This window comes from Myzus persicae, unplaced genomic scaffold, assembly GCF_001856785.1.
Source record: "Myzus persicae strain clone G006 unplaced genomic scaffold, MPER_G0061.0, whole genome shotgun sequence".
NCBI classification, from domain to species: Eukaryota; Metazoa; Arthropoda; class Insecta; order Hemiptera; family Aphididae; genus Myzus; species Myzus persicae.
Genome location: NW_019103862.1, coordinates 1 through 128,908, shown reverse-complemented (window position 1 = coordinate 128,908; position 128,908 = coordinate 1). Strand labels below are relative to the sequence as shown.

The window sequence follows — 128,908 nt, the reverse complement described above, 5'->3', positions numbered from 1 at the left end:
TTATTCGAATAAAAATGTGTTCGAATAATTTTCAACTATGATTTTTCGTATAAAAAATTATTCGACTAAATTTCAAAGACTGTTATACGAATAATTTTTGATAATTTTATTTGATTAAACATAGTTGATAATCAAATTATTTTTTTAGATGTAGCTATTGTCATGTATAATATATCATAATTATTGAAATTTCTATATTTGAAATACAAAATTGAAAATTATTCGAATAATGTTTTCAAATTATTCGAATACATTTTTATTCGAATAAAATGTTATCTAAATAATCATCTAGATAAAATTTCATTCGAATAACGCCCAACTCTGGTTCAGGGTCGCCAATAAATGTAACAGTAAAAAACGTTTCACTCAGAATTTCATAGTAGCGAAGTGTCGTGTGATATTTTTTTTGAATGGTCGATAAAATCGAATAATTTATCTATGATACAATGCAAGGAAAATATTTCTTATAAGGTACAGATAAGATAACGTTTTAATCAATTACGCGCTGTATTGAGTATTTTATCGGTGTTTCGTCAGTTGTACATCATACTCCAGGTGTAATGAATTGTGTAATGATTTTATCGGCTGCATAAAATATTGTCACCAGCTATATGAGATTTAATGAGAATACTGAATAAGTTTACAAAAATCTATTGAGCCAAGGATTGAAAAAATTATTTTTAATCCAACAACAGCAAAGGGTCATTAAATTAAAAAAATATTCAAATGTACATAATGTAACCTTTTTTTGTAAAATGTATATACAAATCATAAATAGGCGTGTCTACGGTGGCAGGCTATGATGCCTGGGCTGCCTCTGAAATTTTCGAAAGTCACCGATCAACCGAGTTTTAAGTCTACAGATGGTTTAAACATTTATTTAAAAAAATGTCTTATGTATTGTTATAATTACTATTTACCTATAAAGATTTATGTTCCTGACTTTGGAAAAACCTATACTATGAAGACTTGAGACAAACGACGGTGTGGTCCGCATAATCTATTATTGGATATTATATTATTGTGGAGTTATTTTTTTGATTTGTAGCTGGTGGTGTAATCCTGTAAGGCTATAGATGAATAATATTTTTGGAGTTTAATTTAATCCCTAAAAGGTACTGCAAGTACCTACTGTAGATAATTTATTGTAGATAAATAATTCAGACTTTTTTTAAAATTATGTAAATACTTCATTGGTACGGGGAGGGGGTGCTTTAAAAAAATACGACCTTTGGCTTATAGGGCTTTTTTTGGTTCATTAAGGTAGCGCCAGTTATTGACTAGACTGCCGCTGCGGATGAAGTCTAGTCACGCCTATGATACAAATAAACACAAAAATGATTAATAATCATAATAGTTGGTGACAACCTTTTAATGAGTACATTACAAAAATGTCGTTTAAAGCAGCTTGGCGATATTTAGGCGGTAGCGAACTCAAATAGGTTGTGACTATTGTCACTTGTGAACCGCTGTTCTATACAACCAATAATATAATAATAATATTTATATTATTTTTTGAATTACAAGAAAATATAAAATATACCACGTAAATAGATGCATTTTTTATGAATAGGTACATAGTACATACGTCTTAAATGTGTTAGGTTAGGTATAGTCAAGTTCACAGTAACATAAAATTAATATAATATTATAACATAATAATGATAGATTTTTATTCTTCGATTATCCTTATAACTTAAAAGGTATCACAGGGGGGGGGGGGGGTAAAAATTAATATCAAACTGAGGATCACTCGAAATTTTCACCAAATATTTATGCATGCAATTACTAAACATAACATAGGATATTTTTAGGTAATTATAATTTACTATATATTTTCGATTTTTTTAGTATTTTTACGATATTATACCCATTCACCCAACATATCACCTTTTTTTAAACGATGTTACACTATAATATAATGATCAGGTTCAGTTTGGCAATGAATAACACTGTATGGGTACTATAATAATAATAATAATAATAATAATAATATGAGAACGAACAACAGATTTTCCCCGAACGTTGTTTAGTCGGCCGGAGTATGAAAAGTTTCATTGAAAACAGTACGTTACCTGCCCTCTAGTCGTCAAATAGAGCGCGATACCAGTTCACCGCGGCCGTGACCGTCAAGCACCGGTTCACTTTCTGTAGGTAGCAACTTTAGGACCCCGGTTCCAGCGAGGTTCGAAATCCTGGTTTACCAGAAAGCGGAATACGCTGGAACTTAGCAGGAATTAGCCTGCCTATACCTAAATGGTAGTATACTAATAATATATGGTATATGGTACTCGGCAGTGGTTGACCACGATATTTTCTGTTTGTTGATATTGGAAAAACTGTCACCAACGAGGGCTATATTAATTATTAGCCGAATCCCATGTCCGATTTACAAGTTCACAACGGTTCTCGGTCAGGCTGTTTTTGCTAGTGCGTACCTATATTATACTCTAATGTTGGCGATTAGTGCGACGACTTTTTTAATCCTTGCCAAACCATAAACGATTGCTTGTACGTTTATTTGCGAGCCTTACACATCAGCTCCTGTTTTCCGAGGATGGTGAGAGCTAGGTGGCGCTTCAAGGTAAGATGTACATTTGTATATATTATTTAGTCAACTGTGAACTGTTTAAAATGTCTCCTTGTATAGAAATAGAGCAAATACTGCAGTTTTATACATGCACTTATGATATCGATATTTATGATTTTTTTTGTGCTTACAAATTATAATGTGTGTTTATAAATTTGTACAACCTTGGTAAAATAACCGCGTAACACGCCTTACTGTACTCATAACAGTTTTCAGCATAACATATAATTTATAAATATGTTTTCTTATTGACTATCTATTGCACGTTTTCAACGGTTCGTTTTTGTTTAACGCATTTATATAATATTATAATGAATTCATCTAATCATGTATCATGTATTCATATGAGTGCACTTAAGTATTTAATACCTACAGAGAAAAAACTTGGTGAAATAATTGTGTTTGGTGTCGTTAAACGATTTTTTATCTGACTTTTATAATGGGTGTTTATTGTTATAAGTTATAATACAATATTTCAAACATTTTACAGAAATATTAAATTACTATAGGTAGATACTACTTTCGTGTTTCATGTATTATTATGTACTATTTATTATGCATTATGTAGTGAGTGTTGTGCAGGACACTATACCACGTTACGATATTTAAACTAAAAATAATGTTCTTTCCTCTAAAGATTTAAGGTATTTTATTGTAGGTAGAGCATTGATTATTAATACTATAGATAGATCACTACTGTACGAAAACTGTGAGCTGAATGTACTAGCGATCTATTAGTATATAATCAATGGTATTAAGTTGTTAAATAAATATTAATCGTAATTGCGAGGAACATAAATTGTATTCCATTTAGTATATTATTAATTTATTCGCATAATGCTATTTTCCAAATATTTACACTAATTTTAAGCTATTTTTACTCCGAGTCCTCTGATTTACAGTGTACTGCTGTACGTTTACATTGACTTATAAGTTGATAATAATAAAATATAATATTATTATTATTATTTTATAATAGATTATGCAATGTTTTTGTCAGTCGTCAGGTATAATTTCAACTAACCATACTACTAATTAAATAAATATATATTATATTTATTATATCCATATAAATAGAGACACAATGTCTCGGCTCAGCATCGATTTTTGCATGGATTGATTTTTCATATTGAATTTTAACACAACACATTCATTACAGTGACCTACTCGATGACGAGGTTCACTAGTACACTACTGTACACTTTTATATGGCAGACCACTTTCCGTCATTTTTTTAAAAACTCAAAATTATTAATATTATTATACAATTTAAGTTATTATATTATTTACACCCATGTTTATTTATCAATTACATATTTCACCTTTACCTAGTCAGATTAGCTAGGTTATATCTGCGGTCTGAATGAAAACTTTTGAAAAATATCCATTATCAATTACAAAATTGAAAATATTGCTACTTTGTTGCTGTACAATGCATGCATACGATTTCAAACACCTACTACAGACTGGACTTGAAGCACACACTAATTCACAGTAAACTTGCACTCATTAATATTCATTTAAAAGTACAAGTCGAATTTCTACAGTCCTTTTTATAAGATAAAAGTATGATTTTTTATTTTTATTAAGTGCCTAAAACTTATACATTAATCGATTTGCTTATTGTCACCTAATTAGTATTTTAGTTTCTCCTCCGACTTAAATTCGCAATACTAAGTACACTGTACAAATAATGAAAATAATAATAGCTTATAATTTTTACGCATTACAAGTTTTCAAAATTCTCACTGGAAATATTAGGATTAGATATTTATATTTAATAAAAAATCCTTATCACAATTTTAAATTTTTAATCTCTATATTTATCATTATCAACATTGTCATCATCAATCATTATTATACAATTGTTATACTGTAGGTGTATATCGTATATGTATGTGAGTGTGTAAGTGTATACGTGTGTGTTTGTGACTGTATGTTACGCATCGTCACGTGATTATTTCTTTTGTTTACACTGAAAAATATGTGTCTTATGTGTATTACATATCATAATATAGTATATCGCAGTATGCAGTCGTGTTTTACATCCATACATATTCAACATAATGTTATTAAACTTCTATTTTAAATAAATAAATAATTAATACGACTCGGTTTTTATAGGAACAATATAGGCTTTTCATTTTCAGTGCTCGAAATAACCAACAGTTCTGCACCGAAACGCTTTACATACATAGGGTATATCACGAAGTTTTGACATATCACATATGATATATAACATGTCCGAACTTCATGATACACTCTGTATAACTAAAAATAAAAATGAGTTTATAAAAAAAAGCTTGAGTTCTAAACCAAATACCTAACTCATTAGTTTTAGTAATTATTATTCAAAAAGTTTTATTAAATATTAGGTAGGTTCATAGTTTTGTAAAACAAATGTAAATGAATTCTTTTTAAAATAAAAACAGTGAAATTGAATTCAATATTCTATGACGATATTAATTTTTCGTAATTATGATACTCACTATTCGTTATGATTAAATTATTTAATTTTCAGATTAAAGAAAACAAATTAATAGTAAAACACACATTTATAAGAAACAAAAAATGTATAAATAATATTATTATTAATAATTCAGAACTTAATGACTTTTTATGATACGCCAAAACAGCATTCCGGAGCGGATAGGTGTTTTTTTCGAGCACTGATTATTTTGTCTTACTTCAAAAATCAGTATCGTTATATTTGTTTTGTAAAATGTTTTAATTAATTACAACACCGTTTAACGAAACAGATAGAAAGAGAGCAAATCCGTGTCGCAACTTACATGTTACAACAAAACAATAGTATAACTAATTTAACAATTAAAAATTATTCTATAATATTAATAGTAATATATATATTTATATATACATAGACATGATTATTAACTTAATTATATATATATGTATATATATAATTATTATTATCATCGTTTAATATTTTTATTGTCTGCTGCCAATTAAATTTATAGGAAAAGAGCATTCGTTAGTGCGGCGGTGTTGGTATATTAATTATTTTAAATAATTTAAATATTAATTATAATACACACACTTATTATTATTATACATATTATATTTATCTATATTTTATACGCGTCTATATTTTACATTTGTTGACCAGCAGTCTTGTATTTTAGTTCAAAATGAACATTATTAATAACATAATAAATTTCTAATAATAGTAGTATATTTTTTAATACCAACAAAGCCAACACTTCAACAATTTGCAAGATTATATAGATTTATAATAATTATTATAATATATTATTATCGTTTGTTGAATACACCCTGCACAGCTGATTATCTAATTTATTAGTAATTCAATCAAAAAAAAAAAATAATAATAATAAAATAAATAAATAAATAAATAAATAAATAATAATAATAATAATAATAATAATAATAATAATAATAATAATAATAATGATAATAATAATAAAACTTATCTAATAATATTATAATAGTACATTTTTAAAATTGCAAAATATAACAAATAGATAGCGGAGAGGAGGGGAGACATGGGCTGTTTGTCTATAATGTATATTATATATACATACATACACACGTAATATATAATAATTATGTTGGTAAATTGTATATGGTATACATATTACACTAATAGCATTAAAATTATTTGTATTATATATTATCACAGCGGAAATAGCAAACGGCGGTGGCAACGATTTTGAACGAGTATAAAACTGATTTTTAAATTAAAATCAAGAACGTAGGCAACAGATTATGTTATATAGGTACCTATCTTATAATATGTTACCTTTGATTTTTACTATTAATAAATACTTAAATTGTATTATTTAAATTAAATGTTATATTGTTGCCGCCGGTTTAGCTTGCAGTTATCTTTTCTCTCGACTCGTCATCACTCATCAAATACAATAAATAAAATCTACTTCAAGTAACAACAACAGTCTTTACAACAATTCTATCGTGGTGGTTATCGTTATTATCATTAATATTATTGTCTTCATTTTTACTATTAATGCCAAAATTATTGATAAACTTATTATTACTGTTAAAATGTTTTTCACTACTAACACTATTAATTTGGTTCCGACGGCTACTCGTATTTTGAGTCCTTCTTCTTTTTCGTCGCCTTGTTTTCCTCCACCACCAGTCTTTTTTGTTAAAACTATTATTGTTATTATTACTATATTCAACAGAAGTAATATTGACAGTATCCCTAATGTTACTGTCATCATTGTTAACCATGTTTGCTTGTCTTCGACGCCTAAGACTCCGTTTAACAACATCTGGCCGTAATTTCGTATCGGTAGATTCACTACTGGTATTTTCTTTAGAAATATGATGAGGCTGATAAGTAGACACATTATAGTTGACGTCTGTAGTTGATGATTGATTTGATGCACTGGCAATAGCACTATTATTGCAGTGGTGCACGTTGTAAGAACAACATAGTACTCCGTCCTAAAAATAAACATTGTTTATTATTCACAAACGACAAAATGCAAGTTGGACGTCGCCGACAGATGCTAGTTATTTTGTCGTCATGGATGACATCGTATGCAACCAAAATAAAAATTCTCTGTCGGCGGAAACTAAGTATATATATTAATATATTATATTTATATATATGTTTAACAAAAAAAATCATTTGTGCGCTGTCTAGTAATATTTGCAAGGAGCATCATATACTACAATTTTTTACTGCAAGGTTTTATTTTTACCCCACTTAGTAACCGCGAACGATTATCAAAAATATTTTTAATAAAAAACTCGAGAGCAATTGTGAGTGCATGCGTGCGTGCTTTAAGAACATAACAATTGTTCATTGGTGTAAACATTTTAACGAGAATAACAAATTACACAAGACAATATTACGTGCTACCGGGTAAAATATCGTGCAAACTAAAGTATTAGGTGTGCATGCGTGGTGGCGGTGTTTTTGATGGTTGATATAATATTATGCAGCGACTGCAACGCGCTTGAACGCTGAAACATCGAACGACATCGAAAATATGATTTACGATGAACGGGTTTGAGAAACAAAATCTATAAAAAGCTGATAAATATCGTACAGTAGAAAAGATAATAAATTGATGTAATACATTATAATAGCAGTAGAGAAAGCCGAAATATATAAAGGTTTTATTGGATAAAAAAAAGATGTGAGAGTTTACCGATGCACACAACACGCGATATTGCTCACCGATTGGGCGCAGTACGGCGGCACCTGAATGGAAACACAAAACTTATATTAACACACACACAATCTAATAGAGAAAAAAAAGTCGAAAATATATGATAATACATTTATAGGTAGTTGTGTAAAACAAAAGTGTCTTGTTTCCCGTCTGGGATGAGTATCTTACATTAAACGTTGAACTCGTAAAAAAACACATATTTTGTTAAAATCTCCAAAGGTATTAATTGCAAAAAACTGTTATTGCGCGACGCATCTATAATATTATGTACTAAGTAAGATTCGGTTAAACGTAATAATAGTATATTATTATGTAAATCAGCCAGTCAGCGTTATTAACACGCGTACACATTCATATACATTATACAATATATACACACTATATACATTATACATGCATGACAAAGATACCGAATTGCAAATATATATATTTAGAGGCATATATATATACATAATATAATAAGATTTCTAAGCTGCCCGACACGCATCGGCTATAAAATAAATAATAATGATATTAATATTGTACATATATTCAAAATACGCGCCGTGCGCATACATAAAATGTATATATTTTGTATTATTTTTTTGGCATTACCATAACAGAAGGTATATATGTATAAATGTATAATGTATGTTTATACCATAGAGCATGAATGATATTCTTAGAAAATATGTTATGTACTATATTATATTCTATATAAGTATAGTTATATATATTATGATATTTTATATAGGTAAATGTGTGGAACAAAATATTAATAAATTATGCCCCCAGTTAAAAAAAACCGAACCGATGACATTGTTTAATACTTGCTAATACCTAGTATATTATGTTACACGTTTTGTACAATAGTACCTATACGCATGTATTAAATGGGTAAATTGATTTTATGACTAGGAATGGCGTTGCGTTGTCGTTTACCTTGCAATCGCACGACGTGCACATATCCACCGGATCATCCCAACGGGCTCCCGACTGATAGGCGCGTCCACCGTAAAAACACGGTTGGCCTAAGGGAGACGGCGTAGTGTTATTGCTGTTATTTCTGTTGTCGTTGTCGTCATTGTTTTTACTGTGGTTGTTGTCACCGTCGCCGTCGCCGTCGTCGTCGTCGTCGTCGTCTTCGTCGTTTACTTCGCCACCGGCTCGCCGATAGTCGTCTAGTGGCTGTAGCTGTAGCTGCTGCTGTAGACACGGATCAGCAGCGGCCATTGCAGTCGTGGTCGTCGCTGCCGATGAACCTGATGCAACGGCTTTGGAATCACATCTCGGTGCGCAACAATCGGCTACCGGGTTGTTGTATTCGGCAAACGTGGCTGCCGTGGAGTCCCTACAACTTCCCACTCCCGCGGGCAGCATCGGTGGACACTGCATCGGCCAACAATCCACTTGGCCCATCTGTGCAACAAGGACGGTTTATATATTATATTAGGTTGTGTTGAAGAGACAGCCGTGACGATAGTCAACAATATTTATGTGGTCAAGATATTATCATGCTGGCCGTGGCGTGAATATCGGATTTTATTATAAAAGTACGTGTTTGGAAAATCTATGTAGGCACCTTTCGTCCTTCCCAATATATTTTATTTAGGTATGTACCACAATCTATATGCATCCTGGACTTAGGCATGTGGTATTTGTGATAATCGGGTTATATTGTTGGTCCTAGTGACGGATTTCAATCATTTGGATACATTTTTTAAATTTCCTTATGCGTGATCAGAAGCTTTCAAAAACATATACTATAAATCGTTTAATCTAACTTGTCTGTTAAAGAAAATTGAATTCTTTGGTATACATTTTGTAAAAACGGAACATAAAATGTCATAAACATTATTTCGTTTTTATAAATATGAAACAATTATATTGTGGAAAATAGAAATCATTTCAAATTGCAATACATAATAAACCCGTTTATACGAAACGGAATAGTTGCATTAAAGAAAAAACAAATAACTGAAGATTATTTGATTTGATGAGTTGATTCAGAATATCTCGAAATACTTGTCAAAGTTAAAAAATTGTACCTACAAAGGGAAACATTTTAAAACACTCATTTTACATACATATCCGAGCCCTCCATATGCACAAAGCAACCTAAAAACAATGTTACATATTTTTATTTACTCACTAAACACTCGCATGTCTGGCACTGGTATATCCATTGTTGGCCACTACGGAACCTCACATTCGTCAATTCTTGATGAACGCAGGACGCTTGTGCGTTACAATGAGCACAACAAATCGATTGTACATGGTCGTTGTTTGTGCAATCGCACTCGATTCGTGCGCAACGTAAACGTCCACTTGTACACGTGCAGTTGGTGCATTCTTTTGAGAACCAGGCGCCGTCATTTACTTCTGTCACTGCGTTACTGCCGTCCTTATACAAGCAACCTTCGCGACGCAAGAGAAAATAAATTATAACATATTAACACCTGAGTTTTAATCCCGACAACACGGTTAACCACACATGGTACGATATACCTATCAACTTACTCGATTTACATTTCGAAGAGATGTTGCCGGCATTGTCATAGGTCGTAGGGCATTTGCATTCATACGATCCTACGGTGTTCACGCATGTAGCCGTCGGATGACATGTATGGTTATTAGTCGCGCATTCGTCGATATCTAAACATTATACACAGATCAAAAATATGTCAAAAATAAGTATAGTTTATTTTACATATGTCATAGCTACAGGATTGCATAAATCATGAACACTATACAGTATGTTCCAAAGTATGAGGTTAATTTATTTAATTAATAAATATAAGCACTTTCATGATTTTTTCAACAGTTTTCTATAAGAAAATTCTGTCTGAACAGGATAGATGGTTAAAGAAAGTGATTTAACTTTTGTAATTTTCAAAATAGCCCTTAGTATTATACTATTTAAAAATTCAATACAAAATGACCAAACTAAACCAGTATAATTTGTTGTGATTAATAAAAAAATTATTATTTTGAAATTATAGATATAAATTAACTAGAGCTTAGATGTTTTCAAAAAATTAACTAATTTCAAATGGGACTAAAAGCTCTGATGATACATAAATATTTTTATGGATTATTATAAAAAACTTTTTTAGTGTTAGGTACTACTATAAAGAGTATTTACCACTTTTTAAGAGATTTGTAGACTTGCAGCTTTCAATTTTTTTTTAGTTTTTGATAAAATTCGGTATTTTCCCCTTAAAAGTTTTAGTTATTTGGTTGTAGTGCAAAATTATTAAACATAAAGTGACTCACTTTTCACGATAAGGTGAGTATATATTATTTATGAACAATAAAATTGTCGAAATTCTCAGACAAATTTCAACCAATTTTTAACAGGAATATTTTTTATTTATTTTACCATAAACCTATATACACCACTCTTTGCGTAGGAAGTGTACAACGATATAATATTATAATGATTAATTATGTGACATAGCGATGATTTTGTCTAAAATTAGTTCAAGTTGAACCTACCGCATATCTCATAAAAAAATTAGTTACCTATAGTTATATTATATATACAATTATATTAAAAAATATCCTTTGAAATAGAGTCTGACACATATCTCCATAATTATCTTCATTCAGAATTGTTTTTCGTAGGCAATAGTTAAATTAATCCAAATTTAACACATTTTTTCATTATTTTATATGTATTTACATTAAAATGTTTATGAAGTATTCTGTTTCAGCTTATGCAATTAAAAAATATATGCTGTCATAGTGTCATTTGAAACTCAATAGTTGATGATTGTTTCACAAACAAACTTGAAGTAAAAAAATAAGGTTCTATAAAATATTATAATTGTATTATGTAATATAAATATGCAGAATATAATTCTTAATTTTCTAAAAATTAACTGTTTTGAAAAGTATGATTGTTTTGTTTACTGTAAAGTTAGTTTTTATATAGGTTATAAAAGACATCGAATAATTATATGCTATTACTTTTTATTTATAAGTTATAACTATGTAGGTGTACTGACAAACAGTAGATGGAAGTTATTTGTTAATAAAAAAAACTGTCTTTTATAAAAATTTTGAATAAAAATGTTTAAAAATATCACTGATTAATAAATATTTCTTTTATGATAAAATAAAAAAATTCAACGAGCTTAATAATTATTTTTATTAAATTGATGTTTATTAACCCAGTACTTTCATATAGATTGGTTTTGAATTAAATTTAAATAGATCCATTCACTATGGTGAATGGTGATATTATATAGGATGATTGGTAGCGTTTTATCTATCATTAGTTTCAATTGTAATATCCAATATAAAACAGTAGGTATTCTTAAAATTAATACTCTTATGGACAACAAAGTTTATTTACACATTATAATAATAGGTATAATGTACTGAACAATTGTATAAGGAAAAAGAGTCGTCTCCAGCAGTGGGCGCTCTCAATTTTGATAAACCAACTATAAAAATATAATATCTTACCTTGACACATTGTACCCAACGAAGGCGACCAGGCCGATTCCATCGCGTTCAAGTCACTAGAAGCTGTGGTGGCGATGTCGGCCGAAGCAGGATACATGATCACGTTCTGGTACCCCGGGCTACACGCACAGTAATACCATCCAGCCATATTGACGCACCGAGACGAGGGGCCCAGACATCCATGCGCCCCTGTGGTACACTCATCCACGTCCAGCTCGCAAGCAGGCCCCTCGAACGCGTTGGGGCATGAGCACACATCTGGCCGTGTGCACACACCTCCGTTCAAACACTTTTGGTGGCACACAGCTATAAAATACGCACATCGTACAGACGTAAAATTAGTACTTAATAGGTATACATAGTGCGATCGATTATTATGTCCTTATATTATTAAAGTAAATTTCTGTAGCTGCAAAAGTCTTACATCGAGTAACTCAAGTACTTGTCTATAACTTTTGAAAGCAACGCCAACAGATGTAAGACGTATTTATAAAAACATACGAGCTGAACAAATGAAACGCTTATTTTATAGACAAGAAGAATTAAATTTCCGAGTATAAACACACGGACTGAACTTGTGGGAGGTTTACGTGGTGTATTAGGAACGAAATGATAAAATGCGGACTGTTGTGGTATTAAAACTATGGGCACTCACGTCTGCAAGTATACCCGTCTCCTTCGTAACCGTCAGCGCACTTGCAGCTGTAACTGCCCGGCGAGTTGGCACAAGCGGCGTGTACGTGACACGGTGGTTCTGCGCTGCTGCACTCGTCGACGTCCACACATTCAAACCTGTTGAGACGCGCGTACCCGGTGTTACACTTGCATGCGTACGACCCTGGTGTGTTCACGCAAATAGTAGTGTTGACGTCGCAGTGGTGTCCATTTGGTCCGCCGACGCTCGAGCACTCGTCCACATCTGAACATTTCATTAATTCAAATCGTGTCATTATTAGTTATTAGTATGCTCACACGACGCTAACAAGATGCGTTATTATTAATATTGTTATTAATGTAATAACATAAGTTAACAAGCGGAATTTATTAATACGGTTAGTTACCATCACACTGTAAACCGGTGCCAGCGTACCCAACAGCGCACGCACACTTGTGTGTGGTTTTTAGATTGATACAAGTAGAGTTCGGATGACACAAGTCACGTCCACCTCGTGCACAATAATCGACGCCTGCATAAGCGTTTACATACAAGACACACACATACAAGATTAAGATTATATTAATAATAGGCGTTATGAAAACAATAATTGGGCCTGGAAATCATAATTGATCTAGGCCACTCCCCTCCCGACACCAGCTACTTATTTTAGAAAAATTTTTTGATTGCAATTTGTTATTGTATTTTATTGTTATTTTTTTTTTTAGTACTTCAAAACATATTAATTAACACAACAAACACAATATCATTAACAATTTACAGAACCTGTAGTCCGTCTGAAAAATTGACATTTCCAAACGGGCTACTCTGTCATTGACCACTGTAAATAATTATTTAAGGAAAATTGTTATAATAAAAGCCACATCCAAAAGGGAACATGCGAGTTTAAATGTTTGTTAAATTATGACTGTTAGTACATATTTAGTAAACAATAATATCTATTATTCCATACTAAAATTACACTAATATTTAATAAGAGTAATATTTCGTTGGTTTTGATACCGTCCAACTGTTTTGTTTACATTTTTTAAAAGAATTTATTATTTTATTACAACATGTGTTGTTTACATTCACACATGGTTACGGTAAAATATTGAAGGTTTGAAAACATATTGAGACTAACAGTGTTATAACTTATAATAATGTCAGAGTTCAAAATACTTTTTTTTAAGAAAAATAATTTTTAACAGCCAATGGTTATTATTCAGTTATTACCTATTAATAGTGTGTATAGATAATTTTAGTTAATGGGTACTTCATACTCAAGTTGGCAACGTATTGAAAGCAATATTTACTTCCGAACCCTTAATAATTTTAAACTGTTGGCATATGTGACATATGTGGAAGATTAAATGCACATGTTTTAAGACATGTGTTACTAAGAAGGTTATGCACTTAAACGTATCTTATTTCTTTGTAAGCCACGAACAATATAGGGGGAAAGTATTTTGTATACTATTTTGAAAGTTATATATATTATAGTAGTAGTATAGTAGTACCTGGTATATATAGTAGACTATTGACATTTTACCACAACAATATGGTACATTAGTCCTTAAATTACGTTCATCCCCCTCGAAGAATTTTATTTTTCAAACTTGTATTTCAAATGTTTAAATATTTTATTTATTATACGGTATTGATTTCAGTATAAAAACATAAAATCAAAATAAAACGTTTAAATTGTAAAATAAAAAAACTAACTAGAATTTTTTTGATTGTGAAAAACTGACTTAAATGTGTAGAATAGATATAGAAATAATAATAATTATTATTATACTCAATAATTGTTCATATATTATAAATAATGTTGTCCCTCATGGCCTCATACTATTTGAATAACTAGTTAGGTAATCAAAAATCTTATTATATTTTATGGAGTAGTTTTATTATTATTCTAGGTTTGTAATAGATTTCAATCATATTATTTTGATAATTTTTTGACATAGAAATAAGGGTTAGGAGAACAATGTACATGTTATGGTATCGATATGTATTCTTAAGCTTAACAAACATTTTTTAATGAAATTACATTTGTTTGGACGCGGCTTGTACAAAACAAGGTTAATAATATTATTTATTAACAACACTTATATTAGAATAAAAACGAAGTAAATGGTATTGTTATTTATTCTTACCTGGACAAAATTTGCAACACTGATCGGGTACGGAAAATTGTTCAGATATGTCACATTCCAAGACTGGACATTGAGTTTGTGCGTCTACTCTATCACACTTGACAACTCCATTGAGACAAATGCAGGTTAAGCATGGTTCCAAATTTATAGTGTCACCGTGTTCAAATAATATATCACCTTTAGCTCGGCATGATTCTAAAAATAATAGTCATATTACATTAGCGTTGTAACTTGTAATATATAATTTCAATAATTTTATAAATATTAAATATTGTGTAACATACTTTGACAAGTGTCGCAACATTCACCAGATTTTCGTATTGGGAACTTGCAATCGACTAAGGGACATCTAACCGGTGAACATTCTACTTGACCACGCTAAAAATATGATATTATAATGTTACTCTTCAATCAGTTTAATCGATTTATTATTTCATATATGGATCATCAACATTAATAGTACTTACCAAACATGTACACGTTTGGCATTCATGTTGCCACACTGACCCATCAACTTTCATTACTGTGTTATTACTTCGTTCGTCAAACTGTACGCATGGTTTGCGACATTCACATGTTTCTAATTCAGCAATTCTCATTTCGGCTGCCTCGAGCTATATGTGAAACACATTGATAATTTTCCCCCAACTTTTAAACGATTTTTACGTACCTTGTTACTCAACAAATGCACAATTTTGTTCAGGTTTTCCATCGTTTTTTGCATGGCGATGAATTGGCCGCACGTTGGACATGATGTGTCCAGGTTAGGGCACTGTACACGTTGCCCGTCTGCCCCTCTAATTAACCGGACGTCTTGTAAAAGTCCCTATTAGGAATAGGTTCACTTGGTGATCATTTTTTCGAACTATTTTGGACAATTTTTATTATTTTACAATACCTTGAAAATTGAATGTACTCCTCTGTTGCGTTGGCCTACGTACAGATCTGGCGATCCTAGAAAACTAGTGTCAGCTGGTCCAGCGACCAAAGTGCGCGTGTATACTAGACGGCAGTCTATGAAAAGACGTGCTTGTGTACCGCTCAGTGTTACGGCCACAGCATGCCAATGGCCATCAGCCAGGGAGTACGCAAACACTTCGGTATGAACACGACGGCTACTCTGTGAAACATAGTGCAGCCTCACCTCATCTTTACGTCCACTTGATTCTAATTCCAAATATCTAAATGACAACACCACAATTAGTGTTAATTGATTCTTTTTACTCGTGCTTTTTAGTATTCTCATTATTTTTATTGGTGATACCTGTTGGAGTCGAGGGAAAATGATACTATAGATCCAGTGTTAGCACGTTCTTGACGTACTACTGCAGCTATAGTTAACTCGTCCGCTCCTCGTAATAATTGAATTGCACGTTTGTAAATAATGTCAGGAACTTTTAACTGTCTCAACGTACCTAATTTGTTTAAATAGTATTAATCAATGAAATAGTTCGAATTACTTGTTAATTTATTGTTCAGTATTTAATCAGTTTATTATGGATGTACCTTGCATGCTATATGCTGGCCTTAACCGGTTGGGAGGGAAAACATCGGGATTAGAAAATTCATCTTCTGATACAGCCACGAGTAGGACTCCCAATGTAAAACCAGTAGTATCACTTTTATTACTACCACTGTAATGATGTTGATAATTGTGGTATATTTGCATAGTAGCTTCAAGCAAATCCAAAATGGCCAATGGTGAATTAGCTTCGTTTACAGCGAAATAATTGATATTATTTTGGGAAGGTGATGATGCTATATATAAATTTAAAAGAAAATAGTTTTATTAACTATTTAGTAGTACAAATAATAAATACATATATATTATAGTATGTTTTATGTATAAAGCTCAGTTATTCAGTTTAATTTAATTTATAAAATATGTCTCTATTGCAGTTTCTGTAACATTTACTTTTCCGCTTAAAAAAGTTTTAAAAAGTAATTTTAAATTTAAGTTTAGATTAGAACATAACTAATAATGCTATGTCTGGAATATTGACGTCACTTAAATGAAGGCGAAACATAATATTTAAATTTAAAACGGAAACCGACTTATTTGGCTTGAATTTTTTTTTCTTTATTCGATTTTTAATATTTTGGCTGTAAAATCATTAATTAACTTAATTAATTAATTAAGCAACTTAAAATTTAAAAAAAATGTAATTGTATTTGGTGGATTTGTATTATTTTACATGTTAGTAAATGTTCACGAAAAACCAAATCATTGTTACTATAGATTACTTATAGATAATAATATCAATAAATAATAACAATAATTGGTATATTAGTACCTACGTATACCTATTATAGACTAATATAAGTAGATTATTGATCAGCGAAAATAAATTAAGTTAATTTTTATAAAACTCTATTTATAATTTTCAGACTAATAGGTAATTTCATAGTATTATTTTTTTATAGATATGTGAAATTACCTATACTTATAACAGATATTTCATTCGGTTTTAAATATATTTTTTAAATTCAGAAAATTAAAGTCCAAAGTGACTTCTCACATATAGGTAGTTGTGTTTCATTTGTGTAACTAAATCTTATTAAAACATTTCAAATGTAGTAAAATATGCTAGTAAATCTACTGATGAAATAAATAAAACTAAACATTTTTCTTTTGTATAAATAGCATTTATCTGTTCATATTATGATTTTTAACAAATCAAAATAATATAAATAGGTATTAATATGCACAATCAATAAAAAGAATAATAAACGTGTGCCTTTTACAGTTGAACAATTTTTGAAATACATTTTATATACCTAGTGTATGTGTTCCTCTATACAAATATTATTAATTTCTTAACATTTACGATTAAAGCTTATTTTAAGAACATAAAACTATTTTCCATATTATGTTTGATTGGGGTTCGATTTGGATAGACTTAGTCAATAAATTATTCTTATGCACGCTAACGTAATTAATGGTTTTTATTTCATTTTAAAAACAATTTTGAGAGCATAATAGTGTTAAAATTATAAATATTTTATTGATATAATGATTTTAAATAGATTTAAAAAATAAATAGGCATTTGAACATTTCAAAATTTCAAAATATAAATGAATTTATTTGAATATTATTAAGTTCTCTGTAGTGGGAGTAAAGTAAGATTTATAGAAAACGCAAATCTCCATAATTAAAGTATTATTTTAGTTGTATTAATAGTTTGGTATAGTCGTATAAATTATAATGATTAATGAATCAGTGACCATTCTATAGTATATTTATGTTTTAAATGGAAGTATAATGTAGTTTGTAGTTCTTAGATAAAAAAAATTACAAAATATATACACATAAATTGTATAATATATGACATAGCCATAGGTAATAAAAGAATAGAGGAAACTTTTAGAACATTTTTAGTATGCTGAAACGTACTTAAAAATACATTATTGTAAAATCAATAGTTTCCTAGTTACATTTGAGATATAAAAACTATTTTGAAGGATTTTTTGCCTGTGCGTGTACTTTCTGATACATTATACTACAAATTACAATTTAAGTACTTATAATTTATAGCATATAGTGACGTTGCGATTAAAAATTATTTATCTACATAAATCACTCTGAAAAAGCAAATATTATTTTATATTTTTATTTAATTAAATTATTTTATGTCAAAAAAAATTGTTTTAAAAGGATATTAAAAATCAAATTAGTTCGAATATGTACATTGAAATTTAAAATTTAAAATAAGATACTATTTTATACTTCATCACGAATAGTTAGAGGCATTAGAGCATTAAGATTTTAATTTAGAGTTAAAGAATTATTTACTATAGTAATACTATATATTGTATAATGCAATTTATAAACTTTTCTGAATATATTACAAATGATATTTTTTCTCAATGGAATATATGACAAAAAAGTTGTACAAATGTGGTATTTATATAAATTATATTTGATACAAAATATGTATAATAATTATGAGAAACTCTAAGACAATTGAGAGATAGTTGAATTTCAATAAAAATATGCACTTCGAACTCTCTCCTCGCTATTTATTTAACCATTGCGTATAAATAAATAAAATTATAAATGTATCTACTGTCAAATTTAACTCTGTAAATATGTTATGCTTATTCTATTTTTATTTATTGTAAATTTTACGAAATTTAATGCAAGGTGAATTATATTTTAGTAGATATTATTAGTTTCATTTTATCATTAAAAAGATGCTATACCATGTGTGTTGCCCCCAACGTTGAAACGTATAGTAGTGTAATAAGTACACAGATAATTAATGTTCAGCAGAACCAATTTTGTATTATTAGCTTTAATATATAAGAGTGAATTCGTCAATTACTACACAATGGACATTATTTGTTGATTTTTCCCCCGATATTAAAATTTTTAAGGGATTTATCACTTATAAGAAGTTTTATATTGTAATATTTTAGAAACCTACTAAAAATTCATTAAAAATGAAAAGTATTAAAATTCTTAAAAATCAAACACAGATAATGTTCTTATCACCTCAAAATCGTATCACTTTATAGGTCAATTCACTCTTATATTCAAGCTATTAACGCAAAATTATCTACACCATAAACACAAATTTTCTATACGTTGCACGTTTGTAAGATGAAGATCACGTCGTGCGAGTGTATCGTTTATATAGTGTACCTCAATAACAGTATAATATACAAACTACATACAATAATAAGTCTATACGTTCTAAAATGCTTAATAGATAAATTAAATGTAACATTGGGTAAATTATTTATTAATTGAATTATAAAATGTTATTTGTTTTAAAATTAAATTGAAAAGGACATTGCATTATAGTCTATAATTTCTGGTCTCTGTCTTACAAACATATATATTATACCTTGACTCGTATTTAATGTAAGATAATTTTTATTTATTCATTAATAATTAACTTTTAGTCGACGTTATTGTTTATTATTTTTTAGCTTAAGCTAATAACTAGCGATATTTTAATATTATTAGTAGATATTTTGAAATCTAGTTGAATAAAACAAAGTATAATAATATTATCATCCTTATTTAACAGTAGTAGATCATAATCAAATCAATCACTAACTTACATATTTGGAAATACAACAAAAAATATCGTGCACGACTAGGGTGGTAAATTTAATTTAATATTTTAATGCGGCATACTCTTAATCATATGGAAACAAACAAGTATATAGTAGTGTAGTATTGTTTAAGTTAATGACTATTATATAATTGAAGCTTAGTTAACATGAAAAGAATCTTATATACAAATAGAATAAAAAGTAAATTACGATTGTATGTTATCTCTTACTATTGGTCCTTGTAAAATAATTTCGTTGATCTTTTGTTTATTGGGTATTGAATACTGATATTAATTTTCAGTTTTTAATACTATAAAGATAAACTACTCAATGATAAAATTTGTTTTCCATAAATCATTCCTATGGGTTAACCCATATGTATTCAAATATACATTCGAGATTGCCATTATCAAATCAACCATTATTATATACTTAGGTATAATATGATTATAAACTATATAATATGATATTTATCTGTCTTAGATAGCAGTAAACATTATTTTACTGTTATATAAATAATAATAAATATTTTTAGGTCTAAAAGAAATAACAAAACAGATATTATAGTGTATAAGTAAACTTAACATTAATGATTAATATCCATATTTTGTCACGATCAATATGTATTGGCTATAATGAATAAAACATAATGTTAAGTTTAAATCCTTAATATTAATTCATTATATTATGGCTTGTAAGATTTTTAAAAAGCAATACAATTATATTTATGTAGGGATGTGTTAGTAATGGAAGCAGGAGATTACCCCATAGCACCACCGCTGTACGATAAACGTAAATAATTGTTACACGCGGTATGCTGCCATGCTGGTCATAAATTTAAAATTTATGACGTATTAATAAAATATTAATCATCTTTAATAGTTATATTGATAACTAATTTTGGTTGTTAATTTAATTGAATTAGTAAGCAAATCTAGCTTATTACATCGAGTGCCTAATAAATATAATATGGTTTTATACGCATAAATATATTATACATAATACATAGGTACAGCGTACAACAGTTTCAATATTTTATGAAGGTAATATAATATTCTATAATATTCTGTTCAATTTGTTGTATGATTATCATCATTATTTATTAACAAAATAATAGTATTACATTACAGACTAATGGTTTTATTGTTTGTGATTGAACCCAAAATGATTTAGTACCTATCTAATGCATTACACGTATATAATATTAACATTGGACGTATTCAGGTATCAGCGGAATATTTTGGGTTCAATGACCCCGGATTTTTTGTTTGTACATCTTTATTATTTATAAGAACTCTCCCCATAATAGTGCGTGTTGGTAGCCAGTAGGTACATACCTTTTTACTTATAATGTTTTAATATAACAATGTATAGCACCTTGTTTTTCCGTATTTTTTATTGTGAAAACTGTTTCTCATAAATGTTAATTGTCCGAACATTTTTTACGATTTTATAGATATTCAAAAATCTAACCTAAAAAAGAAAGTACCTACACCTGTTATGCATAGCTAAGAAGCTCGGAAAGATACACGCGATAAAGCACTAAAACTGAGTAAAGCATCATCAGTAGTAGACTAAATATTCAGATAACCCTGCATGCCCTATCTTCACTATCACTTTAATAGTATTATAATAATTTATTGGCCATCAGATATAAAATATCGTACCATTCGGTACCATTTTGTCGAGTACTATTTTAGCTATTAATCAATTCCTGCACCCTCGTATTCTTCAAATACACCCCTTTTTTCTACATTATATTGTCTCAGAGGAACAAAACTTTTTGTTACTTATACTATACGCGAGATATGAACGAATGCATGTGTAACAATATTAAATAGTTATGAAAATAATTCTTAAAAGTGGGTACAAGTATAATTAGTAATCACGCACGTGTATATCGTCATTGTTGTCATTATATAAAAGTTTATCGAACTCATGATGAGCTACGCATATTTTTTTTATTAGGATTGAATAATTCGCAGTATTATCCTATAGTGAAAAAACCGCAGTCGATTATTAATTTATATTATGTTTTCGAGAAATTAATGTCGTCATCAGCAGCGTTTAGCCCGATTGAAATCGCAGCATTTGTAAATAATATTATATAAAACGGCGCGTGGCTCAAATTTTAGGCTCTCAACCTTTTCTCACACTCATTTAAATATGTCATAGATGTTACGTAATAAATGTAGAGTTTTCGACACGTAGTGGTGTTTTGTAAAAAATTAACCTAATTTTAGTGAATATAAAAGTATCATCATTAATAATTATAATGTCTAATATAATATGAATACCTAATCAATACAAATTAGTAATATTCATTAAGTACAATAAATTTACAAAATATCATGTGTATAATTTATTAAATAATATTTTATAGGTTTAAACAAATTGTATAAAGCTAGGTGTATCCATGCACCTTGTTTACGCAAAGCCTCCTCTGCTGTCGAAGAATCAGGGGGAGAAAAGGTGTATCCATGCAATTTACATATTTATAGTAATTTAAATGAAAATGCATATTGCATATATATTATTAATTGTTTTGATTTTAATGTAACTAATTTTAAACGTACCTACCGAAAAGGCTGTTGACATGTTCTGCATTTAAAAAAATAAGCTAAAACGCAACTATAATTTTAGATTAAATGAAAAAAACCGATGACGAAGTTTGAGAGGAAAGAACTTTTTTTGACTACTAAAAACCAAAAACTATCGTATAATTAAAAATAAATAAAATGTTTTCGGTTAATCTTAAAATAAATAATATTTTAACTTTTATGACATTTTCTAAATTATTAATATTTCATTCATCATTAAATTCGTATCGCTCAACATCATCGACGCCAAGTTACAGCCAAATTGTATAAGACACACTACTTAAAAATAGTTTATTATCTGTTAAACAAAAATATATATTTCTATGTCTTGTTCGCGTGCCACATGTACCACAACCACTCCACAGTACAACTGTTGGTGTATAATAACGACGACATGTGTACTATATAATGACAATTAATGATGCTTCAGGCACTAGACACACACACTCGTATCACGTTACCAAAAACGGGAAAATAACATTAAATATGTACTTTTGGGGGGTTTCACACGGCTGACCAACGTTGACAGCAGTACAGCACGTGTCTTTAATTATTATTACCGTCAAGTGGCGTAGAAGAAATGGTCTGTGAGAGGTATAAAGAAAAGAAGGCAATGTGTGTGCGTTCATGTGCATTGAGATGTGATATGATGATGGTGCGAAGAGACACGGTAAATTAACAGCTGGTCAGTCAGTGACACACGATAGTGTGTGTTCATAACTATCAGTAATGGCAACGAACCAAATACCCACCGATATTAAGATATTAAAGTAATTTTTGAAACGTTAAACGTTATTTATTCGTGAAATTTATTACGTCTACAAGGATGTTTATAAATGACGTTTCTATTTCGATAACATGGATGTATATAATATGTCTACGGTAGGATTTATCTTTTAAAAAACATTTTCATTTTCCGTTTGTATAAAATTAAAAATATAAAGGACAAAAAAACAAAAAAGAATAGTATTATATCCTACGTGGTGCATGTAAGTATGAGACATTAAATTTTATATTATTACGGCGACAGACGATGCTAATATGCTATAATACATGTACCACTACAGTAATGTGTCAGCGGTTATATTATTCACTGCCATCGCTCGTACTCATAGTAAAAAATATATTACAGACGTAGCAGTAATAATTAGTATCAGATGGTCGCCGAGTAAAATAGAGACAAATTAATATAAAATGTGTATACAATTTTGGTTTGACACTCACCCTCTGAGCAGTTTTGGATATTTCTGTTCATATGGAAATAAATAAAAAGAGAGAAGTGCGTTTTACTTAAACTTGTTTGCGGTCATCCGACAATACATTAATATTATATAGAATTATTATAAATAAAATTGTGTTAGTTATTCTTCTCAGTTTTCAATGACTACCTACCGAGATTAAGAAAAATAAAGTAAAATAATGTTTTAACTGAAGTTGGGTGGGCCGCTGTAACGTGAGTCTTTATAGCAAATTAAGTCTTATTAAAAAACGATTCTAAGCGGAACACTTTTACCAAAAAATGGTCAAAATTATAATAATACTGCGCTTGTTCATATATTTTTCTTCGTTATTTCATCTTTATTACATGTTTCTTCAAAACTGCTGATGTGTTATATAGAAGCTTTTATAATCTCTTTTAAATACGAGTATCATCCATGATGGACCACCTATTGAATTTTCAATCTATATAGAGTTGAAATATAATACCTTTTATTACTATTATTACCCGAAAAATATTTTATAAAAATACCCAGGAAAGAAAGAAATTAAAAATGAACCCATAGTTATTGCGAAATCTGTAAAAGAAAATGAGAACTGGTTGTAGACAAATATTGTAAATATGATAAAAAGGTCAATGTAATTAACATTATAATATATTGTGTCTGCAATAGACTCACGTTAGCTTAAGATAATGATGGTAGACTATTTCTATAATTTATGTATTTTTTAATTCAGCGTGTCTAGAGTAAAAAAATAAAAATAAAAAAATAAATAAACAGTGACGTCTGAGGACGACACAGTGGCTTATTGAAATATGCACGTCTTGGCAAATGATGACACAAATTTTTTTCGTTCAACTAAATATAATAATATCTCATTTACGTTTATCGTAAATGTGATACCTATACACATATTAACATTCGGGCTTACAGTAATAATCGATTTCACGTGGTCGTAAGTAATTAACGTTAATTCGACTATAATTTAAACACGATCGGTTTGTTGTTTTCCCTTTCGTAATATATACTTAAAACGAAAGATTACCTGAAGGAGTTAATCCGCCTTTCGTTGGTGTTTGTAATAGCTTCTGTGCTGTCGATATCCGTGGTGTTAATACCGCGAGCGCCAACAACACAGCAGCCACTACCGTAGTAGGCCGCCGTCGCCACTGCACCCGACTGCAGGTATATAGCATAATATCGCAGCGGCCGCAAAAATGTTGCTGTTTCGTTTGTTTGTATGTTTTGCTACTAACGATCAATCATTGATTGAGAGTGATAGTGGGTGGCTACCACTGAGTTTTGTTTCTTCGACAGCAATCTGTAAGGTAAAAACACAAAAACACATTTTCACCGTCAATGTTAGGAATATATTATTATCTTTTCCTTTTTTATAATTACAATACAATATAAATTCTCGTATGTGAAAAACAATATTGAGTGCTCGTGCATATGCTACTGTTATATTCATGTGACTTTTCGGTTAGTGAACAGTCGGAAGTAACGGCCAATTTCCAAATAAAATATTTAACAAACACTCGACCACCGCAGCCCGCCACATAAATTCGCGTTCGCTTTCACCGCCACCACCGTTATAGCTGACCGACCGTTCCGGGACATCACCCCCTACCCCTTAAGTCATTCTCCAAAAAGGTTGTTCGTGAAATAATTTTACTAGCGACAAAAAAATTGATTTTTTTTTTAAATTAATTACGTCTAGACTAGGATGTTTATTCTGTAGACTAGCGGTTTTCGAGTATTTTTTGGTATATGATACATTGGTATTGCATAATTAAATACGAGAAGACCGAAATATTATTGGTTTTCGGGTTCATGAATCATGGTGGGATGTATTAGCTTATTAGAAACAAATAACGTACCTACCTATTTACGATTAATGTTTTTATTGCATGTTCATGGGCCATTAATACGGTTTTCCAAAATCGAAAACCATCGTATTACCAATATAGAAAACCGATGGCCTATAAACTTTAACAAATGCACTACGACTCCGTTAATAAATGATATTCGAATAATAACTACCTTGATATTTAAACTAGTAATGAATATTTAAAAAAATATCAATTTATCTTTAAAAATTATACTTGTAAATTGTAGTTAAATAATAACTCGAAAACCTATCAGAAATGAAACGCCGCACCCATTGAATTTATTATATCGGCGGTGACTTTTTGTCACGGGATGGTATAGACAAGTTTAATGTAAAATCGATGGAAGTACTATAATGGACATTATTATTATATAATTAATAGCCCAGACGAATGAAAGTACAATAGTATGGGTAGGCAGGAAATATAAGTTCTTGAATATCAAAAAAACGGTTGAAATTCGTAGACGTATCGAATAGTATAGTACTAAAAATAAATTGATGTAACAAGAATTTAAACTAGTAGTTACTCGTAAACTATTGAAATCAATAAAATAAAAGATCGACTGTCGGTTTATAGAAACGCGAACAATTTCAAAATTTCAACTTTTCGTTTAGGTTTCAGGTGTGCAAAAAAGACTCCTTCGGTACCTACCTGCAGCAGTGGCCGGATAAAAGTGTTCAAGACCATACAAAACCGTGTTTCCTATCGCACCCCTCTAACACAGGTATACCTATATTATTTCTATCGCGAGCTGCACGAAGACAATATAACACCCAGTCATAGAAATCCGACATCACGCCTACGCGCGGGTGTCGCACCGAGGGTCGGAAAGTACCCACACCGCGATGACGTGCGATTTGTACCTATCAAGCGCACCCACCACCGGGTATACCCGCGTAATAATAATAAAATAACGATAATAACCAGTGTCGGCCGTGTAGGACGGTGGAATTATATTGGCGCAGGGGGACGCGCTTGCACACATCGGAGCGAGTGCGTTGTACTCGGTATAATAATAATGTGCGTATTACGGCACAGTGGCCGAGGTGGGCATTATTATACAAACGACAACTGTAATAATATATGATATGGTAACGTACACAGGTCCTCCGTCTTTGGTCTGTCATACACGTAATATTGAATTAGACGTGTAGGTATATGGTAATCGCGTGTGTACCTACCGACCTACCTATACACGGTTACACGTCCGGAGAATCGCGTCCGAGTATTTTTTTTTATCGGTGAAACGGCGGTGGTATGGAAACGAGAGGGCACCGAAGACGACACATAATATAATATTAGGTAACAAATAATAATGATAAATATTGTAGAGCGCCGGAGTGGTTCGAGAGTGACATTGTGTACGTATATAGGTTACATGTAACGACAAAATTATACCGTTTACAGGTGATAGGTACAAATAACGAATAACAGGTACCGCCTAATGTTATGATAATATAATGGTAATGTTGTGTATACGTACATGCGAAAAACGGAATCGGATGCAATAATTACTTTTTCCGTTGTTATTATCAGCAACACGATAACGACTGATGCATCGGGTGGTGTTGCTGGTGCTGGCGCATTTTTATCACCACCGTAACTATCGATCCGGAAGACACCACGTGCTGCAGCCACTGCCGTCTTAACCGTCCGACCCGATCCAAGCAGTCCATGCGTATCGTCGTACACATAGCACCAATCGAGAATGCAGGCCGCAGTGGTGCACGCGATCTATATATATGCGCTATATATCGCTATACCTTTCGACGATGCACCGCTCACGCCGCCGCTCTCGAATTTTTCGCGCGGACCGATATCGTTATCCGCTACAATGTATTATACATATAATGTTATTAAAATATGTATCGTATATCGGTATGTAAAACAGTTATATACCTAAAGCGTCGAGACTTAACGAATATTGAAAAATTTCGAACAAAAAAAAAACCCCCCAAAAAAACGTAAAACCGCGAAATTCGAGACGCGTGCGGACGTTCTAATGTTTATTATTGTCGCGACCATACGCGTATATATTTATATATATATATGTATTACACTCGCGCGCGAACTCGATCCGTACAACTAGTAACGACTATAGTGACCGTACTACAGTATAAACGGACATGAGTAGTCGTACACAGTAAAGCCGTATCAATTGACGTACGTCGTCGCCCGCTATTAATTCGCGTGTAATGTCCAATTTAAAAATAACGATTTTAATGTGGCCGCGAAAAACGGAAGACGAGACAGCGCGACAACAGTATAATATTGTGCAGTAACGACACGACACGTCCGTCCGTCTTATATTAATATAATATTATTATTGAGTACAAAATATAAATAATACATGCATATTACGAGTATATGGAATAATATAATATAGTCACCCCGTTGCTTCAGGTCGACGTCGGGGTACTGCACCGTGGCCCGCGGTCGTGCACGCGAGCAGTGGTCGGCGGACTGACTGACTGACTGACTGATTGACTGACTGTGACCGACCGAGCCGACTGGAAAACGAGTGGCACGCGCGCGAACGCCTATGCGTGTAATTATTATGCCACCGCGGTGGTGTCGGCCGTGGACTCTATATAGTCGTAGTGCCGTGGAAGAGATACGCACACTCACAAAAATGAATATATATATATATAATATGTGTGTGTGTGTGTGTGTGTGTGTGTGTGTGTGTGTAAAATGAAAACGCTTACGCGGCTCGTTTAGATTTAAAAAAAAAAAATAATAATAATTTTTCACTGTCTCGACTCTCCGATGTCTGCTGCGTCTATGCGCGCGTGTGTTCGAGTGTACGTGTGCGCGCGCGTTGCGTGCCGTCGCCGGTATGGTGCCGGTTGGGTGCTGCTGTCGCCGCCGCCGCTGCTGTCGTCGTCGTCGCCGTGGTCGCCGTGATCGTGGTCGTCGCTGTCGTCGTGGTCGTGATCGTGGTCGAGACGACACTGCCGTTGCCGCCGCCACCGTCAGGCTACTCGACTCGGTTCGTACACCGGCGGCGTGTGCCAAAAAAAAAAAAAAGAGAGAAATAAAAAGGAAAAAAAAAACTGAAACGATTATTGTGCGGCGGGGATCCCTCCACCACCCCGTCACACCCCCGCCACGGCCGATCCCACCCCTTCCCCATCATACACACACACACACACACACACCGTCATCTCCGCCGCCGCAGCCGCCACCCACCGCCGCCCCCGCGCCCGTACCGGCCGACCCGGAGCCGGCGGTCGCGCGCACAGCTGTATACGTACGCGCTCACCCGTCCGACGGCGGCTGCCAACGACGTCTACGGCAGTAAGGGGCGGTGAGGTTACGTAGGGGAGGTGGGGATGGTGTATAATATAATCCCTCCGCTCTGCCGCCGACACGGACCGTTGACACCACCACCGCCGACACCGCCGCCACCGCCGCCGCCAGTCCGCCCCGCTTTGTCGCTCGGGTATATACACCATACGCGCCGTCGTCCATCCGTCCGTCTTCCGCGCTCTTCCGCTGCCGTGCGCGGCGCGCGCGACACCTACCCGTCCACCACCCTCCCCTCCCCTAAATCGTTACAAAACACATGCGCGCCCCGCAGCAGGGACAAACTCACTCTCACCGCCGCCACACGTTTTCCGCGTACACAGGGAGCAGTGGCGGCGGATTTGGAGGTGAAGCGGCCGTGGCGGCGGCGGCTTGTCTCTGTACGCCGCCGTTATCGGCGACCGTCTCGCATGCGCTTCAGTCTCTGCATACATATATATATATATACACTGTGCAGAGAGAGCCCAACGCCACACACAATATTATATATTATATGCACGCGGTCACCGTGTATTATAAATATTATTATTATTGTTGTATTGTGATTTGTGACCTGCGATCGCGGAGGACCTTTTCCGGAGGACCTTTTTACAAACATTCGCACATTTTTTTGCGCATAGCGATTCATTTCCGATTGTATCGATTGTGTCGGTCGTTGTGTGGGCTATGCGGACAATTTTTAATACCATCGATTTTTAATGGCCAACGTATAATGCATAGCGACGTCGCCGGGCGTGCATTATAATGCGTCATATCGTAAAAATTCGAATCGCTCTGGTGCAAGCTGCGGGGGGCCTGGCCATCCCAAAAAAAAAATTCCCGGAAGTCGCTGGCGGATACCTGCAATGCGCACCACCACAATAATAATGTATTATATTATTATGCCGATACCTAAACCACTCTTGTGGGGACGGTACAAAGCCAATATCGAAAACAACCTCACCATTTATCTGAACTCCACAGAATATTTATAATATCATATTATTATTGATGCACACCACTACACTTCAGTATATACACAACAAACCACACGTGGACGACGGCCGATAAATACAGCTCGTACTAAATATTATAATAAAAATAATAATATCATGATGATGATGGTAGTGATGACGATGATGATGACGTCGCTTTATTATATCTCAAACCGATTGATGTGAGTCGCGGACACACCACCGATTGAAGCGACCCGTCTTCGTCGCAATAATAATATTATTTACATCGTAAGTATAAAAATGATTAATAAATATATCATTCGGCCGTCGCCGTTAGCGCCCACGCTCGAGGCGCGATTCATTTCATAATCGTCTGAATAGTACATCTCTGTGTGTACGAGCATTTCCGATTCCATTAATTCGACGATGTTTACACCATTGAACCCACTCGTCATCACAGACACACACGGGGCAGATGACGTTTTTGGACGAGCACGAGCCACACAGAGCTGTAGTTGTGTGCTTGCGTGTGCTGTCTTCTTTATATTATTATATTTTCTATTATATACAACACAGCCTCGGTTGTTTAGCCGACAAAACGACAAACAATAATCGTTATCATTGTATATTATGTAGCGGCGGCGACCAAGACACTACGCTATTATATGAGATTTTGTGTTTATGAATACAGATCAAGTATGATGGGTTCGTCAATAGATTATTATTTTATTATAACGATTTTACGGTTTAGTGGTTTTTATTTCGTTTTCCGTCTTAAATCGGAAATAATGTGGAGTGTGCTTTGGTAATAATGGAAACCGATACGATTATGCAGTGTGTGTATACACTAAACATTTGCATAATATTCGACGTATGTGTATATAATATCATAAACATATTTATTGTGCAGGTTATTGTCTCGTACCTATACGTGACGTAAAATAAACTAAACTTTAGTGAAATCCTATTTCGAAATTGCGTTATAGCCTATCTACATTATTTCTGTGCGACGCATGTATATAAATATAATACATAATATTAAATCAAGTACTTAGTGCGATCATTTCAAATCCAGTATTTTCCAAGGGTGTGTGTTATAAATTATATTATTATATTGCACACCGAGTGTATAATATTTAGAATAAAGTGATTTATGTTTCAAAAGGCTTGTGTATATAATAATAAATTAATTTATATATTACTCTATCTGATGAGTAATGGACTCTTATACTTTTTACAGAAACGTTATTTTATATTTTTCTTCAAAATGTGTTGTTATATTGAATTTCTGAGCCCGGGTACAAAAATTAATATTCTATTTCCACTTCAACAGATTTATAGGTCACAAGTCACAACTCACAATGGAATAAACTGTTCAAATATTTTTGAAAATAAATACTAAAATGTTTGGTATTTATTTCCGTGATAATAATATACACCGAGATACAATGGTTTGGGTTTATATTTTAATATTTAACAATAAAAATAAAAGTATAAATAACTGATTTGCTATTATACTGCTGTGTATTTTTGCATCAAATAAGCGCAAATGCCAAGGGTCTAACTGACTAGGGGTGTCTAAAATCTCAGACTTTTTATAGCGACCTTTTGTACACTTATTATTTTTTCAGAATTCAGATATAGTTGCAGACAGTAGGCAATATAATATTATATATATGTAAATTATACGGTTCTATAACATTCAACTTTCAAATCGGACGTTGATTAAGTATGAAATATGTGATACTATACGATGAACGTTAAAAATATGAACAAACAAATTGATACCCTGGGAGAAAAGGTCCAGAATATCCCCCCCAATCAAAAAGTAAAAATAACAAAACTTACCAAAGAAATTGTTAAGTCACTTCCACAAAAAAAAAATCAAAACCGCAAATAGTTTTATATATATATTAAATATTTATAATTAGACTCTGAGAAGCATTGAAAACTTTTTTTAGATATAATTTGCAACAATATAATATATTTAAATTTGAATAGTGTAATTAATTGTATTAAATAAATTCTTTTTAAAATTAATTATGCAATGTGTAGAGTATACCTATATTTTATTAATTTTTAACAATTTATATTAGAACAATAATAAGAATTGTGAATGAATTATGAATAAGATATAATAATATTATATACTATTAAAGTCTAAAGGTATAAATCATTATAGAGGTTGGGCCCCTTCTGTTTTCTCGTTTTCCTGTATAATACTATGATATTTATGCTGGAAAGCGGGAAATATGGCGGCCGTCCCTTTCATTTAAAACTTGATATATGTATAGAAATTCGAATGCCAGTCCCATTTCAATAAGCGTGTATACTCATTTATTTATAAACGCGTTATATTAGTACCAATATTGTGCTATTTTAAATTACTGAAACCCGATTTTAAATAATTCAATGAGATTATATAGTAGTAAGCGGAGGCGTATTTACATTTATGGTTCTCTCTTCCCCAGGGCCTCAGTATAATACCACACATGATCCCTCTTTTAATATAAAACCAACGACGTAAATGTTGAACGTAAAACTGTTTTGCTGGCTCAAATACAATTTGTGCTCGATGAATACGTTCTTTTTGTTCCTGACTATTATAATAATATATACGTATAATACTGACTACTGTAACAACTACACATTTTTAATTTTTGATAAAAAAAAAAACAGTTTTAATTTAATATTCCGAACAAATCCAACTAGCTACTTTAATTATAATATCAATAAAAATTGTTCAACCATATTCATATGGATGTATTCAAAATATTTGTGATTATGGAAAATTTTGCAACGTTTTATTTTTCATGTTTCTTAGTAAACATTTATATCAACGTTATGGGGCACGAGCCACACATGCATGTGTGTATTTATATATGTACGAGTAGGTACCTATCTACCATATTACTTAGTAATTTAGCAACCTAAACATATTAAATGATAAATAATAATGTAACAACTAACAACACAGCACCCTACCCACATCATATTATTATCATCTTTATTTAACGAATTTTAAATTATGCTATTGTAGTATAATATGATATAGGTACGATCTTCATTAACAATATAATATTAATTTGTTCTTAATAACAATTGAGAACTTATTATTTAATTTATTAACCATTGTATTTTCAAGCACTCGAAAAATATTATTTTTTGTACATTTTGGTTTTACGGGAATATCTCAAGTACAAAATATATGACTATAATGTAAACCAACTTTTTTCTATCTGTGTACATTAGCAACCAGCTAATAATCATTGTAACCCCCCTATAAAACATCTATATGATAGTTTGTTGTCATCTGCTGTTGTTGTTTTATTCGGTTACGATTCAGTAAACACAAAATACAGCTAGTGGGGAGTGAAAAACAATACCTATCTAGTACCTACAACTTACATGCCTTAATAAAATATTGTTCATAAATTGTAATAATGAAAGAAAAACACGAAAGAAATAAAAATTAAAAATACACATTAAAATATATGTACATTATAATACTGTTATGTATTTTAATATTAACACTGCAGTAGGTATAACTGTATAGGCAATAGGCATATGCCATATTATGGGTGATATCGCAGGATTTTTTTTTATTGAAGTCGTAAAACAATAAATGAATTTTTTTTTAATTCAGATATAATATTATCGCATCTTAATTCTTATATTTGAATTTGGTGTTCACAGTAAACCTCTGTTGTAAATTAATAAACTATTATTATCATAATTTACAACCTATATACTATAATACTTAATACATTTTTCATTTACTTACATCATAATGCATTTAATTCCAAATAAACAGTTATAGGTAGTTAATAATCACACATCTCGTAGAGTAGACAGTATATACGTATATATTATATCCTATAATAAATAATAATATACCTGTTACTTATGTATAGTAGGTATGTATTTTATTTTATTATGGAAAGTAAAACGCAATGGCAAATACTAATGGGTGTTAGGGACAAATGGCAGAAAAACACAAGGGACAAAACGGTACTTACACAGATTTTAAATTTTAATATTACCGCCAAATAGGACATATAAAGCGCATATCGAATTATTGTCATTAATTCATTATAGATAATCAGTACGGGTATCACTATCGGTGTTTTTTAGAACTATGATCTGATGATCGGCTTGTCAAATAACCAGTAACCACAATATAAATGTATTATAATTTGAATAAAATAACCTCTATTAATTTATTTTCATGTGTATACTTAACTTATTATACACAGGTTGCGAAATTATATGAATTTGTATACGATATCGTTTGTGTGCTGTATTATCGCATTGTTATATGCATTTTGTTCAGTATTAAGTCGTGTTTGTGTAGTATATAGTCTGAGTACCGACATTCGGTACCAAACAGTGAAAAATCAATATCTTGTCCAATTTTTTTAATAGTTGAAATTTAATCACTTTGATTATATACGAGACAGCTATAATTCTATATAGGTACTACTTATTTAGTACGTATACATAAAATGTAGCCATATAGGCTATATTTTAGGTAAAGGTACATTGTATAAAATCCTAAAATACCTATTTTGTGTTTAATGACAGTGCGACTATATTAAACATATTAAATGCCTGTATTGCTACTTTAATATTGTACTTCGTAGTATGTATACATAGTACATACGCGTTCATGACATGGACTATGTAACACTATGAAATAAATAATAAAAGATCGAAATTTCCAGGTATAAAAATGTTAATGCTACACTTAATATTTTATATTATTTTGCAGTGTCACAATGTATACAAACATAGTTATTGTGATTTCATAACTATTATTATTATTAGTGCTTGGAAAGTTCCTTTAAAAATGGAATCAGTTCAAATTCACGTTATTTTTGTTAAAAAGGAACTAAATCCTTTACAGTTCCTATCTTGAAGAAAGAATCTAGTTCCTTTCCCCGTTCCTTTTTAGTGTAGTGTGAAGTAAAATTAAATTAAAAAAAAGCGGGCAAGTGGATGTCGCTCTGCTGTACAGTAGGTTACAAGTGGGTCACTGTATAATGGATTGAATTAAATTTGAATTCAATGATACAATATCATTGTATAAGAAAAACGATTCTGAGTGGAGACGGTATGTCAGTCTTGGTTTAAGACATATTAATACCAATATATCTGAGTCAAAATTTGAATTTTAAATGCTTATAAAAAAAAATTATGCCTATGTATTTTAAGTATTTTACAATTGCTATTGTAAAAATATATCAGGAGCCTCGTATTAAATTTTCAAGTTTTTTTAACCAACAAATAAAATTTTATTGATATCTATAGAAAAAAAAAATTGAAAAAATTGAAAACTAACAATGTCCTTAAACAGTTCAAAAAGAGTCAAATTATTTTCAAAATGTTACCGTGTATAGAAAATGCAAATATAAACAACCTGTGAAAATTTCATATATCTACGGCCATTTGTTTTAGAGTTACACCTAAAACCAAAATCGATTTTGCGTAAAAATTCCTGTTTTTCCTTAATTTTTCTTTTGTTTTTCACGTCGCTTTTGAAAACTACCGGGAAATTTTTACTTTTGACCCCCTAAAGTACCAACTAGATTCACTTTCCAATCAGAAAAGTTGCTGTTGAAGAAAATCGAAGCAGTTTTACTGTCCTAAAAGGTGATGACAGACACAAAAAAAAANAAAAAAAAAAAAAAAAAAAAACACACATCATTGTAAAATCAATACATTCATCGTTCCACTCAGAATCTAAAACAGGTACATTTTTATGTAGAAAATCATTCAATTGTTCATAAGACTTTCACTGTAAGAATTACTCAAAATATCTCCAGAAAAATCTTTTTCCCTTCTAATTCTAAAAATGATTTAATTACTTTTATTTAAAGTAAGTGGACGTAGAAAGAAACGAAAAAAATCGTTCATGTTCCTCTTAAAAGGGAATAAAATTCCAATACGCTCCTAAACATTGAAAAAGAATTACGTTCCCCATAAGTTCCTAAAAATGGAATGAAATCAAAAGAACGAATTCCTTTGAACGCGTACCTTCCAAGCACTGAATTTTATATTTTTATAATATAAAATAGTAACTAGTGTCTATAAGTAGTAAGTACAGTATCGTATTAGAAATGAGTTACAAGTCACAATAAATAGCTATGTTAAACGGCGTTGGAAAATAGAAAGTTCCATTTGAGTGCTGGGCGTTGTATGGCGTTACATTGGCATTTACACCTAATTTTTTTGTATTTGTATAATATTGTATATCTCAAGTTCACGATTCTGATTAAACCTTCCAGATATGATACAAAATAATTTATAATCCTTTAATGGTTTTCATTAATTATTATTTTTTGTTTCAATTCGATTTGTAGCATCTTCTTATAATTGTGAAAACGAGTTTTATAAACGTGATCGAGGATTTAATAAGGGATGCTTATAATAAAAGCAAGTTCATCGTAACTCATCATAAGCGATTGGACATGCATACTGATTTTAGAGAAAAAAATTTATTTCAATTAATGAAAAACGATGTTTTTGTCTTTCAATAATATAATACTATGATATCACGTATTACGAGACTTTTTCAATGGGTACATTACAATATCTACCTCGCAATAATAATTATATAACAACATTACAAAATATTTTTTTTATTACATTCAAACATAATGAACGACTTACGAATGACACTACTCAATGTCCTAGAAAACATAATTTTTATGTAAACTCATAGGTTATAATACTACTTATATTTAGTAGTTGTCGTACAGCTGTCTACATCAAATCATTTATCGATATGCGTTAATATTCACCACACCGTTCTAACTGCAGGTGAACTCGTTTAGCATAAAATTGGTATGTGTTCCACTTGGGAGGGACAGAGATGAACTGAAAAAAATTATAACAATAATTCTTAAATAATTCAGACTTTGACGTACGGTGTTAGTGACTGGTGACGTTCTCTCCGTTGGCTGCAAGTAATATTATAGCCATCATACCGAGAAGACAGACTGATTTCCAACGTAGTGTTCTAGTCGTCGTGTTGACCATACAATAGTAGACACGGTACACGTAAAATACAATAACGTAAATATAATATTGTAATACATATTTACACTTAACAAGTCATTAAAACCGAGTATCGGTCGTTATATATACGTTTTTTGTGCGCACACAGATGCAGTGAGATATTTTAACCGCAGTCTGTAGCAGACAATGCACTATAAAAATTATAATATATAAGTACGTCATGTATGTATTATGGCGCCACCATCTTAAAATGTGTTGTTTTAGCCATTTTCTAATATACGTGCCCTTACACTCTTTGTAATAATATTATTAGCTCGTATATAATAATATCAAGTGCCGTTGGTCTAACGCCTGATGTGCGCTCTCAGTGTCCATATATATACCCATTTCTGTTGTAACCCTAACTTTTCTTGTCTTGCCTCAGCTAAAATATACATAATATCGTGGCTATCGAGGTTTTCGCCTGACTCGCATTCACATACGAAATCAATTAAACTGATTCTAATTAAATACAATCATATACATATTATAATATATAATGTGGGTGGCGGTTATTATATATATATTATGATACCATTATAATATAGTGTATAACACACATGGACTCGGTTAATACAATAATATATGTTGTTCCGTCGATATTGAATATTCAATTACACCGTCTACGACTATATTTTGTACCCGTCTATACTATTATACTGTTATATAGATGATCGCATTATTATATTATATAGCAGCTAGTATATTTAGATGCCGCGCGTGTCATTTGGACGTGTTCTGCACGCAACACTTTATATAGTGATACGTATATTATTATTATGATTTTGCGACATACGTGTTATAATATAATATGAATGCATCGAATTCGATTATATGGGAAATATTAACGTTCGTAAATTATTATTGGTACCTATAATATCGTTGTTATATACTCGAATTACGGATGTATAGCCGATGGAAACCGGAAACTTGACATATTTTACCCATCACTGGGTTTTCGGTTTAATGTAGCATGCATAATTTGTCGAAATAACAATTAAGTAAAATGCAAATTGTATTTCTATTATTATACCGTTTACGGTTATTAAAATTATTTTCCTGCAGTCGAGTTGATCATACATCATTAGGCGCATATTATATTATTGACGAAAATGAAACCGCGGTCTTACACTGTTAAAATATAAATGCCATCATTGGCGTACTAACAAATAACTTAACTGGAGATCTACGTACACCGGGGGGGGGGGGGGGGTTAGGTGGTGTTAAGTGTGATGATTGGGTGGGTAGTATTATTTTATACGGGCATATTTGATTTGTAACAAATTTTATATTAATCTCTGTTAAAATGTTTTTATTAACTTATTAACCTCGTTTGTCAATATTTTTCTTTTATTAATCCCGTTATCTTACACCGAAGATCGAAATCATTGCTTTAAAAAGAATAATAATGTCAGCATATTCACGGTCAAGAATGAGTGATAAAGGTCAGTATTGTCATACTAGATAATAGTGAGTTAGATCTAACAAGATAATTATAACATGATGAGTGATGACATTAATGTTTCTTAAAAGTTCGAGAAAAATTGAATATTTATATTTTATTTCATACAACTATCTGAATAGAATTTGATGTTATACCTACTAATATAGAATAATACTAATAAGATTAAGATTAGAAATAAATAAAGAGCAATGGATAAAACGTATTAAATTATAATTTCGTGTCACTTCAAAATCAAAGATTGCTAATTTATGTAAATACTTAAAACTTATTCAAATAAATTTTATAACTTAGACAGGAGAAGGAGAAGAAGACAACAGATAAAATACTGGTAGCACTTACACGTATGAAAATAGAAATGGCTTTACAATTTATCGCCTGTAAACGTACATTATATAAGTTTTAAGTCTTCATAGAAAGGTTGGTTACCCATAAATATGTTAACCGTTAACCGTAATGGTTCTATTACAATATAAATCCAATAAGTCTAGCATTATAATGTACATTATATTTTACAATACTAGAAATAATTTAATTTAAAAAGATTTTTTTCAAATAAAAAAAATGTTAATCTTCATTCTTTTATTTATATTAAATTCTGAATAACAGAGTTAGAAAGTTTTCGGTGTAGTTGGTTTTAAAACCTTAATTATTTTTTGCTTCAATAAAAAATGAATTTACATTTCATATTTTTGTCTTGAAAATTTATTTCAGACATTATATCTAATGTATATTTAAAGTCTTTTTCAATATTATTTAAGCACTTGGTTTTAATATTGCGCCGTACAATCAATCAAATAGTTTTGTGACTGTTTAGTTATTATTTATATGATTGTTTTGATAAAATTAGTGAAATTAATTATTATATTTATGTATTTATAAATTTTCCAAGTTGCTTCAATAGTTACTCTTTCTATTAAACAGGATGTAACAGAAAAACCTGACAAATGAAATAACTTTTGTTCTAATCAATACTCTTAAATTGTTTTTATATATTATTTATTAAAACTGACAGTTACACTTACAGTGCACGATTTTTTTACACTGAAAATAAAAATAATAAGCTGGTAAGCGAATGTCGCTCTGCTGTACATAAGGTGTCTAGAAGGTCGCTGTAATGGATGGTATTAAATTTGAATTCATTGATATGATATCATTGTAAACGAAAAACGATTCTGAGCGGAGACGGTATGTCAGTCTAAGATATTTTATATTGTTATTACTTATTATTCATATGGTAGCCGATAAGTTGGATTAATATTATTCTTGAATTATCAGTGATGCTGGAAAAATATTAAATATACCTATGTAAAATTGGGCCGTTTTGGAACCGCATTACAACAAAATAATTATTAACGTTATTTTTTGTGTTGATATGCAATTTTGTCCAAATCTGAACTTAAAATGTCTGTAGAAAAAAAAACAGTATGCATATATTTTTTAGATGTTTTAGTTACGGAAAAAACAGCTGAAGTGGAACCTTGTTTTAAATTTTTAATCTTCAGCTATAAAGATTGAACATTTTATAAATTTATAACTACAAAATCATTTCCAGTTTTCAATTTGATATATATTGTCAAAATTTGAACAAAAAAAAAAACATCATTGTGAAATCAATACATTCATCGGCTTCTCTTATAATCTAAAATTTTATATTATATTTCAAATTTCAAATTCCAAATTTGTAAATCTAGTTTTTAGAAAACATTTGATTGTAAAAACATTTATTCAAGTCAAGTGATTTTATTTTAAATAATTTTTTAAAATATCATCTTATTGGAGTAAGACTCATTAATTTAATTAATATAATAACTTTTTAGTTTTTAAAAACACAATAAGATTGTAATAATTAACTATTGAAAATTCTCATAAAATATTTTTAAACGTTTATACTTTTTAATTGATTTTTGAAATGTTTTTTTATGACTGGAGCAACTCAACAATAATAATAAGATTTAAATCAATCATAAAAATCAACTACTTTACTTAAACAAATGTTTTTACAGTCAACATTTTCCTAAAATTTCTACTCGGATATTGGCAGTTTTGAATTTTTCAAAAAATTTATATTAGATTTAAGATTTTTATTTTCAGTATTAAAAAAAAAAAAATAAGAAATGTTATGCTATACGTGTAGCAAAAGCGTCTGTAAATGATATAAAAACAAAATTTAAAAATATTGATTAGAATTTAGAGCAAAAGTTATTTCATTTATCAAGTTTTTCTGTTACAACCTGTATATTATTATTATACTAATTATATAACATTAACTTGCCATAAATTATACACTCTATATTATTATACTTAAGGAATCAAAAAAATCTTTAGTATAATTTAATTAACAATCATGTATAGAATACTTTCATATCCACCCATAAATTTATCAATTTGTTTTATATGAACAATGAATATTTAAGTTACCTACCTACCTATACCTAATTTAAATCATCGTTTTTCTAATTTAGCGATTTATAATTAAAATACAATACTGCTCCGAGATGAGTGAATTGAAACAGATCTATTCTTAGATAATATTATATTAGTATATTAATATTGGATCTTTATTATAATATGTACACGCATGCTAAACTCACTCATAAAGTATCTATCCAATCCATTTTTTTAATCATTTTTAATTCTAATCAAGTTAAGATAAGGATTAGGTAGTTACCTAATACCTATACAACCATATGCAGGTACAATTATAGGTATATACAATATACTATATTAGAAAAGAATTCATGAATTATTATTATTATTGCACCATAAAATAATATCTTAGCTATATGAGCTATATTTTTAAGACAGAGACAATTATTTGAACTTTAAAGAGTAAAAAAAATATAAGTTACATTTTTAATTTAGAAGGTTTGGGTCATCGGAGCTAGACTATATTATAGACATTAAACTGGACTGGCTTTAAAACCTGAATGTGCTAATGCGTATATATTTATACATACAATATATTAATGAAATGTAATATAAAAATATGTATGGAGTACAATAATAATAATTTAAGATTCTGATTCATTGGATTTTTAAATATATTGGAAGTCAATATTTTCAAATACTTGAATTTGTATTTGAATGTAAGAACTGATTTAGGATACCTATGGCCAGCGAAATTTTTTTTCATATGAGAATTGTTCTTTTTATCTATGCATTTTTAAGCAGATAAAATTACTTTATCGTATGTACCTAGGCACTTAAATAAAATATAAAATATATGTAATATTCATACCGGATTGCATGAACGATCACTAAACATTTAACGAATAAATACTTATCTAAAATTGTCCATTAAACATGATTTAGTGGCCCATGATTCTTTCATTAAATTTTATTGAACCATTAGATTAATCAATTTCCATACTAGTCTAGTACCTACTTAAAAATCAAAATTTGAGTACATTTATTATTAGAGATTGAATGAGATTGAACATGTTTGGTAGTGAATCATCTTGTTGTGTATATGAATGGTGTTTAAAGGTCTGAACATAGTTTAATTTACAATAATTTATAAATGAATATATTACAATATTATTAAGACGTAAATAGTACAATAACATGTTTTTTTTTATATTAAATACAAATTTGTAATGATTTATCTACTATAAAACGAAAAGCATTAAGTAATTTATGGGTGTAGATAACCAATTATTTAAATGCAGTTAAATTTAACTATAGATTTTTTTAGAACATATTTTATGAAGACTAATTAAAATTAAAAAATTAAAATATTATTATTTTGGAATAAGTTATTGTAAAAATATAGTTAGTATACAATATACTAAATACGAAATGCTTACACAATATATTATTATGAACTAATTTATATTAAAAACATGTATGTGTGTGTGTATGTGTGTGTGTGTGCAAGCACGAGCGTATGAAGTGAAATTTATTTCGTAGTTTTTAGTGATATCTAGCTTTTCTGAAAATGAACACTCTTGCAGCAAAGACTTGCTTTAACTAATGGACTATTAGGATTTTAGGTTCATGTTAACGATACAAAAAATAATTTATCTGTTTAATTCATTGTATTCATTATATTTATTTAATTTACTCTCATTTCATTATAGATTAATTTTAGCGATTATTTTTTTTAAAGTTTAAAGTTAAAATCAAATTACCAATGGAATTATTTTATGTTGTATTAGTAGGTGTATTAAAACTATAATAATATAATATATTATTATAACCTGCATTTTTTTGATATTTATATGTAATTATTTTTATATACATGATTATTACCTACATATTTAAAAAATATTGAATCAACTCACAGTATATACTATGTACCTATTAGTTATTAGTTATTACTTATATATTAAAACGACACTCCGTCTCACTATTCCACACTAATGATTGTACTTCTAAATTCCGAATAGATAGAAATAATAATTATCGGATTCATATTAACTATATTTATTTTATTTATTTTTCGTATCGTGAGTATAATATATTTCTTTACATATTTTTACCGTTTTTTAACCTTAAAGAAGTGTCACTTGTAAAAATATAAAAAAAATATGAATGCAAATGATAAAAATGTTAAAATTTGAACTGTAAGTTGGTACAACGAACTAGTATTTTATAAGAGTATCGTAATGTAAGCACCATTCTATAAAAGACTCATGAAAAGGAACGGTTGCATTAAACACAATAGTGTGAGTACGTGACACATATGGTGCCTGGTACTATTCCGTTTTATCCTGGAGAACCGTACAGAAACACATTCACAGTTTCACACGTATATTGTAAGTCTAGAAGTCTGAAATCTATATATTTCGTTGACACAATAAATCCATAAAAAAAACCCAAATGCATTTACACATAACAGCACTAATGGTCGACATACCTACGTCCTACATAATATATTTCTATTGAAACATATTCAATAAGGGCAAAATCGTTCAAGGTTACATTTCATTTGTACCGCAATATATTAAATCTCCGTCTCTCCGTGGGATACAAAACGCCACGTGTCTCAATAAATTACTTTATTTGTTGTAAACTATTTTAAACAAAAACGATTTTCGGGGCATTTCTGGACTCTACTGGAGTACAACTATTTGAATTCAGTTCATAAACAATCATTTCCTCTGTATACGACGAAAAAAATGTTAAACACACGACGGTGGTTATACAATATTATGATATTATTATTGTATTGAAAGTAATGTTATTTATTCTTCTTATCTTCGTTATTTATTTATCTAAAATAATCATTTAAATGGTTATACATATATGTTTGGTAGGTAGTGTTTAGATCTGTTTACAACAGTAATAGAGACCGCGATACAGCACAGATTTGTGGTTTTCGTTCATCCTACACGGGTAGGCGTTACATATCAAACGTAATGTTCCGTGTAATCAAAACCATTGGTTTTAGACCGATATTAAAATTAAAATAAACATTATATTTCTATAAAAAAAGTTAAAATATTTTTTATTTAATCTGTGGATCAGCTATCGGTGGTTTTTAAAGTATATAGCTTGTTATAATATAATCTTACATATTTTCAGACTAAAAATAATTATACTTAAAAAACTTACTGTTCAAATTCGACTACAGTTCTTTTTTAATAAAAACGTCTACAGCTCTAAATATGAGATTAAAAATGTTTTAAGCTTTAGTATAATACTGATATTATTAATGTTTACATACTCAAAAGAAAACCAATGGTCTTTCTTAAAATTTTTAATTACAATTAAAAACGTAGAAATAAAATCCATCATTTTACTGATGACATCTCAACATCCAACCAAAAGTTACAGGCGGAAGAAATTGAATTAAATACTTTTATCAGTTTAAGGTAGTCTACAAGTCTACAGTAAATAAACTCGAGATTAGCCTCTTTTCCAAAACAGTTCGTGCTTAATGCTAGTAAACGCAAAAAAATCCATTATTTTAATTTTAAAGAAAAAACCAGAATATAATTTAAGTTTATTTTCTTTTTAATTCTTATAAGTGTATAGTTAATAAAATGAAGTTAGTCCGAAACACTGATATTATACTGACATTTTTTATTTGGCTTTTTAAGATAAGCTATGTTTATTATTTTTAATATTCGAATATTTTTTCATTACATAAATACCCTCTAGGTCTGCCGCCAGTCTTACAGATACAAACTGTATGTTTACGAGGGGTATAAAAACTCACTTCAAATTATGAATACATTTGTAATAATGGTTGTTATCAGTTGGCTGTATCTCCTTATTCAGCAGGAACACAGGCTCTGTTAGCATTATTAAATTATGAGAAAATTAAAATTGTTGTAGTAAAATGTTTATAATGGCACCTATAAAAATATATTTATGTTTACATTAATTTAATAACCTTTCTCCGTAATAAAATAACGGTCTGTTATAATTGTAAATCATATTTTTGTAAGTAAAAAAAATAAAAATGACAATTCTTATTCTTATTTTTATTGATACAATGAAACTAATGCAGTGTAATTATTTTAGTGGACCGAACTTATTTTCTTTCTGTCAAATAATACTTTAGGATAGCAAATCAATAAATATATTTACTAGTCAATTATATAATATATAAGATGCAAAAATCACACCATTAAATATAATAAATAATAACATAAGAAACGTAGATACATTATTATGTATGGAAGAAAATATTTTTTTTAAATGATGACATTATAATATTATAATATCTTATTAGCACGTATAGTGATTATAAATTCTACAGGAACTATGGTATTAGAGTTTACAAAGTTATTGCATTTTATAATCAATAATGATTATTTTATTCCAAAAGCGTTGTTATAAAATTGACATGTAATTCTACATATTAAAATATAACTACCAGTAGTTATCCACCTATAAATCGAGCACACAAAAATTGGGGTATAACTACTGGTTTCCGCCAAAAGTTTACGATTCACTTTTCCAAGATATCTTATAGAACTTTAAAAACATACTTTAAGTTTGTGAATACTAACGTCTAACAGTAATAAGTAATAACTGTTATTTCCTACATTGTTTAACCATTGTGTTGCTCACGGGAAAGGTTACCTATTAATATGTCGACTTAACATTTTTTTTCTCCAAAACTATTACTATTATATTAGGTACATAATATTAGCATTTAGTTTATATGTAACTATACTTAGCTACCTATTAGCTATTCACGCTCAAATTTTTTTTTGATTCCCACGATCAACAACATATAAGGAACCTTCTATTAAATTGTTTAGTGTTTAGTGTTAATTGTTTTGACCAAGCAAAATTTCGTCGATAATTTAAAAAATACAAATTTAATTCGAAATTGTCTTATACCTATAAATAGCTTAAAAAGAGTCAAAATATTTTTAAAATCTTATAAGGTGTATAGAAAATGGAAATTAAACATTCAATGAGAATCAAAATCGATTGTGTCAAAAACTGATTTTTTGCGCAAACATCTACTATTCCTCTAAATTTATTTTTGGTTTTTCCGGAGGCTTTTGAAAGTTACTAGTAATTCTTTCCTTTTGACCTTTTTTCAGAGTCATGACTGGATTTACTTTTCTACTAGTATAAATGCTGAATTATATGGACAGTTAAATAATTTTTACCACCCGATGTGTCAAAAAAAAATCATATTGTAAAATCAATATATTCATCAGAATTCGCTCAGAATCTAATATATTATAATACCGAGAAAATAAGTCAATAAATTACTAGTTTTAAAGTCACGTTTTACGGTAGCTATTCGTCAATACACTGATTGTAGATGAACTCGTATATTTTTAGAATTCTGTGTATTTGAAATGTCACCTTAGTTATCTTATATAGGTAAATAAAAATTATAAATATGTATAAATATTTTTTGAAACCAATCAAAATACTGAGCATGCCGGGAACTTTGACCAAGTGTCAAATTGTTCGACTAAGTATTAAAAAAACATCGGGGGATTAGACACCTTCCTCTAACTCGTGCCCCTCAAATGCAGATAAGGTAGATAATATTATATACATAATAGTAGGTATATTATAGTAGATTATGTTATTTTATTACATTATAAATACTAACTACTATAATCTATATTGATCAAGAAAAAAACAAATAAAAATCACCAAAAGATTGAACAGCGGAAAATAAGAAATTTTATTCGATTTATTTTTTTTTAAATTTACAAGATATAAGAAGATATATATACAACAAATTACCATCACAATTTTATAAAATTAAATTCAAATTACCTACCGCAATGTTATGAAATTAAATTTTAATTTGATATCAAAAATTATAGGGAATACTTACCACCTAGGGGGCAGTCTCTACTTTCGTAGTAATTAACTAATTATTTAACGGTATCCCTTTTGCGTTTTCTGGACAGTTCGATCAATAAAATAATATAGGTACTACCCAACTGCCTTCGGGTAAAGGGTCACTTATGCGATAGCGTAGGTACTGTATAATAATATATTATTAGCATTTTGAACATTTAATAAACCTTTGTAATTTGTATATGTTGCTATATCGTGTTGGTCATAACTTAGAAAACTTTATTTATATTGGTCCAACGACAAGACTAGTTCATTTGGTTGGATAGGAAGCTACCCAGCTACTCTTTTTTTAGGATTGAGTATAAACATGGTTTGAAAGAACTAAGGAGATATAGGTTCAAATAAAGATTAATATTTGTGGTGCTAAAACCCTACTGGCTACATAAATAATATTCAATACACTTAAAATCAAATTAGGAAATGTTGGGCTAAATTCTCCCCTCTATTTGCGCATATGGGAGAAGATGTGCTTCAATTAGGTTTCAATAAACCATTTTAAAAATTTGAAATGTTAAACTTCTTGAGTATGAATATTAAACATTTTAGGAATGGTTAACCACAAAATAAAATTTGTAATTTATGTCTTTAAATTGAAATACGAACAATTAATGAGGAACTTTATATTACGTTTTCATAGATTTTGCCCAAACGAAAATCTTATTAACATTAAAAAAAAAATATTTTTTAATAAATCATTTTATCATTAACACATAGAAAATACTAAAATCAAAATTTGATAAAAAAATATCATGACGTATAATATGATATAATATATGTTTGGTTGTTTGTTTTATAGTTACACCAAAAAACAAAACCAATTTTGTGTAAGCATCCCCGTGTTCCCTTATTTTTTTCCCAATTATTTTATAAAATACTTAGAATTCACAATTTTTAATGTTTTTCCTTTTAAAAGTTCTTACTAGACCCGATCCAGTTTTTTATCAGAAATTTCGGAAACCATCATGAAAGTTGAGTATTAGAATTAAAGCATTTTTACTCCTATATATCGTGTATATTCCGTGAACAGCTTACAGATACATCATAAAAACACAAATCATTGTAAAATCAATATTTACATTTCATCGCTCCACTTAAAATTTAAAAATTACAGAAAGACGGGAATATTTACTAAATATTAGTATTTGCAAATACCATCATATGATATTTTTTTTTTGTGATTCAAAAATAATTTATTCTTGAAGACTTGACATGTTCACATAATTTTCATTTTCTAATTATGAAATAGTTTTAATAATATTTATTCTGATTTAAGCTTTTTATGGAAATTTGGAATTTGAAATTTTTGATTTGTTTCTTATAACTTTATAATTAATACATTTTTATCAGTGAAAGCTTGAAAATACATAACTAACATGTTACAACTTTCCTTACTTCCTTTAAGTTATGTTTAAAGAAAGTATGATATGGTTATTTTGACAAATTTCGTCATTACGTATAATATTTTCCACAGTTTTTTTTCCTAGGAAATTAAAGTTTTAATTTTAAAAAACTGCATATTTTAATGAAAGCTTACGATTTATCCATTATCAATTTCAGTAATTTTTTAATTAAAAAAATATTAACAGAGCGTAGATTTGTGTTTTTTTCATTCTTTGTTTTTGTTTTTTATTTTTTCATACTTATCCATTTTGGTACCACGTGTGCATATTGCGTATGAAATCGTATGCAACATTGTCAAATTTATTAATTGCCCTATATACCTTATAAACATTCAATACAATTTCGATAAGATAAAATATTATATTAAATATTGCATTGATATAAAATAGTGCATATTGTATTTTTAATGATTTTTAAAAAATATTAAATAAGGACTGAGGATATCAAATGTTTACATCCTGACAGACGTCGAAGTAAATTTTCAAAATATTTTTCTTCATAAATCATAAGAGATAGTCGTTTTCATTATCAAAATACTTTTAACATTTATTTTTAATTAGTAAAATGCAGATGCTAGTATAAATGTGTATAAATTAAAATAAAAATAAACTATTTAATATACGTAGGTATATTTCATTTTATTATGCAAAGTAAAAAAAAAAAGGTTAAGTAACAAAATAATTACTAAAGTGGAACAAAAAATATTAAAATAAGAGAATACTATAGTAAACTTTTTCTATCTAATCGTTTTGGTTAATTAATTTGTTGGATAAACAACTAGAAACTAATTCACCAAATGCGCTTAATGTTGAACAAATAATAAAACTAATTGTTTCCTAATAAGTATATGGTCATTAGTTTGTCACACATGTTTGAAAACATTTTTTTTTCAAAATTGCTCAAAAAAATACAGGATAAGATAAACGAAAAAAAAAAAAATAAATAAATAAATAAGATTAGATACCTATAAAGGTATCATTTATAGTGTAGTTAAAAAATCCATCAATTGAGTTGAAGTAATTTGTACCTATACGTTTTTGTGATTATTATCCGATGAGATAAGAAGAATTTCACATAAATGCATGATGGAATAGCTGGTACCTAGGCCTCCTAGGCATGTAATGGTATAGGAATTCTCAAGTGATAAAAAAAGTGACTGTATTCAAGTGATATTTTAATACTTTTTTTTCAAACATATAAACATTACCTAGGTACTACATAAGATGTTTTATTGTTACTATATAGCACTTACTACTAAATCTCTATGGTTATGAGTTATTATCATACGCATAGTTGCGTTACATTATACATATACCTATACCCATACATCATATTACGTACAATATAATATATATATATATACGACAATACCATTCTTAACACTATAAGGACGTCTTCTTGCAAAAATCCTCTGCAATAGGTTTTTTTATCGAATGCTTTTCGCTTCAAGTACCCGTCTTGTGCACGCAGCTTTTTACGACTCGTATAATTCCAATTTAATAATATGATGTTTGAAGTATATCGCTGTGCGTCCCACAATCAAATTGACGTATTCTGCTGTAGTATAATAAAGTATGTATAATACGTTTATGCAATAGACAAACAGATCAATTTTTCAAGTAGTTTATGTAGTGGCTCGAAAATCGCAATATGTATTATGTGGTACATTTCATCTATCTAATATTATACTATATAATATATACGTCCAGTTATCTCTGATTTTTTGCGCATTTGAACTGCAGCGTTCTATGTCATTATCCGTCTCTTCGATTACGACTCCTTAATATTTTCTGCCTCGTATCCGACGGGCTGTCGATTTAAATTATTCTATCGGAACTCGTTATTTATTTTAAAATTAATTACAAAAAGCAACTTCCCATTAAATATTTAAATATATTATTATATACTGTCTGCACTGCTGCCGTAGGTTTCTGAATAGTGTCTACGATTGCGTACTGCGACTGTATGGTTTCTCTTATACTTATCAAAACACGTATTGTTGGTTTTTGACTCATGCCAAATGCGTCCAATTCAAAATATATCGTCGAATCAGGGCGAGTCTAATAATATTACGTAATTCATCCGGAAGTATACAGTTCTACGTGTAGCAGATTATTTGTATATATTATATGTACCAATACATCACGAATGACTGAATGCTGATGATATGCGGACAATGTTGACAGACAATCACAATAATTATTATACGTCTCGAATGTTTGTCGTTTGAAAAATCAACTATGCAAATAATTCGGTTCGAAAAATGTATATAGTATCGAGAAGGAATAAAGCTCATTTGTATTCAACTTAAACGGTTGACCGAGTATAAGACGTCATATTTTCGCTCGCATAAGTCGATCGTTTGCGCTATTGCTGTCATTTTTAATAATGACAATTCACGACAACAGTACACTGTGAAGTGGTATTTATTAAGACTATTAAGAGACAATTTTCGATCTCCCCTTTGAGCTGAATTCTACAATAAAGTTTACACAGAAATGTGCAATACCATATTATTATAACACTCGCACTGAATTCTGAATGTTATAAAATATTTTTAGCCTAGACAGAATTGAATAATTGTATTATGTAGGTTACCTACGTTTATTTTGACGCAATTTGTTCGACGGTTATCCATCGATGCCCCATATCTGTTATTGATAACTTATAAGAAGTCATTAATCCATATTTTTTGGTTGTGTGACAAAAGACCACATGGGAGGTAATTTTTTTTTGTAATTATTTCGAACAGATTTCAGGGAGTTCTATCCGACGTGCATTTGACACCGTCACCGTGTCGATATACTGCATAATAATATATAAGCTGATTCTGCAAGCTCCATAACACCTGCAGATTTTCGCTTATGCTACGTTATCACCAATTTGACGGACTCTGCACAGCGGGCAACGATTGAAACGAGTCGTGTCAGTTTACTGGTGGTGAAGATCATAAAATATATGTCAAGTTTTTTTTACGCCGTGAGTTTTTTATTTTACGCGCTAATTTTTTTATTTTACGCGCAATGATCTACACGCACAGTATTTTTCACAACTCATTGACGTGTACACTATATTATATAGTAGGAAGGTATCCATAATAATAATGCGCCGTGTCTTGAACAACGGAGCTGACGATGTTGAATTTAGCTTCGGAACAAAAGCAGAAATTATACTCGACTATACTTTATTATATATTCGTATGTGCATAATAAGAGCGTAGGTAATATGTGAGCAAACATGATATTGTGTATTACATAACATATATATAATGCACCAAACACCCATGAACGTTATGACGAGTGGCATGTACGTGGAAAAAATACGTTTTACCTACCTAATTATTATTGACTGCATTGGCTAATAACGCAAAGGTATGTGTGTTTAATAACTTTTACAATTTTACATCATGGGTAATATGTCTATGCCATCACGATAATATATTGTATCCCGGTAGTAAAATGTCAAGACATTTTTAATGTTTTAGTTTGGATTAAAAACTATAACGGAACACGACATTGTTTAACTGCGGCTGGGCTTACAAATAATATAAACCAAACTACTGGCAAATTGTATTCATGCTATATCTCTTGGAGAAATACAAATCCCACAACCAAGGGTTTTAAGCGTTTTAAGCATTTTAAGTGCTTGTCAGTTGTCACGTGCAGATAAACGACGCACAACGTTTCTAATTATAATTTTTTCAACTGAATAAATGGTTTTAAACATTACACTTGAAAGTGAAAACTCATTTAATTTAACGGTAATGTTATATTATAATGTCTTTTATTACAGTGTAAGGTCTCCATGTTTCTAAAAATGTCAATCTCCCCCTCCCCTTACTTGATTGATGTGCCACAAAAATAGATGTAGTCGAAGCAGTGAACACCCTTTCTATCAACCTAATCGAAAAACCCCCTTTTTAGATAAAGCAGCAAGGATTACATTTATTAATAGTAGACGTAACAGTCCACGAAATGAATGGACATGGTTGTTTTAAAAATAACGAGTCTCCTTTTTATTTATAATTTTATGCAAGTCTTGTTGATATATTCTATAAGAAAAATAAAACAAAAATCAAACATATACCTATTGTTTATATATTTCGACTATGACTTATGAGTATATTGTATTATTGTATTTTCAAAAATATTAGTGGATGTTGATTGTAACACTCGTTAATTTTGTTAAAACACACTTACTTGAATCCCCATAACTGAGCTTCCACATTTTCATAAATATTTCAGGAACAAATGAAAATATGAACAAATTATTAAAGTAGTTTAAAATAATTTTTTATGGGGTGGACGGTGCATGGGGAAAAATGTAATATATTTAAATATTTCTTTATTTATTATGCAATGATTTATTAATTGTACTTGCATGTTCATAAAACACCGGCCTACACCTTGGTGGTTCGTGCATGAATTATAGATACAGCAAACTAATTTTTAATAATTTAGCCCAATTAAATATTGTAAATTAACTAACTATTTTAGTATTATAGTAAATTATAATGAATCTAATCCGAGATTTTTATAAGTCATTGTAGTTACTTCTATATTATCTTCTATATGACATACTAAGTACAAACAATTTGTGCTTGGCCGGGTAATAGTAAACCGAGACACGACCACTTATTCATAATTTGAAAATTTCAATTGCCTGATAACTTTCTGTAACAACACAATTCAATAATAATAATAATAATCAAAAAAATAATAACATTTATACAAATTACAAAACAAGTTCTTTCTACTACCTACATTATAACTTCAATTATTTTCAAATTAGTCTTTGGATCAAATTACAAATATAGATTTAAGCATTAAGTAAATACAATAATATATACAACTATTTTCTCGTTAGTGTGGTAGGTACCTATTTAAATATTTATAAGTAACAATTTCAAATATTTTAAGAACTCAATAACAAATAGCATTAATAGGTACCTATTTTATAACCTTATAATGTTATTACCATAAGAAATATTATTAAATTAGTTCAATGTTTATACTCTGCACTTCGATAAACACTTGTAATAATTTCCAAAACTGTGATTCACATTTTGCTCAAGTAAACAAAATTAACGCTCGTATAAATACAACATTTTCTATTTCGTTTAGTTTCTGACCATCGTCGAGAAATTTCATCAATATAACAAATGAGATCGACTCTTTCAAAAATGTATAAGTTTAATTCGATGTTGAACTTATCACTTACCTATGACCTATGCCAATTTTTTAGAATATTTTAATTAAATGAAATTATTGGTGGTTAGACCGTTTAAAAGAACATGCAGTTCTCTTTCTAACAAGTTTTTGATGGTAAATGGTAAAAGTTTTTACACTGGACATAGTCGGTAAATCTATACACGTTTAAGTTCTTAGTTATTCCACGTTAAAAATAAAAGTGTTGGATCCGACATAAAATTAGACAAATTTCATTATTATATTATTTTATTCAGACATCGGACTAACAAATTACATTATGGTTGTAAAAATCTGTTTATTTTTTTTGTGTGCTTAACTATACGTAAACTTATAAATAGAATCAATATAAGTATATATTTATATGTTTTGTACAGATGTAGGAATACTTTTTTTTTTAAAGCAGTAACTTTTTTTCTATGGTTTTTTAAATTATTATTTTTTTGGTAAATTATTATTATTAGTTTTTTTAAAGTGTTCATAAATATGATGACATAAATATATGCATTTATAATTTTTATCTTTATAATGAATTGTATATAAAATTAGGCACTCGAAAAAAAACAAATTTTAACCACATAAAAACTAACTTCAAATGTTCAGTCCCAAGGCTGAAAAGCAGGAAAGGAAATTCATCTAACTCGCGTAGGAACTAATATTTAAAATGTTAACGTGACTTATGAACTAATATAGGTATCTATTTGTTACTCTTATCCGGAGTGATTCATCAAGCTGCTCATCCCAATTTTTTTGTCAACGATCAAATTATTAAAAATCTGATTTTTGGAATTTTTAATTTTTTTCAAATACTATATTTTCGAATTCTTGTATTTTTTTGTACTACTTCAAGGGTGACTTGAGGTGATATATTATGTATTAATTTACTTTTAGATTTTAAAGGGAGTATTGATTGAATTGATTTTACAATTATGTTTTTATGAATCTAGTAGGTGAATTCGGGAGGTCGAAATTTAAAATGTTCAGTAGTTTTCAAAAGCTCCTGGAAAAACAAAACAAAAATTTAGGAAAATTGGTAACTTTCATACAAAATCGATTTTGGTTTTTGTTGTAACGCTAGAACAAATTTCCGTAGATACATGAAACTTTCAATGAATGTATTTATTATCATATTCTATACACAGTACAAATATTCAATTTTTTTAAATATATTTACTCATGATGAGCTATTTTTAGTGACATATTATATTTTCGATTACTATTAGTTTTTTTAAATTAATGTCAATAAAATTTGTTTCTCGGTCAAAAAACTTCAAGGTTTAACGTAAGTTGTCAATGGAAATTAAAAAAAAATGAGCATAAATACACAATAATTTTTTATAAGTGTCTGAATTATAAAATTTAACAAAATACTTAAGAACCGTGAAAATTGCCAAATTATTTTGAGTCAGAAATTCATAACAATTTTTACTTTTTAATCTAAGATTTGAAAATATAATACATGATTCCTCAAAAGTTTATGTATCTAAAAAAATGTCAACTGGAAAGTCAAATTCAATTTTTATAATCGTATGAAGTTCAAATACAACATTTTATATTCACTCAATTTCTCATGGAAGTTATTTTATGTTCATATTTAGACCATATTACATATTTAAACCAAGAATAACGATTTTAGTTTTTTTTTTGCCATTTAAAAATATTATTTGTGAGTACTTGAAACTTTTAGAGTAGGTAGGTAGGTACACATGACATTTTCAAATGCAATTTTTTCAAGAAAAATGAATTTAACCTACTATGTTATATTAGTACGAATGACTATTTTATAATATACTAAAATAAACTACTTTAAACACAATAATATCATAAAATACACCTACTTATAGTTACATTATAGGCCATCTTTGCTGAGAATCGTTTTTCGTACCTATACAATTATTTTATATCATTCAGTTCAAATGTAACACGCACACGTGCCTTCTCGAGACACCTAATGTACAGCAGGGCATAATCCACTTACCCACATTTTTTGCATTGATTTTTCAACGAAAATTACATATTTTTACTTCAATAACATTATAACATTGCAAGATAGACTTGCGTTCTATGCATACCCACATGAGTTTTGTATGTAAAGATTGAAATACTGAGGAATGTTGGACTGATATCTGCTGACGATCACAGTAAATACATTATTACTAAAGTGACAATTGGCTGTTTGAAATATAATTAGGAAGTTTAGTATTTTTATTTCCGAAATTACGACATTTAAGATGTTTATAATATTGATAGTGATAAAATCACCAGATCAACGGGTTAGTCAGGCCTAATTTCTGATGTACAGACATACAGTGGGTTTCCTACAAATTACACTCTACAAATATGATAAAAGCTCCTTATAACAGACCTCCTATATAAGATGGAAATATATATACAACGGCAAATAACAATAGTTCGGTATAATCTTGTAACCGAGCGATTCCGTTATAAAGAGATAATAATATTGTAATAAAATATAAAAAGTGACTTCAATTAAGTTATTATTTTCCTGAAAATTTGTAGTTTAACTTAGTTACTCAAATACATTTATATTTTAAAATTACCTTTAACTTAGCTCAGTTATTTTAATTTTAGTATAACTTAAATGTATCTAGTTTAAATTGGCTTTGCCTAATGTATTATCATAATTCGTGAGTTCGGGGTGTAAAAGATGCGCAGCTGGTCACCATGCAAATTTCCTACCATCTTTTTAGTTTGTTAATAAATATTGTTATGATGATTGGTGGCTGGTAATGGGTAAAATTCTATTACATGAAAATATATTATATTCTGCATGGCCGTATAATAATACATAAATACTGAGTGAAGGAAGACCGAAGAGTTACCCCTACTAATATTATTTCCCACACGCTGTTGAACGATCCTGCTCACACCCATGGGTATAGAGTAAATAGCGTTGGAAACAGCGCAACTGGATGTGGGTGAACAGTCAATTAATTGTGACGCCTTAAAAAAAATTGTTCACGGCAATTAGCTTTGGTACAAGATCCCGGCGATAATATTATTTAAATTCTCTTTCGCCGCGACGAGTGTGCTATAGGCAATTTGAGTTGCAGACTAGTAATTTTTGTACCGTCGTTGAGTAAATGGGCGCAAGTCGTTGGACCTGGTACATAGTTAATATTTTCTTGTCACCAGCTAGGCTAGCTGTTAAAAAGAAAATGAATTTTGAAGAAATGGTTCTTATCCTTACCCGAATACGTGTTCAATTGGAAACAAAACAATCTTCGAATTTGTGTGAAATGTATGATTTCCAATATAATAGCTTTTTATTCAACCCGCAAGTTATCCGACAAAAAAATGAACCGTTTTATACAGAATATAATTTGGATAATTTTGTAAGATGAAAAACTCAATTATGAATATAACGCTAAATGAGATTCACTTTGAAACTGAATAGAAAAAATCGAATTTGGTTCTTAATAAAAAAATACTTATAAACTATAGTAGTAGATACGCATAATTTATCAACGATACCTAATTAAATATTTTATATCGACAGCGATCACAAGATTTTAGACTTATCCTATTCAGTACAAATGTTTCCTGCACTAAACATTGAGTCAAAAACCATTTGAATGATTTGACGTCAAATTAAATTAATTTAAATAAAATGTTTGAACATTGAAGACAAGAACACAAGCAAGGTGTGCATACTTTTAAGAGAATATCAAATATCAAAATAAAACGCTTACTTCCTAAACATCTAGGTCCAACTTTATTTACCGTGCTATTGTGAATTGGTTTTTTCTTATTTTAAGAACTCAATTTAGTAATAAGTCATTATATAAAAATGATTAAAAAATACACAAATTACATAATTTCATTATTATGCTAATGATTTATAACTGTAAACACATACATAGGCAATATAATTTAAATATAATATATATTTTGTACGGGAATATTTATACTTAAAATAATGTAGAATTATTGTGAGTTTTTTGTATAAACAACAATTAATCAAAATGTAAAAAACCTCAAAAATTAAATGAGGATTAATCATTGCTCGTTATTAATTTACGTTTAATTTTTTTTTCTAAATAATATAAAACGTTTTAGGTTAGGTACGGTTAAAAGGTTTAATAATTTAATATTTTCATTGGAATAATTAGCATGTTTTTCATATTTAGTCTAAAACAAACTCACATTATATCTGTTTTCATAGTGTATTATTTATATTTTGTAGCATACAATATTAAGTGTTTACTTTGGTGTTTTCAACGCACATTTATGCATATAATTCAACTCTTAGAAGATGATAAATACCAGAGCTCTGTCTATGCATTATATTAAAGTATTAAAACCACTTGAACACACTCGTGTTGATGATATTTATTAAAACATTTTAAAGAGGCTTTGAGGATTTATCTTTTCTCTAATTACAACCATAATGTATAATGGCCTCGAATTGCGGATAAAGTATTTCTTTGTATTAAATATTATAATTGATGGATATTTTTAAATATTATATTAAAATATGTTTAATTTATATTAATGGTATTAATTATTATACTAATGATTAAAAATATTAAAAACAAATACTTTTTTCATAGTGGTCGTAAAATATCTATCACACACCCAACTTATTAACTAGGTATTTAAAAATAATCTGCCTAGGTACCTAATAGTAAATTAAACATAATAAAACTATTAACCAGTACTTTTGCGATTATAATGTAGTGAGTATTTGTTTAAACAAAAATGTCATCATCGTGTCATAGATAAGTTTGAATAAAATTCAGACATTACATTTAAGTCATAATTTATTTTTATGAAAGCTGATGGACAATAATATTTGATATGAAAAAATCAATTTAAGCTCGTGAATTTTAATATTTCAACATCAAAACATTATAAAATATTTATTTTGACAAAATCGATTTTGTTTATTGGAGTAACTATAAAAAAATAACCGTATATATACATGATATTTTCATTATATATTTGTATTTAATATTTATTAGAATTAATTTATATTAGAATTTTCTACACACCGCACAATTTTCTTAATATTTATAGCTTTTTTAGGAATATGAAATTTTAGATTTATATTAGTTTTTTTTAAATTAATGTCGATTAGAAAATTTTGGATCAAAAATCTTATAAGTATAAGACAAGGTTCTATGTAAGTATTTCACACTGTATCAAAAAATCTAAACAATATAAGTATAGTTTTTTGGGGGGTGTCAAATTCCTCTTTTTGGCTTTTTTTTTCGTATAAAATATATGATAAAGCAATGGGAGTATGTATATTTAACGTGGTTCCCCTTTTTTTTGTTTAATTTTCGAATCAAGTAGGTATTTGACAATAAATTAAACTATACACATTAGTATTTTGTTGTATGTACTATAATAAATTGTACTAAAACTAAACAATGTATTAAATGTAAATATATACAAATTAATATCAAAGTTAGAATGATAAAAATAAACAACCATAATAATAATTAATAGGTATAGTGCATTAAAAAAAATTGTTATGATTTGTAATAATTATATTTTTTTAACAATTGATTGTGTATAATATATATTATATGATTTCACTGTAAAAAGTATTGCGAGCATTTTTTTATACAATATAAATATACATATATAGGTCCTAACTATATGTGGCCCTAATAAATATATCACCGTAAAAAGGTATACCCATCCGCCCATGTAAGAGATGGTGTACATATTATGTTTAAATTCAATAACTATTTAATTTCAAATGTATTAAGCACCAGGAATGAATCTATATGTTGGTAGTAATTTTTGTGTGTAGATTTCGGGCGAACGTTGTCATTGAGTAAGTCACTGTTGTAATGGATTTGTTAATTTGAATTCAATGCTAAATTATTGAATACATAATAATAATCCCGAGTGGATACAGTAAGTACCTATATAGACCAATAAACCAAAAATAATTAATGTTTGGAAAACGTCAATATCAGATTTTTAAAAGGATTACAACTTTTTTCTTATTAATGATACCAAACTAGTAAAAACGCTACCACACAGAAAATATTATCTCTTCTGTATTGTGTAAGCTTTTGGTGTCTCATCTATTAGGACTACAGGCTGAGTGGTTCTATCTCGCGCAAAACAGTTTTTGCTATGTTGTACATTTGTAAGACAGAGACAACACATGCGGATGTAGCGTCCTATTAATATTAAAACTTAAAAGTAGACAATATAGTAATTAGTTTTATATGTGGAGTGACTCCAGTATTTGTACTGATCCCGACGATAGTACCAATTGAAGTCTGTGGTTTTGATACCTTTTTTTTTTGATGATCCGAATTATCCGAAGTAAATGTATTATCAAAAGGTTAAAGTGTAACCAGATAATGGCCATACTTCGTTTTATCTGACTATATTATACGACTCTATTTACCAAACCCTCCACTGCCCATAATAATATGTTGTTCTACTAGAACTCTACTCTCATAAAAAAGGATAATTCATTAAGTCTTAAGACTTAATCATTTTTTAACCACAATTTTTTTATATCACAATCAATCTATTTATCTATGTGGCTATGTATATTAATATTGATTTTGTATACTATGGCTCTTGGCAACCTACCATGGTTGGCAGTTTGCTTAATTAAAATTGTTATATATTCTAATATATTATATTATAACTCATTTACCGTATGTTCAAAATTCAATATAGGTCACAAATGTAAAAATTCTTAGAGAAGTAATCTGTTTCAGAATACGGAATAAAAAAGTATGTTGTCAATAAATTAAAAACATACAAAATGATAGTGGAAAAAATAGATAAAATATAATATCATTTTTAAAATTTGATTGTTTCATTATGACTCCAAATAATGTATAAAAAAAACATTTTCAAAAACATTAATACTTTTGGAAATATTGAGTGTTTACTATTAATAGAATCACCCTGTATAGTCTATAATGAGTTGACATCTCACTTTTAACAATGTGCAATGTTTCGAACTCGCCAAGATTTACATTTTTTTAATACAAGAATATTTAAATAAAAAATGATTCAAATTTATTTTATGTTTATAGTAGAATAGATATTTATGGGTCACAAAAGTTTAGTGTATTCATTATTAGTTGAAAACTGTTTCGACATTTAGACGATGAAAATATTATTAAAAAAATAAAAAAAAATTCTCTCAGTTGTCCACTTTTAATGTATAGTTTTAAACTTGAGTTCCAATATGTAATCATTACATTGTTAGAATGTTATGATTAATTTTCGCGTGTTATAAATGCTACCCTCGGCCCATCCCCCCTCCAGAAATCATTCTCACCAATAATTTCAGCTTATGTAATTATGTTGGATTATACAAAAATTATATAATATTTAATATTCCTATATTAATATGTTATACTATGTTAAAATTTAGAATTATTCTGATGTTAATGGTGGAATTTATGATTACTGATTAGTATATGATATTTTACTTAATATTATGTGATACTATATAATAACTAATTACTAACATTATGTAGTATTGAGAACTAGAGGTGGATCGGGAATAATCCAGGATTATACAGGATGATTCACCAAGAAATGTGGTCTTTGATTAAAATCTTTTAATAGGTAAACTTAAAAATTCCAAAACTCAGAATTTTAGTAAATGCCATATTAAAGAATAAAAAGAGCCAGAGGTCGAGGGGGTGGACTGCTCGATGAATCAGTGAATCACTCTGTATAAAAAATATACTAATTGTTCAGCTATATTTATTTGTAGCCTTGTTTTGGCTACAGCTCCAAGAACAATAATGATAAAGAATAAAGATATAGCTGAATAACTACACCGCATGATATTTTATATTATTGTTCAGCGTCATGGCCGTGAGTGCTATTCAACACTGGAATAAACTTAATATAATAATAATAATAATAATAATAAAAATAAATAAGAGGTACTATATGAAATATATTATAATGCATGTTGTGTAAAAATTAAATTGTATAGCAGTTGCAAATTTTGAATACCACCCGTAACACAATAATACTAATGATAATGGTAATTATATGTATACAATAATAGGTAATAAAAAAATAAAAAAATATAAAAATACAAAATTAAATTCATAATTACATAAACAAGCTGAGAAAAATGTACCTTACAAATGAGTAAAATAATTACTAGAAAAAGAAAGATAGAATCAAAGATTACGGAAGTCGTAGTAGTTATATAAATATAACATCTGTGTATAGAAAAAGATAAGGAAACCAACGATAAAATTATAATTTATTATGATATCCATAAGTGGCCCCAAGTTAAGTAGGCATTTAACCTTGGACCAAATGTAGTAGTTAACTTTTAGCATGTAACACTTAGGTTTTTTTTTTATTTATTGACTCGAACATTTTTATAAATGTCCGATTATTCTCACACCCGCCGCGTGACGTAAATTAAACATAACGCAAGTCTCATCATTACGATCATTTGATTATGCGAGCTGCATCCAACGATAGCTCGGACATCGCTGATTGGCTATTTTGAGAGCTCCGGTTGTGTATAAGTCTGTAATTGCTATTGCTTAAGTCTCCATCTTCAGTGAAATGGTCCGAAGTAACCGCGGTACTCGCATTTGTGGTGTAGACGTGTGGTAGACAACTATTGGATTTTTTTTGGACGTTACTGGTCGGCCAAAAGTTCCATATTCTCAACGATTCGTCGGAACTCGTCAAAGCTATAAATAAAAAAAAACGATTTTAGATAATTATAAAGAAACAAAAGAATTCACGACGTATATCACCGTCCATTATATATAATATTATATTATTATAAAAACCGGACACGTTCACTGTTCGATGACCATTGACCACATTGTGTGATGGTGTATAATATTGTTTATTTATTCCATCGGTCACAAAACAAAACTTAGAAAGTTAGTAGTACAATACTGCTGGAGTTCACTATGTTAATATTTGTGTATCATATTACGTATAAAGAAACTCTATTATCTCGAAATATGATATCGCTTCTCACAATTAATTGTATGCACACACACAATATGTACGTAGATGTATTTATTGTGAAATCAATAGTCGAATTAATGAACCACGCGTTTATTGATACCTATATGACCGTTGATTTTCAATTTGATTTAAACTTGGGGACAGTGAACGTGATGATGCGATAAACACAATACCTATACGTTTTCCATCCGGACTCCACGCAAAAAACAGTCCTCTGTCCGTGTGGCTACTGCTCAATGTCTCTATGATTCGATCCAAGGCGTGCATCACCACGACGCTGTTTTTTTCTACTATGGCGGGAATTGAGTTGGCGTTATATCCTGTAAAATAGAAAAAATAAATTATTTAGAACTATGAGATAAATTAAGATACCACAATATGGAGCCGAAACGTCAAATATATTCGGAAACGACCAACGATGGAAGATGGATCTGTATATATGTGTATGGAACACCGAGTGTTATCGTGCAAAGTACTACTCTTTCTTCAAGAACTAGTCCATCAACAGTGCTGTTTGTATTCAGACCTCAGGATCATATTTCATTACCACCTACACTTTTGTTTTCATTTCCCGAAACTTTAGAACATTTTGATTATTGTTAACGTCATATTGAAAAAATAAAAACGATATCACACAAATGCACAATGTTTTCATATTTTTATGATGAAAACTGTTTTTTTTATCGATGGATAACTTTCACTACCCTTTTTATCAAACATCATTTCTTAATCATATGCAATACTTAACTATCAAGTATCAACAGTACGTACTGGCTACTGACGTATGTCGTATGACCACTATTAAGTATAACTTGAACTATTATAGGTACCTATAAGTTATTTAAATATGATTAAAATTAATATTTTTCTTAAAATCTCATTAAAATTGCCAGTATATCAAACAAGAGTTAACCGTGGGGTAAAAAAAAGTAAAATTTCGGCACGTTATTGTTGTTGATACTTACCTATTAGGTATAAGAATGTTATGATCAAATTTTGGTGTGAGAACCGGCAACTTATCCGTACACGGAACCTAATATCTACCGACTATATTGTAACCCGTGCACGAGGGTGACACGCGTAACGCGTTCCAATCATATTATATTACTTACTAACTAATATAATTATCGTTGTACTCACTGACATTGTACACGGTCGTGGCCGACACCAGAAGTTCACCGGTCAGTCGGCTGAACGTCATGGAGTGCGTGTTTACGTGCAGTATGTCCACCGTCGGACAGCAGTTGCTTGCGGTCTGTTCGATGCGCTTCAACACTTGTCCTTTGCACGCGTTCGCCAACACAAACCACGAGGGGGACTTGAGATTGATGTACATCTGCATCCCGTCCTGTGGAACCGATGTGACAGCGTAACACATCAAAGCATGTTTCCACGGGTGCCAAGCGAAGGCCTATATTTTAACATAATATGGTAGATAGGTAGATACTTTTATGTACAGGTACTCGTTGCAATATGCGACGGTTATATAAACATAGTGATAGTCGATTACCAGTCGTACCGGTAACAGGTGCACTTAGGGCTGGGAGGATCCTCCCGATCATCTTACAGTTGCGGGGATGTCAGCACAATATTTGTTTTCTTTTTCAGACTCGAGGGGAACATAGATAAAACGCATTCATTGCATTTATATTTTTATATCTAAGAGTAAAATTGCCTACTATAAAAAATTATACTGAACAAACATTATATGTATATGGTTTATGTTTAGAGTAAGCCAGAGAAAGATAAACACAGTGGTCTGACAACATCCTCTTAAACGATTTAATTTAAAAAGAAATTAGTACCAACAACACTTTTATTGAGCAGGATAGTTTTCCATAGAGTGGGGGCGGGGAGATTAGTGAAATAAACCTAACTTAAATCGTGACTGAGTCATAACATTGTGATAACAAGTAGGTGGATACCAGCTATCATAGTCCCCTTAAAGCGACAGTCTTTAAACTATTACATGATGATATTATATGCTACAATTGCAACCATCACACTTTCCTATCATCATTTGCACCTTTCTTATCAAGTGATGGTGAGATCGGTAATCAGATTTATTGTCTATATATTGTGTTTAATAATATGCAATTCTATACATATACTCAACAGTGTGTGGAGTACATATTATAATATTGTACAATACAAAATTCGTATATTTCTGCTATGTATACAAAATATATATTATTTATTTATGTGAAATATGTATTACCAAAAATGAAATAACTACATTTTATTTTATGAATAATTAACAACAGCATTATATTTTCAGACTATTATAAAAAAATTATTAATTCATATACATTTGCTTTTTTGAATTTGGGGCATCTGACCAAAATACCAGATACATATTTTGTTTGTTTGGATTTATTTGACATTCCTGCAAGACTTATTCAATGTTTTATTCTAGAAGGAGCTGTAGAAATGTTTACCCAATCCCTCAAGGCAGTAAAAATTTAAAATCGTAATTATACTATATGTGGTATTTTAGAACGCTAGTTTTTTGGTAGTTTCCTAAAATAATCTGTAGAATTATCTATCATCAAAAAAAAAAATACTTATAAAAAATGTAACTTTATTACTGCGCAATTGATACATATATAATTTAACGATAACTGACAAGTTACAATTATAATCGGGGAGTTGGGAGGGGGGGGGGCTTCCTGCAAAATTCATGTGCTTTACACTACTTCAATTGGTTGTCAAAAAATGTAATTGTGATAGTATAACACATAAACATAAAAATAATTATCTATATTATAAATCAATTAATAAAACATATTTTAACCCACATTTTTACGTAAAAATTTATATCTATGTTACGGGTAATGTTAACATTCGGATAATGTCGACATTAGCCATTCGTGTTGGCTAATGTGTAATTTTTCGTTTATAAACTTGAAATATCAACATTATCCGGATAATGTTAACCTTAGCCAGTCAATTTTGGATAATGTTAAAAGTTATGTACTAAATAGGCTATATAGAGGTTTTTTAGCATTCTATGGTGGTGAGCAACTTTTTTGGTGTCAAGGACCAAAAAATAAAAAATAAAATTTATGGGCCTATATATCACACTTCATTATATTAGTACAATCTAAATTTTAAAAGTTATATCAAATTTAATTTATTTAAGTTTCATCACTGCTTGGTATAATTAAACGTGGTATATATTAACACAGTTTTAATAATAACACATAATAATAATAAAAAAAATTAAAAATATCAAAATACTAATAAATTAATATGATTTTTAAATTTAGATAAATTGTAATCGCAGGCTTAAAATCGCAACACAGGCCACGGGTTGCTGACCCCAGCTAATAATATCTTATCTTAACTTATAACTGAGTTAGTCAGTTATATATCTTACCGATAAAATAGCAAATATATACGAACTTAATATTTATCTTATTTCATCTTTATACCTATGCGACGTCTCGCTTCGATCTGTTGTTAGTCTGTTTCAGTTTTCACGTGTGACAGTTTCCAGTACAGTGTTAAGTGTTTTAAATTTAATTTTTTAAATAAAATGAAAACAAAAATGGAATTTTATAATTTATTTGAGAAATTATTGTCTGAAAAAAGAGAAGATAATTCATCTTATTTATCTGCAGATGAAAAATATTTAAATGTAATTAATGAATTGAAAGGCAACCATAAATCTCGTCGTTTAAATAAAAAATCTTAAAATATAAAATAAAATTTAATATTGTATTATTAGTATAAACTCATTTAAATTATACTCGTATTATGTATTTTATGGTAATTAGTAATTATTGTATCTTTTTTTTGCATATGGTTAATTGTATCTAAAATATATTTAATATTGCTAATAATTTAAAATGATTTCATATCATGCATGATGCAATTTTATAGTTGTTAAGACATTATCCATAAGTCCTTGGCTAATGTCATATTAACCGGTTAATGTTAACATTAGCCAGCATTTAATAATATTCATGGCGGGTAATGATAACAGTTGGCTAATGTTGACATTAGTCAGATAATGTCGACATTATCCAAATGTTAACATTACCCGTGACATCTATATTAGGTATAAATCAATTACAAAAACATAATATTTGAACACACATTTCTGTTCCTTATATACTTTAGTCGTCTACCATTTGTTTAAATAAAAACTTTTTTTATATTTCTTACACTTTTCTAAACTTTTTGTTTCAAAAATGCTCTCAATAAAAAAAAACTATAAGTCCCTACCTACGGTTTGTACAAAAATCGTATTCTAGTTTTTCCCCAAAGTATACAAATTGCGTTAAAATAGTCTGGTCTATATTGTAATAGAAAAGTTCACAAATGCTAGTGACCTCAAAGAGCAGATAATTCTTAATTATAAATGAGTTCCTTCCCAAAAATTTTTTTTTTTTTAAGAATTAAGTAGTTGTTAATCTCTGGAGTTAATAATCTTCAATAGATCTTCTACGTAAATAAATAAATAAATATTATGTTATAATTAAAATAAATTAAGGTTATAGTAACACATACAATTTAGTATAATATAAATTAATATAATATTACATAATAATGATAAATATTAGTCTTATAGGTGTTTAGATATTTTTATATTTTATAATGTTTGTTTATGGAGTTTTATTTTAAATATAGAAAGAACTGTATATTAAAATTATTGAATTATTGAGAATAATTTAAATGTTTTAAATTCATTTTTTTAGATGTTTGGATTTATATAGCACGATTAAAAAACATCTGTCTTAGGTAATATACCTATACATTTAGAATGCAAAATTATTAAAAATAAAGTCAAGTAATCAATAACAACATATTTAATAATGGTGGTAAAATCACCATTACATATTATATACTACGATGTACGAGAATACGAGTAAATATTATACTAATATAATTGTACCAAATAAATATAAATAAAACATTTTGAATCAATTATGCATTTAATGCCTGCCTGTAAGGAAATAACTAGTACTAGACCTCAACTTTTAGTACTTCGGGAAGTAACTAGTACATGTATAGCTGGGAGTCAATTTGTATTACAATTATCGACCTTTTTGACTTCGGGAGTCAACTATAACAGAACTATCCGTCCAAAATAAGACACTTTAAATTTAAAAAAGTATGATTAACCATATCAAGGTTAGAACATTATATTTAATCCTATATTATATTTTTAAAGTAATTTCTATGCGATTTAAATGCGGTTTACAAAGATTGAATGCACGGACTTGACTTCCTAAAGCTGTAGTGTTAATAAATCGTAGAAAACCGTCAGCAACTCTCCGAATTAAATCCTTTAGTCAAGGCCGATGCCCGAAAACTGTATGCAGCTCAGCTGAACGATGATATTGTACACGCCATCAAAAGTACCAGAAACGCACAAACAAATCTATTTCGGAATCCGTCAGTGCCAATAGGCAATAGTATTATTATTGCGTTCTGTGTACACGACAAATCGCAGACACAATAAACTATAATGACATATGATTTATACCTTTATCAGCCAATTAACTTGGCCATTCTGTTTACTGTCGTAACGGTCGGTCAAAGTTTCGGTCACATTGATAGTAGAATCGAAGCGCCGATCGTGGTGTGGGCACAACTCCAGTGGGTCTTCGATGCGCCAAACTTTCAATACGCACGCCTTTTGCGAGTGTGTGGCCACGGCCAAGTGACGACTCCATTTGTCCTGCGACACGTGCAGGCAGCTTATTACCGAATTTTTTTCAATCGTGTGTATAATGCGGGTAACGATCAATTTCTTTTGGGCGAAATCGTACCGGAAAAATGTCACTTTGGACCTAGTGCATCCCCTGAAATACGCAAAACAACATAATGAAATGACGATTGTTTTGTACCTCGAAGTGCTCTACCTCTAACCTACGCAGTGTCAGTGTGCAACGAAATATTGAAATAAATATGTTTAAGATAATTCCATCCCGTCTATGTTATTTAACAAAATAGAATAATCTTATACATAGAGTAATACTATAGAGAGGGCTTTACGAACGCAATTGGAAGAGAACTTGGTGTACTTTCAGTGTTACCACAACATACAATAAGTTCTATTGTACAATCTTATTCATTATTATATTTAATGCATTCTGCAACATATTATTGCACAATGGGAATATTGTAAATACATTTTTATATATAATATTATTAATGACAATTATTTTGTTCATCGATAAAATATATATTGAATATACAATTATTAAGATTCAAAATAGGTGATACATATGATAAATATATGTTAAATAGTATTATAATATTGTATTATGTACCCTACTATCTATTGAGTGTCCACTGTCCACAAGAACAGTGTATACTCTATATTTCAGATGCTTATATTTCTCAGTTCTAAATATATATTTTTCAATACTGTTTGTGGAATAACGAATGTGAGACTAAACTATTAGATCATACATTTTTTAACTCTTGTATTTTGCGCATAAGCAACAACTTTTTCTGTGTACACAGTTTGATGTACAAAAAGGGTTTTTCAAATGTATAGAACCAGTTAAGACTAAAAAGACGCACAACGAGTTGTAAAAGTCGGCAAAGCAAACAAGGACTCAACAAGTAGAGCAAAGTCGGCGAATGACGAAAAAACGTTGTTGATAATAACATTTCAAAATATAAATCTGAGGTTAGCTTTTGTTATCTTATGTATATAGGGTTATATCAATTATCCATTTTACTTATTGTATCATGTAAATACAGATTGTAAATTTTCTTAGTAAAAAAAAAAAAAAATTTTGTTATCTTGCGACCAATAGTTCCATTAAATGCGTACTGTCGAATTTGTCTGGTTTCGTTTTCTTAACACGTACGTGTCTATATTATTCTTTGATCTTATACCAATTGTATCAATTATCGTAGTCATCAGATTAAATTTCAGAAAATATTTTTGAATTCGTCACAAAGTCAACTTAAAAACAACTTTTTCACTGTTTTGAAATTGAACTCCTAATCCATTTTCCTTAGAAATTACATTTTTAAATTTAAAAAATATATTATTTAAAATGGAAAAAATATTTAAATGGAAAAAATAATTAAAATTGTAAGAAATTCACTTTCGATTTAATTTCATGACGAATACAGATTAATATTCAGAAATCTTATCGGATAAATAGATAAGATTTAGATTGATACTTTTGTCAAAAAAAAAAAAATTAATATTATTTACCTAACCTTCGTATGTAAATCGACATCCACCCATTTAAAAGTGCAAGCCGAAAAATCTGATGACTATAGAAAAATAATCCATTTCCTAAATGAAAACAACGCATCATTCCATACTTATCAGCTTCAATCAGAGAAATCTTACAGAGTGGTCATAAGAAATCTTCACCCCTCCACCCCAACTTCAGATATCTCCTCGGCAATTGAGGAAATTGGGTTCTCAACTAGGCAAGTCACAAATATAAAGCATCACCAAACAAAAATGGCTCTTCCATGTTCTTCGTTGATCTCGAGCCTGACCCCTCCAACAAAGACATCTTCAACGTCAAGTCAATCCTGCACACATTAGTCAAAGTCGAGGAACCTCATACACGCCGCGATATTCCACAATGCCTTAACTGCCAATTTTACGGGCACACAAGACCTTACTGCTCCTACCCCCCACGCTGTGTTAAATGTGGTGAGGGCCACCCAACTTCAGTATGCGGAAAAACGCCTGACACTCCCGCCACCTGCGCGCTGTGCTCCGGCAGTCACCCAGCCAACTACAAAGGCTGCACTGTTCACAAGGAGCTCCAAAACCGCCGCTGTCACCCACTCACCACAACCAAACTCACTCAGAAACCTCATCTAAAGCAGCCTCCTCAATGCCCTGCTCCATCAACCAGCTCGCCATCTTCCAATCTTCAATCAAACACGCGCCCCAGATCTTATGCAAATGTAACAGGTAACGACACCACTCATAATCAATCTTGCGACAACCATTCCCCCAAAACTGATATTGATGTTTTTTCTAAGTTTTTAGATGAATTTAAATCTGTTATCAATCCTCTAATTACTCTCCTCACCTCTGTCATCTCCAAGCTCCTTGATACTAAACAAAATGCCTAGCTCCTATACTTCTAACTCTCTCCTCACCCTTCTATGGAATGCTAACGGACTAAAGAATCACACTAATGAACTTCTCCTCACCCTCCAAGAAAAAAGAATTGACATTGTCCTTATATCTGAAACCCACTTCACCTCCAACTCATATGTCAACCTCACTGGTTACGATTCCTACCGTGCAAACCACCCAGACAACACTGCACATGCAGGAGCAGCAATATATATAAAATCTTCACTTAAATACATACCACTCCCAAACTTCATATCTGACGATATTCAATCCTGCGCAATATTTCTAATAATTAATAATATCCCTATCACATTCGCAGTTGTTTATTCTCCACCAAAACACAAAATCTCCCCTGCCAGATTTACTGAAATTTTCTCCACATTCAACAACAACTACGTCATAGGTGGTGATCTAAATGCAAAGCATCCTCAGTGGGGCTGTCGTGCCTCAAACCCTAGAGGAAATTCTCTCCTCCAATCCCTACTAACTACCAACTCTACTGTCATTGCACCTCCAAATTATACATACTGGCCTAACTCCCGTCGAAAAATGCCAGACATCCTAGATATCTTCGTCACTAAGATTCCAAGAAATCTCCACACCCAAATGTTTAATCTCATTGACCCTTGCTCAGACCATTCGCCAGTCATGCTTTCGCTAGACTGTCTTTCTCAAGCTAAAGTCAACTCCTCAGCTCTATCACAATTTCCAATCGACTGGGACAAATTTAGTACAATCCTATCTGAAAAAACCTGCCTTAACCATCCCCTAAAGATTCCCTCTGATATCGATGACGCAGTAAACCTACTCACAACTAATATCCAAACCTCTGTGTGGGACTCAGCTAAACCTGTGCCCTTGCACGTTAAGCCTCCCCCTCATCTCCCCTCCTACATACGAACTCTCATCTCAAAAAAACGTCGCGCTCGGGTTATTTGGCAAAGAACTCGATACCCTTTGACAAATCCCATTACAATGCACTTACCCAAAAGTTGAAACGTCTCCTAGCTAACCTTAAATCGGAGTCTTACGCAAACTATATTTCTTCTCTCACTGGCATAGACGGCTCCCTATGGAAATCCACTAGGAAACTACTATGAATTCACAATCCTCCCCCTACCCTACGTAATGCTGATGGTAGCTGGGCATTGTCTGAACAATCTCAAGCCAACATATTTGCCAACCACCTATCAAACACATTTCAACCACATCACAATATTATCTCTCCAACCAAAATCCAAGAAGTTGAAAGCTTTCTAAACTCTCCTCTTCCATTGTATCCTCCTCCTAGAGCTTTTTACCCTAGTGAAGTTGAATTTAATCTTAAGAAAAACTCACCAAATAAATCTCCTGGATTTGACTTAATTTCAGCGGAAGTGGTCAAACACCTTCTCAGAAAAACCATAATTTTTCTAACGCAAATTTATAACGCTATGCTTCGTTTATCATACTTTCCTATATTATGGAAATATTCTATTATAATACTCATACCAAAACAAAAAAAAACCCCTGACTGTTCTTCCTCATATAGGCCTATAAGTCTCCTACCAACTCTCTCCAAACTATTTGAAAAACTCCTTCTCAAACGAATACTCCCAATAGTTGATGAAGCTAAAATACTACCAGACTCACAATTCAGTTTTCGCAACAGTCACTCAACGATCCATCAGATTCATCGCCTGGTTGACAAAATTTCATTTGCCCTGGAGGAAAAACTATACTGCACTGGTGCTTTCCTTGATGTCTCCCGAGCTTTCGACAGAGTCTGGCACTCAGGCCTCCTTTATAAATTAAAACTTATCCTTCCTAGCCACTACTATCTTATCCTCAAATCCTACCTCGAAGATAGGTTCTTCTCCGTACGTGTAGGTTCTTCTTTCTCCTCTCCTACTGAAATAAAAGCAGGTAATTGCTCCCTTACTCTTCAATCTCTACATCTCTGACCAGCCTACTTCACCCAATACCTTAGTCGGTGATTTTGCTGACGACAAAGCCATACTAGCAACCAGCTCAGATCCCGTGTTCTAGCCTCCTCCTACATACAAGATCATCTCTTCTCCCTTGAATCGTGGTACAAAACATGGGACGTAAAAATGAATGAAACCAAATCCATCCACGGTACTTTTGCACTTCGTCACGGTGTATGCCCAACACTTTACCTCAATAATCAACCACTCCCCCCTGCGCAGTGCATACGTTACCTTGGTATACTCATTGACCGCCGTCTCACCTGGAAACCTCACATAATAAGCAAAACCCGTATACTTAACGACCGCTTTCGACTCCTTCGTCCACTTCTAACATCAAAGCATTTGAAACTCTCCAATAAGCTGCTGCTTTACAAACTCCTACTAAGACCCATTTGGACTTATGGGATTAAACTATGGGGCGCTACCAAAATTTCCAACATCAACCGCATTCAAAGATTCCAATCCAAAACTCTACGTACCATTCTAAAAGCACCCTTTTATGTCTCTAACCACACCCTCCACTCTGACCTAAAAATTCCATTTGTCTCCGAACTAGTCAAAACTCTCTATAAACGTTTCAATAGCCTCCTAGCCCATCATAAGAATTCGTTAATCTCCAATCTTTCATTTGCTTCTATCCCAGGTAGTCCAGTTAAAAGACTTAAAAGACAGTGGTGTCGTGACCTGCTAGCCTAATTTAGTCTTACTCATATCGTAGTACCTCCGCTGGGAGGCCTCTACAGTCGGAAAAATCTGTCATTTATTTATTTATTTTTTTTTTTATTTAATTTACTTCATCTCTTATTCTTATTGTTCATGTATTGAAACAGATTGAATAAAAATACTTTAATTACAAAAAAAAAAAAATATTATTTTTTAGTGTGTTATTGACATGAGTATGCATGTGCAGAAGCGATCCGCTATTATTTCTCTTACATCATTTCTCCAGTCACACTAAAGATCATTTATATTAAAATTATTAAATACACATTTACAACACGATCTACATGCAAGTACTTAGAATATTTTCTATATTGAATTCCTTACAAACAGTCGGTATGACGATATCCCTTTAAGATACTATTTATTATTTGTATGCACAAGTATAATACATAGGTACCATAAGGTCACCTTTTGAATGGTATTATTATTATCTATAGATAGGTACTATAAGTAGGTAATAGTCTTAAAACATTTTCATCATAATGCAAGAGATATGCATATTTAATAAAATAATTATAGTACCTAGATCATTTTTACTATTTTACTTACAATTATATGATTATGATATTCTATTAAGCCACATGGGTATATAATATATACACTACCTAATCTACAGTAATACAGACGTACAGTACCTATGTTTAGCTATTAAATTCTATGATAAATATGTTTAAGATGTCCTTTACACATAAGCTTATGTGGACTGATATGACTGTATCCTATAAATATATATATATTTAATTGGTCGCATAATAAAAATATGAAAATTCCAAATTATGAGTTAATCGTTTAATATGACTATACCATGATACTACTTATAATTTAACATAATATGGATTTGTTTAAACACTTTAAACTGAATATTTAAGTAAAATAATAAAAAAAAATTATTGACATAGAAATATTGGCATAGTTTTAAATGCAAAACCTATAAAGTTAATGTTATCAGATATTTTATGAGTTCATCATTTTTCTGTTTACCTACCATTCAAATTCATATCATATGTTAATCATAATTCATATTATATTATATAACTGTGTTATAACTAACGTTACTAAAACACGACCGTTGGCCAACCAATCCATGACAATAATTCTGCATCCATGCGGCCATTGGCAAGTGTCATCAGTTACACAACCACAACTCGATGTCTTTTGTTCATTATTTGATTTGTCATTCGGTGGATTCAATAACCAAACCTGTTAACAATATGTGATAATAATATTATAATAAATTTCAAATTGAAGAATCATAAAATTATAGGAACTACCTGTACATGTTGGTTAAATTATAAGCAAAATGCAAGCATACGTAGTGTATAATGATAATAATAATTAATTGATAAAACCCCCCCCCCCTCCCCGCCCCAAAGTGCAATAATTATATTATGCAAAAACATGGATTTGCATTTTCATAGAAAAAAAAACCAGGGAACTCGCTTTGCCGTATGGTTGGTTTTGAATTTTGAATGAAATTTTCTTCGTTGAGTAACATAAATATAAGTATTTAATTTGAATTCAATGATCCATCATTATTTACAAAAACAGAAAAACAATTCTAAGTGAAGGATGAATAGCTAATTAGAGTCTTTTTTCATTTATATAATTATATATCAAACGTTTTATTGGTACATATAATCATTCTTAGATTTTTAGTATTATAAGAGACTAATTCATATTATATGTAGTATGTGGTATTATCGCAATAGGTTTCTATTGTCTAATGGTATGATACATTATGATGAATAGATTCCTAGTATAAATAAGCAATAGTTTTAAATTAATCTAAATGTCTTAAACATTTCATTCTGTGCCTGTGTAAAATATAATAATATAGGTTCCTAGTATTAATATTTTTGAATTACAAGAAAATAATTTAAATCGTTATTCTTTTTATAGTTAATTGTATAGTTATGTATAAATAATATATAGATATTTTATGATTAAAAAACAGCTAAAGCCAAAATGGCTCTAAAAACTATGAAAGATAATAATTAAATCAAATTAACTTTATATTATTATTACAAGCGGACGAATAATTAAATTGCAACTTAACTTTTATTATTAAATAATAATATGAACAAAAAAACAACTTTGAGATAAAATAAAATAAATATACGAATGGGAAATGAAAGTATCCAAATACATTTTCTTTTGAAGATTTAATATTCAAATTATATATTTTATAATTTGTATACGCAAAGCGTATTTATATACTTTTTCCTATTGTTGTATGTAATTTTAAAAACCTTACATATGAATACTAAAATATTTATAAATTTTTAAATACAAAATTATTTTGACAAATCTATTCAAAATTCTATCTTCAAATGCTGATTAAAAAAATAACTGTGAATTTACTTATACTAAACTTTTTAAGTGTATGTATATGTACAAGTGCTATGTGTTTTTGTATGTTTAAATATCTAATTTCGTAACTTCAAAGTTCAAATGATTATAAAAAAATTATAGTTTTGTACTTTTAGATTTTGCTTTCAATATGAAATATTTATAGGCACCTTTATGAAATGTTCAAGCTTCAACTATAAAAGTTAAAGATTCTATCAGTTTTTAAAACAATTTGAAGATTTTTGTTATTTTAATGAATTTTTTCAAATTTGAACTTCAAATGCTAAAAAAAATATTCTTTTGTCTTATTTTTAATACTTTGAAATAGCTTTTTATCTTAAAAAAAATGATGTGAAAATAAAAAATTTGAAAACCACACTATGAATAGCAAATGATAACATAATTAATAGTTAAAAAATAATTATTTGGTTAAAATGTCTAACTTTACTTACTCCCTACGCCCTAACGGTAATTTTAAATATAAACTAGTCTTAACTAGATCAACGTTTTTACCGGAAACGACCCTAAAAGTTTAGGATTAGTTAAAATGTTCTGCTCCCAAAAGCGAAGACAGATTTAAATATTATTTTGAAATTAATTTAAGTTATGAACAATAGATTTTAAATCAGTTATAAAATACGTAATAGCTCTTGTGAACTGCCATATTATTACGTACTAACTAGTTGTAGATTTAGTTTTACGTAAGAAAATAGAACAAAGATAATACAACACTCAAATCTATTAATAGTTAATGATTTAAAAATGAAATTTTTTTAGGATAAATTAAAAATATAGAACACTATATTTTCAGACGTTTTAATCAACGTCTATATGTCTCACAATTTCAAAATTTATTTTTCAGGCTTTACTGACTTAAAAATAGTTTAAAAATATCTAGGATGATAACGCTTCAACAGTACCGTGTACAGTGCTGCACTGGTACTGATATTTAGTATTTGGTCAGTACTATAGGAATACAGTACTTATAACTACGTGAAAAACATTCGATGAGAAGCAACAATCCTTGGCGGTGTTTCCACCGATGCGGGATTTAATCTCGTTGCCACATCCTACCTATGATTATATTAACCTAATGCCTATTGGGGTACCTACTGTATCAGTTATTAATTGTTGCCAATAATTTAGCAGTCAAAGTGATGATTCGACTCTGCGGTATCTATGTGAACCATATTGGTTTTCATACTTTTAGATGCACGATGCACGTCCCTGTGCACCATGTGATGTTCTATATATTATTGTAATTTCAAGTACATTTCGTATGTACCTATAAAGTCCTCTTAGCAATACAAGATTTATTTCACCATTCTCCTTCCGAAATTTACTCGAAGACGCCTCTGTACCTTTATGTGCCCGGTACTCTTTATCGCGTTATTGATTCGCGGTATCCGGAGCGTTTCGTCAACAGGCTCATTTATGCCCGGAGATCGATACGTGACGTCGAGAGGGTCGTCCTGCTCTGAAGTTCGCCGATCGAGTGCAGCATACGCGTTTATTCGTTCTAAGAGTGACGAGTCACCGAGACCTCCATCTCCCCACGAATTATCCGACGAATCGAACGACGACTCTTCTCTCCGATCCACTGTGAACGAATATCCCAGTTTTTCGCCCTGTGCGTCCCATTTCAGACAGCCGATGGTGATTTTCGTGGAGCCTCCGTCGGCCTGTGTTGGCCCGTGCTCGTCCACCGCGGCAATCGTGTACTGAACACTCTGGGTGTGGCACGACCACAAGTGCACTGACGATTGAATGGCCGCCGTCAAGTAGCCCGTCGAACTCCAGTCCAGTATCTTGGTCACTGCACAGTGTAATATAACATATCAATCACGTAATAATGTATACAGATTATGATACAAATAGATGAGATGGTATTAAGAATAAAAAATGTAGCTTATAAACACAAGCTTGAATCGTAAATCTAGTAATGAAGACCAAAAAAAATCATTTTATTCATTTTTTGAACAGATCCCTATATATGTATAGATATCTGTACACCTAACCTAAACTTAAGTAACCTATATGTATCTAAAGATATATCTATGTAGGTAGTAGAACTAAAAGATTGATGAACATTGGATGTACCTATTTTCAATAAATATTTATAAATCCATTTCAAAAACATGATAAAAAGGTTAAAATATTTTACTTCTGATTGTGCTATATAGATGCTTAATGCTTTTATAGACATTTGAACGTTGTACCTACTTAAATAAGTTTTTATTCGATTTATTTACAATAAAATTGTTGCTTGTAAATAATTAAGCTTGCAAACATGATTTATCATCGAATTAAAACTTACCGCATCCTAACACTGACCTACTCAAAGACAATGTCAAGGTGTTTTCGACATCAACTATACAGCAGAGTGTCTTAGATTATAGACTATATAATGTAGGTATATATAATATTAGTTAATATATATAAACAATATAGCTAGGATTATTTTAAACTATAAATTATTAATAAAGGGCAGGCCAATGAGGCAAGATGTGCTGAGTTGACATTAATATTTTACTTTATAACGCCGCAGGTACAGGCAGTCCGGTTGTCGCTAAGTGATTCGGCGAGAACGTAAATACGGCGATTGTACCTACGTGCGAAACGACAATCGTAGTGCGGGCTAGGTGTTCCGAATTAGTGTTTTATTTATGTTTATTTTACATCTTAATAAAATTATTCAAGAATTTTATTTAAGTTTTGTTTCAGGCTGTCGTGGCGAATAATACACTTTAAATAGGTACCAAGACATAATCGAAGTACTTACCTTCTCATCCAGTACTCGTTATCTCAGTCTATTGCTCGAGAGTAAAGGAACCTTTGAGTTGCATGGTGTACATCCTGTTGGACCTAATTTAATTATTATTTTGTGCAGACCTCGTTAACGTAGTCGCCCAAAGGAGACCTTAAATTAACTCTTACAGCAGGTATTGGTAATTACTCGTTTGATGGTTTGGGAATCGGAAATCGAAAAACTATATGTTATATACATCAAGCTTTTGCGTGGCGTCTGGTGTATACAACTAGAGTTACCTGTGATGTTTAGATTATTTTAGATTATAAGCGGAACAACGAATTTATTGATTTTACAGTGATGTGTTTTCTCGGAAAAAACGGGAATCTATATTCAAAACCAATATTTGACAAAATTAATTTTGTTAATTTGTTATAACTTAAAAACGAATAACCGTGAATACTTTTAATTTTCACCAAATACTATGACAATTTTATATGACAAATTATTTCGAGTCAGAAATTCATAAAAAATGCAGGAAATACCTAAGATTTGAAAATTTAATACAAAGTTAGGTACTCATAAGTTGTTACAATAGAAGTTTAAAAATATTAAAGATATATAATCACGATTTTTTTATAAGCATTTAAATTTCAAATTTTGACGAAATTCATCAGCATTTTTGTACTATTTTGGAGTTAAAAATTTATAAAATGTTTAATTTTTATAGCTAATAATTGAAAATTTAAAATAAGATTTCTCATAATTATTTTTATATTCTAAAATAAAAATTAAAAAATACGATGTTTACACAATTTATATTAACGTTAGTTATTTCGTTGTAATTCTAAAACTTTTTTCTTGGAGATTTGTCCACTTGCCTACATTAAAAAAAATTCTTATTAAAAATAATTGTAGGGGAATAAAATGAGGCAGCTAGATTCCTTCGTAGTCAGTAATTATAAATATGTTTACTAAAGTTTTTAAAACACTTTATCACCATACCTAACTTAGATGATTTTTGATAAGAAATTAAATATAATATATGTATAATATATTATAGTGACATTAGTTTATAATGTGACATAATAGCATAATACTATGGTTTTTCTATTTTTCACTTTCAACGAGTTAATATGCTAATAAAAATGCTTAAATTATTTTAATCAGCTATTTGTATGATTTTAGAAATTCTAATTATATTAATTTGTATATTTACATAAATGTATGTGTCTTATTTTATATAATTAGAAAAAAATATTTTTTTTATTATTTTATCAAATAGGAACCATTTTGTATAATATATATGTATATATTATAATGATACTTTAATTCAAAAAGATGTCTAAGTGTTTGATAGGTTGGCTAACCTCTATATACAATTAAATAGGTTGTCTATTGAATATAAAACGAATCATTAAAAATAAAAATATGTAAGGTAAATAAAACGATAAAAGTAAAATTTCATATCAATTATATATCCTGCTATCTCAATATTTAGGAAGTTGTATAGAATGCCCAGTTTACATGTGATTTTTACATAATTGCCTAAAATGTAAAACACAACACATATACCTAAATAGTCTATATCATAGTATATTAGTGTATTACCATTTACATTAGATTAATTACTCACATTGTATATAATTGATTATATTCAAAGTACGAGATATACCTCACCGTGTCTATCTTATCGACTATCCTACATACATTTGTTCGATAGTATCATAAATATTATTTAAGACACGAAATTCAATGTTTTAATTTTTTTTCACGACAATGCTCGTAAATTTAAAGTTATTTAAGAAAATTAAAAACGTGGTTGTGATTGATATTATGTATTATAAACTACATTAAAGTAGGTACCTATACAGAAAAATGTTCAAAAGTATAGAACCAGTATAGCATTTAACTTATTTAACCGACAAATCATTATTGTACCATTATTGTATAGTGTTACCTGTATTAATTTTCGCTAGCATTATTTGAGAAATAGATTTTCTAGTAATTGCATGTTTTATACAAAAATAACAAAAAATATAGCAGTATAAGCTAAAAATGTATATTATCATTAAAAATAAAAATAAAATAATACAAATTTTACTTATTGCATTATGCATACTTTTGTATATTTAGTGAATTTTCAATTATTTGTCTGTTTTCCTGATATTTTAATAAATCAATAATTTTTTTTTTTTCAATTACATATTCCTCATAACGTCTTATAATTATTTTTCCTAATAATATATACAATAGGTGCTAAGGTACCAAGTTTTTAAAGTAACTTTTTATACCGTTTATTATTATTGTTATTTATTTACTTTAATCGCCAGCAATGTTTTACATAAGTTTAAAATTGTGTATTGAATATGCGGTTCCTTCTAAACTCACAAAATTATTTCTATTTAATATTTTTTTAAACACACGAAATTAGTCTCAAATGCTTATATGTACGATTTTTTAAATATTTTGTCATTTTTATCATATATTTCAGGATATTAAGTGCATATCTATTAATTGTTATAAACAGGGCTCGAAACTTGTAGCATTAGCTTATTTTTATGGTTTGACATGGAAGTGTATCAGATCTATTATGAAATATGAAAGCGCTTTTATTTGCTTTTATGCATATATCTGCTGTCATATTTTACGCCCTAGTCTAGATATAGATAGGTGCCAATGATAAAAACCTAGACATTTTAGTTAATTTCTGTTTTTTTTTGTTATTTTTGTTCAGAACCTAGAACAAAAATATTCTTTTTCCCTTGTATCATATTTCCTAATAATAAACACTGGAACTCGTATTTGCTCGCTTATTTACTAATCGGCTAAATTATTCAATGTTTTTTCGTTTATTCGAACATTTTTCAGAAAATATATAAGAAGCATAATAAAGAAGTTAAAATGTTATCAAAAACTCTGAGAGGCTAAAAGTTTTAATTTTTTTAAAGATGAATTTTTTTTATGTGTCTAAATTAAACCATAATATGTAAAAAAAAAGTATTGATAGTGTTTGTCTTTTTGTTTTGCTTATTTTAATATTTTCATGTGCTTATTTGAGTGCTTATAATGATGTACTTAAATTTTTTTTCAGTGCTGATTTTGATGATTATAAGTGTTATAAGTCCCTGATTATTAATAATACATTATCATAAGTCCTATAATGTCCTATCTGATCGTCTGAACGTGTGGTTTCAATATTACAATTTTTAAGCTCGTATACTAATAAATAATACAAAAAATAGTTTTACTGTACATACAGGCAAACTAGATATACAAAGAAACTACTTCGTCCATACGATGCACTGAAATGCGTTTTGATTATTGTATGTTACTTACTCCAGTCGTTGGACAGATTCGGCATGTCCAACAGCAGATCGGCTACCAGTGATTTGCTGGTGGCATGATTGAACTTCCGGGCCAAACGTCTCTGACTGACCATTCGGATGGGCCACGTTAAGTTAGTGTCCCGGTACATGGTGACTAGGTCTGTCTCATCTGTACCATTTTTTCGCTTGTTCAATACGTGCCTCAACAGGTGTCCGCCAATGGACTCCAGCGACATGTACGACTGAAGTTGACGGAAAGATCGGTGTTGCTGCTCTTGCTGCCGTTCGCACTCGAATGGCTCAAGGAAATCCTATCCAAACATTGGACCAATATATCAATTGACAATACCTAAGATTTTTTATCGATTTTGAGCACTTAGCGGTTGGATAAACCGAGACCATGCATTACACAAGTTCAAAATAAACGTATTCAAACCACGATCGTATTTTTTTTAAAACCATGAAATCGCCAACCCAATATTAAACTCAATCATATTATACTAAACCGTCTAAACCAGAAATCAGTATAATCGTGGCACATAAATAAACCGATTAGAATAAGTAGGTAATAATCCTAAGTAATGGACTGTTACAGTTTATTTACTATCTATGATTAATAAATGATAACTTTAAGTTTTGTTTTATAATTTATTTTACAAAGAGTTTTGCTCCTAAGTAAAGACCTATGTCCTATAATATTGATTACAATTTGGTATAAATTATTACAAAATAATAATTAAATACTGTTTACGTATATTTTATATGTTACGAATATACCTATAAACACATTATATTTTATTATACTTATGGAGTATACATATTATAAAGATATTTATTTCTCCATGTTAAGGTAATATTAATGTATATATTTTTGTAAAAGGATATTACCTAGCTAAGGATTTATTTTTATCGAATAAGTACCTATACATTTATTTTATTCATATACTACCTGTCATAGAATAAAGAAAAATTATAACTATTTTTGATAACTTTTAAAAAATGTGACCAAATAGAAAAATAAATAATATAGAATAATTATACACTCCTAAGTTAAACGCACTAATTCGGGAAATAGTACGTTTTGTAAAAATAAACAACAAAATGTACTATTTTCTGAAATTATGCCAAAACTTACTATTAAATGAAAATGGTTCGTTTTGTCGCAATTAGTATACTTGGATGTCAAATTTAGGACATTTAATTACAATATAACTTAGGGAACATAGCAAAAAAACGTTTATTACAATTGTACACATTTTTTGGTAAGATTACCATATCTCAAAACAACTTCAGTAGTTCGTCACACAAATCCATAAATACTAAAAAAAGTGGAAAATGGAAATAGTACGTTTTGGATTGTCACCCCTCAAATGTCACTATTATATTTCGAACTATATACTTATAATCGATATATTAGAGCACTTACTCTCAATAAGATTTTTACAAAATTCCGAGTCACAGGTAAAGAACAAAAAAGCCAATGTTCAACTGCAGCTGCAGATGATTGGGGTGAACCTCAATTCGAGTGTTGCGTGAAATTAAGCAGTTGGATTCTTAATTCTTATTTTATTGGGCCGGTATTAATGCAGATTAATGTGTTAAAATTACTATACTGGAGCGTGAGCTGGTGAAAAATTTTGAAAAATCAATATCGAAATTTTAATTATAAAATTGATTAGCTCATGTCTCATTGCAAGATTGTGGATAACATGAAGACCAACGATAAATGATCGACGTTAACGCGATCGACGGACGTCATGAAATGTTTTATTATAAAATCTTTACGCGATTGTTATTTGAACCGTCTAATTGTATGAATACACTCGCAGTGTCTCTGTGCATGCTTTAATCGAAATATATGCAATCAGAAACAAAAATGCACAGTGCACACACGAAAGTACAGTGCAAATATATAGGTACAGGTACTTACGGTTCCGGGTTCATCGAAGCTGAAGTTGGAAACACAATCGTATTGGTGATTTGCAGCGATGTGATGTGCAGAATAAAACGAATAAGGGCTTCGATGCCGATCGGGCACGAATCGATCCCTGCCCTGGTTGTATTTAAACATGATGTTCAAAAATAATGACAATTATTGATAGGTATATAATTATATAATAATGCTAAAACACTTCACTGTTTAATAATTTATATTATTGTGACGGTTAGCGCACTGGATCGATACTTCTAGGATTGTACACCCGTCGTAGGCCGAATCATCACTAAGAAAAAAATAATTAGATATTAGTGAATATTGTTACAATTATTATTATTATTATTATTATCGTCGTTTTATCATTACGTTCATTTACTACCACTAAATAGTAAGTGTACCTACATATGCATGTATGTCTGCATCTGTACCTATCCTATCGGCGAGCTGTGGGGAGGGGACCCGATAATAATATAATCTAGCGATTAGAAAACGGTTTACCCTATTGAAAACATTAATAACGGTGTGCGGTATTCAAATTGTATTCAGATCGTTAAATTATAATAGAATATTATCGCATATGTTTCGACTTACTTGAACGAGCATAGTTGATTAATACCCACACACTCAAGTCGGTTCGCTTGTTAATTATTTTAAAATCGATTAATAATATTGAACAGCCGTAAAAATCATTGATAACGTTAGGTCACAGTGGGAATAATATTATCATCATCATTAATACCAGCTATAACATGTCCATTATCGAAACGTAACGATATTTTAATGTATCAAGTCTTTTTGAAATCATAGCAAGAATAAGAAAGAATACGCGTTGGATTTGGTGGATAAACGAGATGATAATAATTGATCATACGAATATACCGAAATACTTACATATTGACTTTCAGTCAGGCAAACGCCCAATGATGCTATAACTCACTAGGTGCATATTATTATGTATAGACTATAGGTATATAATATTAATATTTTGTAGCCAATATAATTATAAAAACCCCAGATATACTGCAGGGCCACAATTAAGCCACACGAGGCTGGTGTGAAAGCTTTAATTTGGGGCCTCAATATTTTTTTCAACAAAAATATTTACCAACTCTAAATAATATACAATAGCCAGGGTTTATATTGTCGAGGGTGGTCTAGAAAATGTTTGCTTTAAATAGTTTTAACCGTTTTCCATTTTATTGTAGATGGCATTTGAATATTTTTTCACATAATTTATAGAGAGTGCATAAGTAATGCAAAACTATGATATAGAGTATGGACATAGGCGTAGGGTGATCAAATATATTAGGGAGGCTAGATACCCATTATAAATGTCCAATGCTCTGTCCCTTTTTTATTGATTTACCTATGCGTTAAAGATATTCATAAAAAAAAACATCATGCCAACTTAACTTTAATATTTGTAAATTGCTGTAAAATCAAAACGTGACAAAATATTACCATGTACAAATAAATAAAAAATGGTAATGTAAGCATTCGGTGAAAATCTCAAGTATTGTATTTTGGTTATTCGTTTTTTAATTACAACAAAATATCAAAAAACGATTGGAGCGAAATAGTTAATTTAAGATGAATATCCAACGTAGAAAAAATTTGAACATCAAACGGTTGTTAACAATTAAAGTTAATTTCCAGTAACAACAAGTATGCTCACCCCCCCCCCCTTTTTCTTTAACAATGAAGTTTTTTAAAATCTGAGTTTTGGAATCTTTAAATATACTTAAAGACCATTTTTTCATATTTTTGAGATTTTTTGTGCCACATAAGGAGTGTCCTGTGGCGATACTAACCTTTGTTTTTCAAATGAGAACCATAATTTTTTCTTTAAATTATTTGGAGGATAATTTTTTTGAGAATTTTGATGTATCGAAATCAAAATTCGAATGAGTGGTTTCCTAGTTATTGGAACAATTTTTACTAATGATATAGTCCATAATAGGGATATGCTTATACAGTTCTACACATGGAATAATGTAATAAGAAAAATAAATAAATAAATCAAGAAGGATTTCACTTGCTATTTATCTAAGTGTTTGACTAAATAAATAATATAAAATGACGCATTATTTTATATTATGTGTATAGACTATAGATCACAACGTATACTGTATAAGTATATCCTTCTTCCCTATAATAAACTATATTATCCTTAGCACAAAATGTGTAATAGTTAGAAAACTACTCGTTAGAATTTTGATTTCAATACATCTAAATGCTCATAGGTATCCGCTAAATAATTTACAGTAAAAAAGTGGGGTTCCCATTTGAAAAACAAAGGTTCGTATCACCGCAGGACACTCCTTGAGTGCTACAAAAAAATCTCAAGAATATGAAAATATGGTCTTTGAGTATATTTAAAGATTCCAAAAATTAAATTTTGAAAAACTTCATTATTAGAAAAAAAATGGGGTGAGCATACTTGTTGGATAACTCTGTATACATTTTATAGCTGAATTCAATTTTTTTTTTCAGAATTAAAACCAGAAATAACTTTAACTTTGTCAAAACAATACGATAGTTATCTTAAAATTCGTATAATGAGTTTAATATTTATGTCGAGTTATTATGACATGTACACATGCTTACGAAAGTGGCATCTATGTTGGTACTCACACTATAATAATAATAATAATAATAATATTAATACTAATAATTCACAATTAAGAACTAAAAACTAACACATAGATCCTGGGTGATGATAACGAGATTAAAAATTGCTTAATTGCCTGACCCTTAAATTAAAGCCATATTGAGGGTCTTTAAATTAGAATTTTCACGGCCATGACTATATTATTAAACTAATCTTAACACACCGATTGGAGGTCTATATATGTTTGGAGTCGATGTGCAATGCATACCTCGCACACCCAGTAGTTTATTATATAATACAACTAAATAGCTAACTTGGTATAACATCATTTTTCTATACTATTGGTGAAATTTGGCCTCTTTATTATAGCTATTTCCCTGAGCTTTGATAGGATAAAACGTATATATAAAAAAAATTCTATATTACCGACAACTGTGCTGATAAAGAAAAGTGTCCTCACTCAACAATAATAATTTTAAAGAAGCGGGTAAGTGGGTAACGTTCTGTCTGTATATTGAGTGTCCAAAGAGTCGCTGGAATGGATGTGTTAAATTTGAATTCAACGATATAAGGTCATTACATACGAAAAGAGATTCTAAGCAAAGACAGACCGTCAGTCTATAATATTACAAATAAGAAGTATTTTAATGATATTATTGTGATGAAAGTAGTTTATGTTAGTATACTATATAGTATATATAATAGTCATTAGTACTAATATACTATATTATAGTAGATTAAATTCATTTTTCTAGAAAAAATTCCATTTAAAAATGCCATTGTGTGTATAAAATATAATAATATGGGACATTATATTGGTGGTTGCTTAAATACAAGTTAAAACAATACGTATAATGCTAATTTGTCATTGTATTATTATAGTGCAATACAATTTTAATCACACGGCGTCCTGGGTATGCTATTTTGGTACAACATCAATGTCATGGGTTAATTTTTCGAATATTTCGTAACTCGTAAGTTATACCTAGTCTATAGTTTATTTTATGCTCGTTATGTTGGCATCTTTATGTTCAAATAATCAAATAAGCAAAAAAAAAAAATTACCATTCATTTTACCCAATTATACCAAACAACTTCCTATAGGGAATACCTGAATTTCATCTACGGATTGTAGAAAACATTTCTATACCACATGGGTTCACATCAATTGAATTTATTATTTAAAAATATTTTTTTATCAATCATTGTAATATATTTCGTAGAATAATCCTTGGATTTGCAATCGTGTTTTCTCATAAGTTAGGTTTATAGGTACATACTATGTTTACTCACTAGCGACAAATACAAATTCATGTTTCACAGTTTAATTATACCTATGAACAATGCTAAAAACTACGTACAAATATGTGACATGTGTACTTAATGGGTATATTTGTTAACATGTTAGATATTATATACGTAGATATTTTAAAAATGTAAGGACTATTGGACAATTAAATACAAGAACTCGGTATTTTCGATTAAGTATTACTTATTTTCTTTTTGTTCCATTCAACCGTTTATTTGATTTACAAAAAAAAAAAATCACACTAATTTTAAATGAAATGGACCAATTTGTTTTGATTTTCAGTGACTCCGTACAACTTTAATATATTTGAGCTACTATTATGTATGCCCAATTAATTTAACTCACATGATACATTAAATTCACATGATTCTACGGTCGGTATATTTAAAAGGTTCAATGAAGCAAAGTCACCACAAGTAGTAATATGTTAGAACGACTACAATAATATAGCTAAAATTGATGTTTTTTGTTTAAATTATGGTCTATTATTTTCATATTCCTCGTAAACAATACATAAAAAACCTTGTATTACATTTTCAAGCTTTTTGATCGGGCATAACATTAATATTTTTAAATGTGTTTGAATAGGTAGCTAAAAATTGGTCAAAATATTTTGAAAACTATACCATGTACAGACAATTATAATATAAACATTTGCTGACATTTCAAATTGTCATGGTTATTCGTTTTTGAATTAAAAGAAAATCGATTCTGTCAAAAAAACTGAATTTACGTGAAAATTGTTTTTTCTCCTAACTAACAAGTCGTGTGTTGACAAAATTAGTTATTAGTAGGGCTAGGATTTATATGCATTTGCATGTTTTTTTCCTTAAGTCCAAATTGATTGGTTGTCAGATTTTTCCACGATTTGGTTTGTTCTCATTTAAATAGAACCAATTTTTTTTTGCATATTTTTTTATATTTTGAAGTTTTGAACACAATGCATAATATAATTGCATATTTATAGATTTTTTATTTTTTTATTTTTTTTAACTTAAATTTTTAAATTTTTATAAATTATTATTTTTTTATTATTTTTTTTTTTATTAAGAAAAAACAAAAACCCTCGGCAGCAAGGCCATTAGGATATATAATATATAATAATAATGTTACTACATGTTATGTGCTAGAAAACAAAAACAAAAAACAAAAAAGAATAAAAAATGATTATTTAATGTGTATGGTTATTAGATAAGTTTGAGCAAACCAGACTGTTGAAGGAAGGCTATTATATTGGAGACTGGTAGGTTAGGTCCGAGGCTTTCAAATATGTCTTCCGGAAGATGATTGTGTTCCATTGCATCACGGTAGGTGTTGCACTCGGTCATGATGTGTTTGATTGATAGATTTACACCACAGGATGGGCATATAGGGGGTGCCTCACGAGACATCAGGTACCCATTAGGTGAGTTTGGTGTGACCTATTCGGAGTCTAGTGATACTGGTTTCTATTTTACGATTTGAGTGGTTGTTTGGAAAATGTAGGGTTGATTGCTTTATCTCTTATTATTGTTAATTTTAAATGGCTTTTAGTGCCGTATCACACTATGCGTTTTGTCGGTTGCCGATAAAATGTATCCCGATTAACCGCAATCGGGAAGACCGACCATACTACGCGTTTTATCGGTTGCCGATTCAAAAAGCGTGGGGAATATATTAATTTAAAATAATATGTTATTGCAAATATTAGACTAGTTTATGTTTGATTTCATCGAAATTAAGCTCGTACAAATTACTAAATTATTATATTATACTAGGTACTGCTAAGTGCTAAACATTAATAAGAATTATTAATATAATATACTATATGGATTTGATTTCGTCGAAATGGTTATATGTGTATGACAAACTGTTATTTCATTATAAAATGTTGAAAATAATTTGTTCGTGGGTACTAAGTATGATATAGTTCACCATCTGCTATAAAAGTGTTCGGATGTGTGTTTATTTTTCTAGATTTTTCCTTTAAAAATGAGTTCTCTCGCGGAAATTCTTTGTTTGGCTGAAGCTGCAGGTGAACTTGATGAACCAATGCCACCTAAACGTAGAAGATACTGGGTCCATCCACTTAACAGTAGTCGAGAGAGTAATATGCGATTTACAACCTTTTTCAATTAAATCAAAAAATACCCAGAAAAATTTTTCGATTATTATCGTATGTCAATTTTGTCATTTGAAGGACTATTAGAAAAAGTGAGGCCAAAAATTACTAAAGAGACTACCCATTTACGTAATCCAATAACTGCTGAAGAAAGATTGATAGTCACATTAAGGTATCACTATCATTATGCATGCTCATCAACAATGTTCAAAACAAATTTTAAAATACATTTCGAGTGTTTTAGTTTATTTTGAATACTGTTCAATGTTCATAGTTTAGAAGGGATGTATTTTTTTATTTTTTAAATTAACAATGATCATTAGTCTAATCATATTTATTAAATATCGAAACGATATGTACCTATTTGAATATTTAATCTTTAACTATCTAAAAAGTATTGTATAGACCACTAAAACTATAAAATACGATATTATAATTGTTATTAAAGATAAAAAAATAAATTTATTATTTTTTACTAATGAAATATATTAAAATTTTTTTCTTAAATACAATTTTAAATATGAATTATGTATGCATTGTTACAGGTCGATATAATAATGAAATATTAATATTAATGCATCTTAAATAAATATTAATAAATTACAATAACTAGAACAATTTGAAAAATTTGTTTTCAAAAATAATAATAATAATAATATTTTTAAAATTAAAATATAATACTTGAATAGAACTCATTACCTCATAAGTTATGACTTTTTAATTAAAATGTTTATTTATTATGTAACATGTATAATATAAATTAACAATGAAAATTAATATAGGATAATATAACCTACTTGGTTGATTTATAATATATTTCTAGCTAAAAATGATAATTAATAGTACCTAAAGCTGTAGAATACTAAGTGAAAATTAATATTATATTTATAAAGTATCAGATGGTGAAAGTTATATTGGTGTATATTGTTGGGTTTGAATAGCATGTTCTGTGCTGTATATTGTGAATTAAGAGGATTTATAGGAATTTCAATGGGGGGTACCGGTATTTGTGATTGAGATGCGTATATGAGTATGAGTATGAGAGTATGAGTATGTATATGAGTATGGATGTGTGGATACAGAAGAATTATAAGGAAATTGCATATTAGAAGTCGTGTTTTGAGCCAGAGTGTAATATGTGGGATATGAACCATAAATTGGATGACCGGGTGTAGTTTGTAGTTGAGTTATATTTTTTAATTATTTGAGAGCATGAATTTGGAAATCTAATTTTTGATCATTATTCAATTTTTTTAAATATGGAAGAAATTACATAACTAAGAGTCTATCTGGATCCGATTATTTTTCATTATTTTTATTTAAATGTTCAATCAACGTTTTTTGAAATGGTGTTACATTTGCAGATTTTTTTCTTATGAGCTTGATGTATTGCTGAGGAAGATGAAACATTAAGCTCTACCATAGACACTTCAGAAACATCATTATCTATATCGACAATGTCATCATTTTCTGTTCCATCATCTTCAACTTCTTCACAATTACCAGTTGTTCTATAAATTAAAAATATAAAAATTTTGTATAAAAGAATATATAAAAAATGTTTTGTTAATTTTAAAAAAATACAGGAAATCAGTTTCGAATAAATCAATTTTATTATTTTGTTGCAACTCAATAACAAAAAAAGGTGGTCAAGTGCGTACGTCTCTAGTCTCTACTGTACAATACTATAGTACCTAGTTGTAGAGCATGTCGTTGTAATGGATTTGTTATATTTGTCATCAATGATAAATCATGTATAATATAATAAACGATTTTGAGCAGAAAAATTGTGTCAGCTTAGCATACTTACATAAATAATCAAATATAATAGTTTAAAAAAAAAAATAATAAAAATCGAAAATATCTCATAGCTATAAACTGCGTAACTTTCCGGTAACCTTTTTCTGTTTGATAAAGTAAGTAAACCTCATATCAAAATGTTTATTGCTAGCTATGAAAGAAAGGACTTTTATGAATTCGTAACTGAAAAATAGTTTAAACATCTTTAGAATTTTTAATGAATTTTGCCAAAATTTGAACATCAAATGTGTCTATATTAAAAAAATTGATATATCCTAAATAATTTTGAACATCCATTAATTAAATTTAAAAGATATATAGCATTAAACTTTGACAGTTATAATGTTCTATACTCATTAGTTTTCGGTCAAAAAGCATGAACATTTAATATAAGGTTTCTTAAAAGTGTTTCTGTTATCAAAAAATATCGTAAATACATTAAAAAATTTTTTTATATGGACATACTTACTTTCTTTTTTTACTTGTGTTATTTAAAAAAGATAAACACTCAGCGTATACATATGGTTTTTTTTTTGTTGCCTCTGATCCACTTCTTATGTTTTTTTCATCGGATATGTGTTTATTGTATGCATCACGTGTATGCCTCCATTTCTTATTCCTCAATTCATTAACTAAATTTTTATATGTAATATCAATAATTTGTATAAATTACATTAAAATTTTCTAATAGTAATAAATTGTGTGGAGTATACTATGACTATAAAATACTCTTTTACGGTTTTTATTGTTATGAACAAAAAATAAATAAAATACATAGGCAGTCGACAAATTTTATAAACAGGATTTAACAGGGCTTTTCAAAAAAAGTTGATCCTAGTTACAATTATGACGAATAATATAGGAAAATATACTTAAAAAATATACTACTTTCTATCCATTGCAGGAAATTCCCAAAAATAATGTTTTGAAAAAGTTATTAAGTTTCAAATTAGTTTACTTCAATAAAATATTGATACTTTAAACAGTTGTAAAAAATAAACTACTTGACTTAAATAAAGGTTTTTATCATCAAAATTTGTCTAAAAGTTAAATTTACAAATTGGTTATTTTTCCAAAAAAAGTAATTAAATACATTTTTTTTTATTTTCGGTAATGATAATATATAATAATGTTATGTATTATTATATGTATATGTTTGAGCAGATATTTGTCAACGGGGATTCATTTTTCTGCACTACATTTTGATTTTCGTTTTGGCGAGATTACTATTAACCAAATTGTCCGTGAAACGTGTCAAATTTTATGGTCAGTGTTACAACCCACGGAAATGCCGGAACCAAACAGATAAAAATGGATTGAGATTTCTGAACTTTTTTATAAAAAAACCAATTTTCCAAATTGTCTCTGATCCATTGATGGAAAACACATAAGATGCAGAAACCCAAACAATTCTGGGTCTCTTTTTTATAATTATAAAAAGTATTTTTCTATCGTACTTATGGCAGTGGTAGATACGAATTTAAATTTCATTTTTATCGATGTCGGACTCAGTCGGAGCATACGGGCGAGAAGCTGATTCTAACGTTTTTCGACAAAGTGTATTTGGGAAAAAGTTGTAAACAAACCAACTACAAATTCCTGATCTGGTATCGTTGCCATTGACGGAAAATAATTTACAACCATTTGTATTTGTTGCCGATGGGGCATTTGGACTACACACTAACTTATTACGACCATATCCAGGACGTGGGCTGAATAATACTCGTAGAATATTTAATTATAGGCTATCGAGAGCAAGACGTACTGCCGAGTGTGCTTTTGGTGTATTAGCTAATAAGTGGAATGTATTACATACAACTATTCTAGTCGAACCCGATTTTTGTGATCACATCATAAAAGCATGTTGTGTTTTGCATAACTTTGTTAGAAAAAGAGATGGAAGTAATTATGATGAAGATATTGCAGATACGGCTTATATAAATAACCTTGACGATTTTCAAGGACATGGCAGACATATATATCAAAATTAGAGACAATTTTGCGAATTATTTTATTAATCAAGGGGCTGTTCCATTTCAATATAGAACAACACTTTAGTTACCAATATGGCAGTATGTAACATTATGTTCAAATTAAAATGTTATATTTATTAATATTCTTGATTAAAATGTTTTTGAAATCAAATCGCATTAGATATTATCATAGTTTTTAGTATAAGTACAAAGTAACCATGAAGTATATTATCTAAGTAAAATTCTTTTCTAAATATTCTATTTTAAATTAGCCATATTGTATCGTTATAAATGTACAATCAATATAATATTATTACTATATGATAAAACAATTGTGACAAATAAAATGTACAAAAATTAGGTACCTAATTATTTTGTACGATGTACTATGCAGGTATGCTAAATATACTTAGTTATAAAAAAATATTACTTACATACCTACATAATTTTGTAAATATAATTTTACATTAAAACATAATAGGTCTTACATTTTTCTTCTTTTTCAGTAGATGAAAAATTATTCCAATTTGTAGAATAAACTACCTCAGCGACCTTCATCCAACATGATTTTTTTAAGTCCTTATCGCTGTATTCTTTAGAACTCATGTCCCATAAACAAGGATAGTTCTGGACTTCCGAAATTAATTTCTCCGTAGAATACATGTTAATTTAGGTATGTTAATGCAATTAAAAACTATCAATGTTTTATAAATTATAAAATATTATAATTTAAATTTAAAACCGCAACCGATAATCCGCATGTGTGGTCGGCTCAATATTAAATAAAGTGTTTTGGGGTATTTTCCGAACCGCATCGGTAAAGTCAACCGCAACATGTTGCGGCCGGTTCCCGACGATTTCAAATTAGTTCGCCGAATCGGTCAGTCTGGCCCTGATAATGCGGTTTAATGTTTATGTTAATGTTAATGTCGCGGTCGTTTACCGATCGGTTGCGTTTTATCGGCAACCGACAAAACGCATAGTGTGATCCGGCACTTTATACTTAAAAATTTGAGCGGTTTTAATAACAGTATTCTAAATGAAGAAGAAGATATTAATATTAATCTAACTCCAGGGAAAATCGCGTCATTCAAATATGCACCATTAACCTCGTGTGATGTGGAAAGGAGTTTTAGTCAGTATAAATCTATTCTACGTTCAAATCACCGGTCGTTCGTATTTGAAAATTTGAAACAACATATTATAGTAGTGTATTATACTAATAATATAAACTAATATCTAATGTAATTATATAAACTTATATTTAATGTAATAATAATAAATTATAAATTATGATAAAAATATATATCTAGAAATAATAAAAATTTGTTTTTGCATATTTTACAATTCGTTATTGCACATAAATCCTAGGCCCTAGCCCTAGTTATTAGTGTATGGACTACAAGTATTACAAGTATTAGTAGTATTACACAACTACCCTAGTATAAGGTCTATTGTCTATGATAAAAACAGCTTTACGAACGGCGTAATAATATCTAGATTCTAGATGTAGGCCGTTGTGTCTTGACGAAAAAATTTAATAATCTATATCTCGTATCTTACTCTACTACTATAACCTAACCTAACCTACTACCATGCGTGTTAATTACGACTTTTCAAAAAACGGCCTCTACATGTTGTTAAGCCTTCCATACACTGATGGCTAGTCTAGTATTTTAAGGTTTTTAGGCAAAATCCGGTCGTCTGTTTAGACCCTAAGGTTTCTATGGTAATAAATAATAATCAATTTCTTCTTTTTAGCTTATCTTTGTACCTATAATAATAAATTAATTTCAATTGAAAATTGTATTTGTTTTATTTTTTCATTCATAGGTACTTAATATTTGACGTTGATGAATCTTTGTGTGTATTAAAATTAATTGCTGTAAATACTTACTACTTATATACTCTAATCAATTACAAAATGTCGAAATTCAACAAAATAGTTAGATCATTTAGATCAATTAGTTACATCATTATTATGTATTTATTTACCTCATAATGGTCCACAACTATACTAAATTATAATAACCAAATTCATTATTAGAATATTTATATATTAAATAAAAAAATAAAATTAATTAATTAATTAATTAAATAAAATTTATATATTAATTACTTACATATTATAGCATCAAATATTATCCTATTCAGTTGTAATTTTAATTTCTATGAATGAATAAATATATAATTATAAATTTATAAGTAATAAGTTTTAATTTATAATGAATAATGATTAATGAGTATATAAATGTATATTTTATACAGAGTAAATAACTCAAGTTTATTTCTCAATGACGTTGACGCGTTTACTCTTAAGATTTTATTGTTTACAATATATTCTGTGAAAATGCAATGTTATAAAATTATGACCATTATTATAATTTAATATATTTTTAAAAATAATTTTTGATATTTCCAACTATTATTTTTTTTTTATAAAATAGAATATACTTAAAATGTGTAGTTTTAAGAAACAATTTAATTAATGTGACAATGAAATTAGTTAACGTAAGTTACTTCATTGAAATGGGAAAAAATTTAACTCAATAAGTTAGTTAAAAGTAACTTAACTTAAACTTTTTAACTTGTTAATGCCCAGCCTTAGATTTTATTGGATTTTATTTACATTAATCTCTAATATCTCAAATCAAAATGTATTTATTATATTTATTCCGATATAATAAAGAATTTGGGAATAAGAAATTAAGGTATAAATACGATAAATTAATAGGTGATTAAATAAACTTATATATTATGTACGTGTGCTATGTGTATTGTATTTACAATATTACATAGAAAACTAAGAATAGGCACTACATGATCTAATATCATAATTTCACAATAATTTTGTAGGAAAGACAAAAGGTATATAAGATATAACTTTACAATAAAAACAACTAAGTATAAATTAAATTTAACAATTAATATGTATATTTATTATTTATCGCCCTTTATTATTTATAAGTACTATAGTCATACTTTATGGATATAAATAGAATAGGATTATTATAAGTACTTATTAAAATAAAGTATATTATTCGAAAATAATTATTACACACAATAAGATAATTGAATAATAAAAATGATCTATCTGAATCTTAAAATTTAAATATAACTAGACTTGCCCAATACGTTTAAATTCAATATAGTCACAAAAAAATTAATAATAACTAGATTATAATAATAATATGATCATAACAAATCATGGAATACAGTGTCTTATAATATAGAATATAATGTATGTCATCTATTTAGTACAACTTATATGTTATAGACCTATGAACTAGGCACTGTAGGTGTTGCACTATTTGTATTCATTGTCACATTTGTTGGCATGGAGCCAAATATGACCGCTAACTCGTCTAAAAGGGTTTCGTTGCGATACGCCACTCGTATATCTGGGACATTGGTCCTAGATATGTCATTTCCTGCCACCCCCTCCTTAGTGTAATTGGGTCCCAACCAATACTGCTTGATCTGCAAATAAACCATATTAATGTTAATAAAATATATTTTGTTTTTGTATGTCCTAATAAACATCATACCCTATGAGGAAATCCCGACATCAATACAGAGTTTCGAGCCAATTCGCTCATGTCGCATGCTGATAATTTCCATACCTGAGCAGCGATTGAGTATTCTTCCATTAACGGTTCCTAAAACAATAAAATGAATAACTATTTATTTAAGTACATGATATCGAGTAAAATTGTTTTTCTTTTTAATTAATTGAATAATTTGAATTTACCTACTGAGTTGATTACAATGTAAAAATTAAATAATTTTAAACATGATAATATGATGTTGGTACTTAAAGTTTCAAAAATAAAACTTCAAGTAAATGTAAATTGTAAAAAAAATGTTAACCTTGGTGAAATGAAACTGCAGTGGATCGTCTGTTGACAGACTGATGACCAGACCACGAGCCAAATACTCGGGTAATGGATTCCGATGATAATTCAAAAACAATGAATTGTTTGACAACGGTGACATGGCTATACCAATTTGGGCAACATAATACAAATATTGAAGTACAGGCACTTTTCTTAAGAGCAGTCCATGTGATATATTTTCAGCCATCATAAAACCACACACCAAATGCTGTACAGCTCCTGCTTCACCACAATGGGGTCTTAGCACGAACGTGTTGAAACCTTGTTTGCTAATAAAGCCAAAAAAATCAAATTTAAATGTAAATGATTATAAAACTAAAATTGCAAAAATATAAAATTAATTACTACCATGTCATTTAAACAACCGTTATCTCCAAAACTTATAAAACTAATACTTTAGAATATTATATTTAAAATGAAAAATACAATTGTACTTAAGTAAATAGTTGTAGTAGACTTATTTGAATTAATGATAATTTGTCATTCATAAATTTAACAATTTTTAAATTTCAAAGCACTATTTTACATATTACATATTTGATACTTCAATAGCTTACATTCTGAGATGATTGAGTACAGTCATGTTGGCATACATATAATACTGATAGTATGCATAAGGTGGATTATCAGTTTCTCTCCATTGTGCTGGTTTGGGAACCTCTCGGTCAACAAATGGGTTCTCTGGTTTTGACTCATCGTCGACACTATCAAACCCGACTACATGCTGTAAAAATCTAAAAGAAATATTATGTTAAAATTGTTATTTTTATTTTTTTATAATTAAAAATGTATTAATGCTTAAACTCTTAAAGACTTAATAATAATAAGTATGATAAACAGTTACCTATGGAGTTCTGGATGTGAATTAGGATCATTGGTAGCTTCAAACAGTGGCAAAAATACATTGTCTAACAACTGCTGGAAGTTGTCTAAAATATTGTTCGATCTAAATATATCACTGTAACAATGAACATTTTTATAATCAATATTTGTATTGTTTCAGAAGGTAACAATACTTAAATATATTATATAATACTATTATACTAATAAAATAATGTGTTTAAACTAAATAAATAAATTTTAAACTAAACTAATATGACTTAGGGAGTCAATTATTTTATGTGTAAACATTAAAAAAAATACAATTTTGTACATATTATACTCACAACAATCGTGGAATCTGAACTAGCCATCGAACATTGTCAGAATACACTTTATTAGAAATAGCCCATTTGGCTAGTTTGTCCCATTCATCACGACTCTTACCATAGATTGACAAGCGGAGCTCGGCATTTTGATATTTTGATTCTTCTAAGTCAGCCGCCACTTCATTAATTACTCGAGCGAAATATTTACCACCAGTATAATTATCAGTTTTCAAGAATACTTCTCTAAGACGAGATTCTCCAATAGGGTTGTATTTGGAATTAAATTTGTCGAACCTGTGAAACGTGTTGCGATCCTATAAAATAAACATTTATAAAAAATAATTAATAACCAAAGATTAGGTAGAATTTTATTTTTTATACATAACGATTTTGTTATAATTAGTATTACTACTAGCCCATAGGTATTTATAATAACACCCGTTTTTATCGATCGGCTAAAGTGCCTATTTATAGGACTACCTATATGAGTATAGGACTGAGCTCTAAGTATAATTATCCTATCAAATATGCAAGCTGCTAGCAACCAGAATAATAAAAAACTTTTACAATGTTAACCAATAATAATTAATAAATACGTAATAATGTTATGTATAATTACTGAGGTGGCTAATCTGAATCGTAATGCCGAGAAATAATCAATAAAAATAAATAAACTAACTGAAATAGTTAAAATATTCTGATAAAGTGTAAGATACAGGCACCTAGTACCTACTTAGGTAATATAAATATATAAATCTAAAAACATTTTTGCTGGGTCAAAAAGCTTGAAAATTGTATACAAGGTTCCTCGTAAATCATGATAATAACGGTTTAAAAATATTTTACTATTTTTTTATAAGCCGCATTTAATGTGTACATTCATTTAATCCAAACATTTATTATTATAACTACGATAAAAAACAGATAGTTTTTAATGTCTTATAAATTACAATGAGTCATAACTGAAACATACTGCCTACATATTATATTGTTAGTGGGTATTTATAAACCTTATCACATATATATATATGTCGTATGTATATACAAATACAATATACGTACCTATATGTAAAATATAAAATCGAAGAATTTTAAATCTTAAATTTCTTTTGTGCTTATTTTTAAATATTTATTCATACTTAATGTTTTGTTACTTTTGTACCCTTAAGCCTTTATTTCTTCTTGTGTGCACTTATTTAAGTTAAACATAAGTTAAAAATATAATGTTACTTATTAGATATGACTAACAATGTCTATTAGACAAAATATACTCACGCATTAAAATTTTACTGTATAAGATAATACATATAAGTATACTAAGTATAAAAGAATATAACTATTAGATAATAGGCGATACGCTCATCATAATAAAATGTAATACTTCAAACTTTATTTCATATCACAGCTCTTATAGGTTTTGAACAAACTGTAATCTGTAATTGTATTATTATAAAGGTAACATTACTTATTCTATCTATTTTACAAAGTGGGTTATATTCATTAAAAAAAGAAAAGAAGAAAATGATTGGAAGGAAATAAAAATTGTTCATATTTTATTGTGGTGGCTGGTGTCAACTGGATGTTTTATAACGACATATTATTCTCATTTGCTTCCGTTAACACATTTTAGGAGTTTTAAAAGTGAACCAATATGATCAATTTATTTTATTTTAACCAAAAACATAATATTAATCTAATAGTATTTTTCTTTAAAATTATAATCTACTCACTGCGTGTACATCCAACATATCGACGGTCAAGTCATACGATGTTAATTTCATGGATTCAAAAACCTGTTTAAGTGTCATACCACCAGCAGATACCACTTCATCAGAATGATTTTTTAAAGTTTTCTTAATGAATCTTAACAAATGTTTTTGATTCATACACGATGCAGCATGTATATGGGTGTCGACCTTTTATAAAATAAATAATATTTATAAAAACTTTGAAAAACTAATAGATAAATTAATATCGCAATATTATTATAATAGATTTAAGAGACAACATTATTTGAAAAGTTTAGGCAAAATATGAGTTTGAAGTACCTTTCTTATATTGTAGAAATCACGATGCGGAATAGCTTTCTGCGACGCAAGCTCTCTCAATTCGTTTAGTAGCACATGAAGTTGGAATTTGGATGATAAATATGACAACCGACGATAACAAAATGATTTTCTGCGGTGAAAAAAATGTATATTAAGGGAATGCAATAATAACGATAATATAAAAACAAAAAAAAACTAAAAAATATTTAATTACATTTTTTTAGTTTACTTGTTATTTCATATACATATTATATTATTATAATTTTATATCTGTCTTGTGATTGATAAAAACATGTTTTCGTATTTCATCGATTGTATCTCGAAAATTGGTCTTATATCAAATTTGATTAATTTGTATTTAGAACAGAATGATATAAACATTATCTGAGTTCTGCCACGACAAATTATAATTAAAACAAAATACTTGACTAATTTTCTTAAATTATTGTTTCGTGGCTATTATAGATATACTATAGCCTATAAAGTACGAAAACATGTTTTGACTGTTTTATTTAGACTACTGGGGTAAAGAGGACATATCGATATAATTGTTTTATTTGCCTTACATACATGAGTTAAAATCTCCCTCTCTCTCTCTCTCTCTCTCTCTCTGTAGATTTCATTCACTATGATAACATTGTTGAAATTCAGCTTTTTTAACAACACATATTATAAAAAATAAAGTTATCTGTGTTGGGTCAGAAGAAAAATAAATACTAATAACCTTCTTAAAAATCAAAATATTAAAAAAAAAAGCATTGCAGATGATATTATGCTTTATAATAATTGTTATAAAAGGTAATGAAATGTATATTATAATCATGCAATCCAAATGAGTGAAATACAGAAGGTGGGTTTTGTTGCTTTATTCTATCCGTTTGTACATCAGAGAGAGAAAAAATGTTTACTGATGTACCCACTTGACAGTAAAAACATATTTGATATTGCAGTCAGGATCAGGGGGGACTCTAGACTTGCTGGGGGTAGAGGAATTTCAGAAAACTTTCGATAACATAATGTTAAGTTTTTTGTAATTTTGTTTAATACAATATACAATTTTTTGGAAACATAAGCTTGGGAGGGACGGTCTCTAGGGGCCCCCTTGAATTTTCTCTTGGTTTAGCTGCTGCCGCTGGACCGATTGAAAAGTATCAGTGTTATTACTTACAGTGGGCCGTCAGATATCATTGTGCATAGCCGTTGCATGTCCCGACAAAACGTCTCCAAATTAGGATACGGGAATCCTTGAACTGGAATTTCAGAGTCGGGACTGCTGTACATTTGAAATACGCCATCCCGCGCACGGATCGTGAAACCCAACGATGGCGGAAAGTCGCACTGCCACGGGTCACCAACGCTTGCTGGAGGATGTACCGGATGGTCTGTTACACAAAATAAACGCTCATTCAATTTTTGCGAACCATAGAGATACTATAGGTATGCTGTTATTAACAATGTCCGGTATATAGTAGTCGTAAACAAAATAAAAATTATTCAGTGAACAAAACAAACAATAAATTTTAATTTAGAGCGTGCGAGGTACAAGTATTTATGTACGTATGTATATAATATCATAGACCTTATACTAAGCCCCTAAGGCCTAAGGTAAACCAGTTTAGTATAATTTCTATGATATATTATATATACCACTAGACAATGAATGCTTTTGGTTCGTCAATATATATAATATATATAATATTATGTATACATACATATAAATACACTGATTACTGATGTTACTTTAAATAAAAACATACATTGTTAGAAATTAATTCGAGGAGCGATCCTCACCTCATTTTGATAATAATAATGCATTTAATCGCATTATTATTGCATATGTATTAAATATGAGGTTTCGTTAAAAACAATTTTAAACTATTAACGAACAGTTTAATTACTACGAGCGTGCGGAATATATTCGTAATTTGTTGGTATACGAAATAATTATGCGGCGGCTGCGGTGTTATATAATATATTATATACGAAACTATGTTTTCACTACACGCGGTGGCAGTGTGATATGCTTAAGTATAAAAAAAAACATGATTTAGTATTACTGATCTATGTATTATAGGCAACATGTATAAAATTCTAGTGTTCGAAAAAAAAATACAAATACAAAAATTGCTGATGCTACACGAGTCTTACAATTTTTTTCAATTAGAGCTATTTTGATTTTTTTTTTTAATCATATTTATATTATGTTAATGCATCAGAATAGGTATAACAAACAAATTGTTGCACAAGCACACCAACACACATAATACATAAATCAGACGACTCTAATATACATTATATTATATGTATAATATATGTATATTGTATAATATCAGATAGTCCATCAAACACGCACGCACGCACGCACCGTATTGGCCGTACGCAATGTCGAATAATAGTTGATCGGTAAACGCGTCGTCCATGGTCGAACTTCGTCGGTCAGCCCACGGATTATACGAAGATTTCCTAGATTGTTGCGTTCCTAGATCAGAAACAGAGACTCGTTTCCGGATATCTGTACACATATACACACACAACACAAACACACATAAAATTTAAATTGTAAATATCATGTACACATATAACTGGTAATATGTGCATAGGTAGTACGCGCAATTGGAAAACCGTTATGAATAATATTCTAATATAATATAAATACAAATAAATATAGCTGGTATAGTATGGTAATCTCACTTTCTCACACGCCCGATGGCACCTAGGTATATGTATACTATTTTATTCTGTTGTAAGAAGATACCTACAGACATTGATTATAGGTATATTAATTGCAGTTGATATTATATAAATTTCCATTATGCTAATATTTCACCAGGGTCACAAGACTTACCGGCGATGGATTGGCGGTCTTCGTGCTTGATCACTCGGGCTCTTGGATACGGCTGTCTGATTTCCGATTTGTTGTTCGAGTCACCGCCAGCGGACACGTCGGTAACGCTGTCCGACGAGTGAAGAACCGAAGCGGTGCCCGACGATGGCGAGGATGGATCCCCTCTTTGCGACTTGGGGTGCTTTTTGTGGAAAAACTTCGACGTGATGTTCGGGAAAGACTGATGAGACACTCGCATATAACGTTCCCTAATGTGTAACGCTTCCATGAGTTGTTGCGATGCCCAATGCAAATCTTCTAAAGGGACCTACGTGAGAAAATTAAACGGGTACAGTCATAGAAACTATCATAGCGACGGGATAAGATCAATTCCCAGAAAGGTAACAAAAAATACTTTAATTTAAACCGAATATATATTGTGTGAACCACGGTAGCTACCACAATATTATTATGATTAAGTTAAGGTTACAGACGTTTTTCATACTAATTTACACCAATCGTATTAAATGTATCTATCGGAGAAAGATGTAGGTAACTAAACTATATATATGGCTATTATAAGTTAGTACATATAGTTGTCCCTTCATTTAATTTTAATATTATAAATGTTTTATACACATATAACAATAATTCAGTGAAAATTGTTATCATTAGAAACGCTGATACTCAAAACTGAAAAGATTTGATAACTAAAGGCCATAGTTTAAGTTTCCTTAATTCTCAAAGACTTAAATAAAATTGTTTATGCATTGAATTATTTTGATAAATGTGTAAATGCATATGTGTTGAGTAATATCATTTTCAACAAATTTCATTATTTTTTAGAATTTTAAGAATAAACAATTTTATTTTCGAAGACCTTACAATTTAATGTTAGGTATGCTATTTCAACTTCAATTCAAATTTTAAATATTTTCTAAATTTCTTTTATTCACGCGTTTTGAGTTTGAATTAAGGTAGCATACTGACATTTAATATATTTTTTAAAACCTCGAACAAATTACTAATAAATCGTTATCATAACATATACAACTATTAACAAAACACTCATATTTTTTACATCTTGCAATAGTTCTCTATTTAAGAACAGGATAATATTTGTTTGTATAGTTATATATGTATAAGTTACTAATTTTTTTGAATTTTTTTAAATTTATTTCTATTATTTTTTATTAGATAAGGTACCTATTAGTTTATTGTTATAAATGAACTCTATAAAATAGGGTTAAAAAATAAACGTATTATATTATTATAAGAAATATAAGATCGTATTATTATAAGAATTATCTTGTTATAAGATCATTATTTGTTATTAAAGAATTTACTATACATCTCATAAAAAAGTAAAATAGATACCCATATTAAATGATACGTGATTATATATCATTAAGTACAATAATAATAATCAATATCGTTTAGGAACCGTATATGGATGCAAAGAGGATTATTGTTTATTGTTTTAAGTCTTCTAACTACCGACTAAAGCCAGTTAGTTTAATAGATCTTACAATCATTTAATTTTCATAAATCATTTAATTCACTAACCTGTGGAATTAATATAATTTGCCCCAATAATATTATACTAGAAATACATAGTTATAATATGGTATTAAGTATTAATGTGATCATATTATAATGTAATCAATAATAATAGAACAGAAACAGTAGGTTTAACTGTAGGTATAGCGTTTTGAGCAAGAATACTAGTTAATATTTTATTTTAATATTAACCAAAAAGCACAATAATAATTAGCAATTATGGGAATTTGACTATTAATTGTGCACCATTTTTATAATTGATTATTATTTTAATGAACTGATTAAGAAACTACCTAGGTATTCATGTTTGTAAATATTAGTTATTGACTACACAATATAGTTTTTACGGACATAATATTTTAAACAAATCTGTGGTTTCAAATCACTGATTTTTGGTAAATATTATAAATATATAACTTATTGTAATACCGATTTAGATATTTTAAATTACACAGACCGCCTTATGTATCATCTATACAAAAATATAAATGATTTTCTATTATTTTGTTTATCTTAAAAATGTATTGAATAATGCTATGTGGCAGCTACGTATTCAAAATTTTCTTTATTAGTGGTAGTCAAGCTGTTATACGCTATTTTAAAACATTTTAAATTGTAGTTGAAACGGTAAAATAAATCAATTTTTTCAAGAAAAAAGTCTAAGCGTACAAATAAATTATTAGGCATATAGGTATAGCAATATTGTATTAACTGTATTTTTCCACTATATTTATAGATGTACACAAATTTAAAAACTATTTTTGATATGTATACATATTACGAATTTTTTTATTTAATCCCCCTCCCAATGAGAAAATATCTGTGTAAGCCACTGATATTATTGTATAAATACTATACCGTTTTAAACATAACTATATACATTGCGGTTGCACATTATTAATACGTAGGTAAGTTAATATACGTTAATATTATTACCCCATTGTTATCTTCTCCACCAATGCTAACTCGCTGAAAATGTGGCACAAAATCGTATTGCCCTTCGTTGTCTTCTGATAGATTTTGTTGCCACTGTGCACCAGCGGACGACGGTAGCTGTTTCTCGATTCCCGCAGATGTCGATGAAGGAGCTGAAATTGATACACCATCTCCATACAATTGACGGTCATCTTTGTTCATAGTTGACTGTGGGTATCCTAAAGCTGCTGCGGCAGCTCGTTTTTCGTCCATTTCTTTTGCCAGACTGTATAGTGCAAAGTAATCGGAAAAACATGAATAATTGTTAAGATTTTTTTCAAAACACGGTTTATAAAAAATAAACATGTAGCTTTTTAGTGAAACCTATCAGTGTTGGCTATTACAGAAGATTAGTATTAAAGGCGAATTCAAAAAGAAACATTAATATATGTATTATGAAAATTAAATGATTTTTCCTCAACAATAATTAATTTTATCTGAGTGAACCACCGAACTCGAGTATTATAGACGACAGTAAAAATTATGATTATGAGCTAGTGGCTCGCGGCGGTCAAAGACCATAATAAATAAATTACCATCGGATACAGTAATTTACATTCGATACGTAATCAATATGTTTTTAAAACAACACATATTTATTTATGTATTTCGTTAAATAATAATTTATGTGATTAAGAAGTAATCATAATATAAAATAACATTATCAACATTCAACATTGCTGAAGTACCGTGTTGTAATTAATGGTCGAGTAATTTGATTAAAATAATATACAAATAAAAACAACGAGAACATATCTCATATCTCAAGCTAAATTAAAACTACTAGAGTCTAAAAGTTCAAATAGTAAATAATAAATAAATTACATTGTTATACTTATATTTTATAAACTATATAGTAACTAATAAGTAATAAGTAACAACAAATTGTAAGAGCGGTTCATTGAAATTGATAGTATTTATTCAGTACCTTCCATTATCTAATTAATTAATTACCTTGAATAAAAACCTAGGTATAGATTTATTTAATACAATATGTAAACATGAAAATTTAGTTTTTTAATTTTTAGGCTTTATGGGGTTAGCTGTGATAATGTAATTTTATAAGATCAATAAAAATAATGTTGACAAAGAAAATAACGACTGTCAAGTGTCAGGTGCTGATCTAAGGGGCGGTGGTGGGGAGCTACAGCTGTTGGCCATATTATTATAGCGTAGGTAGTAATATTATTTTATGTATATGCCACAATTCTATTATTTTTGAGGACAAAAACCATTTTTTACATATTAAGGATAATAGATATAAGTACTAGACTTAATTTCACATCTATTTTATATATGATATAAAATCCCGAATCACTATATACAGTTTACTATACAGTTTATTGAATCAATAACTACTCGTTTGAATGTTTGAATATCGATTAAGAAGTATCAATATTTTCAAAAAATTCGTTCTAAATCTGTTTTTTAATTTACAATAGAAAAGAGTAAATCTCATTTAAATAAAAAAAGTTTGTGGCACAAGAATTAAATGGTAAACAAATCAAAGTATTTAAGAATACTTCTCGTACCTACCTGTTGTATTTTCCAAATATTAAATTTAAAATTAATGAGTATTTTTTAGATCTCTAAAACGTACCTATACAATTCCCTGCACGCTACACAAATCTGTAGATTGCATGGGTACGCAAATAGTTATATATAAGATAATAAGATAGACAAGTATACTACATAACATGACGTGTTCATTAATCACGATAAAATAATTAAAAACAGGCTGATAATATGAAGTTTAGTGTTGTTCTGTGTCCTACTGTAAAAGAATGCGGTAATATAGCCAATAAATCGGCACGTGTGTCGCTATAACAGCAATTCAAGGATAAAATAAGAAATTTAAATAAATAAACACCCCCTCCTTTATCACCTTCTTTGTACGACGTTTGAATGTATTTTAAGTTCTTTCAATTTTTTTAATATTTATTGGCAATATCAATGGCAGTTAATATTTATTACTGTTATTACTGGAAACAATTATCAGAATATTATTATATAAAAACAGCTAACCTATATTTCTATTTTTTTTTTTTAATGTGTATTATCTTCGATTTAAAATTAGTTAAATAAATATCTAACAATATTAAAAACCAACTATGGCTTATAATTTATTAACTTCTACTAAGTACATACAAGTTATTATATAATATATAAATTGGTTTATTCGGCTATTTCTAAGAAAAAATAGTAAAATAATTGGAAACTAATATTACTTATATGATGGTATGATAAATATTAAGTACCTACTACAATTTAAGAACTTCACTAGAAAATGTAAAATAAATCAAAGTTAGAAGTCCATTCCAAAAAATAAACCAGCATGGCAAATTTATTTTGTTTATAAAAGGTACAAAATATAAGAAAGACATAAATAGTATTTATACTTACAGGCATTGAGACATTATAGTATAGTATATTATATGATCTATACTCAAAGCTATAAGTATATAAGTATAACATGTACACATTGTATCAAACTGTGCAAATTAACAAGTTATGTAAAATATGACAACTATTAATACAACTCCTAAAAATAAGATAAGCTATTTTTATATCGATTAGGTGCGTATTGATTCACTACTTTGATTATTTTATTCATACCTATTTTATTCCTCATATTAGAAACTAGATTAAAGACTCTACATAAGGTACACTTATCATAAATATCATAAACAATTATAAAAAAAATCGTATTGTTTATTATTAATACTTCAGAAAGTGGTTTTCGAAAGTATGTCCAGCGTTTTTCCAATTAATATACAATTTATACAACCAATAGTTATTTAATCAAAATTGCATTAAGTAAAATATATTCTAGTTACCTATACCGAGTATTTTAGAAAATAAATACATTTTATTAGAATCGAAAAAATCAATAATTTGAGTTAGAGTTTGTGCTCATATTACATATATTATTATTACTTTACAAATACCATATTGGTCACTATGTGTATTTGCTTATTGTTATATTTTTTAAAAACATTGAAAACTTGATATTAAAAACGACAGTATAAAAAATAAAAAATTGTGAAATAATTTTTTTTTATCACTGAGTTATTATTCATACATTTTGCCGTTGCTGAATAATAAATAATAGTTAACCATAAAATAGACTCAACTTATAAAAAACAAACTCAGTATTAAGTAAGATAGGCTTATATCACATTTGATGAAGAATATCGCGTTAAAAAAACTGTTTCAAAAATGTATAAATTAACATAAAATGATGGCATAATAAAAGTCTAATGATCAATATTTTAAGAAAAGTTCTTAACGAGCTATTAATTTTTAATTTGATCAGGATTCATACACACTTAATTTGATATGATATATTTCAGACACAGCCACCGTAGTTTATAATTATTTTAATTTGTGTTAGAAATTCAATGGATGTGAGAACATAAAAAGCCAAATGGGAATTATATTAATACCTAATAACGTTTTACTTTAGAAAACAATCACTAAAAACGTAGACCAAAGTACCATATAACTGTTAACACGAAATAATAAAAAAAATTATAATATTATAAAATCGTATTAATGATTCTAAAAAACCTACCCGGCATAAAACAATCGTTCTCGACACCAAATTTGCTGTTGGTCCGTATTAGCAAACATATCGATACTCGAGACGAAATATTGTTATGCACTAACGTTTTGAACTACAAAAATTTCATTGTAGAAAATGTAAAACGAACGGAAGGTATTTGCACCCGCTACACTGCAGACGTCTGAGTGTAAACGCTGTGCTACGATATGGCGATTGGAAGGCTACTGTATAGAGTAAACTTATGCGAGTATGCGACAACCGTCTCCCGATACTGATTCGTTTTTCAAGGCAGTTACCAACGTCGTGGCACCTTAAGTCATAATTATATTAAACGGTGCGGTGTACATTTGTGTGGCGCAGTATGAAAAGAAAACTTACAAATGCACCAGTCCACTTACTAATACTTGCTCGCGATACCTTTGTGTCGGTGTAACACAACAATAATAAAAAATCAATTACCCACAACGACGAAAATAATGTTGGAAATAAAGATGACATTGAAACGATTCGCTGTTAATCAGGTTCCACAGAAAAAGGCACGTGTAATGAAATAGGAAAAAGATGTCTAAAAATTACAATAACCAAGTGTAAAAACTCAATAACCTTCCATTTTTAATCTGAAATTGAAATAATGTAATGGGTTGCATGTGTTATATCTAAGGCTAGAAAGTTCTAGGAGTTGCATCTTATTCTATATTATGCTCTCGATTTATAACAGACCAAGCTGGAAATCCGAGCTACACAATGGTGAGTTTAAAAATCGAAAATTCAAATTTAGCATATTATATTTGGTCAATTTTAGGGAAAAGATGTACAGGCATTTCTTGATTTTCATACGCATATTAAGCATGTATAATATTTTCCAAAAAAAATTGTTTTCTTTCTTAAGCTGTGAATTTCAATAATAATATCGAAATATTGAATATAAAACATAATAATATTATTTAATGTAGGTATTTATTGTTACGCAGTCTACAATTAATTTAACGACAACGGTGGGATGATGAAAATCACAAATATTCTGATGTACAGAAAATATTGTTTTTAAAACTATTTTTCAGCTCAATAAAATGTCAAAATGCAAACATTTATAAGCCATAGTTGTAATACTATACATTTTTTTCCATATTTCTTAAGTATAAATTAATAACAACATAAAATGATATTAAAGGAATTTTTATTAAATACTTTTGCATATTTGACATTTTTGCATACTTTTCCTTTTTTAGCTCCTATAACTTTCGAGCCCTATTATAGTTATATCCACCGTAAAAATTTAGTTACTACATGGCAAATTTACATTTAGCAGAAACTATTTTGTGTTGTTAGTCTTAATACCTATAACAGTCAATTTAGCTAGATATTATCAAATTTAAAGCTAAGATGATTATCAGTTTTCTATCATCGATTTTTTATATTTTAATTTTAAAAGAGTTAAAATATTTTACATAATATTAATTTGCTTTAAAATTAACAAAAGCATACCGATCATATTTTCACTTTAAATTATAAAATAGTTAAATTTACATTTTACTTTAATATAAAACTAATAATAACACAAAATGAATTCTGCTATACGCAAATTGTGTGTTACATGTTTGTACGATGGAAACAACACAAGTGGGCACCATCTTAAAAGTTACAATTATTGAAGTATGTATAAAATGTTATAATTAAAAAATGATCATATATGATATACATAGTCATAGGTTAGGTATGGTTTCTTGCTTAAAAATATAGAAATAGTATAAAAAAAAGCCAACGTAAGAACATAGATAATGTTCTTAACTTTCAATTTGATAATAGGTAAATTTAATCCAATACTAATATACTAACAACACAAAGTTGGTTAACCTAGACACAAATTTGGTATGAGTTAGGTTGGATTAACATAATATTAAATTAAATATAATATATTAAAGTAATGTTACTAGTTAGTACACTTACATCCTAAACACAGTAGGTATATTATTCTATAGTAGGTATAGAGTATAATATAATGCCTATGCCATAAAATACGTACTAGGATAAATTTGGTACAATAATGTTGCGTAAGTTTTTGAAAAAGGAGTGAACTGAAAATTGTATGCGTATAAAAATAGTTAGTTAAATGACTAAGTTCTAACCTGCTACTAATGGCTGCCATTTTGCTTTCTATGCGTTCGATGGGAAACTGTGGTATATGATATGACGACGTACCACCGCCAGATGCTAGATCAGCCGCTGGTGGTGCACCAGTTGCTGGAGTCATGTTACCGCCAGGTAAACTAGCGGAGGAAGATTGTGGTGGCGGAGATGAAGCCATTATTTCATCGTCGTCACTGTCTGTGGGCAGATAAAAAAATGTTTGATAAATTATATACCTACATATAATATATTTTTATATTATTTAATTTGCATTATAAGTAACATACCTATACCACTTATGAAAATTAGCAGACATAAACGTATTATATATTATATTTAAAAAGTGCTTACTTTCAAAGAGCAAAAAATATACAAATATGATAAAAAAATATGACATCAAACGTATAATGGCAAATGTGTACAATACACATCGATTCAAATATGTGGGATAGCTGGTGTTTATATGCGATAGCGTAGGTTACTCTATGATTGTGTAAAGGGGTATCTATCAGTTGAACCTGTTGAAGGCTTACGCGCGGTACTGGGTCACCTTGTACCATCATCACGTGCACGTACACACGTTCTACAATATAAGTACATTATACTTGAAAACACAATAATATGTAGATTGTAGGTACATGTGTATATTAAAGATAAACAAATTTACCTAATATAAGATACGAAAATAAATAATCATACATACAAGCATAATTTGTTTAGAACGAACGGAACGATTAATTAAACACTATCAATACATTTTAAAGTGGTTAAACAAATATAACTTTGGATTAATTTTTATATTTCACCATCGTCCGAGTAATCCGCAAGGTCCTTCCACCTGCGTGGATAATCTTGATCAGAATCTGAATCTGAACACGCCATGATGGTTGTTGGAGATTTGCAATATCTTAAACGCGTTAATGGTTTATTAGGTCTCAAGTATACTGAGGTATTTGACAAAATATTGGATGAAAATAGTGATTCGGCAATTGGCGTTACTCATTAGGTGATAACAGAACTTTTATAATAAGTACTAAAAAAATTGTATAAAAGAATAAACTGACTAATTTATATAATATTATATATAAATACAATAAATATACTTAAAAGTTCGAATGGTTACGATAGTACTAATATTACAATTTAACGAACACCACAAACGAGAGCAGACTATACAGTAATTGTTATTTATTCATGTTATACCGACCGCCATTTTAATAGTTGGCAAAAAAACAATATTTTGTCATGGTTTTTAAAAATAGAACTACCAAAGGCTCATAGCCGTGTTTTTTCGTAACCTACCCGATACCGTCACACAGAAGACACTTCTGTTGAGTACCTACGCTAGCTATAATGTAAATTTATTACATTTGCATATTACTTTTGATATCTATGTGGGCGCACGACCAACTACATGCGTCGACACGGCACATTTTAATAATTGAGATTGTGATTAATCGTTACACTATATTATATAATTTCCAACAAAATAATAAAATATTAACAATGCAGTTTATTTTATTTAATTGTGTTAAACTTTGTTAAATACCAACGATTTATTGTTGATTAAAAATAAATTATTCATACCGGCAGAATTAGCAATGGTCACAGATACTGGAGGAGGACTACCAGTAGGTGTAGGTCTTGTTGTTAATTCGTCGTCTTCTTCGTCGTACTCGGAGTCTGCTCTTAATTGGTTTAACATGCTGTTAGTAGTGACTGTAGATAGAAGTGAAGCATCATCTTCTATATTCGTCTTCTTGGTTGCGGTTAGCATAGACATTTTAATTAAAACGGCGAACGACCACAGCACAAGAGATTTCTAAACAATATTGAATTGAAAATAAATAATTTAAAGACTAAAACAACAAAGTTGAAAATACATAGTAATGCAATATTAAGAATAATACTGTAATTTATATTATACTATATTATATTTATATCACTTCTATTACAATGCAATATTATAAAATGTTAAAGTCGCAAACAGTTATTCAAGTGTAGGTATGTAATGTACACCCATACAATTTGAACTAATCTATACTTTATATACTGAACAGTTAACAATATGCCACTCACATTATAATATGCGTTTATCAACTAAGATATTAATAATTGTTATTAAGATAACAATAGCAATTATAAATTATGCGTGGAGATGACACCTTAATTGAGCCATAGTAAAATGTTTGACACAAATGACACGCATTATAATTAATATAATAAATTATTGAAATAGTATTAATTATTTAAAAACCTATACTAAATTTAAAGTTAATGCTTTCAAGTTAATCAATAATCAAAATTAATATTCTTGCGGTTTTATTATCACGAGCCAGGCGCTTTTACAATTAATTTTGTTTTACTCTTAAGAAAAATATATTGAAACTTAGAAAATATGTGGAATGATGTCTTAAAAGTTAAAAATGATTTCGTTTTTAACTTGATCAGTGATCGCAATAAAAATAATCACTGTATATATATATTATCAAATATATTCATAAATTCAAAATATTATTGATCGAATAATATGTATACCAGCAATAACAATTTAAATTATACTTAATTTATCATGAGATTATGGAGGTATATATTACTGTATTACATGCGCATGTAACCCTGAACTCTAAAAACAAATTCCACAATCATTATGCAACCCTACACTAACAATAGATCGCTATTTAATACTAACACATCATGCTCCTGTCACATGAAGTTAAGTGGTGGACAATCGTAACAAAGAATTGGAATAATAGTTAAAACAATATCGATAAAAACAACACAAATAATTAAAATTGGAAAATCGTTGAATGTCTGGTTAGATATACTAGATTCTATTTTTTACAAATTTAATTATTTAATCTTTAATTTTGCAACTCTATAATTAAACTTGGTTCCCTTGCTTAATTTTCTGCATAAATGCAGAAAAACTTACTTAACAATGACTTAGCTTAAAATTATGACAGGTGTTGTTCTTATTTTTAAACATAGCAAAAAAATGAAAAGTTTATTATTTAAATTGTACTTGATTCGGGTATGTAGTAGCATATTAATTTAAACCAAATACACCATTAACGAAATGTGGAAATCGAGGATACTTATATCAAAGGTATATTAGTATATTACGCAGTATCATATATAACTACAATATTATGTCACTGTCAACACTCAGCAACCGACATTTCATGATGAAATATATAATATACGAATTTTAAAATTTTAAATAAATACGAATAATATACAATAAAGAAGACGCAGTTATAATTATATTAGACAAACAAACCTGATCACTATTTTAAGGCAATATGCTGAGTAGCTGAGTCACTGATTTGCTTATGCGAATACGATTGATAGCTTTTAACACAATTAAGTAACTAATAGTAAAAACTAAATAAATACCTATACATTGAAGAATTATAAAACGGCATATTATAAACTAAAATATATATGCGTAAAATGAATAATATAACTTTAAAAAAAAATGTATTAGGAAGGTAGTTTGCTAACAATATATGTTATTTTACACAGTAATTCAGTAAATTAACTCAAATTAAGTATTTAAGTGTATATTAAATATTAATATATTATATTATGGGAGTTTAATAAAAGAACTTAATGTCACGTAGTGAACAAAATTTTTACTGTTAAATAAAATGATATGCGCAATTATTTGTTTTGGTCAAATAGTGGCTGAGAAAAACATCAAAACGTTTTTTTAAATACGAGTTTAATGAATTCAGTAGATAATATTGCATACGATAAATTAATAATTATCAACATAATACTATACTATTATAAGTCTACTTTGTAACGCGTAATTATTGTTGTTTTTTTTTTTTTGTAAAATAAGGTGGATGTATTTTAATGCTCGAAATGTATGTAGCTATTTGAAACTATACAGTAAGAAAATAATATTATAAGTACCAATTGTTGTTTTAACTTAAAGTCTCTACTCTCTAACTTGCCTAAGTCAGCAGATGCAAATAAAAAAATTAATTTAATATAATAAATTATTATGAAGAACTAGATACATACCTATTTTATAATAAACCTGTGAAATTTAAGGGAATATTAATTGTTTGATATAACAGGCATAGTAACTAAGTAACTATAGGTATAGTTTCCGTCTTCTACATTCATAATCTACATACCAAACATGTACAATTAGGTAATGTAATTTCATATAAATACCGAATTTGATCACCACGATTCAAGAAGTCAATTGTATTGTGGACTTGCCGTTCGAATTTGTCCTCTTGCGTACATTCGTCCAATGAAAATATAACTTTTTATGATGATAATCTGATGTATTGAATAATTATTGTTATTTTTTAGTTGTCATTTATTCATTTATAATAGAACCTATCTCAATTTCAATCGAGTTTGAACTGCTTTAATCTTAAAGTCACAATATTGCTAAAAACAGCTGCAGTAGCGTCTAAAATATAGAGTGGGACAGTAGGACATGGTGCCATCCGTTTAACTTGTTTGCCGTTCATAGAAATTAATGAATTAATTATAAAAAGAAAATAAACGACTTTTGCACATAATTTAAAAAGAGAAAGACGACAAGTAATAGGTACTAAATATATTTGATGTTATCGACTTTAACAGCCCACAATAATCCTATATTGTACTATATATAAAACTATACAATCGTCTCTCACAACGAAATCATTTTTATTAAGATAAGACTAGGAAAGACCTGGTGGCTTATACGAAAATCAAACGAGATCGTCTTAATTACCTACTTAGATAATTCCATAGGCAATATTTTGGTACCTACCAATATTTCGCTTAGTATAAAGGTTATGTAACAAAAAATATACCCCAACCAATTATCGGTTTTGTTTATTTAAGTAAAAGTAGGGTAGTTTATAAATAAACATAAAATACGTATGTTGTATGTGTGTTAGGTTCCACCGTTATCTTCAATGTCCACTGAAAAATTGTATATAATTGAGTTTTATTAGATATAGAGATACCTTTTAATAAAATAGGTTAAAGTACCTATACGGCTATAACAGGAAACACGCGCTCGAATAATGCGGAATTATTATGTACGGTTCTGAAATAAATTGGATCATATTTTACGATCAGAATATTAAGTGTTAGTAGTAGTACAGTGCGATTTGTATAATTTAATTTCTGTTCAAAAGTACCATAATGGCTGTTCTTTATGAATTATTATCGAAATAATATTCAGAATGATAAAAAATAAAGGTAGGTACCTAACTAGATATTTAGATTATACTATATATTTCGATTGACTAATAGCTACATAGAAGACAAACAATAAACACTTATAAGTTATAATTTATAACTTATAAGTAATAACTAATAAGTAAAATAAATATAAGTAAAGACGTGTTTTTGAATGCAGTTATTTACTTATATTTTTTTTTTTACAAAATATTTAATACTCGAAATATTAAAAGGATGTTACACCTGCATATGCTATTTTTAATTGACAAACACCTAACATAGCAAATTTTACCCCCAGCAGATCACTTTCAACTTAGTTTGTTTAAAAATAAAGAATGAATTAACTTCTTATAACATTTTAAGTTAAGAATATTATCTAGTGAACCTCATAGGTTTGTATTTAGATTTTTATTTTAAAGCAAAATTATGATTATTTAAAAATGCACCAACAATTTACTATTTTAAAATACTCATAGTTTGCTTTAGACTTAAAACCTAAAAAAATACCTGCAAGGTTCACTGGATAATATTCTTACTTTTAAATTGTATAACAAATTTCTTGTTACACATTTGTAAAACTGAGAAAGCGCATGGGAGTAAGGTATCCTTTTAAAAAATTGCAACAAGTGTTGAATATTATAGTTAGGCAAGACTAATATTATTAGATTAAAATATCAGAGCAAAAGATTCTATATTAAAAGAAATCATATACTTAACATACATTACATTAGATTTCTTATCATTTTATCGATTGTAAGAAATTTTAAATTTTCTACTATTGCTCCTCTTTTTTAATAACAACAAAATAACCAGCATCGATTATAGTACTTAAATTTCTATTTGTTGTCAATTTATCCCCATTTTTCTTAGGATAACTAATATTATACAACGAGGGGTAATAAACTTCAAAAAATTATCCAAATTCAATCACATGTTAAAATCAAATACATTTTTTGATTGAGTCTTTATTTACAAAAAAAAAAAAAAAACAATTTAATGACTAGAAAATTGCTGCTACTACTAAAACGTATTTTTACAATAATGATTTGTATGAATTATCTAGATACCATAATTCCAGTCACTGCAGATTTTGAATGTATTGTTAAGAAAAGCTGTAATGACCATAACAAAAGAAAAATAATAACTAATAAATGGAGAAAATCAAATATACACAATTATGAAAGTCGAAATTCTATTAAAATGGATGAAATGAATACAAAAGTAAATTTCTACATTTTAATGATACATGCATTTTGCATATTAAGTAACCTAAGTATTGAATTTAGGCAAACATAGAACTCTTAGTTATTTTATAGAATATCTACCTGGTTTACATCTGTACAGAAAACAGTAGCACCAAGTGCCTCTTTTTATAAAATAAAATGTCGGAATTTTTATTACTTTTTCTAGTTTACAATTAAATTATTAACTGAGCATCAGAGGAATAATATACAGAATATTTTTAAACCCCTTTCTGCTTGTTTCCAATTTAAATAGGTATATATATATACAGGCACAGACTGATAAAAAATTAGCACAAGAGTGGACAATTTAAAATAGGTATGTAGATTATTTATAAAATAATAAAATACTTTATTTTGTTTTAATTAAATATTAAAAATACGTTAAAAACGTAAATAGGTACCAAGATCAAATACCAAGGTACAACAAACATTCAATCAAAATTGTACAATATTAGATTACCTAAAGTTCTACAGTTATATACTAAAAAAGTAAAAATAAATAGATGGTCTGTTAATACACATTCAAGTATTACATTTAATTACCTTAAAAATATCATGTATCCGAGTTTAGCGATTGCGATACAGTAGATATAGATATGACTAAATAAAAACACAAGGATAAACCAGCTACTTAGTGCAATACTTATACCTCAGTTACATTTTAATTATAATTTTAAATTTTTATGTTCACCTACAGTGCCTACAGTAACTATAATATTGATAAAAATAATAAATTTACTAAAAAAAAAATTTAAAAATTGAACCTTAAAAACTGTTAAATTTAAGCAAAAAATAAATTGTGCCATGTATTATTGATACAAAATAAAAGTAAAACTTATATCATGCACCTACCTACATGATATACTTTGTATTATACATATTTATATTTACTTACGATAATATTACTGAATATATAAATGAACATTTAAAGCATAGTTACAAGGTATCTACCAAATTTTTAATATTTTAAGAAGCAAGTCTCTACTTTCAGACAGTTTTTTTTATGATATAATTAGTATCATGAATTAGATCATGTGCAGTAGATATTAACATTAATAAATTTAATAATTTCTTCACAAAGGGTACTTCTTAGTCTAATTTAAAAAATTTTCAATTTTGAGGAATACCTTTCACAATACACTGGAGTGCATACTAATATTGGTACAAATGTATACAATAAGTACACATTAGAATATGCTGAAGAATGTAAATTGAATTTCCATAATATTTTAAACACACGTGGTAAATAACATTGACTATCATAGAGTTCATTATTATGTATCAATTCATTATCATCAGTATCCTGATTATTTAAAAATTAATAATACCTACTTCTATATTCTGAAATAAATAATATTTTTGTATATAATATTACCATTGCAAAATAATTTTTTAATTCTTCAATTATAGAGGTAAATGATTTTGGTGCATCATTAAGCAGTAAATAAAACTATTTGTGTGGGTTTTAGAATTAATTATTGTATAAATATTGTGTTGATAATAAATTAATAAAGTATAAGTATAAAAGAGCTGTTCAAACTGATTAACCTATTTCCTTACTGGTTACTCTAAATGTATTCTTTATGATTGCTACCAATAGTTATTTTATAAAAAAATAGATTTACCTACAACTTTATCAGAGAAATGTAACTTTTGGTTTCAAAATTTACATTCATTTTAGGTAGAGTAATTAAGGCACATTTATACCAATAGTCAAATATATTTTAGGGCAAGGGATACTGTAGTATCCCAGTCAGTTCAAGCATTCATTATAATCTTATTATATAATTATAAAATGCAATTTATTTGATAATATTTGCCCATTATTAACTAAATGTTAAATATCTTTATTGAAACCATTTGTAGCACATTCTTAGATAATATACACAACAATATTATTGTATATATCTACTGCAAATATTATCTATTAGTACACTACATTATTTAAACCAATGATAATATTATATATTGATAATTGATAAATTGCAAAAAAACAATTTTATCAATAGCAAATTATCAAACATGATAGTTAATAAATGTATAAATAATACTTCTTGGTATCAGAAATTATAAATATAATAGTATCCAATAAAAAAAAAATAATAAATAAACAAATAAACAGTGTTAAACCTTATCATCCAACAAACAAAAATAAACAACATAAATAAAAATGTTAATACTTTTATTGAATATAAAATGAATTTACCTAAAATGTACAGAAATGATAAAGTTTTATTTATGTTAAAAGTATCAAATAGTTATCAAGAAACCATTATAGAAACATATAAACTACTAAACATGCATCAATTTATCCCTATTAATATAATTGCTGGTGCACTGCCAGCTCATTGTTTCAAAAAGGAAGAAAATATTGTGAAATGGAAAATTTATGAACATAAATATTTTACTTCGGCGCCTATTATACTTGGTATTATATTAGTGTTCCAAAATGATTATATTGTATCTTGTATGAGAATGTACAATTGTATAGAACTGAACTAAAATTTTTTTGACCTAATAAGATGTATTGAATATTTAATGTCATCACCAGTTATACATTTTGTTTATACTATTTTATACATAACAAAAAATAAATATTAGTCATTGTGTATATTTAGTATTAACATACTCTATTCATGTTATATTTTATAAAAAATACTTAGGGTTCTAAAAGAATGCCAGACTAAACATTAAGTACAATAAATTATATATTATTGTTTTGTAAATTATCATAAACATCAATTTGTTTTTTTATAGATAACTAAATGTGATACACAATTTTCACTTCAACAATATCACCAGAATAATCCATCATTATCAGTTAAAGGCTATAAATATAGATCACACGTTAATGATCAATTCTATATAAAAAAAAAAAAAATGTTTAATGATAATTTATCATCAGAACAATCATCACTAAAATGTGATAGGTCTGAAAATGAAGACAATAGAAAAAATAATATATTCAATTTAGAAAATACAAATATTGATAATAATGAACATGAGCCTGAAACAATAATTGTCGAAACACAACAAAATAAAACAGCTATATCTTTATTAAACGAATGGGCCATGCGTGGTGAAGGAAAAAAATCATTTACTGTGTCATATGTGCTTGTGGCTATTACTGGACATGCACATAAGCCAATATTTACATATATGTGTCAAACACACAATATGAAAGGTATTTTAATATTATTGATTTTATCTAATTTAAATAAATATATATGTATTATTATTTTATTGAGTAAGCTTTAGGAGAGGGGAAATCTAAAAAGGAAGCAAAACAAAATGCTGCTGCCCAAATGTGTGAAAAACTTTTGAGTTTTAAAATTGACTCGGTGAATGACAGTGATAAAGTTATAACGTCTACTACCTCCACTGATAACTTTGAAGTTAGTGAAAATGATACATTTTTAAGTAGCACTGAAGGATCACAAGATATAGATGAAACTAACTCAGATATGGGCGATGAAGGATTGTATTTGTAAGATAAACAACTACTCAAAATACTAAAATTGTTTTTAATTTTTTATAAATAAATTGTTAGACAACAATTTAAACACGAAGCTGTACAAATTGCCCATTGTGATATGAATCCTATTGGAGCGTTGCAAGAGTTATGCACAACACATAAATGGACACCTCCATTCTACAGTTTTGATATATTAAACAAAGATCAAAGTGAAAGTAAAATAGTATTATACAAAGTTACATGTGAAGTTTTTCATTTACAAACAATGGGTACAATAATCATTTAAATTAAATTAATTTTTTTTTTTCGTCTGAGCATTTTCTAAATACAGATATTTTTAGGAATGGATAGCTTCAAGAAAGGAGCTAAACGTAAGGCCGCACGTCTTATGTTTGAAAAGATTTTGAACATTGGCACAGAACAATTGAAGGAATTAAAATCTTCATATCCAATAACATTGTTATCAATTGAGGTAACACAATTTAAATGTATTTACCTATTTGGTATATAATTTAAATTGAAAATTAATGAAATTAATAATGAATGTAATTTTAAGGATTGTAAACAAAATAAATGTATTTCTGTGCATGATGAGGAAAATCAAAATGTAACAAATAAATGGTTATCAGCATATTGTTTCCTGTCATATTTTTCAGAAACAATTGCTTCTAGAACAGCAATGAATGATATAACAACAATTTCTTTAGTTGAGGTACATAATACATAACAAAAATATTTAAATTAATTTTAATTAATGTGTATAGTAAATTATAAAATTGTTAGAATAAGGATAATCCAATGCAAGGGGATCAACAGCCAGAGCAAAATACAATGGAATTGGAACAATATATTGAACATTATGACCCAAATACAATTGCTGTTAATAAATTAGAAACTTTATGCAAGGAACTAGGTTTCCAAGCAATTTATGTGTGTCTGGGAGCTCAAAAACAAAAAGGTATGTTTAAGTATATTACATTATGGGTTAAAGTAAAAGAAATACATTTTGACAGATACTGAAAATAATACCAGCCAAGATGAAGAATATGCTGTATTAGTACAAGTAACTTCTGTACCGATTACTGTTACAACTGGATATGGAGCCACTGCTGATGTGGCAGCAGAAGAAGCTGCTAAATCTATACTACAGACTTTCAAAGCAATGTTGCTCTTTACTAAACCAGCCACTGTAAATTTCAATAATAATAATGAGGAGGAAAAAACTATAAATGTATTGTAAACATTTAAATTTAGTTATATAATTGAGTATTTATATTAGTTACATGAAAAGTATTTAAAACATTTATTGATTTAATTATGGTTAACAAATTATTGGGTTTATCATGATCATTTATAGAAGTACTACCAGTACAAATTAATTTTATAAATTGTTTTACTTTCACTCAAATCAAGAAGTTTTCAGTTTTTGTTAGTTACGATGAAAAAAATCATGAGTAACAATTGATTTTTCTCATGTCGATCATTATATTATATTGTGTTTTACAAACTACCTATGTCAGTACTTAATATTATGATGTTTAAATAGAAATAATTGTTTTATGATCTCACCCGTTAGTTGATCAAATAAATTATATCGATAAATAAATAATAATGAAACCATAGAACAATAGGTATAATTTAGTTGTAATAATTGTGTGTTATTAAAAATAAGAATTTTTCCATTGAAACTTAGAGTTTTTTTTTATCATAATGTAATATATGTACACGTTATTCTACATGGTATTTAGCTGTTATATTTTGTTTTAAAATTTACCTTAGAGACAACGGTTTTGGTCTGTGTATGGGTACCTACTAATTACTGTTCGGTAACGTGAACCAACGTTATGACCGAATCAATAATCACACAGATAGGCGAGTAGGCGACACCTTTTTCCGTCGTACGCTTTTATCGTTTGTTTAACACGTCGTACAAACACACATCGCCACTAGAACAGGATTCCGTCCCCGTACACGGTGCTGGTGTCGTCGGGTAGGTGTTGTCGACGCGTCTGTTCCGATGGTTCGACGGCGGTAATCAACGTGACATTATAATTATTAATAATGTAGTATAATATTATAATGTCTTATAGTTAATTAATGTGCCGTAAATAATAGTGTGATTGTTGTTTTTCAATTGTGGTCGTCGTATCTGCCGTTATTATAATATTGATATACCGAGCGTTCACGGGACTGCTCGACGGAACTCTGTAGACGAATCGCGACAGTGACGTCGTGTAACAACAACTACTACCAAAGTACTACTACTACTACACTACTACTACTACTACTACAACAACAGCCTGTGCTATACTGCCATATTATTTTATTATCATATATTCATATTATAGTAAAACTACTGCAGCGACGGTGGCTACAAAAAAAATGTAATATCATCACACGCACACTCACGGCAATTTTGCGTTCAATACGATTCAATTCCTGGTCCGAGCGAATTTGCTAATAATATTATTTCATGTTCGGCCGCGGTCGACGGTGGTTGAGTTTAGAGTATTTGGGTGAGAACAGCGTCGTCGCGTCGAGTGCTTGTGGTACGTGTCTCTCGGGATGATCAAATCGCTCCCCAATCCCCACTATGACGACAGAAATTTTTTTACCGATTTCATCTGTTATTTTGAAGTCTGTGTTATTAGTATGCGAATATTGTGATGATGTTTTTGTTTTGAACGCAAGACCAACCAATAATAAATAGGTACCTACCCACTAAAATAGCAGCCAAATACGTGGAATTATTACATTTTACAATTTTAATAACAACTACTGATAAAATGTGATAGATAATATTGGAAAAGCTGTAAGTGGATGTCAATTTCCTGAACAGTGGATTACAAGTGGGTCACTGACTCACTGTAATGGGTGGTGTTAAATTTTAATACAATGCTATACAATAATTGTACACTAAAAACGATTCTGAGCGAAGATGGTATGTCAGCTTACGATACTTAATAAATAAACCTAACCTCACTTGCCTCACCCCCAAAACCGCCACTGGGTTTATTATCAACTTAAGTTACAGCGATGTACGACAATAATGTGGACGACGATGTTTGATCGTTCTGTACAAAGGGTATATCGGTATCCATGACGGTCAATTCATTTTGAGATCAATTTTAAAAAAGGTTGCGTGTAGTAAATAATTTTTGTTTTGTGAGAGAGCGTTTTTAGAAGTAGTTTTTTTTTTGTAGATGTGTAGGATGAGAAGCTTGAAAAATGTATTTTGGAGAGCTTCGTTGACCAACCGTCCTTTGCATGATTATTCATGTAGGTAACTAACCTGAGTACTGTGGTTAGAATTGATTATCTAATTATTTTTAGAATTTACAGGAATTGTTAGGCTAGCATGCTGTATAGTGCTCTATATTTCATCCAAATTTTGTTTATTTTGTACACGGGTGATATCCGGAGAGGACTGCATTTCTTAGGAGAGTAGGTCACGGAACGACTCACGCAATAATGTGAAAACTCGACGACTGAATAAAAGAACCACATTTTGCAAGGCACGGAGAGAGCGTATACTTACAGTCTTACAGATTCAACTTAAATTAGATAATTTAAATTGAGTTTGACGTTAACGATTTACACGTAGCCACGCAGGTACCCCCTTATTTTTTACGGAATTGATTAAGAAGGACGACAATGAATTCGAACGGACTTAAATAAAGACGCGTGTGTCGTCGCAGTGCGTCGACATTACATTGTTTTGAGTGGGTATTATATAAACTAAATAAATAAAAGGTTAGATTTTTTTTTAAAGGATCCCGTAAACATACTATCCACTATCCAGTTACCTACATGTAATGATAAGGTACACTCGACTATAGTTGAGTGGTTACCTACTTCCAATTCTGTTTTTTTTTACAATCTGTCAAGAGAGAGGGTTGAGATTTTTATTTGAGGAGACACTGAAAAAAAAGCACCAATACGTCTGAACCCCCTCCACCCTTTCTATTTTATCTATACAATAAGAAATAAATTTTCAAAAACTAAAAACAAACTGATATATTATGCTTAAAACGATACAACTTCCTTAAAAATTTGAAATAATAATTTAATATAATAACAAATGTATTATAGCAAACAAAATAAAATGTAATAAAATATGCATGCAATTCACACTATGATGAGGTTTAAAAAACAAATTTACAATAAATCTATTTTTCTTTTTTTGTCTTAGAAAATAAGTTAATTACATTAAATTGAATAAGGGTCATGGACTTTTATTTTTTAATTGAAATTTATTTCGTATGAATAGTTAATAATTTCACTGTTCAGAATGGTCGAATTATCAGCCATGAGGACAAATTACAAAGTATTATAAAAACAATAAATATTAAGAAACATGTACTATTTACCTATCACGATGGCGTGACTACCCGACAGCGACGTCGATATAAATGAGGACCGAGGTCCGAGGTATCACCCATCACTCATCACTCATCAGGTATTATTATGAAAAGCGTCTCATAGCGTAGATAGTAAACCCCACTCACATTAGAAATCCTCCAGTACCCACGCTCTTGTATTCGCGAGTTGTTGCGTCGCAACATCTATTTGATGTAATACCATATTTGAACGATTATGACTATGATCTATTCAAATTTTTAAATATTTTATAAAACAAGAGTATTATTTATTTTTCCCGTGTTCTAATTTCTATGTGGGAAGACGTTGTTTCATTGTCTCCTATGACGCTTCGCCATTGCAATCCGTACATTTTCAACAAATAAAGTTCAATACTTTATTTTTATTTTCTCAATTTCGTATAATATTTCAAGTTCTGACTTTAAAAGAAAATGTATTTCAGTAATTTCAATACTGACATTGCCGCCCATTCGTTATTCATTTTATTTTATCTCAAAGTTGTATTTACCATTATAGGGAAATTTCTTTGTGTATGAAAATTAAATTTTTATCTACGTTTATATTATTTTATAATAATTAAAGTTGAGTTGCAATTAAATCCATTTAATAATCCACTTGTGACTGGTTAATTTGATTTTTTTATAATTTATATAGTTTTAGGCTTCAGTCGTATTTTGAATCCTGAACCTTTCTATAATTATTAGTTATTAATTGCTAACAATACGGCTTATAAACTGTCAGCTTTAAATTGAAACACAAAAACTGTTTGTATTTGAAACATTTGTTTATGTGCGCAATTGTATACAAGCTCGCTCGAATGCTTGATATTAGTTGTGCAAATAGCTGAAATATAAATATTTAATATCAATAAAATGTAGGCTAATTAATTAAAAATACATTATTATCCGAGTATATGATAAAAATTAGTTTACAATAAGCACCTTTTATGTGTGTTATTAAATTATAATCTGCATAACATTACACACAGTTAATAAAAATGTACTTTTACAATTCTTTACTTTTAATTATTAACATTCTTATATTGACAATACACATACAATCTCAAAAACAAAAAGGTGAGCTTCCTGTTAAAATATATTATTTTAAAAAAACATTAATTAAATGTCTACAAACGTGTTTTACGTTTGTGTAAGTATAGTACGTTATTCTATTCATTCGTAAATAATTGGTAATTGGTATCCAATGTAGGATTTCAATTTTTTAGTAGTTTTTCTTGATACTTTATGTGTGGATATTTTGTATCTCGTTTTCAGGCTTTTTGAATGATATGCTTAGAATTAGTTTAAAATGTATTTTGATATTTTTAAAACTTTTTTGTGTGTAGAAAAAAATAGAATATGAGATATCATGTGTTACAATTTCAAGCCATTTTAGTTGTTGAAAGAAAAATTCATGAATTTTTAACTACAAAAAATGTGTACATTTTTATGATTTTAGTCAAAATTTGATTTCAAATGCTTACTTATGAAAAATAACAGTGAAAAGTGTTTTAAATATGTTTGATTTGCTACTATTGTATTATACTTTCAAATTATTTATTCACAAATCATAAATAATTTTTTAAAAAAACCATAATGTTAATAAAAACAACTAATATGTACTATAATGTAATATGTAATATATAATATTTTAATATGTGTGATATTGGTAGTAATGTTTATAGTTATTATTTATGGGTGTATACATACATATTGGTATACATAGATGATAGATTATCTATTTCGAACTTTCCAAATTGTTCAATTCTTCAATATATTAAATGTATAACCCTTCAATCCATTTGTACCTACATAAAATACACATATTTACTGAGGTGAAGAAAAAGTGGCCTGACGATGAAAAAAATTGTCCTGCGACTCCTGCCTTAATTGTGGTACCAATACAAAAATTCGCAACTAATTTGATCATGTTGTTATACTATAACATTCAACCTAAATAGTTAATACACCAAATATGTATACTCCAATACGTCGCAGCCAGATTGATGCCCATATTCCGATTCGACCTTACGCAGTTACGCGGGTAAGGTCGAATCGGAATAGCACATATTTTCTCCTCGAAAAAAAAAGGATACATTCAGTTTGAATTTCAGTCATTTTGATTATTATTTACTTATAACCTATTTAATATTCAATATCAATCGACTCTTGAAAAAATAACTTGAAACATTTCAACTACAAATGCTCTTAAAACAACATTTTGCGTATGTATTTAAATTATTTTTTTAATATTAGTTACCTTTAAAAACTCCTTATGAAGAGCCTTGTTTTAAATGTTCATACTTTTTAAATCAGGGAATATTTTTTATTGACATATATAGAAAACCAAGTTTGGAAAGTTCACTTTGCTGGCGAAGCTAAATTATTGATTTCTAAACTTATTTTAAAACAATGCATTAAATTATAATTCAATATACAATTTATGCACAGTATAACTATGGACAATAAATAAATAACTTAACATCAAGTAATTTAAATTACGTATTGATAATTAACGAGGATATAAGGTTTTATAAATTTCTAAACTTAAGTTTAGAATCCTCAAACTAATAAAATGAAATTTTCAAATTCTATAAATAGCTCAAAAAAATATTTAGAAAACGAATTCATGTTTAGGAAATTTTAAAATTTATTGAAGGTGTTTAGTAATTTTTTTTTTTTATGTTTTTGCACTAAACAAAACAAAAACAATTTAGCTGAATATGCTGAAAGTTTTACACACAAATTCCTGTTTATCCTCAACATCGTCACTCCGTCCAGAATGTAAATTGAGTTGTTTTTCAAAATTAATAAAAATTTAAAATTTAAATAAATACTATTAAGTTATGATTTCAAAATAATAATATAGAAATATGTTGGTAAGTATTCCTATTTACGGTTTTTCCCAAATTTATTACGTCATGTGTAAAGTTATTGCTCGGGTCGAGTGCAGTTCGAACATTTTAGTTAAGGTAAACCATTTCCAATTGGTCCGTGAACTGAAGCCCTACATTCAAACCGGAATTAACCAAGCATAGATTATATTTGTTCATTTTTTCCCAG

The 128,908-nt window shown here is 29.2% G+C and overlaps 4 protein-coding genes and 1 pseudogene across 18 annotated transcripts; 2 read left to right on the top strand and 3 right to left on the bottom strand.

The window, feature by feature from the left end:
• Nucleotides 1-6,001: 6,001 nt before the first annotated feature.
• LOC111035549 (protein kinase C-binding protein NELL1-like) lies at nucleotides 6,002-28,817 on the bottom strand. Of its 7 annotated transcripts, none has more exons than XM_022317207.1 (18): nucleotides 28,213-28,815; nucleotides 27,338-27,651; nucleotides 24,976-25,251; nucleotides 16,552-16,803; nucleotides 16,310-16,460; nucleotides 15,944-16,226; nucleotides 15,716-15,871; nucleotides 15,513-15,659; nucleotides 15,330-15,423; nucleotides 15,046-15,240; nucleotides 13,293-13,418; nucleotides 12,887-13,150; nucleotides 12,232-12,537; nucleotides 10,279-10,413; nucleotides 9,911-10,176; nucleotides 8,701-9,177; nucleotides 7,785-7,808; nucleotides 6,003-7,042 (listed from the first exon to the last, which is right to left on the bottom strand). In XM_022317207.1, the coding sequence occupies exons 3-18, from the start codon at nucleotides 25,124-25,126 to the stop codon at nucleotides 6,509-6,511; spliced, it is 3,561 nt and encodes a 1,186-aa protein (XP_022172899.1). In that variant the 5' UTR covers nucleotides 25,127-25,251; nucleotides 27,338-27,651; nucleotides 28,213-28,815; the 3' UTR covers nucleotides 6,003-6,508. The 7 variants fall into 7 exon arrangements, with proteins under 7 accessions (XP_022172898.1, XP_022172899.1, XP_022172901.1 ...); XM_022317204.1 differs by having other exon boundaries at nucleotides 6,529-7,042; nucleotides 7,756-7,808; nucleotides 27,306-27,651; nucleotides 28,213-28,817; XM_022317203.1 differs by having other exon boundaries at nucleotides 6,529-7,042; nucleotides 7,756-7,808; nucleotides 28,213-28,817.
• Nucleotides 28,818-61,571: 32,754 nt separating this feature from the next.
• Nucleotides 61,572-83,870, bottom strand: LOC111035564. The gene is made up of 8 exons (XM_022317233.1): nucleotides 83,600-83,870; nucleotides 81,680-81,980; nucleotides 76,953-77,407; nucleotides 74,294-74,442; nucleotides 67,961-68,279; nucleotides 63,607-63,877; nucleotides 62,640-62,786; nucleotides 61,572-62,177 (listed from the first exon to the last, which is right to left on the bottom strand). The coding sequence occupies exons 1-8, from the start codon at nucleotides 83,738-83,740 to the stop codon at nucleotides 61,927-61,929; spliced, it is 2,034 nt and encodes a 677-aa protein (XP_022172925.1). The 5' UTR covers nucleotides 83,741-83,870; the 3' UTR covers nucleotides 61,572-61,926.
• Nucleotides 83,871-89,496: 5,626 nt separating this feature from the next.
• Nucleotides 89,497-93,417, top strand: LOC111035552 (annotated as a pseudogene).
• A 2,735-nt stretch (nucleotides 93,418-96,152) lies between these two features.
• Nucleotides 96,153-123,721, bottom strand: LOC111035560 (AMP deaminase 2). Of its 7 annotated transcripts, none has more exons than XM_022317223.1 (15): nucleotides 123,241-123,721; nucleotides 113,130-113,364; nucleotides 111,542-111,740; nucleotides 105,812-106,076; nucleotides 103,337-103,643; nucleotides 102,857-103,003; nucleotides 101,660-101,873; nucleotides 100,492-100,621; nucleotides 100,174-100,359; nucleotides 98,462-98,757; nucleotides 98,140-98,253; nucleotides 97,853-98,029; nucleotides 97,270-97,564; nucleotides 96,948-97,058; nucleotides 96,153-96,879 (listed from the first exon to the last, which is right to left on the bottom strand). In XM_022317223.1, the coding sequence occupies exons 2-15, from the start codon at nucleotides 113,323-113,325 to the stop codon at nucleotides 96,679-96,681; spliced, it is 2,838 nt and encodes a 945-aa protein (XP_022172915.1). In that variant the 5' UTR covers nucleotides 113,326-113,364; nucleotides 123,241-123,721; the 3' UTR covers nucleotides 96,153-96,678. The 7 variants fall into 7 exon arrangements, with proteins under 7 accessions (XP_022172915.1, XP_022172916.1, XP_022172917.1 ...); XM_022317224.1 differs by lacking the exon at nucleotides 123,241-123,721 and adding an exon at nucleotides 115,734-115,752; XM_022317225.1 differs by lacking the exon at nucleotides 123,241-123,721 and adding an exon at nucleotides 113,498-113,515.
• On the top strand, nucleotides 115,760-123,022 carry LOC111035561 (RISC-loading complex subunit tarbp2-like). Of its 3 annotated transcripts, XM_022317230.1 has the most exons (9): nucleotides 115,760-116,765; nucleotides 117,811-117,968; nucleotides 120,749-121,175; nucleotides 121,244-121,478; nucleotides 121,542-121,735; nucleotides 121,808-121,938; nucleotides 122,023-122,178; nucleotides 122,250-122,424; nucleotides 122,480-123,022. In XM_022317230.1, the coding sequence occupies exons 1-9, from the start codon at nucleotides 116,750-116,752 to the stop codon at nucleotides 122,704-122,706; spliced, it is 1,719 nt and encodes a 572-aa protein (XP_022172922.1). In that variant the 5' UTR covers nucleotides 115,760-116,749; the 3' UTR covers nucleotides 122,707-123,022. The 3 variants fall into 3 exon arrangements, with proteins under 3 accessions (XP_022172922.1, XP_022172921.1, XP_022172923.1); XM_022317229.1 differs by lacking the exon at nucleotides 115,760-116,765 and having other exon boundaries at nucleotides 117,232-117,968; XM_022317231.1 differs by lacking the exon at nucleotides 115,760-116,765 and having other exon boundaries at nucleotides 117,233-118,307.
• Nucleotides 123,722-128,908: the final 5,187 nt, after the last annotated feature.

What these genes read in the sequence shown, in the direction of transcription:
- LOC111035549 (XM_022317204.1), bottom strand. Translation starts at nt 25,126, where the DNA reads ATGCTATATACCTGCAGTCGGGTGCAGTGGCGACGGCGGCCTACTACG. An exon ending in GAGTACATTCAATTTTCAAG is followed by an intron (nt 15,872 to 15,943) that starts GTATTGTAAAAT and finishes TATTCCTAATAG; the next exon opens with GGACTTTTACAAGACGTCCG. An exon ending in CACCGGTTTACAGTGTGATG is followed by an intron (nt 13,151 to 13,292) that starts GTAACTAACCGT and finishes TGAAATGTTCAG; the next exon opens with ATGTGGACGAGTGCTCGAGC.
- LOC111035564 (XM_022317233.1), bottom strand. Translation starts at nt 83,740, where the DNA reads ATGTTTAAATACAACCAGGGCAGGGATCGATTCGTGCCCGATCGGCAT. An exon ending in CACGACCGTGTACAATGTCA is followed by an intron (nt 62,787 to 63,606) that starts GTGAGTACAACG and finishes TCTATTTTACAG; the next exon opens with GATATAACGCCAACTCAATT. An exon ending in TCCGGATGGAAAACGTATAG is followed by an intron (nt 62,178 to 62,639) that starts GTATTGTGTTTA and finishes TTTTATTTATAG; the next exon opens with CTTTGACGAGTTCCGACGAA.
- LOC111035560 (XM_022317223.1), bottom strand. Translation starts at nt 113,325, where the DNA reads ATGTCTATGCTAACCGCAACCAAGAAGACGAATATAGAAGATGATGCT. An exon ending in ATTTCTACAATATAAGAAAG is followed by an intron (nt 100,360 to 100,491) that starts GTACTTCAAACT and finishes ATTTTATAAAAG; the next exon opens with GTCGACACCCATATACATGC. An exon ending in TGCAGTTTCATTTCACCAAG is followed by an intron (nt 97,059 to 97,269) that starts GTTAACATTTTT and finishes TTATTGTTTTAG; the next exon opens with GAACCGTTAATGGAAGAATA.
- LOC111035561 (XM_022317229.1), top strand. Translation starts at nt 117,744, where the DNA reads ATGACTAGAAAATTGCTGCTACTACTAAAACGTATTTTTACAATAATG. An exon ending in CAACAATTTCTTTAGTTGAG is followed by an intron (nt 122,179 to 122,249) that starts GTACATAATACA and finishes TAAAATTGTTAG; the next exon opens with AATAAGGATAATCCAATGCA. An exon ending in GGGAGCTCAAAAACAAAAAG is followed by an intron (nt 122,425 to 122,479) that starts GTATGTTTAAGT and finishes ACATTTTGACAG; the next exon opens with ATACTGAAAATAATACCAGC.